This window comes from Neovison vison, chromosome 3, assembly GCF_020171115.1.
Source record: "Neovison vison isolate M4711 chromosome 3, ASM_NN_V1, whole genome shotgun sequence".
Classification (NCBI taxonomy): Eukaryota; Metazoa; Chordata; class Mammalia; order Carnivora; family Mustelidae; genus Neogale; species Neogale vison.
In genome coordinates, this window is record NC_058093.1 from 212,513,286 (window position 1) to 212,638,332 (window position 125,047).

General features: G+C 49.4%; 6 protein-coding genes across 13 annotated transcripts in view; 4 read left to right on the forward strand and 2 right to left on the reverse strand.

Moving 5' to 3' along the window:
- The first annotated feature begins 4,408 nt into the window (after positions 1 to 4,408).
- On the forward strand, positions 4,409 to 5,987 carry GSC2 (goosecoid homeobox 2). The gene is made up of 3 exons (XM_044244409.1): positions 4,409 to 4,664; positions 4,777 to 5,030; positions 5,597 to 5,987. The coding sequence occupies exons 1-3, from the start codon at positions 4,409 to 4,411 to the stop codon at positions 5,699 to 5,701; spliced, it is 615 nt and encodes a 204-aa protein (XP_044100344.1). The 3' UTR covers positions 5,702 to 5,987.
- Positions 5,988 to 8,850: 2,863 nt separating this feature from the next.
- ESS2 (ess-2 splicing factor homolog) lies at positions 8,851 to 18,349 on the forward strand. 2 transcript variants are annotated; one of them, XM_044243733.1, is made up of 10 exons: positions 8,851 to 9,009; positions 9,990 to 10,158; positions 10,249 to 10,350; positions 12,356 to 12,525; positions 12,639 to 12,756; positions 13,035 to 13,168; positions 13,984 to 14,086; positions 15,055 to 15,164; positions 17,339 to 17,454; positions 17,971 to 18,349. In XM_044243733.1, the coding sequence occupies exons 1-10, from the start codon at positions 8,875 to 8,877 to the stop codon at positions 18,248 to 18,250; spliced, it is 1,437 nt and encodes a 478-aa protein (XP_044099668.1). In that variant the 5' UTR covers positions 8,851 to 8,874; the 3' UTR covers positions 18,251 to 18,349. The 2 variants fall into 2 exon arrangements, with proteins under 2 accessions (XP_044099668.1, XP_044099669.1); XM_044243734.1 differs by lacking the exon at positions 17,971 to 18,349 and adding an exon at positions 17,657 to 17,964.
- A 1,924-nt stretch (positions 18,350 to 20,273) lies between these two features.
- On the reverse strand, positions 20,274 to 21,542 carry TSSK2 (testis specific serine kinase 2). Its single transcript, XM_044241046.1, has one exon. It carries the CDS (start codon positions 21,540 to 21,542, stop codon positions 20,454 to 20,456), a length of 1,089 nt encoding a protein of 362 aa, XP_044096981.1. The 3' UTR covers positions 20,274 to 20,453.
- Positions 21,543 to 26,218: 4,676 nt separating this feature from the next.
- LOC122903175 (testis-specific serine/threonine-protein kinase 1) lies at positions 26,219 to 27,364 on the reverse strand. Its single transcript, XM_044243740.1, has one exon. The coding sequence runs from the start codon at positions 27,362 to 27,364 to the stop codon at positions 26,258 to 26,260; it is 1,107 nt and encodes a 368-aa protein (XP_044099675.1). The 3' UTR covers positions 26,219 to 26,257.
- Positions 27,365 to 29,818: 2,454 nt separating this feature from the next.
- Positions 29,819 to 121,452, forward strand: DGCR2 (DiGeorge syndrome critical region gene 2). Of its 4 annotated transcripts, none has more exons than XM_044243735.1 (10): positions 29,819 to 30,145; positions 60,786 to 60,908; positions 84,841 to 84,966; positions 87,342 to 87,561; positions 89,263 to 89,339; positions 96,988 to 97,164; positions 111,082 to 111,285; positions 115,773 to 115,925; positions 116,879 to 117,115; positions 118,558 to 121,452. In XM_044243735.1, the coding sequence occupies exons 1-10, from the start codon at positions 30,067 to 30,069 to the stop codon at positions 118,812 to 118,814; spliced, it is 1,653 nt and encodes a 550-aa protein (XP_044099670.1). In that variant the 5' UTR covers positions 29,819 to 30,066; the 3' UTR covers positions 118,815 to 121,452. The 4 variants fall into 4 exon arrangements, with proteins under 4 accessions (XP_044099670.1, XP_044099671.1, XP_044099672.1 ...); XM_044243736.1 differs by having other exon boundaries at positions 87,351 to 87,561; XM_044243737.1 differs by lacking the exon at positions 60,786 to 60,908 and having other exon boundaries at positions 29,820 to 30,145.
- A 1,320-nt stretch (positions 121,453 to 122,772) lies between these two features.
- The window catches only part of LOC122902001 (carbonic anhydrase 15-like), a 3,081-nt gene continuing 806 nt past the window's right edge, over positions 122,773 to 125,047 (forward strand). The window contains exons 1-5 of one of the 4 annotated variants that reach the window (XM_044241050.1): positions 122,773 to 122,867; positions 123,125 to 123,160; positions 123,755 to 123,925; positions 124,475 to 124,635; positions 124,718 to 124,810. In XM_044241050.1, coding sequence (XP_044096985.1) covers positions 122,801 to 122,867; positions 123,125 to 123,160; positions 123,755 to 123,925; positions 124,475 to 124,635; positions 124,718 to 124,810 — 528 coding nt within the window. In that variant the 5' untranslated portion in view covers positions 122,773 to 122,800. Of the gene's footprint in view, positions 122,868 to 123,124; positions 123,161 to 123,370; positions 123,434 to 123,741; positions 123,926 to 124,474; positions 124,636 to 124,717; positions 124,811 to 125,047 lie in introns of those variants that run through there. The other 3 variants (XM_044241047.1, XM_044241049.1, XM_044241048.1) reach the window with 3 other exon arrangements.

Below are 125,047 nucleotides of genomic sequence, written 5' to 3' on the forward strand. Positions count from 1 at the left end.
TTCCCACCCACTGGATGTCCTGTGGTGCTCCGTTGCCCAGATGTCACTGTGAATGGGCCATGACAGCCAGCACAGCCTGAGGAGGGGATGGGACCCAGGGGCTCATGTCCCCAGGGAGGAGCATCTGGGCCAGCCCATCAGGGCCAACCCATCAGGCAAGGCACCCAGACCTTCAGAAGTGTTAGGAGTGGGGGATTTAGAAAAGGCTGGGGAAGAAGAAGCAGACGGTGCCTGGTTACAGGCCCAGGACCAACTTAAGCAACAGGGGCCACCGTCCATCCCACTAGCTTTCCTTTCCCATGTACGTCCAGAAATTGTGCCCAACCAGAATCTGGAGGATCTGAAAGCAATGGACTGAATGTGGGACTGAGTGTGGCAGGGGCGGAGTAAGCGTCCCTGGGGTGAGCTGGTGATTTGCCACTAACCATTTCTCTGGAGCCTGGACTGGATGGGAGCCACCTCCACAAGAGAGGCTATGCCCCCTGACCTCACTGAAGGTGGCCCTGACCACATCCTGGGCTGGAGAAGAGACAGCATCCCCCTTAGCATTTCTTCCTCCTCTCCCCTTCCCCCAGGGACTCCCCCCAAAACTCCCTCTTTCTCCTCCCCCACCCCAACCAGTGATCTGTTCCCCAGATCGGTTGCCATTTTCAAAGTGTCACATACATGGCCTCAACACAGTACGGAGTCTTCTGAGACCGACTTCTTTCACTCAGTCCAATCTTCTGAGATGGCTCTGAGCTGCTGCGTATGTTTTTGGCGCCCTGGGCTCTCCCTTGGGGGTGGGCCATGGTATGTTGGTCTACTCAACAGCTGATGGCCATCCGGGTTGCTTCCAAGCTTTGGTGATGATTAGGAGAACTTCTCTAAACATGCAGGGGCAGCATTTTGTGAGAACAGAAGTTTTCATTCCTCTAGGGCGGCTCCCAGGAACGGAACCACTCATCCATGCAGCAGGTGTTATAGTTAACTTGTCAGCTGGCTTCTAGGCATGAACGTCTCCTTCTTTCAGAGCTGTCTCTCCCCTCTCTTCACTGTCGGTAGCCGAAGGCAGGCAGGCAGCTGCTTCTGTGGCCCTGCAGGGCATGTCCTCAGCTGGACCATCTTCCTCACAGGGGACGTATTCTATCTCCCGTCCTGCTACAGGTGACAGTGTCGTCATGTTTCTCGCCACTCTGCACCAAGGCTCTCGAGTCTACATCTTCAAGGAAGACTTTTCTCACTTCCCTCTAAGACCCCACTTGCAGTCTCAGTAGAGTCCTTCCAGTTGCCATTCGCTGTTGGGTCCCAAAGCCAAAACCACTTGACTTAGGGCTCATACTGGCAACATCCCATTCCGGTACCCAAACCCATCTATTGTCTAGAGCTACATAACGAACCCCCCTCAAACTTAGTGCTATGATCACCTACACAATCATCTCTATTGTTACCTATCACAGGTGCCAGTCTGGTCTCTCCTGTGGTCGCAGTTGATGACAGCTGGGACAGAAGCCACCCGAAGGCATCCTTGCTCAACCTGTTGGCTGGACCTTCAGCTGGAGCTGCAGGCTGGGACACCACTGCACATGCCTCTTCCTGTGGGTGCTGGTGGGTCCTCGCAGTGTGCTGGTTGGTTCGAAGAGCAAGCATCTCAAGATGAAAGAGAGAGGAGCTGTATCTCCAAACTGTCTGAGCTGGCTTCAAGCATCAGTGTCACTTGGGACGCCCAGGTGGCTCAGTTGGTTGGGTGTCCAGCTCTCGATTTTGGCTCAGGTCATGAGCTCAGTGTTGTGAGATGGAGCCCAGCCTCCCGATCTGTGCTCTGTGGGGAGTCTGCTTGAGATTGTCTCTCTCCCTCTCCCTCTGCCCCTCCCCTCCCCTGCTCATGCTCTCTCTCAAAGAATAAATTTTAAAAAATCAGGGTCACTTCTTCTCCATTCTGGAGGTGAGAAGCAAGTCATCAGGACAGGCCATGTTCAAGGGGAAGGGAATTGGATGCCACCTCTCAGAGGGCGAGGGGTCAAGGAATTCCCTGACATGTTTGGAAAGCACCAGAGTGGGCCTCTTACCCTGGGGGACTGGTGAAGAGATGGGCACATGCAGAAGGGGGCAGGTAAAGAGATGGTGCATTGACCTAGGCAGATAGGCAGGTAGGTGACCCATTTATCAAGGTGGGGAATACCCAACAAGGAACAGATTTTGAGGGGATCTTAAGTCCATCCTGGGCATGGTGGCTGGGAGATGTTCATAGGTGATCCAAATGGAGATGTGGAGTAGGCACTTGGGCAATACTAGCCTGGGAGAGAGGGAGATGTCAGACCAGTGGTATCAGCTTGTGAGTCATTGTCACAGAGAAGATGTCTGAACCTTCAAGCTGCAGGAGGTCACTCAGGGTGGGAATGTAAAGGGATGAAGAAACTGCCAGGGCTGGGGGGAAAGGAGGGCACAATCTTCCTGACCACTAACTCTTTTGCCCCCATCCTGGCAGAACTCCCACCTTGATGGGTAGTTGGTCCCCATATGCCTCTCTGATCTAATGGTGAGCACACAGTTCTATGAGGTTCTGTGCTGGAAGAGGTTTCCACAGTCACCCAAGGGGACATACGGGAAGAGATGGGAGATACAGGCTGTGGCAGCCATCTTGCAACCATGAGGCAGACTGAGAGTGCCCAAGCCACTCACAGAAGTAATGGTTCCTTCACTAAGCAAGCATTCAGATTAAGTTCGGGGCACCTTTATTAGGACTCTTGCAACAGGGATTGAGTTGGGAAGTTCCGTCACCTGAAGTCCAAAGTCTCCTCACTGATGTGTGGATACCAGCAAAGGAGTCTGAACAAGGATGTGTGAGGTGGGAGGAGAAGAAGGGGGGAGTGAGTATGCTGCCTTACAATGACACCTACCATTCATGGAGCTCCCACATGCCCAGGCCAGTTCTAACATCTCACACACAGTAACTGGTTGTATCCTCTTGAGTTAGGTTGCTATTACTATGTTATAGATTGGGAAACCAAGCCACAGGAGGCTGAGGGAAAATATGGAAGGTCCCGTGGCCAGAAATTGACAACTGGGGGGGCACCAGTGGGTTAGGTCTCTGCCTTCTGCTTGGATCATGGTCTCAGGGTTCTGGGATTGAGCCCTGCATCAGGCTCTCTGCTTGGCAGGGAGCCTGCTTCCCGCCCCCCCCCCCGCCTGCCTCTCTGCCTACTTGTGATCTCTCTGTCAAATAAATAAATAAAATCTTTAATACATATATATGCGAATATATATAATATATATTAAAATATATATTTTTAAAAAAATACCGTCTGGGACATAAGCCAGACAGTCTCCCGCTCTTTCCTGTGAGCCAATGACATCCTTTTCAGAGGTCCAGATAAGAGGGTCTTGAGCTCAAATGGCTGACTGGCCCTTCAGTACTACTAGCTTGATTCTTCATTGAATTTGGCAAAGTACGGGTCATCAGCAATATTGGGCAGCGTGGCCTGTGTGAAGAGTGTAGCCAGTGGGACTGGCCTGAAGAGAGTGGAGAGCCCATACAAGTCAGCTCCTGAGAAGCTTGGCTATGGTGAGGGTAGAGGAGAGGTGTTTCATAGGTTTTGTTGGTGGTGGGTTGTGTATTGTTTTGAGGGGGTTTGGGGACATATAGGAAGCAGGAAGAGGGGTCGCTCGAGAGCACTTGGGTGGGGCCTTGGATGGGGTCTGGAAGGCTCCCCTGTAGATCCAGTAGAGAAGGTAGAGACTTGGGGTCACAAGGCAATGCATGGGGTTTCAGGTTTGGTGATGAGCAGAGGCAGCGTCCTGCTTCTGCCATTTTCCTCCAGGAGGCTGAGAACCCCCGGCTCTGAAATGGGTGGGAGATTTGTGGCCAAAGAACGGCGCGGTTGTTGGGGGTGCCAATGGAGTTGGGTCCCATTTGCGGTCGAAGCCCAGCAGTTTGGGGGCCAAGAGATTGTCAGTTTGGGTGGCTTTCTTTAGACTTGCCCATCCACCTGTGTGGGGCCCCACGGGGACGAGGAGCCAGGCCTGGTTGCGGTGGCTGCAGGAGAAGGTACCCAGGAGCTGGGCAAGGAGGCGCCGGGGCAACCAAGGAGCTGAAAAGTCGGGGTAGCCCCCGGCCACTGCCCCCAAAAGCCGGGTGAGGCGGCCCTCCATGCCTTCCCAGTGGCATCTTCCTGCCCGCGAGTCCTGCCAGCCCTTGGGGGACAGGAAGACCAACGCGGGGCGGAGGGCTTCCTACGGGGGGGGGGGAGCTTCTCCCCCGCCCAGCGGGCCCCCGCGCGCCGATGCGGAGCAGGATTTCCCGCCGCCGCAGTTGGGGATTAGCGCGCGGGATTAGCCCGCGTGGACTCCGCGCTCGGCCCGGGGATTACAGCGCGCTCCTCCCCGACGTATATATTCCCGCGGCGGCGGCGGCCGGGCCCGGGCGGGCATGGCGGCGGCGGGGGGCGCAGCGAGCCGCAGGGGCCCCGGGCGGCCCTGCCCCTTCTCCATTGAGCACATCCTCTCTAGCCTGCCCGAGCGGAGCCCCCCGGCACGGGCCGCCCGCGCGCCGCCGCCCGGCGGCCGCCAGAGCCCCGCGGAGCCCGGGGAGCCCGGGGCGCCCGAGGCCGCTCCCTGCGCCTGTTGCTGCTGCTGCGGGCCCCGCGCGGCGCCCCGAGGGCCCCCGGAGCCGGCCGCCGGACTGGGTGAGTGCGAGCGGGACGCGGGCGCGGGCTAGGGGGTGGTCCTACGGGGCGCGGCGCGGTCGGGGCGGAGCTCGGCCCCCGCCCCGCGCCTCACCGAGCCCTCGCCCCGCAGGCGCGCGGCTGCCGTGGCCGCTGAGGCTGGGCCCCGCCGCGCCCTTGCCCTTGTCCGCGCCCACTGGAGGTTCGGGGGCGCTGCCGGGCGCCGGCGGCCCCGGGCCGCAGCGGCGCACGCGGCGCCACCGCACCATCTTCAGCGAGGAGCAGCTGCAGGCGCTGGAGGCGCTCTTCGTGCAGAACCAGTACCCCGACGTGGGCACGCGCGAGCGCCTGGCCGGCCGCATCCGCCTGCGCGAGGAGCGCGTGGAGGTGGGTGCCCGCCCGCCGCACGGCTATACCGGGCCGAGCGGGCTGGCTTCCTTCCTCCTTTTTTGAAAAGATCGTCCTGGCGCAATGTCTCCAGAGGGCTAGGGACCAATGTGGGGCGCAGGGCCGGTTCCGGGGGGCGGGCGGGAACAGGCACGTGGGGGAAAGTGTCACTGGAACGGGAGGGGAGGCTAGTTTTCCTTTGGTTTACACTTTTTAAGTTTTCCCTGATACAGGAGGCGCGCACTCATGCGCCAGACTTTAGGAAACTCGGAGAGAGCACGAAGCTGCAGAAGGGGCATCTGGAGCACCGCGGGGCGCAGGTTGGGGGTTGGAAGGGGTGAAGAGAGACGGCTGGGCCGGGTGGGAAAAGTGGTTCTCGTCCCGCGGCCGGAGCCACAGCTCCCCTTCGCAGCGGTTCAGAGATGATGGGTGCCGCTGCCGCGTACCTGCCCGCACCCCTTGTCTGCCCGCATCCCCACTGGGAAGCTCCCGCCTGCTCCACCTATGGGGGTCGCGGGGGACGCGGGTCCTGGGGCTGGACCTGAGCGGCCCCTCCTGCTCCTTAGGTCTGGTTCAAGAACCGCCGGGCCAAGTGGCGACACCAGAAACGCACGTCAGCAACCTCGAGGCTCCTCCCCGGAGCCAAGAAGGCCCCAAAGGACAGCTCCTGATGGCCCTGGTAGCCATTCCTGGTCTTGGCCGCGTCTTCGGGGGGCCGACTAGGAGAGAGGACAGATCTACCCGAGATCGAGCTGAGAGAGGACACCAGCCTCTTCCCGTCTGTCTGCAGGACTTCCGGCTTCTGGAGCTAGTGCTCAAGGCAGGAGCCCGCTGCTGAAGTGTGTGTCCCCCCACTCCCCATCTGCCTTGTCACCTGCCCCGGGGAAAGGAGGGAACACTGAGCATCTCCATGTGCTCTCCTCTGCAGTGACTAGGGTCAGGAAGATTCCCTGGGGGTGCGGGGCAGTGGGGCTGGGAGGAGGGCACAGAGCAGGTTCGCTTCCTCAAGTCCCCACCAATTCCAGGACAAGAACCACCCCTTGTCCGGGGGAGGTGGGCAGAATCTTCCTCTCCCTACCTGGGGTATGCTGGCCTCCCTCCTCTCCTTTCCCTGCCTGGGCCATGGGAGGTTTCTGTGCATCCTGGACTTGCCAGCTTGTGCGCCCAGCACAGGGCCTTGGCGTCCAGAGCTATAAGGTAAAAATGCCGGGTGAGGTCACCTCCAGAAGCCCCTGCTGGGCCCCTTAATTCTGTGAGCCTTGTCTGGGTCCTGGGAAATAAACAAGCAACTGCAAAAAGAGCACAAAAGCCAACCAGAGTTCAAAGCCCGCCATGGCCCCATTCCCCGCACCCAAGGGCCATCTCACCTTGAAGAGCACAGCCTAGTGAGTCCTCTGTGTTCCCCAGCCACAGCAGACTACCCCACGGATCATGGCCTGGCACCCTGGGAAGTCTGCACTGGCTTCGAAGTACTGCTCATGGGTGGGGATTTCCATGTTGCCTGTCTGCCTTGCTCTCTGCCATCTTGTAGGGGCAAGAGGAAGTTTGATGGGGCCAATGCACCACGCCCCCCTGCCACTGCCTGGGATGATACCTGTTTTCCTCTCCATCATCCTGGCCCCAGGGTGAAAGATAGTGAGAAAACAAGGCTTTGATTCCTCCAATAGGGCCGTACGGTGGACTCAAGGCATTGAACACCATCGTCTGGCTTGGGGATCATGTTCTGTCTCCTTGTGGGTCCTGGAGGAGATGGGCCCCAGAGGCATCTGAAAGGAGACATGGCCCATTCATCAAAGGCACGTCTACTGCCCACCAGGACTCTCCAAGGCTGGCTAGCTCAGATAACACAGAGCAGGCATCTTGTCTCCAGCCAGGCCTGCTCTCACAATGCTGGGGGCCTCCAGGAGAGCGGCACCCCCCTCCACCCCTCAGGATGCACGCTTCTAGGGGTCATAAAGCTCTTTGCCCTGGGATACTTCACAGTCTGTGTGCAGAGTGTCTCTGCAGCCCAGGATGCCCTCATCTTGCTGGGCTCTGGGACCCTAGCCGTGGACTGGCTCTTTGTCCTTGTAGGCAGCCACAGTCAGAGCCTCACCTTCAAGGGACCAGTGGGCATACCATCCTCCTTTCTCTCCTTTCTCTCTAGCTGCTCCTTGGCAGGCTCACCCCTACCAGCTGCCCATTGGCAAAGCTGTCCTGCAGGCTGGGGCCCAGGCATGCCCCACTCTTCTCCATTCTTCCCTTTATCATTTCTACCTTCGGGCTCCAATGCCTAGCTCTCTGCCACATTTACATCTCCAGCCCAGACCTCTTCCCTGAACTAGATATTATGTCCAACTTGTCCCCTTGACGACTCCTCCTGGAAGCCCACAGCATCTCAAAATCACCTTGTCGGTTGCAAACTCTTCCACCATGCAAACCTCCCTCCTCCTATCCCCCACCCACTGTACCCAGGCCACCAATAAATCAATATTTTTGTTTTATTTAAATTCAAGTTAGTTAACATATAAGAAATCAAATTTACCCTCAAAAACCATCCTAGAAGCTATCTTCTCCCCAGGTTCAACTGTAGCAACCTGAGGAAAAGGCTGCCCCCCCTCACCTTGACCACTGCAGCTGCCTCCAGTCTTGTCCACATGCAGCTACTTTGGTTCCTCTGCAATTCCCTCCCCAGAAAAGGCAGGGTACAAGTGTGAACCTGCCTCTCTAAGGGCTGCTCATTGTTCCCAAAGACAAAACTGGCCGTGACCCATGAGGCCCCTGCCCCTCTGGTGTCATCTCCCACCTCACCACTCCTTGAACTCTGTATATCCAAAGGTCTTCTCCCTCCTGCTGCAATGCCTGTGCACCTGCTCTTTCCCTCCACCTGATCAATGTCCATTCTCGATCTGCAACCACTTCCTAACCCTGGGGAAACTTCCCCTGACTGCCCCCTAGTACAAACTCTTTCTTTGTACCGGTTCACTGCAGTTTTATGTTTGTGGGATGATCTGACTAGTGCCTGTCTTCCCCACTCGACAGGACGTGGAGCTGTCAGCTCCACAGGGCAAGAACCGTCATTGTGGAGTTCCCCACTGAATGAAAGAATGACCGGCCTATTGTACTAAATTGTACTGGGGCAGAACTTGTTTGACATAATTCACAGCCTCTTTTAGGGAAGAAATGATCATGCCTGAAAAATGGTTGGGCACTTTTCTGGTCCATTTCAATGAGGCTCCTCTTCTGGGAAACCCACTGTGACGTCCAAAGACCGAATAATTTTTTTTTTTTAACCATTTTATTGAGGGGCTTCGGGGAAAGGTTGAAGGGCAGGAGGACAGGGACCGAATAATTTTTAACCAGACATTTCTAAATTAGACCTCATATTTTTTTTTTCTTTTATTAGGTAACTATCAAAAAGAAATTGTCTTAGGGTTTTTTCCTTGCATAAAAGTTTGAATAAAAATATTGAAACCGCGTATATAGCTAAAATGTATTTTTGTTAATAACACGAAGCGCACGCAATGATTCGCGAGAAACTGGAATCCCAAGGCCTTTAAATTTCTCAGTGCTAAAATTTTCCACGCTGAGCGTGAACGACACGCCCCTTAGTCTCGCTCAACACAGCTCCCCCTGGTGCCTGTAGTCCAGATTCGCAGGACCAGAGAGGGGAGGGACGAAGACTACAAATCCCATAAGGGAGAGGGACGGTAGTGACGCCACTACGGAGCGCGGGCTGGACTCCAAAGGCGCTGCTCTCCCATTGGTGAACTTTGCAAGCGCCTGCGCATTTGGCATAGTCCCGCCCCTACTGCCTCCCGGCGCTCTTACGTACCTGGGCCGCCCAAGCGATCCTGGGATAGTGATGGAGACGCCCGGCACGTCAACCCGGGCTCTCTTGGTCCCTGCCGCGTCCGGACCCGGTAGGAAGCGCGCGGCAGGAGAGGTACGGGCTGCGACAAGCAAGCAGCGGGTCCTGGACGAAGAAGAGTACATCGAGGTAAGATCTAGATGCGACGGTAGCGAATTCTGGGTCTCTCCCCCGCTTCGCGCTCTTCTTGGGTCCTTCCTCTCGGGTCGTGGCATTCGTACTCTTGCGGAGGTGGAGCAACCCGAGTCCGTGATCTTGGGGTGTGGACAGTCGGAGAGCCAAACAAATACAGTGCACAGAGAGGTGTCCTTGATGGTGGAGGCAGCATCAGTGTTGTTAGGGACAAGAGAGAACGGCTTTGTTCGTCGGAGAAGGGGGTTTCAGGGAAACAAGGTATTTTATTAAAGCATGAATGGGCATGTGGGAGGAGGGTGGGAAAGAGGATTTTCTGGAGAGTAGTAACAGCAAATGCAGAGGCTGGAGGACTTGGAAACAGTCTGTTGCTGCGTCAGCATCATTGAATTAGTGGGCGTCGGAGGATCCTTGAAGTTGGCTTTAATACTGTAGCAGACATGCAGAAAGAGGAGTTGGCAGGGAGATTGGAGGAAATCAGTTTGGTTTTGGACTTGTTACGTTTGGCAGGCCTCTGGGATAGAGAGGCAGATGGCATTAGTGGATAGCTGGGTGCGCGAATGTGCAGCTTAGGAGCAAGGTCTGGCTGAAGGTAGATTTGGGAGTCTCAGTCAGTGCTGCTGGTGGGGGTGACAGGCTGAAATCATCCAGGTAAAGGGTTTGCATTGGAAATAGGAGGCCCTGGATGGAATGAAGGGGTAACACCCACCTTGGTCCAGCTGGTATGGAGATGGAGCCAGCAGAGAAGATGAGAGTGGCCAATTGTGGGAGAGAGAAAAGTTTCGTGGAAACCAGATGAACGTTTAGTTAGATGTTGCAGCAAGACTAGAGGGGTTGCTCATCCTCATTAGAAAGTGCGGCTAAGCTCAGGGTATCCCTGGGTTGGACAGAGGTTGGGAGCCCGGCAAGGACCATAGCATGTACATTGGTAGACTGAGAGGCAGATGTGAACTCTGACATTTATTGACATCTGACAGGGGCTCCAGACAGTCATCCAGAGGGACTTCTTTCCTGATGTGGAGAAGCTGCAGGCTCAGAAGGAGTACCTGGAGGCTGAGGAGAATGGAGACCTGGAACGGATGCGTCAGATCGCCATCAAGTTTGGCTCTGCCCTGGGAAAGATGTCCCGAGAGCCCCCACCGCCCTGTAAGGGTGACAGTGGTTGGCTGAGAGGGGAACTCCTGCTGAACTGATGCCTTAGGCTGGCTCTAATACCCATTCCCTTCCTCCTTCTAGATGTGACTCCAGCCACATTTGAAACCCCTGATGTGCACACAGGTACTGGAGTGGTGGGCAACAAGGCCCGGGGCCGGGGCCGAGGCCTGGAGGAGGGTGATGGTGAGTGAGTGAGTGGTTGGGTTTACCTATGAATCTCATCCTTTGTGGCCCTGAGGGTCTTGCCCAGAGGCAGATCACATCTTGTCCCAGAAGCTTTGTTGGCCTGAATGGCAGCCCATGGGGTCAAAGAGCACCAGTCTGAGAGGCAGGCATGGGGCAGTTCCCTGAGCTTCCAGCCCTTCTTGTGGAATGGAAATCTCGCCACCTCTCTCACCGGCCTGCTCACTGTGTGCCAGCCCCTGCCCAGTAGGCTTCATATGGCTTGAAGGGCCCCTCTCCCGCTGTCATCTTAGGGCCTCCGGACCCCTGCCCTTGTTTCTTCTGAGTTAGTCACTTATCCTGGATAGCTGCATGCTTCACACCTTCTCTCCCCTCAGACCTCTGCTCAGATGTTACCATTCAGGAAACCCTTTCATGACCCCTCCCTCCCCCACCAGCATGCCTTCCTGCCTGGCTTTGTTTTCTCCCTGTAGGACATGGCCTCCTCACCATGAGAGCTTCTTTGTCTTGCCTCTGTGTATATATTCCGCACCTAGGACAGCATGTAACATGTTGTGGGAGTAGCACAAACAAGTTGTCTTTCACATTATATCGGGGTGTCGTGACACGAGCCAGCTTTATGAAGGACTTTCCCGAGGGAAGAGCATTTGGAGCCCTGTTGGACATAAGTGTGCTACACGCTATGGGACTTTCTCATGATCAGTAGTCGATCTTATCAGTAGAACATCAGTGCCCAGACAGACAAGATGCTTGCTGTTCTCTACTGGGTTCTAGTCTATTGCATGCTCATGTAGATGTCCTGTGCGCTCACGCAGATGAGATATTTTCTGCTTCAGAATCCCGCTTGTTGTGGCAATACTGTAGTCCGTCATGTTGTGTCCTTGAAGCTTGACCCAGTGGAGCTTGATCGCAGCTCCACTGCGATGTGGCAGGTGAATCACAGGCAACTTACAGATTCTTGTTATTTATTTATCAAATTTTTACTCTTATTTATTTGAATGAGTAAGCGCAGGTGTGAGTGGGGAGGAGGGAGGAGGGATCGAGAGAATCTCAAGCCAACTCTGTGTGGAGCGCAGAGCCCAATGTGGGGCTCGATCTTATGACCTTGAGACCACGACCTGAGCCAAAATCAAGAGTCAGATGTTTAACTGACTGAGTCACCTAGCCAACTCTCAGATTTTTTTTTTTTCATTGTTTAAAAATGTGCTTGTTGGTAAATCTAGGAATCACTTCAGCAACCTCAGTGGTAGGTACCATCAGAACGGGGTTTGAGCCCTTATCTTTCTGACTCTGGGTCTTGAGCTTTTAGCCACTGTGCTTTGTGCAGTCTAGGAGGGAGTAGGAGGTCAAGACTGCCAGTGGAACGGAAGACAAGGCTATCCCCGTCATAGCCCAGCTGGAGTGTGTCCCAACGTGCACAGTGCAGTGGCACCGCCTCAGTGGGGGTCCCCCTTTCTGTGGTGCTGGCTGCGACAGGTGGGGTTGTGGCCCAGTGCCTGTGTGGCTCCATCTGGAGCGCTGGATCCTCTGGGGTCCCTGCCCTCTGGGCCTGCTAGCAGGTTGGGAGGCTTAGGGGACAGCCAACCACCCGTAGCACAGGTGCCAGGAGGGGAGGAGCAGGTGGGGAATGAAAGCCCAGGGATGGTGGGAGAGCTTGGGGCGTTGGAGGCAGGTCCTACGGGACCGGCCCACTTGTGGCAGGGCAAGCATTACCAGGTCACCTGTCTCTGACTCCTAGATGTCCCTCTTCCTGCCTGAGTGAGACATATATTTCACTTGACATCCAAAAGGCATGGAGAGCCCCTGAGTGCTCCCTGGGCAGTTGGTGGGGGGCGATTCTGCCCCCAGGTGGGGAGTTGTCAGGTAGCATGGGCCATCACCCACAGATGCACAACTAGGGTGAGGGTTCCAATCCTGCTTATGGGGTAGCACGGTTCCTGGGACTTGAGTGACTACAAAGTGTTCATTGCTGCTTGTGGTTCTGTGTCACCCCACCTCTGAGCAGGAGAGGCCGGAGAGGAGGAAGAGAAGGAGCCTCTGCCCAGCCTGGATGTCTTCCTGAGCCGGTACACAAGTGAGGACAATGCCTCCTTCCAGGAGATCATGGAGGTGGCCAAGGAGAAGAGCCGGGCACGGCACACATGGCTCTACCAGGCCGAGGAGGAGTTTGAGAAGGTGTCCTTGGGTGCAGGAGTATGGGCATCCTCTGTCAGGGTGGAGGGAGTCCTGGGGCCTAGGGCACAGTGCCTGGGGGCCTCTCTGACCCTCACTTTCCCCCTGTGATGCAGAGGCAGAAAGATAACCTTGCACTTCCGTCGGCAGAGCACCAAGCCATTGAGAGCAGCCAGGCCGGCGTGGAGACCTGGAAGTACAAGGCGAAAAACTCCCTCATGTACTACCCTGAGGGTGAGCAGGCGGGACTGGCAGGCAGCATGGAGTGGGGCTGAATGTTTGTATCCGGCCTTCAGGGTGTGTGTGTCTGTGCTCCCTGGGCTCAGAGGGGTCCTGCTCTGCCTCTGGGCAGAAGGGTCCGTGTGTTGTCAGTGAGGGAGTGGGGCTGCCCAACGCTTTGCTTGGCTTCATGCTTCTGTTCACCGGAGCCTCTCTTTCAAGCCTTGAGTGTGGGGCAGTGATGGGGCACCCCTCAACCTCTGATACCCTGCCACCTCTCTTCGATCTGCCAGGTGTGCCTGATGAAGAACAGTTGTTTAAGAAGCCGAGGCAGGTGGTGCATAAGAACACTCGCTTCCTCAGGGATCCCTTTAGCCAGGCCCTGAGCAGGTCCCAGCTGCAGCAGGCTGCCGCCCTCAATGCCCAGGTGAGTGGCCGGGGCTGACTGTGGGCAGCCTTAAATTGGTACCATTCTTGGGTTTGGGCGGAGCCTAGCAGCATGTGACTATTTGGGGGTCCTGTGTGGCAGGATCCTGAGTCTTTTCCTGTCCTATATGGGCTTCCGCTGGGGCACTCTCTTGGCCAGAGACATTCTGTAGGTCAGTTCAGTGCCAGCTTCCTGGGGGACAAACACCTGAGAGAAGAGAGGCCACTGGGAGCCAGCCCAGGCCGGCCAGACCCACACCTGTGCACGGGTAGCGCAGGGGTAGATGGTGTGGGCAGGCTGGGGTAGGGTGAGGCTCGGTGGGGTGGACAGCAGAGATGTCTGAGCCAGGGAGTCATGATGGACTGGCGACTCCAGTGGTCATGGGGTTGAAGTGGGAGAGTCAGGAGGTGGGGAGACTATTCTGGAGGCTTCAGCGGATGCCCTGTGGGAAAGGTCAGAGCATATATGCCAGTAATTAGTGTGGCTTCCTAAGGCCTTCCTCAAGGCCTGAGTCAGTAGCTGCTGAAAGCAGCTTGTGTGTGTGTGTACTGAGGCCAAGGACCCTGGCCCTGCACTGCATGGAAGGAGGGGGAGCTTCCCTTGCTCTGATGCCTACTCTGACAGGTCCTCAAAGTCTTTGCAGGGGCTGAGGTTCTTCCTCTCTTTCTCCAAAGGGGGGTGTGCCAGCCCCTGAGCTCTAGGACTGCCCCAAGGAGGAGAAACATTGCCAGCATGTTCCTGTGCATTTTTCCATCAGCTAGCTGGGAAGAGTAGGCTTGGGCCTCCCTGACTCTAGTCTCTCTTGTTTGTTCCAGCACAAACAGGGCAAGGTAGGCCCTGATGGCAAGGAGCTGATCCCTCAGGATTCCCCACGAGTGGGCGGATTCGGATTTGTTGCAACCCCCTCTCCTGCCCCTGGTAAGAATTGAACCCGCTGGCAGGCCGGCCCCCTGATAGTCGTGATAGGACTGCCTGTGGGGAGGTGGGCTGCTCAGGTGGCTCTGGGCCCTGTTGACTCTTCTCCAAGTCTGACACGTGCTTCGTGTAACTCAGAGACCCTGTGACCCACCTGTGCAATGACAGGGCTGCACGGAGCTGTGGGTGGGCTGAACTCTCAGGTGAACTGACCTGAGATAGACAGGACCCAGTCCATTGAGCCTAGCGGTCTTCCTGCCTTGCCCTAAGCTTGGCAGGACAGACTGGTTTTGCTGGGAACCAGGGGTATTGGAGCTCTGCTGGACAGATAGGCTGTGGTGAGCATGCCGAAGGGCACAGGGGGAGGCTGGGCATAGAGAAAAGGCTCCAGGCTCCAGCCCTGCATGTCTTCACACAGGAGGTTTTGAATCTTGGGGGACAATCTCACAGTGCAGTGATGCACGTGGTGTCCTTTCCCACCCACCACCCCAAGCACTGGCCTCTGTGTTCTGGGCTGCTGGTTCCTGTGATGCAGGCCAGGGTATACGGAGGCACTATAGGTTTGCCCAGGGTCCTGGCAGATTTGGGTACTCTGAAAACCTTCAAGTGTCCCCTCCTTTGGGGTGGGGTCCCATAGCAACCTCCAGGAGGCCCTGGTGGCCATGTGCTAGGATGGGAGCCTAGCTGACCCAGCCCATCTTCTCTGGGGAGCCCCCTTCCCAAGCTAAGCCCTGCAGCTATCAGGGCCTGGGCCCATCTTGGGCCTAAAGTGGTCTTGGTGTTGTCCTCTCAGGGGGCAGAGGAGCTGGGGTTCCAGAGTTACGGGGAAGGAGAGTGGGCCAACTGCCAGCCTTCATGTTGGTTAGCTGGGACATGCATGATGGTGGGAGCTGGCTCTCACAGGAGGGAGGGCCTGGCATTGCCTCCACCTGTGTCCCCAGGCCTGAGGTAACCGAGCTCTCCATCTGCAGGTGTGAACGAGTCGCCGCTGATGACCTGGGGGGAGGTTGAAAATACTCCCTTGAGAGTTGAGGGATCTGAAACCCCCTATGTGGACAGGACACCAGGGCCAGCCTTCAAGGTGGGTCACAGTGGGAGGCCCAGATGGGACCCTGGGTAGACACTCAGTCTTTGGAGCACTTGTGCCTTGATGCACAGAGGATGGTCTAGTTGTCACTGGTCAAAGTAGAAGCAACAGAGGGCTGAGCTGTGCTCCAGGCTGTGTCACTGCACTTCTGAAGAAGACCAGGGCACTGAGGGCAGGTGTGGGGCGAGGGCACCAGAGCCACAACCCTGTGAGCCTGCAGGGTCGGGCCGGGAAGGGCCTCAGAACTACAGTGTTCGGTGGGCTGTGTTTTGTGTCCTCTGAAGGTTCACGTGCTGGTAGAGGAAGGCCTCTGGTTACAGGAGGGCAAGCACCAAGAGGCAGCAGTCTTGTAGAATCATCAAGAGTGTGGGGTTGTGGGGCGCCTGGGTGGCTCAGTGGTTAAGCCGCTGCCTTCGGCTCGGGTCATGATCTCAGAGTCCTGGGATCGAGTCCCGCATGGGGCTCTCTGCTCAGCAGGGAGCCTGCTTCCCTCTCTCTCTCTCTGCCTGCCTCTCTACTTGTGATTTCTCTCTGTCAAATAAATAAAAATAAAATCTTAAAAAAAAAAAAAAAAGAGTGTGGGGTTGTGAGGCCTGGAGCAGGTAGGGCAGGGGAGCTGGGTGCCAGGTGGTTTGTGGAGATGAGGTGGCCTAGGATGGCCCCAGAGTGGCTTTGAGAAGGCAAGGCACTATGGTTTGCACACAGCTTGTTGGGAAAGCTGAGTGGCTGGCATAGTTTGGAACGAGATGGAAGAGAAGTTGCTGGACGCTGGGAGCATGTGGTTCTGTTTTCGGGGTACTGGGCCAGCAGTCCCAACCTGGAATGCTAGGAGATGGCAGGCGGCAGAGGGCAGTGTTGTTGCGGAGAGCAAAGGGCGTGGGGGTTACGTCAGCTGCTCTGAAACCCCCAAGGGTCAGGCATGGAACCTGGAATTAACATAGGTCTGTTGCTAAGGGAGCTGGGTTCGGGGCTGTCTTGAACCAGTCCTTCTAAACACTTGCATTGTGTAGTTTGAAATGCAACAGAAAGAGAGATCTTGCTGACTTTAGCAGCAGAAAGTACCAGCAGAAGGTACCAGCAGTACCTTGGCTTTCGTAAAGAAACCACAGGCTAGTGCTGTGGGCTCACAGAAGGAAAGTCGGAGGGTGTGGGCCACAGGGCCTCCCTGGTGTAGCACCGCTCTCGTTTCGAGAGGGAACACATGTCCACACAGAACATATGCAAATCATTTTGGCACGTTGGTTCTTATATTTGTCTTGGACACGAGAATAACCAAGAAAAACCAGAGAGAGGCAGTGCACCAGAGGCACGGGGCTGTCAGAAGGCCGCCCTGGTCCCGGTGCCTACCGGGCAGCAGGGAAGAGCTTCTGAACAAACGTCCGTCCAAATCCAAATTCAGGGTATGTGACCAACGACAGTTCAAATCGTGCTGAGCAGTAGACTGTAATCGGACACGAGTGCGTGATACGTATTGCAGAACGAGTTCCCCAAGTGGGAGAGTTAAGTGCAGAAAACCATACATGTGAACAATGAGAGGAAAATAGTCAATGCTTAATCTGGTGTGAAGGTAGGAGGGAGTAAACCAAAGAGGGGAGGGTCACAAAGGAAGCGGGGAGGGGGGTGGGTAGATAGTACTATACACAGTGGTAGACTTAACTACAGCAAAAAAACCCCATCGTAAGTAAACGTGAAAGTGAGTAACAGAAGGCGTTTGTATGGCAGAGCTTAACAGAACTGATGGGGGAAAACTGTAAGGAAACAAACAAGCACTCAAATAGAAAAATAGGACAAGATCGATTTTGGGAAGTTCTGGGAAGAAATACAGAAGGTCAGTGGGGGTTAAAGTCAGCAAGGGGTTTACTCCAGTAATCAGAGGGAAGCAGATTCAAACAAGACCCCCTTTTTTTCTAAAAGACCATCGGAGGTTCCTAAGTCTGCACCGCTGGCTTGCAGGGAACCGTGACGACAGGTGGGAGGCCTGGGCCTTTGGCGGGTGGGCAGTTGAGGCGAGCTGGTCGGCAGCTTTCGGGGGCTTTAGGGAGACAGCAGTGAGTTGTGAGTTGTGCCCAGTGAGGATCACAGGGCACCATGGGAAAGAGGCAGGTGCCCCAGCAGCAAGGGGCTGGCTGGCTAGATGGCAGGCCAGCCACACACTTGCTGCCTTGTAGATCCTGGAGCCCGGCCGCAGGGAACGGCTGGGGCTGAAGATGGCCAACGAGGCCGCTGCCAAGAACCGGGCCAAGAAGCAGGAGGCCTTGAGGAGAGTGACAGAGAACTTGGCCAGGTGAGGGGTGCCTGACCCTCGGGGCTGGTGGGGTGGGGGGGTCTCTCCCTATTCCCACTTGGCCACAGCCCCTGCCGTGTGGATGCACGGTGTGCAGGCAGGCCTGGGGGCTCTGGGGTGGGTCCTGTGGCAGCTCCACTGGTACAGGCACGGCCCGTATGAGCCAGGATGCAGGGCTCCTCTTCGTCTTTTCCTTCTTCAGATGCCGCCTCAGCACATCCCTAAGAGGCACCTTTGGGCTCCTTATCCCGCTGTGAGCTCCTGTCAGCCCTGTAGAAACAGGTGGATCATTCTCCTTGGAGAGAGCTGGGGTCCATCGCAGTCCCACCTCCAAGGGCAGCACCACAACTTGACCTTAAATTTGGCTACATAGCTATGTGCCAGGCCATCGGGTGTCCTCAGCTCATAATGACCGTGCATCTCCCACTAGTTTTTGTGGGGCCATGGGAAACCCTGCTGCTGGCAGTGCCTGGTGGGGCCTAATGATGCCTCTCTCCCCCTCCCTTTCCACCCCAGCCTCACCCCCAAAGGTCTGAGCCCAGCCATGTCCCCAGCCCTGCAGCGCCTTGTAAGCAGGACAGCCAGCAAGTACACAGACCGGGCCCTGCGGGCCAGCTATACCCCATCTCCAGCACGCTCAAGCCACCTCAAGACCCCAGCTGGTGGGCCTCAGACCCCCACGAGCACACCGGCTCCTGGCTCTGCGGCACGCACCCCCCTCAGTCAGGACCCAGCCTCCATCACGGACAACCTGCTGCAGCTCCCTGCCCGGCGCAAGGCCTCAGACTTCTTCTAGAGCCAGGCCCGGGTCGGGCCTGTGGGAGCTTCGTGGAGCCTGCGGGGCAGCTGCCCGCTCAGCAGAGGACTCCAGCCTTCTGGGGACCCGGGCCCGGGCCAGAAATGGTGACTGACTGTCCCAGGAGCCACTGAAAAGATGCCATGCCTCAGGCAGGCTGGCATGAGACTTGCCCCATGGCCTTGGGATGTATCCCAGGCTCTGGCAGATCACTGTTTTCTATCAGACCCCTGCCTCTTTCTGTCTAGCCGTCATTAAAGAGCACCTAGCACAGTCTGGCAGGACCTGTCTCTCTGGCCCACTCTGCGTGGCCCTTAGGCCACCCTTCCCCCTATGCTGGAGACCCCCTGCAAGCCACCCTCACCCCTGTGCTAGAGACCCCCTGTACCACATCGTAGTCTCAGGACTGCAGGCCTCCCTGGGAGGAAGCTTCTGGGTGAGGTGAACTTGGAAGTTCAGGGTCTCTGGCCTTTCCCGCCACTCCTTGCATTGCTTTCTGTGGCCCCTCTAGAGCTTGGAACCTACCTTCCGCACTGAGCTCACAGCTCGTTGGGCCATGCTCCCCAAGTTCTGTCCCCCTGAGGGAAGGAGAGAGTCCTTGAAAGTTCGGCCCCTCAGGTTCCCCTGGGGCTCTGGGTCCAGGTTCTCAGCCTCAGCTGGGCCTGGCCTGTGTGGTTTGCTGGTGACAGAGCTGCGTGGGTCCTACGTGTCAGACCATGTGGTCACTTTGAAAGTGGCCTCAATGTCACCTTCTCCAAGCACTTGGTCTCCAGCTCAGGGGGTCAGGACTATCTTCTCTTCCTGCCCTTCCCTGTCCTAGTGCTCCAGGCACTACCTTCATATACTGTTGAGTCACGAACAGGAGTTGTGGGTAATAGTAACCCAGGCCATACTGTCAAAGAGCAATAGGGCCAGGCTCCACGCAGACCCGAGTGCGCCATGTGCACCACAGGCCACAGGCCACACTTGCCTATGACCTTGAGGGCTTTGGTTCCCCCAGGAGGCCTGGGCCAGCTGCTTCACATGGAGGTGGGTCTTCATGCTTCACATGCTGGCTCCCAGATGGGTCTCTTCAGGCCTTAAGTGGGGTCAGGTCATGCTCTCTAAGGGGCTTGCACAGCTCAAGGAGACAGCCTGGAATCTTCTCAGACCAGAGTCTTTCTTGTTTTGAGCATACCCAGCCCTGCCTGGGCCATGGTCTTGGGTTGTCCTGCATGGGTCCTTGCTGCCTTCGTGAATGGTGTGTTCCCTGAAGGTTCGCGTGGGGCCAGTTGCCTGCCTAGACACCTGCTAGTCTGCACTCGACTGTCAGCTCCTGCCAGTTTCCAGGGGGCCAAGCCCTATAACTCACCAAGGGGGCTGGGACTGCACCAGGACCGCCCAGGGGGTCAGGAAAGTATGGCCATTGGTGCTTTTACCCCATAGGGAAGGGGAGGGGTGGGCCACAGCAGCATGGAGGCTGACAGGTCTGAGTGGGTGGGAGATGCAGAGGGAGATGCTGTCTAGGCAAGGCCACTTAAAGCCAAGCACTGGCCGCCTCTGAACACTGGCTGGTGTATGGGGTGGATAGGGAGGGGTAGGAAGGGTGTCGCTGAGATGTCTGGGCTGGGACTTTTCTGGCAAATGAAAGGGCACTCAAGGCGCCAAGGTTACTGATCTCGACCACAGGAATGGAGGGAGTGGAATATAAGGAGAAAGGGTCAGTCTGACGGAGTGGGATGGGGTCAAGGTCAGGGTGGGCTGTGCTGGGCCTGAGCCAGAGAGACACATGCAGCCGGCCAACCCTGGAGGTGCTAGGTCCGGGGTGGGTCAGAGGGAGATGGTGGGGGGGGGCTGTGGGCTGCGGCTTAGGTCTTCTTGCCCACAGGGCCTCGCCATGAGTCTGCCTGTGCCCGAGCACCAGGCCCTGCACCCCTGTGCTGGAGACCCCCACGCCGCAGGAGGGGTGGTTGGCTGAGTCCTAGAGAAAAAGACTCCTCACGGGGCACTCTTAATGCTTGTACACACTTTGCGGTTTATTTGGTGGTCAGTAATTAATGTCTTTGCTACTAAGTGGAAGAAAGCTAATAGAACGTAATCAAAATAGTGGTTTAATTGACGGATTTTACTTGTTCCTTGCACCTGTGCCTTCTTCAGCTCCTACTGCCTATTTAGTTTATGTGGGCGCGCACCACGCACCACGCCCCCCAGGCCCTCCGCACCGCTAGGTGCTCGCTTTCCCCACCTCAGCTCCGGTGCCATGATGATCTTTTGCCTTGGAGGACTCGGCCGGCCTGTCCTCCACCCTGTCCTCGTTCTCAGGCACCACCAGCAGCCGGTGCTGGGTTTTGGCCCCCAGCTTATGGTCTGGCCGGTGCTCGGGCCGGTGGTCAGGCCGTGAGCCCGGCCGGGTGTCCAGTTTGCATTCGGCCCGGTACTTGCCCTCACCCTCCCTCTTGAAGGAGGCCGAAGACATGGCTTTGGGCTTGGGGGGCTGCAGCCAGGAGTGGCTGAGGATCTCGTCTATGTGCAGCCGCCGGTTGACGTCCGGCTGCAGGATGCGGTAGATGAGGTCCTTGCACTCGCCAGTCAGGTTCTTGGAGCGGGGGAAGTCCACGCGGTGCTCCTTCTGGATGCGCAGCATCTTCTTGATGTCAGAGTCGTCATAGGGCATGGAGCCGCAGACCATGATGTAGAGGATCACGCCCAGGCTCCAGATGTCATACACCTTGGGCTGGTAGGGGATGCCCTGCAGCACCTCGGGGGCCGCGTATGCCGCCGACCCGCAGAAGGTCTTGCTGAGGATGATGCGGCCGCTGCCGTCCCGCAGGCAGCGCTTGGAGAAGCCAAAGTCAGACAGCTTGATGTTGAAGTCCTTGTCAAGGAGAAGGTTCTCACACTTGAGATCTCGGTGGACGACGTCCAGGTCGTGGCAGTACTTGACAGCTGAGGAGAGCTGGCGGAACATCTTACGAGCCACGTCCTCGTGCAGGGCTCCCCGACACTTGATGAACTCCAGGAGGTCACCCTGGACCCCAAGCTCCATGACGATATAGATGCGCCCATCAGAGGTCTCAAAGATCTCGTAGGTCTTGATGATGGAGCGGTGGTTGACGGTTGCCAGGATGTCCATCTCCCGAGGAAGGAATCTCTCCACAAAGTCGGTGGGCGTCTTCTTGCGGTCGATGATCTTGACTGCCACGTTGAACTTGAGGCGCTCAGAGTAGGCAGATTTGACTTTCGCATACGACCCCTTGCCAAGATTGATGCCCACGATGTAACCCTTCTTCCTTAGGACCGCGGCATCGTCCATGGTGCCAGGAGCGGCTGGCGGCACTGCGCTCTACATCCCCTCCCCCCGTGGGCCAGCGGGCATTGTCCTCATTTACACTGTGGGGAGCCGTCTGGCTGGGCTGGGCCTGGACTTGGAGGGGTGGAACGCTCAGCATTGTCCCCGCATGACTTCAGCATGTGAAGTCATAAAGCCAGCCTGCCGGGAGTAGGGACTGAGCTGGGGGAACCAGGGCCCCTGGAACCCTGGAAGCCAGGTTGGCCTACCAGGAGTGCCCACTCCCCGCCCTCTAGAAGGAAGGCGGCACCCAGGACTGCGGTAACCTTCCCTGCTCCTCCTCGCTGCCGTTTCCTTGTCATGAGTCAGGCCCACGGAAGGGCCACCCAGGTCAAGCCAGAGTGCTGGCCCCACGCCTGTTTCCTTCTCCTGTCTGTGTGGACTGACCCTACATTGGCCCATGTCCTACTAGGGCTGATGGCCCGCAGCTGCTTTGGAGTGTGAAGAAAACCCTCTCTAGGACTTGTCTCCTTGGAACTGGTAGTGCCTGAGAGGAATGGCGCTGGTCTGGCCAGCCTTGTGAATGAGAGCAGTTCCTATTCGGGGCGGAAGGCTGGGCAGAGGAGTGCCACTGTGGCAGGCAGGGCGTGAGTGGGCTGGGAGGGCCAGCAGGGCCCTGGGCCCTAGACTGGCAGATGCATGTTCCAAGGGCTGGGGCCTGCCTGGAGGCCAGGCCAGGCCTCAGTCAGGTAGAAAAGGTGGTGAGGCATCCAGGCAGGGAAGAGCCTGGGAGTGGTGATAGTTTGTTCTGAGAATTGCTCAGTCTTACTGTGTGGAGGAAGGGTGGAGGAGAAGAGAAGTGGCGAGCAGCCATTTCAGGGGGCCGGAAGAGCCAGGATCCAAGTCACATTTTAAGATGGTCCCTGGCAGAGTGTCTAGAGAATGGGCTTCAGGGAGAGTGGAGGCCAGTGCCTTTGACCACAAGAGAGGAGGCTGGCCCAGGGTGGACCTGCAGGGACTGAGCGGCAGAGGGAGACAGGGTTTGGTGCGCTGACCCCTGAGTGGGCAGGGCCTTGGCCAGAGCTTTGGTGCTGGGGGTCCTCATAGGAGCAGGGTTGGGGATTGGGCCCGGGGTGGGGGGTGCGGAGGTCCTGAATTATGTCACTCTGGACCTTTGTGAGGAGCGGGCGTGTGGCCTGGTGGACCTTTGGGATTTACATCTCTCAAGCTATCTTTTGCACCAGAAAGCAACATGAAAACCCTTTTGTTTTTGCTTTGGGGAATGTGGCATCTTGTGTGTGTCTCAGGTGCTTGGGAAGCCCTGCCACTCCTTTGTTCTCCTTCACAGGCATCCTGTGGCCACATGTGGGCACACCATGTGCTCTGTGTTCAGGGGAGAGGGGGAGGAGGAGGAGGCCTGCCTCTGTGTGGGTGGTCGGGAGAGGAGGGGATGGAGGGGCCAGTGTGCAGAGGATCTGTAGGGCCCTGCCAGGTTGATGGCAGAACATGCCAGGCAGACGCGCAGACCCACCTGAGGCACACAGGGAGCTCCCTGCATCTGGAGGTTCATGTGGAAGCTCTCCAGGGCAGGGTGGCCGGCGTCCAGCCCCCCAGCAGCCACAGCCTCCCTGAGGCCTGCTCCCTGCTCTCTGGGGCTTCTGTTGCAGTGGCTTTGGCTTGATGCCTGCTCTCTCCTGGAATGTCTTTGGCAGCGAAGACCAGAACCTTTGCCTCCTGGGAGGGGCTGGCTAGGAGGACTTGCAAGCCAGGACCCAGGAGAATGACAGTCTCCTCGGCCCTTCTCCTGCACTCCCTAATATTCTGTCTGGGGCACCCCCTGCCTGTCGGCCTTTTTAGCAGACTCTGCTCACCCACCTGTTTCCCCCTTTTTTTGTGGATTCTGCTTCCTCATATTCTGCCCTTGCCCAGGGCCATGTGACTTCTTTGGCTCCCGGGGGCCTGGGGTGGGGGGGTGGGGGGGGAGGTACGAGCTGAGCCTCTGGGGCTGGGAGGCAGGCCCTCCTGGTGGGTTGCGGCGGGCAAGTGTTCCACTGCACCTGCGACTTCCAGGGGCTACTCCCAGCTTGTAGCCCTATGCATGGGAGAACTCGGGACTCTGGCAAGGCCACTTCTCTCTGAGTTTCAGTTTCCTCCATTTCTCCACTCACCCTATAGGCATTTGAGGGTTGGTTCCAGATGCTGGGATTCGCTGATGAACTAGACAGGACCCGTGCCTTCCTGAAGCCCGGAGGACAGGGAGCTTCCATGTCACACCAACAGCTCAAATGCCCAGTGGTGGCAACCTTTGGCATGGGAACACGGGGCTGTGAGGGAAAAACTGGGCCTGGATTTAGGGAGGCTGGGAGGGCTGAGGTCTGAGGAGTTTGCCCCATGGAGGGGGACGAGGACCTGCTAGAGCTCATGATGGCTTGAAAGGACACAGAATGGTGGGAATTTGCAGGGAAGGGAGGGAGCCCTGCAGACCCTGGAGGCCATGGTGAGGGTCTTGATCCTAAAGCCTTAGGGAGGATCATCAAAGGTGTCTGATCCAGGGCTGACCCTGGGAGTGGCCCGGAACATGAAGCCACCTGGGGAGGAGTGGGCTTTAGTCACCTGGGCCACTACTCTGTGCTGTGTGATCTCAGGCAGTTGCCCACCCTCTCTGAGCCTTCTCTCTACTTGTAAAGCACACAGTAGATGCTCCTTCATGGGGCCCCTCCTGCCCAGGCTTGTGTTCTGGCTAGGCTGTAGTGAGTTGCTCCCAGGCCCTCTTGCTGCTCATTGCCCACTACCCTGATGACCACAACAAACCACAGATGACCAAGGCGAGGAGGTTCACAAGCTTGTCCTCAGGATGTCCTCACTCCAGCTAACCCTGTGTGCTCTGGAATTTTACTCTGCCAGTGGATAATCTGCTTGATGCTGGGTTCCTGGGGTCTCTGGGGGGAAATTGGGTGGCTCCCCCAGTATTGCCCAGGGTCGGTTCTGCGCCTGGACCTCAGCATTCACAGGCCTGCCCCAGAGGAGCTTAGAGTGATGGGCTGCCGAGCTCAGAAGGCTTTGTGGAGGCCACAGCCCCTCGGCTAATCGTGGAGACATGGGTAAGATCTACAGGGGAGCATCTACAAACACGATTATGGGACATGTATCTGGGGGTGTGGGGATGAGGGAGGGGGGCGGGAGGTCAGGAGGAGGCCAGACCTGGGATGCCAAGGCCAGGCACTGGGATCCTTCCCGAGGGCTGTGGGATCTGGACTGTGTGCAGAAGGGAGGCGCTGGCCACTGGGGGAATCATGGGGCGGGTAGAGGGCTGGGAGGTCGCTGTGCTGTGGGTTCATGACAGACACCCAGGAGCATGGAGATGGGAAGATAGAATGTATAACGGAGGCTGTGGGGAGGGTGGGAGCCAAGCAGAGATGGGGAGTGGATGTGCACCGGGGCACAAAGAGAGTGGAGCCAGGGCACTCCCTGGACCCCGCTCCTCCTGGGGCCTGGGGTTGGGGACTTTCCAGGTCACCAACATGGGCAGAGGGTGGGTAAGTCTGAAGGCATTTGTCCTCTTGGTATGTCAAATCTGCAGATCCTCATGAGGTGGTCCAGAGTGAGTGCCGAGGAGGAAGAGAAAGGGGCTGCCACAGCTGAGGTGAGGGGTAACAGCCTAGGAATGATGGGGGTGGGCCGTGCAGGGCACAGCAGCCTGTGCTAAAGGCAGGGCTGTTCCCTCTAAAGGACAATGATGGCGGCAGGGCACAGGCATGCATTGTGAGCACACCTGTCCTCTCTCCTCGCCAATGTCCGCTTAGCCACTCTGGCATGGAGCATCACTGCTTGGGACAGACTGGGACCTGAGGGGAGAGGGATGTGGTCGAGATCACGCAGTGACTGTGGGACACATAGCTGGGTGGGGCTGGGCCATCCTGAAGCCCCTCCCCTAACCAGCGACACTTCCAGGGTCGGGGGTGGGCCGCAGATACGACCACAGGCAGGATGACTCAGGAGGTGTCCAGAACCGGATGCTGGCTGGCCATGGGGGGAGCCCTGGTGGACAGAATGAAAGAAATAAGTTGCCTACCAGGGTGGGGAGCCCAAGAGGGGCTGAGAGGTTGGTCTACTGGCCTCTGGCAGGCCGCCTCCCCACCGGCAGCCTTGGGGAGGCAGTGGCACTGAGATGTTGAGGGCCCAGATCCTCAGCCCCAGCTCCAGAGGAGCCCCGTCTCCTGCCCCTCTGCTGCAGGCAGTCCCCTTGCCCCCTTGCCCTTCTTGGTCTTACCCTCTCCGTGCTCCCTTCCGCTCCCCAGCACCACACTCATGGCCTCCCTCTTGAAAGAGCATCTTCCTTGCTCAGCTTTCTGCTCTGGTCCAGGGCCTGAGGTCACAGTCAGGCTGGGCACATGGGGATGTATCTTCCCAAACTAGAGGTGAAATGAGGTGCCATCCGATCTGAGAGTGGGAGGCCGGGTTTGGGGAACGCGGGGAGCGCAGGATCCTCTCCCTGGATGACCACAGTCAGCTAGGGAAAAGACATTCATCTTGGGGTCTGCACTAATATAGTGATTTATTGCTCCTTTAGCCATGTGGGTTACCAAGTTCAAAGAGGGGGAGAAGAAACTGACGAAAATAGTGGCTCATCCAGGACAATCTTCCTTCTCTGCCTTGTCCCTTGATTTCTCTGGAGTTCAGGCTTAAAGCCATGAACTCTGCTTCATTCCCAGCTGGCCCCCTGGGCCAAGAGAGGCTCGCTAGGTGTGTGTCTGTGAGGGCTGTGGGAGGGCCTCTTCCTCTATCACTCTGCCGGGCAGCTCTCCGTTAAGGTCCATGGTGTCTGATTGCCTTGACACTGGCACTTGCAAAGTCTCCTCCTCGTCGGGTTTTGGCTCGGACTGTGTCTCGGGCCCTGCCTCCTCCCGGGGATCCAGCTTGGTGGCAGACTTTTTGTCAGGGGTCTCAGGGGTCCGTGAGGGCTCAGCGCCCCGGGAGCTCTCCCCTTCCTTGTGGATGGCTGCAGAGGACAGGCCCCGCGCCTTGGGCTGCACCCAACAGTGGCTGAGGATTTCGTCGATGTGCAGCCGCCGGTTGACGTCCGGCTGTAGCATGCGGTAGATGAGGTCCTTGCACTCACCAGTCAGGTGCTTGGAGCGGGGGAAGTTGACGCGGTGCTCCTTCTGGATGCGCAGCATCTTCTTGATGTTGGAGTCATCATAGGGCATGGAGCCACAGACCATGATGTAGAGGATCACACCCAGGCTCCAGATGTCATACACCTTGGGCTGGTAGGGGATGCCCTGTAGCACCTCGGGGGCCGCATACGCCGCTGACCCACAGAAGGTCTTGCTGAGGATGATGCGGCCGCTGTCGTCCCGCAGGCAGCGCTTGGAGAAGCCGAAGTCAGACAGCTTGATGTTGAAGTCCTTGTCGAGGAGAAGGTTCTCACACTTGAGATCTCGGTGGACGACGTCCAGGTCATGGCAGTACTTGATGGCTGAGGAGAGCTGGTGGAACTTCTTGCGAGCATCGTCCTCATGCAGGGCTCCCCGGGTTTTGATGAACTCCAGGAGGTCACCCTGGACCCCAAGCTCCATGACAATGTAGACCTTGCCATCTGATGTCTCGAAGATCTCATAGGTCTTGACAATGGAGCGGTGGTTTAGCATGGCCAGAATCTCAATTTCCCGGGGAAGGAATTTCTCCAAGAAGTCCGTGGGGGCTTTCTTGCGGTCGATGATCTTAACCGCCACGTTGAACTTCAGGCGCTCAGAGTAAGCGGATTTGACTTTTGCGTACGAGCCCTCTCCCAAATTTATCCCCATGATGTAGCCTCGTCGTTTGAGGACGGCAGCGTCATCCATGGTGCCGGGAGCGCCCAGTGCCTCTGAGGCTGCCCTCTACATCCCTGCGGGACATGGGCCAGCTGCCCTCATTAAATGTCCTCATTTACACTGTGGACAGAGAGTCCTCTGGGCTGGCCGGGCCTGCTGTCCCTGCCTCCTAGAGGCCAAGACTCTGGGGTGGAACATTCAGCATTGTCCCCCAGGTGACTTCAGTGGGTGAAGTCATAAAGGAGGAGTGCCCTGGGGGAATGAGGCTCTGGCCTTAGCCACTTGGACTTGGAATCCTGGAAGGCCAGCCAGGGGGCTGGAGTGGACCAAAGGCCAGCGAAGAGTGGCCTTGCGCTTGGCTGAGACCTGAGGTAGGCGGGGGCTGTGGGGTGCTTCCAAACAAGGAGCCAGGCCTCCTCGTGGGATTGATTATTGCAACATGGGGCATCTCAGAAAATCCAGGCTGGATGGTCGTTCTGAGTCCCAGCAGGAAACAAAAGACATACTCAAGTTGGGGCAGTCTGAGGACAGTTTAATGAAGTCATCTTATTTACAAAGGTGGGAGTGGAGTTAACAGTAGGGGGTACCCTAAGGGTAGTTACAGACCCCTGGAAGAAGGGAAGGTTGGTCACTGGAAACTGGGAAGGTATAGAGGCAGTGACTCCACAGGGAGGGAACTGGGGCAAAATATCCCTGATCTCTTTTACCTCCCTTCAGCCCTAGAGGGTCTTGGTGGTGTCTACATAGGCAGTCTGTAGGCTGTGCAGGAGGGCCAAAGGTAGAGGTGTTTCAGGAGGGGCAAAGACGCTTGGCCCAGCAGTGACTGCAATTTCGGAAGCCAGGGCTTTGCCTTCTCCCTGCATGGTTGGGCTGGACTTCTCACATTTCTCCCTCCCCATCTGAACCTTTGCTGGCCTGCTTCTTTAACAGTGGCTCTGCAAGGGGACAGCTGGTGGAGATATCTGCTCTTAGCTGTGACTTCCCTCCCTGGGGTCTGCCCAGCCTGTAACCTTGGCTGGGCTCCCTGGGCACATTGAAGGTTGGGCCTGGGTCTCTCTGAGTATAGCAGCTGCTCCAGGGAATGCTCCATGAGGACAATGCAAGCAGCCAGGGCAGTGTTGGACAGGGACCACTGTTCTGCTAGTAGGGGGGCCCCTCTGCTGTGATAGGCCCTTTGTCTAACACCTGCCACAGGGCACGCCTGGAGGGAGCAGGTGCAGGCAGGTCGGCCTAGCCTTGGGTTTTATCTTGGCCATCTCCACTCAGCGGGAGTGGGTACCTCTCTCAGGGACCCTGAGAATCCTGGGACATTCAGGAGGATTATGCCTTGAAGGGACCTGGGAGGACTGCTCCTGGGGAGTAAGTTGGTGGAGTGAGAGGTGGGCCAGGCTAAAATGGGTCCCCCCCTTTTCTCTGCTCCAATCTTCACTCTCTTCCCCAGCCTTGACATCCTGTACTAGGCCTTGTCTGTGTGGCTGGTGGTCCTTCCACTGGACAGCTTGCTCCTCTCCTAGTGGGACACTCCATCTGCTGTGTTCTCTTCTGCAGACAATCTGTTCCCTGACAGGTGTGAGGCCAGCACTGGGACCATGGTCTCTGGAGCCTTTCCTCCCTGCAGATGTGGCCTGCTGTGGCAGCAGCTGTGCCCAACATTCCTTCCCCCTCCTCCCACATTGTGTAGGCAGGGCTCTTCCTTCAGAGGCCAGCTTTGCTCCTCAGTCTAAGATCTGGGTTTCCCTGTCAGCTCCTCTTGTATGAAACTCCTTTAAGGTATTTCCTTTTCAGTAGCGTGTGCTGGTGAAGCCACACCTGCCTGTTCCTTGCAGGGTGGATCCTCCATTCCCCCATCTTCCCACTTCCTCAAAGCTTGTCTGGGTTCTTCCCGTTTTCCTCGTCCCTTTCCCGCAGCGGTTCTGCCTTTAGAGGACCACTTTAGGGAGCACTCTTAGGCCGCTGACAGGACGTGGGTCTGCAGGTATGCAAGGTGTGACGATCTCCCGCGCCCCAGGGTCCTGCTTCACCCTGTCCACCTCGGGTCCCGGTCCCTCTCCTTTTTCTTCACGCTCCGCCCCCCCGGGCTGCTCCCCGCCTCTCCGCGCCCCGCCCCTTTCTGTATCCGTCTACTAGGCCTGGTTACCCCTCCTCCACCGCCCCTGCCCTGCGCGTTGTGCCCTGGGATCCCGGCCCTCAGTAGGCCCTACCGCCCAGGCTCCACCCCCGAGTCCCACCTCTCCCCTTAACCAATGGCACACTTAACTCTTTATAGTCCCGCCCACCCGTCGGGCCCGCCTCTCTGTCCCCGCCCCCCACCGTCCCAGCCTCGGGCCTCGCCCCTTTCGGGTACAACCTCCCAGGCTCCTCCCTGCGCCCGGCCAAGGGTCCGTACGCATTGGGAGCGTGCAGGCCCCGCCCCCCGCCTCGGCACTCATTGGCCGGCGCCGGCGGCGCGGGCGGGGGGCGGCGCGGAGCTGAGCAGGACGGCCGCCATCTTGCGCGGAGCCGGAGTCGGAACCCGAGACTGAGGCAGAGTGTGCGCGGGAGCCCGCGGTCCATTTTAGCCGCGGCTTAGTCGGAGACTTTTCCCGCCGTCCTTCCGCGCCCGGCCCCTAACCCTCAGCCCGGCCCGGTCCCCTGACCCTCATCCCGGCACGGTCCCCTGACCCTCAGTCCGGCCCGGTCCGGCCTCCCCGCGGGGTCACGCGGCCGCCCCGGGGACGATGAACGGAGGATAAATGGTGCCCAAGGCAGACAGCGGTGCCTTCTTGCTGCTCTTCCTGCTCGTGCTCACCGTCACCGAGCCGCTGCGGCCAGGTGCGCGGTGCGGTGGGCGCGGCGCGGTGGGGGCGGTTTGTGGGGGCGGGGCGGGGCCGGGCGGGCAATGTTCGGGGCCGGGGTCGCCCGGGAAGTCCCTCCACCCCGCGGGGCCGAGCCCCAGGAGGGCGCCGGCGAGGCCTGCCGCGAGCCGCCGTGCCCCCTGCCCGGGACCGTGCCCCTCGCCCGGGACTGTGCCGAGAGTTTACCTGGGCTCAGGGTGCCTCGTACATCATTGGAACTTTGTTCTCGAGGGATGTTACCTTTGGATCCGTGTTCCGTGGAGCGCTGCGTGCTTCGAGAATGACGGAAGCGAGAGTGATGTCCGTGGCCCGACCTAACTTCTGGGGCCTGGGAGTTCTGTGGCCAAGGAGCTGCGCCCCTGGGGCGCTCCCACCTTGCCCAGCGGCTGGGGTCAGGCTGGAGTTCTGGGGTCAAGAGAGCAGCTCGTGGAAGCACCTGGTTTCCCACGTTTACCCTCAGCAGTGGTTTGGTCCCCGCGTCTCAGCCCTGGAAGCTCCTCGGCTGGAAAGCGGTAGCCACGTTGCTTATTGTCACTCAGTGAGGTGTTGCAGTTCAGAACTGCTCAGCTCAGAGACTGGCCCACCGTGGTACTAGGAGTCCGCCAAGCATCGCACGCAGGAAGCAAGCTTCCTGGGGCAGAGATTGGTGCTGCGGCCGGGTTTCCGCCGTCGGAGCCAGGACATTGCCAGGCACTTAGGATGTTCCTTCAATGTGATAATTAAATGCTTCTGGAACTCCCCTCGGAGCTTGTGTTTTCATAAGTAAGCTTGTGATGGGGTATCAGCAGCGTGGCCACTGGAAAGTCCGGGATAATTTTTATTTCCACCTGTTCTTGTGTACCTCCTCCTCCATTGCACAACAAAAAAATCAAATCCCCTTGTGCAGGGCGGATTTATCCATCAGGCACAGGAGGCCTGGTGCTGGGAACCCATAGTGAATGCTTTTAGTGGTCTCCTTTTAAAGTCAGCGAGGAAAAACCCCTGACCTTTTAGGTCAAAGAAAATGTTATAGTATACACATGCAGATTTATTGTCTTTATACCGATGCATTTGAAAGTATGATTCTTAATATTATCTTTTATGGAGGATGGGGCCCATGAAAAGCAGAATTGTCCAGGGCCATTGTCTGTGAGCTCTGTCAGGTCTCTGTTAAAGGCCGGCTAGGGGACACAGTGGTGTGCCACTCTCCATAATGCCTCAGCGAGGGCTCTTAACGCAGATATGACACACCTCTCTGCTTTTGTCATCCTTACGATTGCTGTCTTCTCCCCAGTATTTACTTGGTGGCCAAGGCCCTGGGCCCATAGTCAACCTGGAGTCAACTCCAGTGATGCTCCTGTGGGCTCCCTGTAGAACTGGTTGCTCGTTGCTTCTGATGGTTCTCTGTGCAGCAGGGTGACTGGTTGTGGGGTAGCCTTAGTGGGAATGGAAGCCAAAAAAGGCCTACGTTTGGAGTATTGGAGTATTGAGTGGGCTCTTGAGGACCAGAGCCAATGGATTTATGTCTTGTTGTGATTAAAATCTTTAGAAAACATATTTGCATCTGTAGAGTGGTGGGAGGGACATCTTCCTGTTCTGGCTCTTGAGTCCCAGTTTTGCCTCTCAGTCCCTCAGGTGGACTCTGTGGGACCAAGCCACACATCATGCTTGTGTTCCTTGGGGTGCCTCTGGTTCCAGGTCCAGCATCTCCTGCTTGGATGATAAAGGTGACTGATGTCCCAGCTCCCTTTCCTTTGCTGTCCATGTGTCCTGCCAGCTGGCCAGCAACAGTTCAAAAAGTTTTCAGATGCTCACTGTCTGCTTGCCGCTAGGGATGCTCAAATGAACTGAATAAACCCCTTTCTCTAGGAGTGCCCGTGAGGTATGGAATCAGAAATTAGATGTAAATCAGATCTTCAGGTATGGGGGCTTAGAGGCAGGCAGCAGAGGTGGTGGACCAGTCATTGGGGGAGGGCTTCCTAGGAGACCTCATATTGAGGTGTGAGTTGGGGCAGGGAGGAAGCAAAGTTATCCTTAGCATTCCATGACTTTTCAGATCAGAGCTTTGCAGTGGCTTCTGGTGGTATCTTGAGCTGCTCTTCGAAATTCTGGGGGACACCAGCTGGTTCCCTGATTTTGGCTGAGCAGCAAGGGCAGGTCTCATTTGGGGTCAGATGTTCTCCATGGGTGCTTGTATGTGCTCTGTGTCCTTCCAGGCAGAGGTCTGCTGGCTGGTTCTTGAGAAGGAGACCTCTGTCTTAATGTGCATTCTTTCTGTGGGAGTCCCAGCTTTGACCTGTACTTGGGTGTGAGGAGGGCATCAGGCAGAACCTGCTTCCCAGGAGGGAGGGAGTCCTTGAGGACCAGGGCCAAGCCAGTTTTGGCTCTTCCCTGGTGTAGGCTGGGGTGTGAGGCCTTTCACAGAGTGGGGGCAACAGAGCTTTTGGCAAAGTTTCTTAATGTGTGTTTGATCTAGGTACATTAAGGATGTGTTACATGCCATGTGCTGTTCTGATGTGTACGGACATGTGCATTGCTTACCTCTCTGGTGGTCCCTGTGAGGTAAGATGACTGCTGTTAGCCCCATTTTACAGACGGGAACACGATCACAGAGAGTTCACAAAACTAAGTGGCTGAGATGAGATTTCAGCCCAGATGTCTGGCCTGTGTTCCCATCATGTGCCTTTGGTTGGGGCTCTGTTTCTCCCAGCTGTGTGTGTCCTGCGCTGGCCATCCTTAACCCCAGCTGTGGAACTCTGGGCCACATCTTTTCCCATGACAGACCCAGTGGTTCTCCAGGTGAGGGTGCAGACCCTTTTTTATCTAAATACTCTGATCTAAGGGATAGAACTAGCCATCCCGTCAAATCCCTTTCATGGTTAGCCGTTAACGACCAGTGGTGATGTGGGTGTATCTCCCTCCTTGGGCTGTGGTGAGACCTCTGCTGAGGGGCAACAAGCATGGCTGGGCTTCTGGGGAGCCAGTGGCCGTGGTATCTTCTCATTGTCTCTTTCTTTATGTGTTCAGGTAATGCAGCAGCAATTGCTGATTCAGAAAGTGTTTTTCTAGCTTCAGTTATGATGGAAAATCATGCCATGGTGTTAGCCACAGCTCAGTCTAGGGTGACCCCACCATACATAGCTGAGGAAACATTTGTCTCCTCCAAGTGAGCTCTGCCCCAGCCCTCTAAAAAGGCTTGTGTTCAGTGAGGCTGCCTGATGAGATGGTGGGACTGGAAGCTGTCTTCTTTTTGCTGTTGGGAAAGCTGGCTGGGAGAGCCAAATGACTTGCGTAAGGTTGCACAGCTGGGATTCAAAACCAGGTGAGTTGGTTCCGAGTTAAGGGTTCTTTCCCCTTTGTCATTAGGGACCCAGAGGGGCCTGTTCTCTGTGCTGAACTAGGAAATTGTCAGTGAACTGACTTGTGGCTGTAGCACCTTGCTTCTGGAGCAGCACTTGATAGGAGAGTGTGGCCGTTTTCCAAGCACATGTGGCTGAAACTCATAGGAGTAGCTGGGAAGTTGAACCTACACATGGGCTTGCCAGGCGCCTTCCGAGTTCTGAGCTCTTTCCTTCAGAGCCCACCTTCCTGTAACACTGTAGAACTCGCTTTGCTGGCTGATTGTGCTTTTAGCTTAATGATTTCGTTCTTTTTAGTTGGAATGTAGAGTTAACACACTTTCCAACCTCACTAGCTAGCTAATGAATTGTCTTTTTTTTTTTAATATATAAAGAAAACTCGGAAATAATTTCAAAATTACAGAAAAGTTGCAGGAATAAAACTCAATGCAAAGAACACCTGCATATCCTCAGACTTACTTGTTGTTAGCATTGTAGCTCATCTGCCTTATCCCTCATGTGTACACGTTTGCACATAATTTCTCTTCTGAACAGTTTGAGAGTAAGTTGGCCTTTCCCCTTGCACACTTTGGCTACTGCAGAGAGCAGGAAGAAGCTCCTGGCACTTGGCAGCCCCGGGAGATGAATGGTGATGCCTCCCCACAGCCCTGTAACCAGCCCTCACCACAACCTGCTGTGTACTGGGCACTGTCGCCAGCTCCCACCTGCTGTGTGCCGGGCACTGTCACCATGGGAAAGTATTGAGGGCACAGGAAGCACTGTGGTTAAAGCTCCGGTTGGCCCAGGTGGCAGGGAGTCAGGTCATCGTTTCAGTTGGCCGTTCCGGTCTTTGGAACAGAAAATGTCCTGCTGTCACACGCTTCGCCAGACAGGTCTGCACCTTCTTGCCGCTGTTCCTCTGGCCCAGATTGCTCTTGCCTGCAACCTTCCTTGGTCCTGTTTCTTTGGCCAGCTCACCAGCACTTACCTCACCGCTTCCCTCCCCTGGGCAGTTTGGCAGCACTGAGGCTTGTCCTCCTCTTAGCCATCATGGCAGGTGATCTAGTTCTCGGTCCTCCCTGCTGGATGATCTCTTAACCTCTGTTCCTCTGCCTACCTTGGTGCTTGGTGTAGGGAAACTTTGGTAGTCTCTTGACTTTGAGTGGAATGTATCAGTGACAGCATGTAGGACGAGTAGATAGCAAGGGACTGGTGAAATGTCTTTTGTCCACTGCCAGATTGTTCCCTTCATCCCATGTGCTTTTGTATTTGGAGTGCTGAGGAGTTGGTGAATTGTCCCCTCCTCCTCCAGTCTACAGAGTGGGTCAGTCATCCCGAGAACCCAATTTTGGGCCAACACTTTGCCAGAATGGTGGGTGGGCCCTAAGTATGGTTATTCCATGCTAGCTGTATTTTTGTTTCTGGTGTGATTTACCAGTTGATTTGGGGTGTTTAGTGAAAGTCAGTCACATCTTGTCCTGCTGCTGCAAGCTGGGCTATGTGTTGCATCCGCGTGGACATGGTTGCCTTGACAGGGCAAGTCCAGGGGAGGGTGAATGGCCTCTGGGGCATGTTGGAGTGTTGTGAGCTGCAGACCCAGAGTGTCCTGGGGCTTCTGGGCGTCAACCTGGGAGGGAGGAAAGCCCAGGTCTGATGTTGCTTCACACAAGCTGTTTGGAAAAGGAATGACTGTGGTTTAGAACACAGTGAGTCTGGTGTGGTGGGTTAAGAGCATGGACCCTAGAGCTACATGGCTGGGCGTCAGGGTGCAGTGTGCTGCCCACTCTGACTGTGCTGAGCCTCAATTTCCTCATCTGTAACACAGACATAATAGAACATACTGGAGAGAGATGCTGTGAGAATTAAAATCAATGTGTATAGAGCTCTTAACACATCTGACAAAAAGGCCATTCACGTTAACTCCAAATGGACTTTAGAGAGTGTAGGGACTCCCTGCCCCCCCCTGCCAAAAGTCTGGGTGCATGGGTGTGTGGGCATAAGGGCATGTTTCTTGGGAGAGAGCCCCCACCTGGGAGGCAGCAGAGCAAAGTGGCTTTGAGCACTGTCTGACACACAGTGAGCGCTAAATGAGTCTAGCCATTCCCATGGTCTGAGAGGGGATGTATGTGGCTTCCTAGAGCCCCCAAAACAGCCGCAGTGCTTTGGACAGGGCTAGGCTTGTTCATACTGATACGTTTTACTCTTTGTCACGTTCATGTTGTGTCCCCTGGGCCTAGTTTGGCACAGAGTGGGCACTCAGAAATCAGTTATTGAACAAATGCACAAATGGCTATTTATATTTTGACATAAAGAGCAGCAGCTCCCTTAGCCAGCGGGCCTCGCAGCTGCCCCTGGGGGGTGGTGAGGATGAGGGCCTTGTGGCTGCCTGCAAGAACGCCTTTGGTGGACCCATGTGTTGGGGGGGAGTGCTGCAGAGCCAGCTGGCCTGGGCCTCACGCTGTGGGGGTGAGCTGGGCGGCGAGGTGAGAGTGGGTGAAGACTTCCTCACGGATCCTTGTTGAAGTTCAGCAGCCACCCAGCCTGGGGTAGGGGTGGGGGTTGGGCAGGAAGGCTTTGGGGTGGGTGGGTGGGGCCTCCTCTCTAATGGATTTGCTGGGCACCGAGGCTTGGGAACCAACTTCCCCCTGCAGGAGGACATGGCTTGCCCTTCCCTGGGCCATTGCACAGCACTAGTCTTGTTTGAGAGCTGGTGGGTGCAAGAACTGCCATACTTGCCCTTTGGCTTTCTCTGCCTTCTCTGTTTGGTATGGCCTTTGTTTCAGCCAGCTTGGCCTGGTCGTTGTCCCTAGTCTGTGCCCCTGATCCCTTCCAGTCTCTGTAGGCTGTCTTCCAGATCCCTCGAAGCCAGCCATCAGTTTGATCACCTTGTTGTCTGTCTGCCTGCCCTCAGCTGATGACTACTCTGTGTTGGACAGGACAGGGCTGAGAGCAGAGCCCTGGACTAACAGAGCCTTCAGGTGTCCACCCTATTCTTCCCTGTCTTGTAAGCTTTGTTTCCACAAGACCTTCCATAGGAGTTTATGGCTATGGAGAGGATTGTTTGGGGTTCCCTGGGGCGCTGGATAAGGGGCAAGAGCCACTGCAGAGGGCATCCCAAGAGGATCAGCTGGGAGATGGGAGGTTCCAGGGCCTTCATTGTGTAGACTGACATCAGGGCCTCTGATGCAGAGGCCTTTTTTTTTTTTTTTTTTTTTTAAAGATTTTATTTATTCATTTGACAGAGATCACAAGTAGGCAGAGGCCCGCAGAGAGAGATGGTGGGAAGCAGGCTCCCTGCTGAGCAGAGATCCCAGGACCTGGAGACCGTGACCTAAGCCACCCAGGCGCCCCATGCAGAGGCCTTTTGAGTGCTACTGGCTGCTTCCTAGGGTCTCTGGGTCTGTTAATTTATCCCTGTCTTTGTGGTCTTTCAGGGCAGAGTGAGAGGTCTGGAAGTACCTGAAAGGGATGAGGTTCATTTAGGGCCAAGGCAGGCTTGTGCTGCAACCCTCAGTGGTTTGTGAGCCACTCCTTCAGATGCTCCCTCCACCCCATTAGTGCGGTGGGATGCACATACAGAATGAGCCACAGTGAAAAATGATGTTGATTTTCTTTTTAACGTTTACAGAAGTTTCATACATGGACTATTTTATACAAATGGAATTAGATAATTTCTTGAGTTTTTCAGTGGACAGTGTTCTGGAGATCTTTGTAGGCTAGCGCACATAGCCGTACTTCTTTTTAAACAAGATTTTGTGAGAATTTTCCTTGGTCTTACACTTTGTTTTGTCTGTAGGGTCTGGTTCTCAGAGAGGCCTCTTAACCTAAACTTTTCATCAACCAGAAGCTTTAGTTTAGTGAGATTTACAATTAGAGGTGGCATGGCTGATAGGTTGGGGTTCCTATCTCCTAAAATACATAGGCAGTACTTCCAAGGCTGTTCCCAGACCCTCAGGTCTTTGTCTCAGTCTAAACCTAGATCTGCAACAACTCCAGGTTGGGCTTCCGGTTTTCACATGTATTTATACTATAACTCAAATTATCTAAATGGCATGCTTTCACCACAGATAATTTAGAATTAGAGTGACCTTTTAGGGGATCACTGACATGAGCAGAATCATTCAGTTGAGAGGTCCCTTAAGAGCAAAAATGAAACTAAATCCCAAAGACCCAATGGTCAGCATTTTTTTATTGGTATAAGGCAGCTTAATTCCAAAAAGAATTAAGATGTCAGAATATCTTCCTTCAAAGGGAGGCAGAAGGATACTTTAGTCTTTAAAAAACAAAAACAAACGAAAACAAAACTTTCTACTTTGGGAACATGCGTACATACAGAAAAGTTGCAAAGTTCACCTAGATTCATCAATTAACATTTGACTCATCACGCATTTGTGTGCATGGGCATGTGTATACAGATGTATTTTGTACTTAGGGGGAAACTACTTGAAACTAAGTTGTAGGCATCATGACCCATCATTTCTAAGTCCCTCAATGTGTATTTCCTAAGAAGAAGGCCATTCTTTTATCAGAACAGAGTAGTTGTCAAATTTAGGAAGTTTAACGTTGATGTAGTACTGTTAGCCATGTTCCCATTTTGTCAGTTGTCCCATTACGGCATATTTTTCCAAGCCAGGATCCAACCAGGGGGGTCATGTATTGCATTTAATTTTGATGTCTGTTTCATATTTTAAAATCTGGAACATCTTCCTGTCTTCTTTCGTGTTACCAACTTGTGAAAAAGTATAGTCAGTCATTTTATGGACTGTTACTCATTTTGGGTTTATCAGATTGTTATGACCAGATTTAGTTGATGCATTTTTGGCAGATATAGTCCCCCAGATCATTGAGTCGTCCTCAGTGCATGCGTCTGGAAGCACAGCCCATCATTTTGTCGCAGGAATGGCGATACTAACATTCATCATGTGGTAGGGTGGCATTGACTACATTTCTTTGGAAAAAGTGCCTTTCCACCTTTGTGATTGGCAGGTAATTTGTACAGAGATAGGCTTACCCATTGTTTTTCACATCTGTTAATGATTCTTGCCTGAATCAGTTAACGACTGTGATAATTGCTAAATAGTGATGATTTTCTCTTTTTCTTTTAGTAGTCTACTATAAAAGAGGGCTTCTGTTTTTCATTTTTTACTGTCAGTATGGATTCATGGATTCTTTCTATTCAGTTGTTACAGTCTGTTATTGTCATGGTTCATTTTGATACTTATATTGTAATTGATATATTAAAAGGGAAACCCCTTCAGGCTGATTTCTGCATCCTTCTGACATGTCCTCATTTATTTTGAACATCCCTTATTACCAGGCTCATCTTGTGTCTTTCCTGCTGCAGGCGTTTTTCCATGGAACTCTGGTTCCTTTTAATGGAAGATGGTATTTAGAAGCCAAGATCTTGGTGCTGGATGTGTTCATTGCTACTGGGATATTGCTGCTGCCAGACCTTTCAGTCCAGCTGGGGGGGTGCGTGCGTGTATGTTTGTCTGTCTCTGTGCATGTGTGTGTATGGATGTGTCTGTGTGTGTCTCTTTTTATGTGAGTTCGTACTGTTTGTTTTTGTTCCAACCCAGCATTATGGGATCTTGCTTCCTTTTCCTGTTTCATATTTGTATCTCCCTTTTTCTGTAGTGAGAACTCTGGCTTCCAACATCAGTACATTTACTTGTTTGCTTAGTCCTGCCCTGTGCACAGAATAGTTTGAGAAGTGCTACACCCATTACCACTACAGCAGCAAACCAACTCAGTACAATTTTGGATTTTTTTTTCCTTTTTGTAGCTCTTTTTGTCTTTAAACTGATTGTATATGTACAGTGTACTGAGTCCAAAAGCTACTTGGATTAATTTTTTCTCTTTCTTCCTTGTGTTTGTTATACATTTAAGTTCAGAACCTTGTTGATTTGGGGGCACCCAGCAGGCTCAGTTAGGAGAATGTGAGACTCTTGATCTCAGGGTCTTGAGTTCAAGCCCCGTGCTGGGCATGGAACCTAGTTGAAATTAAAAAACAAAACAAAACAAAGAAACCCAACTGTTGATTTGAAACCACCTTTACTAAATAAAGACTATTGAGAGAAGTAATTATTAGAATGTCATTATAATAAGCTTCTACTTCATCACACTAATTGGTAAGGAAACATTTCCTTTTTTTTATTTTTTTAAAGATTTTATTTATTTACTTGACAGACAGAGATCACAAGTAGGCAGAAAGGCAGGCAGAGAGAGAGAGGGAAGCAGGCTCCCCACTGAGCAGAGAGCCCGATGCGGGACTTGATCCCAGGACCCTGAGATCATGACCCGAGCCGAAGGCAGAGGCTTTAACCCACTGAGCCACCCAGGCGCCCCGAAACATTTCCTTTTAGAATAGGTTGTGTTTTCCTGGCTAAGTTAAAAATAATTTCTATGACTAGATTTTACACTTTTTTTTAAAGACTTTATTTATTTATTCGACAGACAGAGATTACAAGTAGGCAGAGAAGCAGGCAGAGAGAGATAGGAGGATGCACGCTCCCCGCTGAGCGGAGAGCCCAATGAAGGGCTTGATCCCAGGACCCTGGGATCATGACCTGAGCCGAAGGCAGAGGCTTTAACCCACTGAGCCACCCAGGCACCCCTAGATTTTATACTTTTAACAAGTCAGCTCATTAGTGTAAATTGCTATTTGCTTAAGATATTTTTTCCAATTTTGTTTCTCTGGTTTGAAGAGAGTTATGTATGTTGAATAAATTACCACTCAGTAAAGAGAAAGGCCAAGTAAAACATAACAAAAGTTATATTCCTTAGATTTTAACATTAATAAGTGCTATTAATTAGTTCTTTAAATTGGTTAATCTTAAATCTGATGGAGTGTATTAGAAATTACTTTATAGTACTAACTACAGTGTGGTGTCCAGGATTGGATCCTGGAACAGGAAAAGGACATAAGTGGGACAACCAGTGGAATTCCAGTAGTCTGGAATTCAGTTCATAGAAAGGTACCAATGTTGGTTTCCAAATTATGCCAAATGGTAGTGTGTAGTGTAAGAGAATTAACAACTGGGGAAACTGGATGATGGTGTATGGGAACTTTCTGTAAACCTTAAATTATAATATAGTGGAAAGTTCATTTGAAAAGTTACTTTGTAATAAGTGAATATTTAAAAATGAGTTATTTTTCATTTCTAAAAGTCCCAAGACCTTGTCATCCTAGTTTTGTCAGTGTAATTTTGGCAGTTCACTTTCTAATTTCAGCTGCTGCTTTGGGAAAATAAGTGGAGGGTTTAGGTGTCTGGGATCATTTGAGCCCAAGTTTGTTTGAAAAGCTCCCAGTTCCGGGGTACCTGGTTGACTCAGTCTGTTAAGCATCTGCCTTTGGCCCGTCATGATCTCAGGGTCCTGGAATCGAGCTTCATGTCAGGCTCCCTGCTCACTGGGGAGTCTGCTTCTCCCTCTGCCTCTCTCCCTGCTCATGCCTATTCACTGATTGTCTCTCTCAAATAAATAAAACCTTTAAAAAAAAAAAAAACTCCCAGTTCCACCATCCTCCCCATTGTGTGTGATGTGGGCAAGCTGTCTGAAGATAGGGTTGAGCTTGGCCCAGGAGTTTGGGCATGCTTTATCCGACACATGCTTTATACGACAGTCCTATTTGGGAGGGAGACAGTGAGGCAGGTGGTAGGTCCGTTTTAGAGTTTGGGATGCTGAGGCTCAGAGAGGATAATTAACATTGCCTGGTGGCCAGTCACTCGGCTTTTAAGTGGAAGCAGCGGAAACCAGAATCTGAAGGTTGCTATCTTGAGCCAGGTGCTCTACCTCTTGCACCATGCTTCCAGAATAAGATGAAAGAGCTCCACAACTGTGGGGGACTGAGTGGAGACAAATGCACCGCCATCTGGCGCCCACCTGCGAAGGAAGAGGCCCCCTCTTAGTGCTCGTGGCTTCCGGCTCCACCAGCATTTTGTGTGGACACTGATGCTGTGTCACAGCTCTTTGGACCTAGCTGACCAGTTCTAGGAGTTAGTGTTTTAGCAGCCTCCCCTGCTGATTTCAGCACCCTCTGATTGCAACCAAGAAAACACTGACATTTTAAGAAGCTCGGAAGTTTTGTTAATAATCTTACCTGTCACCTCCTTGTGGATTTTGAACCATAAGGCTCTATTATCTCTTAAGAAGCATTAATAGAAGTTAATGATCAGAACAAGGTATTTAAAAAGATTTCATATAATTAAACGTAAAAGTGGTAATTCTTTTAAAAACCAGAAAGTAATGCCAAAAATGATTAAGACATACAGTAAAACAATATTATAAAATTCTGTGTAGTTGCTGTTGTGTGTTTCTCCTTTATAATTGCAGTGTGAGGTGTGGTGCTCTTTTTATAGAAAGCACGTACTCATATCAGCCTTATTTTACAGATGAAGAAACAGCTTGGAAGTGTAAGTGACTTGCTTAAGGTCACACAGCTTGTAAGTGGTGGAGCCAGTATGTAAAACCTGGGCAAGCTAGAGCTCTCACTCCACTATTGTGCATCTTCAGTAGGTACTTTGTTACCCCCAGCTCTTTGCCTTCTGCTCCCTCTCATTCTTTGCTCCTGACTTTTCAACTTGGACTTCCTTGCCCACCCACTTTTCTTGTCGTCTTCCCATAGCCTTGGCCACCGGCGTCACGGTGCTCATCCCCCATCTCAGCTGTCCATGGCTGTGTCTTCACGGCTGTCCTTCAGGCAGCCTCACACTTGGCTTGCGGGGAGCCAGAAGCATCCCCTGTTGGCCTGGTCCTGTATTTTTGGCCTTGGTTCTTGGCTGCTGTTAGTATTATTGTCATTATCATCTCCACCATCCTTGTGCTACCCTCCCACCCATTTCCGAGCATCGTGTGCTCTGCTAAGCACGAGAAGTGCAGTAGCTTAGTGAATGGTAACCCAGCTTCTTGGATAGAGTTTTTTTTTTTTTTTTAAGATTTTATTTATTTATTTGACAGATCACAAGCAAGCAGAGAGGCAGGCAGAGAGAGAGGAGGAAGCAGGCTCCCTGCTGAGCAGAGATTCCGATGCGGGGCTCGATCCCAGGACCCTGAGATCATGACCTGAGCCGAAGGCAGCGGCTTAACCCACTGAGCCACCCAGGTGCCCCGTTGGATAGAGTTTTTGATGTGTTGAGTCCTACTTCCCTTTCCCTCTTTCCCCCTGCTCCTGGCATTCCAATTTTTAAGAGTTTGATACTTTAGAAATCTCATGTAAGTGGAATCATGTAGTATTTGTCTTTTTGTAACTGGTTTATTTCACTTAGTAAAATGTCTTCAAGGTTCATCCATGTTGTAGCATGAGAGAATTTCCTTCTTTTCTTATGGTTGAATGGTATTCAGTGTATGAATATATCACATTTTCTTTATCCATTCATCTGTGAGTTATTTAGATTGCCTCTGCCTCTTGACTATTGTAAATAATGCTGCAATGAACATGAACATGCAAATATCTCTTTAAGATCCAGTTTTTGGTTCTTTTGTATACATATCCAGAATTGGGATTGCTGGGTCATATGGTAATTCTATTTTTAATCTATCATGGAACATCCATACTGTTTTCCAGGTGACTACACCATTTTACATTCCTACCAGTAGTGCACAAGGGTTCCAATTTTTCTGTATTCTTATTACTTATTATTTTTTGTTTTGTTTTTCTTTTTTATTTTTTTAAAGACTTTTATTTATTTATTTGATAGACAGAGATCACAAGTAGGTAGAAGGCAGGCAGAGAGAGAGGGGGAGAAGCGGGGTCCCCGCTGAGCAGAGAGCCCGATGTGGGGCTCGATCCCAGGACCCTGAGATCATGACCTGAGCCGAAGGCAGAGGCTTAAACCACTGAGCCACCCAGGCGCCCTGTTTTTCTTTTTTAATAATGGCCGTCCTAAAGGGTATATAGTAATACCTTGTTAAGGTATTACTTGTTAAGGTTTTGATTTGCATTCCTCTAATGATTAATGATGTTGAACATCTTGTCATATTCTTTTTGGCCATTTGTATATTTGGAGATATGTCTAACTCACGTCCTTTGCCCATTTTTTTAATTTTAAAAATTTTTATTTATTTGAGAGAAAGAGGGTGTGCATGTGTGCATGTGTGCATGCATGGTGTGGGGGAGAGTCAGAGGAAGAGAGAAACTTAAGCAGACTCTGTGCTGAACATGGAGTCTGACACGGGACCTGATCTCACAACCATGAGATCATGAGCTAATTGGGAACCAAGAGTTAGACACTTAACCAACAGTACCACCTCGGTGCACCCCTTTGCCCATTTTTAAATTGGATTATTTATATTTTTGTTGTTAAATTGTAGGAGTTCTTTATATATGCTGGATACTAATCCCTGTTCAGATACATGGTTTATAAATTTTTTCTCATTCTGTAGATTGCCTTTTTGTTTTGTTATTTCTTTAAGTTTGATGTAGTTCTTTTGTCTCTTTTTGCTGTGCCTGTGCTTTTGGTATCATAGCCAAGAAATCACCTTTTTTTTTTTTTTTTTTAAAAGATTTTATTTATCCACTTGACACAGAGAAGAGAGAGAGAGGAAGGGAAGCAGGCCCCCTGCCGAGCAGAGAGCCTGATGCTGGGCTTGATCCCAGGACCCTGGGATCACAACCCGAGCCGAAGGCAGAGGCTTTAACCCACTGAGCCACCCAGGCGCCCCTCCAAGAAATCACTTCTAAATCCACTGTTGTCTTGTATTTTCTTCTAAGGTTTTTTGGTTTATATATTAGGTTTATAAATCCTTGATCCATTTTGATTTCAGTTTTTGTGTATGGTGTTGGGTAAGAGTCTAACTTCATTCTTTTGTATGCAGTTATTTTCCTAGCATTATTTGTTGAAAACATTGTCCTGTCTTCATTGAATGGTCTCAGAACTCTTGTCAAAAATCATTTGACCATATACATGACAGTATATATCAGGGCTCTCTATTCTGTTTCATTGGCCTATATAGCTGTGTTGTTGCCAGTAGCATGCTATTTTGATTACTATAGTTTTGTAATATGTTTCAAAATAAGGAAGTGTGAGGCCTCCAACTTTGTTTTTTTCTCAAGATTGTTTTGGCTATTCCAGTTGATTTGAGATTCTGTATTGATCAGGATAGATTTTTCTATTTTGGCAAAAAAAAAAAAGTCATTGGCATTTTGATAAAGGATTACTTTAAATCTATAGATTGCTTGGTTCATATTGACATCTTAAGTCTTCCATTCCATGAACATGGGATGTCTTTCCGTTATTTGTGTCCTTTTTAATTTTAGCAGTGTTTTGTAGTTTTTGGTATACTCATGTATCATCTCCTTGGGTTAAGTTTATTCCTAAGTATTTTGTTCTTTTTGATGCCCTAGTAAATAAAATTGTTTTCTTAATTTCCTTTTCAAGTTGTTCATTGTCAGTGAATAGAAATACAACTGATTTTTTTGTCTGTTGATTTTTCTGTCCTATGACTGCTGAATTTATTCTAACACTGTTTTTGTTTTTTTGTGTGTGTGTGTGAAATCTGTAGATGTGACATATGACCATGTCTTCTGCAAACATGTAATTTTACTTTTTCCTTTCCAATTTGGATGTCTTTTTTGTTTTTTTTTCTTGCTTACTTGCAGAGTGGTTATGCTATTTTACATTCCCATCAATATTGCATAAGAGTTCCAATTGCTGCACAATCTCAGCAACATTTTATGTTGTCAGACTTGTAAAGTATAGCCTTTCTGTTGTGGAGTGGTACCTCTTGGTTTTAATTGCCTTTACCTTGAATGATGTTGTTGAATACTTTTCCATGTCCTTGTTAGCCATTCATATATCTTCTTTTGAGCTCTGTTCAAATCTTTTGCCCATTTTTTATGAGCTGGTTTGCTTTTTTTTTTTTTTTTTTTTAAGATTTTATTTATTTATTTGACAGACAGAGATCACAAGTAGGCAGAGAGGCAGGTAGAGAGAAAGGAAGAAGCAGGCTCCCTGTCGAGCAGACAGCCTGATGCGGGGCTCGATCCCAGGACCCTGGGATCATGACTTGAGCCGAAGGCAGAGGCTTTAACCCACTGAGCCACCCAGGCGCCCTTGGTTTGCTTTTTTATTATTTATATTTTTTATTGAATTATAGGAGTTCTTTGTATATTCCAGTTTTTAAAAAAATTTTTATTTATTTATTTGACAGATCACAAGTAGGCAGAGAGCCAGGCAGAGATGGGTTGTGGTGGGGGAGAAGCAGGCTCTCTGCTGAGGGGCTTGATCCCAGGACCCAGAGATAATGACCCGAACTGAAGGCAGAGGCTTAACCCATTGAGCCACCCAGGTGCCCCAGATAAAAAAGTTTTTAGACAAATGTGTTGCAAATGTTTTCTCTTAGTGACTTAACCCTTCACTTGCTTAACTGTACTTTCTTCTGTTATATTGTTTATTTTTATTCTTAGGGGGACTTTTAAAAGTATCTTTTTTTTTTTAATTTTAGTACACTAAAATTCCTTTTTGATGATGTATCCTTCTCTGAGCTTTGGCAAGTGTGTAACCAGTCCCACAATGAAGATGCAGAGCACAGTTCCATCATGCCAAAATTCCCTCATGCTGCCACTTTGTAGTCAGCCCCTCTCCCTACCTTGTGGTTTCTACCTGGTAACCACTGGTCTTTTGATGAATTTCAGCTAATAACATTGTTTTCTTTTATAGATCATGCTTTTAGAGATGTATGTAAGCACTTTGCCTAATCCAGGTTCACACAAAGATTTTATTTTTTTTCCTGCCAAAAGTTTTATAGTGTTAGAGTTTATATGTAAGTTTTTGGTCTGTTTTGAGTTAATTTCTGTATCCAGTAAGGCGAGGTATCCAGTATCCAGTAAAGTCGAAGTTCAGTTTTTGATAATGTGTATGTCTAGTTGTTTCACCACCACTTGCTGAGGGCTTTTTTCCACTGAATTGTTTTTGCACCTTTATAAAAAATCAGCCACATTTGTGTGGGTCTGTTTCTGGGCTTTGTATTCTAATCCATTGATCTATGTATCTTTATCACACTTTTGATCAAAAAAGTTTTAAATTTTAAAGTTGATCTGTTTTTTCTTTTACATTTACACTTTCTGTGTTTTTTTAAAAAAGATTTTATTTATTTTGAGAGAGAGCATACAAGCTGGGGAAGGAGCAAAGGGAGAGGAAGAGAATGTCAAGCAGACTCCATGCTGAGCATGGAGTCCGATGTGGAGCTCGATCTTACAACCCTGAGATCACAACCTGAGCTGAAATCAAGAGCCAGAGACTCAATTGACTGAGCCACCCAGGCGCCCAATTTCTATGTTTCTCTAAGAACTCTTTGTTTCCCCAGGGTAGTGAAGATCTTCTGCTTCCTTACTAGACTTTGAGCTCTGTGAAGGCAAAGACTGTATTTATTGTTCTGCTCTTCTTGCATTTATTTAGCACAGTGCCAGGCCTGCAGGAGGTACAAGGCTGTGCTAACGGGTTCTCTTAAGTATTTAAATATAATAATGTATTCGAGGCTTTTGATACACTGCCTGGCACATGCAAAATGAACATACAAGAATCTGATCTTGCTCCAGCTGTTTCTCTTGGAATGAACTGGTTACACTGTGTGATGGCCTTCATCAAAATGTGGTGTGAGTGGTGGATGAAACAGCCAGTGGATGTTACATGAGTTGTGAGATGATATTATTCCAGCTCTACCCCACCCTCTTGCCCTGGTCTTTCTCCCACATTTGAACCCTCCCCTACCCCACTCTCCGTAAAATATAGACTAATCAATCTTCAAAATGTCATTCGTTTATTGATGCTTGGCAAATCTGCCTCTCTTTCCTCTTTCATCTTGTCCAGTTACATCCTTTTCCTCTGAGCCTTCCCCTCCTCTTCTAAGATAACTTACTTGAAGCAGGGCCTTCTTCTCCAGACATCTACTTAAGGAGAAGCTGGAGGACAAGGCAAGGCACATGAGCCAGTGTCCCAGTTGGGCAGTGTCTGAGGATAGAAGATAAAGTAAGTGATGGTCACTTCATCTTCTGGTGTGGAAAATGCTTGTGACATAAAAAATAAATACTGAAGTTTGGGCCATGTCACTTTGTTCTCGTGTGGTGGTTTCTAGCCTCAACCTTGTGATTCCTTGGCTGATAGGAGAAAGTGGCTTCCCTGAGCATAGCAGCCCCACGCTACCCCCACTTCCTCTCCATCAGCTGTCACAGCAGCGCGGGGTCACCTGCCTGTCCCTGCCAGGCAGGTGGGTGACAGGGGATCAGGGGATGTCCTTGCCCAGACTCAGGAGTCAGAGGAGCCCCCCCTTCCCATGTGGAGGGCTGACTGAGGGTGATTCTCAGTGATTCTTCTCCTGCCCCAAGGCTATTTGGAAAGGGGTTTGGTGGTCACAGTGACTGAGGAGCAACTGACATTTGAGAAGGCATAGCAAAGAATTTTGGCTGTATTTCAAAACCGCAGCATTTTGGTACATGCCTGGCCCTGCAGGTCCTGTCCAACAGTCACACACTCCTCATCTCTGGGGATTTGTATTGCTGACCTCCATGGAGGTACTGCATGTCATAAGTCCTGTGTCTTTTGTCTTAACAAAGAAAAAAATGGGTCAGAATTGGAAAGTTTGGATCTAGCCCTCTGAGGAAGGATGAGTTAGCCACACCCCAAATCAGAATGCAGGGCATTCCGTTGGGGGTGGCTGTGATTCCCGACTTGAGTCCTGTTTCCCACTTAGCCAAGCTGGTTTTGGGATAGAGATCTGGACAAAAGAGCCAGATAGGGCCTGCCTTCTGGTTCCTGTGCTGCTGCTGTCCACTTGCCATAGGAATGGAGCAGGCAGGTCAGCCCTTTCGTGAAATGAGCTGATTGGACTAGATGGGTTTTCTGATAAATATAGCAGTCTCTGGCTTTCCTAGTTTAAATTTTACTAGTAGAACTTCCATATAGTAGTCTTTATGAGCCACACACATCCCACTCCCCCTTGGATGCTGGGCCCTTTTGTGTGAATATCACGGGGCTAGCTGATCTCTGAGCTCCTTGTAGTGTGACATTCAGATACTCTGTCCTTCTGTTGTAACTCTGATGCTTCCCAGAGCCCATGAGTATCTGGGCCTCCCATTAACAGCAGCCTTAACTGGACTTCGTTGCTGAGTCACGTGGCAGGGTGTGCTGTGTAGAAAAAGCCCTTGGTCCCAGCTCTCTGCTCACATTTTCCTTTCTCTAGGTGTGTTCCTTGGAGAGGTTTTGCGTCTTCAGAGCACCTCACAGAATTATTCCAAAGGGCAGAATACGTGAAACTGTTCAGCAACCAAGAGCCACCACATTGTGCCAGGAAGCAGGGAGGTTATAGGCAATCTCTTTGGTGCCATGAAGTGACAGCCCCTGGGAGAGGACTGATGGGACTGCAAGAAGTCACCATAGGGACTGCTGAGCCAAGGGTCTCAAGAACCTGAATGGAGGGGTCACGGGGGGAAGGCTGGATGGAGGTGGCCCTTTGCCTCATGAAAAGAAAAATGGCATTTAGAATACTGTGGAGAAAGCAATGAGTTTATAATTTAATCACGGTTTATTCTAGAATGATCTCCTGGGAACTGTCCTGAATGCCTGGTAATGCTGTCTTCATCTTCTTGTTCTGACTTTCCGGAACCATTCCCTGTCCTGCTGCTGATGGGTGTTCTGCTGAAGGTTTCCACTGCCTGCAGCATCCAGTCCTGGAGCCATAGCACATCCCCCAGTGCCTTTGGTCTTATCTTCTCCTGAGCCCTAGCCAAGCAGAGAGCTCCTTTCCAGCTTTGGTGGCCCTTGTTGAGGCTGCATCCTTGACCTTTAGGCCTTCGCTGTGGTCTCTGGTGGTGCATGTGCTGCCCATCCTGAGGTCTCATTCAAGCCCCTTATTCTTCTCCTCTTACCTGAGGACACAGCTAACTCTATTTCAGAAGGCCCTCTTAGCATGTATGCCCCGTGTTTTGTATTTTTGTGACCTGTGTTATCAGCAGTGATCTCTGTCCCCTCCTAAAGCTGTCAGGGGCAGCGGGCCTGGCCCAAGTTCTAGCCAGGGAGCACCGAGTTCCTGACATGGTGCTGGATAGGGCCCAGCACCCCATGGGAACCATTCTCCTGGACCTTTCCTGTCACTTACACAGCAGAGTCTTATTTTCAGATCTCTCCCCTCTGCGCTGGTGTGTAGTGTGGGGCCAGATAAATATGCCTTTCCTAGTCCTTGGGTGGGGTGGGTGGAGGTGGGGACGAGACCCAGGGAACAGCCCCTCTGGGAAGCAGCTCTTGCTCTTTCTAAGGGGGAATGTCTGAGCAGTCTGTCAGAGGCTGCACTGCCCACCTGGGAGCGGGTCTGCTGGGAGGCTGGGGCCTCTTGGTCCCCTGGGTGGGCACTCCAGCAAGGCATGGAGGGCTGCGTCCAACGATGTACATCTGCTCTGTGCAGACCATTGGAGCCGGCTGGGGGCCGTGAGAGGGGATGGGATGTAGTTCTGTCTTGCATTTCCTGGCTGGAAGTTTTTGATTTCCTGAGCTTACTGGCTGTGGACTTGTGTGCTTCTGGTGTTCCTTGTCTTCCATTTCTCTGTGGGCAGATGTTAGGAGAAATCAATTCCAAACAATTAAGGCTTCATACTAAATTTCACACAGTAATTTGGGACAGCTCAGCTTACATAATTTAAAATGAGGCCAAGGCTTGCTGACAAAGAAGAAATTGAATCCAGAGAAAGAATCTGTATTGGAGAGGCTTCTAAATTTCTACAGGGCCCGAATCCTCAAATTCCCAAACGTTGCATGTCTCTGGCAGCTCTGCGAGGTCAAAACCATATTCATAATAGTAGCAAGGGGTCATCAGCTGCATTCTCTCATTCTCTCACCAGTTCACAGTGTCATTACTGGAGGCCACTTGACATGTGATTGATGGCTAATGGGTTTCGTGCTTAGGATCCTCTCTCCCTCTCCCTCTTTTAAAGGATTTTTTTAAAAGCCATGGTAAAATCCACATAAGATAAGATTTACCATTTTAGCCATTTTTAAGTGTACATTTCAATGCCATTAAGTACATAGACACTGCTGTGCCACTGTCACCATCCCTCTCCAGAATTCTTTTCATCTTCCCAAACTGAAACTCTATCCTCATTAGACAACTCTCCATTCTCCCTCCCCCCAGCCCCTGGTAATCTCTGCGCTCCTTTCTTTGTCTGAATTTGACTCCTCTAGGGCATCTCATATAAGTGGAATCGTACAGCATTTGTCCTTTTGTGTCTGGCTTGTTTCACTGAGCATAATGTCCTCAAGGTCCATCCTTGTAACAAGTGTCAGAATTTCCTTCCTTTTTATGACCTGCTAATATTCCATCGAAGAGATGCATCACATATTTATTCATTCATCTGTTGGTGAATGCTTGGGTTGTTACCACCTCTTGGCTGTTGAGAGTAATGCTGCCGTGAGCATCAGTTTACAGGCATCTGAGTCCCTGCCTTCACCCCTTTTGGACAGATAGCTAGGAGTAGAATTGCTGGGTCATATGTTTTAACCCTTTGAGTCTGTTTGGGAACCTAGTGTTCACAAAATTTCTTGGTTTTAATTTCTAATACAGTACATATTGGTAGATATAACCCACATAAACTGAAGATCTTTGGGTTCCTTAGAAATTTCAAGTGCATAAAGGGGTTTGGGAATGAAAACATTTGAGAACCTCTTAGTCAGAAGTTCTCATTTTGGTTCTGTGGCCTTGCACTTCTGTAGTTAGGGCATAGATTATTTTGAAAAATGTCAACAGTCCCTTGGCTAGGAAGGGCCTGCCTGTGTCTCCCCGTTTGTTAGCCAGGGGATAGGCATCACAAGGGAAGGTTTAGGGCAGACCCTTGGCAAACCCAGTAGTGGGCAGAGGGGGTGACTGTTTTTGAACAGTTTTAGATGAGACAGAAATTGTGCTGGACGCTTTACAAAGGGACTTGGGAGGATAGTGAGGAAGAAAAGGAAAAGGAATGTTGATTTGCAGCTTGAGTTATTGTAGTGAGACCCATCAGAATTGCTGGGTGACCTGCAAGCGACTGACTGTGTGTCAGTTCCCTGCCACACGAGGCAAGCTCTGTCATATCCTAGGTCTGCCTGCTTTGTTTACCACTCTGGCCCAGGAGAGTTGCCTGGCACGAAGTGGCGCTTCGTAAATAGTCTTCGAATGAGTGATTCACATGTATTAACCAGTGACTCACTCATTGGATTGCTGTCAGAAGAGACCCGGTACTACAGGCCTACAGGCGAGCCAGGAAGTGAGAGAACCTTCCCTGCGGAGATCAGAGAACTGTTGACACTTTGTTAACAGACTTAAAGAAGAGAGGGAGATCTTTGAGCAGTTTGGTTCATCTGACATTTAGTAAGTGCCCCACTGTGCTGGGTGTTGGGTATGGGGTGGAGGATAAAGATTTATCCCTACACTTACACTCTGGGACAGGGTTTGGCAAAAACTCCGTAGCTGGCTTCTTTTTTAAAAAACATGTTTCTGCATGTATCAACAGTTCATTCCTTGTGTGTATGTGAGTGAGTGAGAGAGAGAGAGAAAACACGAGTGGGGAGGGGGTAGGGGGAGAAGCAGACTCCCTGCTGAGTAGGGAGCCTGACGTGGGCCTGGATCCCAGGACCTGAGATCACGACCTGAGCTGAAGGCAGACACTTAACGGACTGAGCCACCCAGGTGCTTGGCTTGTTCCTTTTTATTGCTGAGTAAACAGTCCACTGTACTACCATTTGTTTATCCATTCACTTTTTTGGACATTTGGGTTTCTAGCTTTTGGCTCTTACAAATAAAATTACTCTTTGTATGGACATGTAACTTTCATTTCTCTTGGGTAAATGCCTGGGAGTGGAATGACTGGGTCATATAATGGGTGTATGTTCAGCTTTCTACAAACTGTCAAATTGTTTTTCAAAGTAATTTTACAATTTTACCTTCGCACTAGCAATATAGCAAGTTTCCAATTACTTTGCATACATGTCAATACTTGGTATCATCCTTTTTAATTTTAGCCATTCTAATAAGTATGTGATAGCATCTCATTATGATTTTAATTTGCATTTCCTTAATGACTAATGTTGAGTATCTTTTATGTGCTTATGTGCCATCTGTGTTTCTTCTTTGGTTAAATGTCCTTTAAAATATTTTGCCACTTTAAAGTCATGTGGGTTGTTTTATTATTATTGAAATTTGAGGGTTCTTTATATATTTTGGGTACAAGCCCTTTATCAGATACTTGATTTACAAATGTTTTCTCGTAATATGTGACTTGTCTTTTCATTTTCTTCACAGTGTCTTTGATGAAGAAAAATTCTCAATTTTGATGAAATCCAGTTTATCAGCTTTTTCTTTTATGGATCATACTTTGGCTCTACGTATAGTACTTTGGCTATACATATCTAAGAAATCTAGCCCGACATCACAACGATTTTCTCCTGTGTTTTCTTTTTTTTTTAATATTTTATTTATTTATTTGACAGACAGAGGTCACAAGTAGGCAGAGAGCCCGATGCGGGGCTCCATCCCAGGACCCTGGGATCATGACCTGAGCCGAAGGCAGAGGCCTTAACCCACTGAGCCACCCAGGCGCCCCTCCTGTGTTTTCTTATAAGTGTTATAGTTATAGGTCTGTGATCTGTTTTAAGTTAATTTTTTGGTATAAGGAATGGATCAAAATTTGTTCTTTCTTTCTTTATTTTTTGATGGATATCCACAGTTGTCCCAGGACCATTTGTTGAAAGGACTGTTCTTTCTTCATGGAATTGCCTTTGTATCTCGATTGTAAATCACCATCACATATGTGGTCTTCTTTTTAGACTCTGCTCTGGTTCCATTGATCTTGATGTCTGTCTTTGATACTTCTGGCATACTCCCTTTTTTTCCCCCCCTTTTAAGATTTTATTTATTTGTTTAATTTATTTGAGAGACAGTGAGAGAGGGAATACAAGCAGGCGGAGTGGGAGAGGGAGAAGCAGGCTTCCCTCTGAAGTTAAATAGTGTACATCCTCCAACTTTGTTCTTCCTTTCCAAAGTTTTTTGGGTATTTTAAGTCCTTTGGATTTTCATTTGAATTTTAGAGTCAGTTTGTCAATTTGTACAAAGTCCTGCTGGAGTATTGATGGGGATTGAATTGAATCTGTAGATGGATGTGGGTAGAATTGGTATCTTTTTTTTTTTTTTTAAGATTTTTTTTTTTTTTTTTTTGTCAGAGAGAGAGGGAGAGAGAGCGAGCACAGGCAGACAGAGAGGCAGGCAGAGGCAGAGGGAGAAGTAGGCTGCCTGCCGAGCAAGGAGCCCGATGTGGGACTCGATCCCAGGACGCTGAGATCATGACCTGAGCCGAAGGCAGCTGCTTAACCAACTGAGTCACCCAGGCGTCCCTTTTTTTTTTTTTTTTTTTAAGATTTATTTACTTTAGAGCAAGAGAGCATGAGCAGGGGGAAGGGGAGAGGGAGAGAGAGATTCCTCAAGCAGATTCTCCACTGAGTGGGGAGCCTAATGGGGGCAGTCAGTTCCAGGTCCCTGAGATCATGACCTGAGCTGAAACCCAGAGTCACTCAACCAACCTAGCTGCCCTGGTGCCCCTTGAATTGGTATCTTAATGACGTTGGATCTGTTGATCCAGGAACACTTCATATAACCCCATAGGTTTAGATCTTTAAAAAATTTCTCTTAGCTGTATTCTGTAATTTTAGGACTTGTACTAATAGGACTAATAGGACTTTAGGACTTGTACTAATAATATGTACAATAGGACTTGTACATCTGTCATTAGATTTATCCCTAAGCATTTACCTTTTTTTTTATGCTGTTGAGGTAATTTTAAATATCTTAATTTCTGGAACAGTTTGTATAGAATTGATCTTATTTTGGGGCACCTGGGTTGCACAGTCGGTTGTGTGTCTGACTCTTGGTTTCAGCTCCGGTAGTGGTCTTAGGGTCATGTAATTGAGCCGCGTGATGGACTCCACACTCAGCTCATGGGTTCTGCTTGGGATTCTCCCCCTCTGTTCCTTCCCCTGCTCTCTCTCTCTCTCAAATAAATAAATCTTAAGAAAGAAAAGATTGGTCCTATTTCTTCCATAAATATGTGGTAGAATTTTCCAGTGAAGCCATCTGGGTCTGGAGTTTAAACTAAAAATTCAGGGGGCGCCTGGGTGGCTCAGTGGGTTAAACTAAAAATTCAGTTTCTGAAGTAACTATAAGGTTACTCAGGTGTCTGGGCTGCCTCTTTGAGTGAGCGCTGGTAGTTCGTGCCTTTCAAGGAATTTATCTTACTGATACAAAGTTGTTCATACTATTACCTTATTATTCTCCCATCCTTTTTTATCCTTTTTAATATCCGAAATCCTAGGGGTGACACCTCTCTTCTGACAGTGGTATTTTGTGTTCTTAATTTTTTCCTGACTAGTCTGTCTAGAGGTTTATTAATGTTATTAATCTTCTAGAAAAACACCTTTTGTTTTCATTATTTTCTCTGATATTCTGTTTTGTGTATTTCCACTCCAATCTTCATTTTTTCTTCTCTGCCATCTGCTTTGGGTTTCATTTGCTTTGCTTTTTTAATTTCTTAAAGAGGAAGCTGAGATTACTGATTCAAGACCTTTTCTGATACCGGAGTTTAATGCAGTACATTTGTCTCTGGGAACTGTTTTAGTCTCATCCCACAAATTTTCATCAATTTAAAATGCTTTCTAATTTCCTTTTTCATTTCTTCTTTGACCCATAGGCTGTTTGGAAGTGTGTCAGTTGTTCCATATAGTCAGGGGATTTTCCAGATATCTTTCTGCCATTGATTTTTAATTTAATTCCATTGTGGCCAACAACGTACTCTGTATGCTTTGAATCATTATAAATTTATTAGTAATTTATTTTATGGACCATAATATTATCTATTATGGTAAATGTTATATACATGAAAAGAATGTGTAGTCTGCTGTTGTTGACTGGAGAATTTTGGAATGTCTGTTGGTGTTGTTCAGTTTGTCTGTATCCTTGCTGATTTCCTGTGCTTCTATCAGTTATTGAGAGAGGGGATGGAAGTCAGTTGTGAATTTGTCTATAATAGCAGTTTTTCCTTCATATTTTAAAGCTCTGCTATAGATGCATAAACATTTTAGGATTATTTTGTCATTTGTCATTATTAAATGACCTTCTTTATTCCTGGTAATATTTGCTCTGAAGTCTACTTTGTGTAATACTGATTTGGCCACTCTAGCTTTCTTTTGATCAGTGTTATTAGCATGGTATATCTTTTTCCATTCTTTTATTTTTACCTATCTTAGTGTCCTTCTATAAAGTGGGTCTCTTTTAGACAACATGTAACCGGGTCTTGTTTTTTTCACCTGTGTGAAAAATTATGCTTTTTAACTGGGGTGTTTAGATCACCTCATCTGTTTATTGATAAGGCACAATTAATTAAAATCTGCCATTTTGTCACTTGTTTTCTATTTGTACCATCTGTTTCCTTTTTCTTTCTGCCTTTTGCATTGAGTGTTTTTATTCCATTTTGTCATCTTCATTGGCTTATTTGTTAAAACTTTTGTGCTGGCTTTGTGGTATTCATCTTGAACATCCTGCAGTTGACCTTCACATGACAAGATTGCTTTACATGTAGTGGAAGAGGCTTGAAATGGTATGCTTCTGCTGCTCCCTTCCCAGCTTTTGTGCTGGCATTGTCAAAGTTCTACTTCGCAATATGGGATCCATGTTTTTTCTTTAAATAATTCTAGGTTGACTGCTTTCTAATTGTTTTCAGAAGTTAAAAATGTTGCTCCACCATCTTCTGGCTTATATTGTTTCTAACTGCTGTCCTGTTTGTTTTCCTCTGCAGATTACGTCTTTTTTCTCTGGTCCTTCAGGCTCTTTTAAGATTTTCTCTTTATCACCAGTTTTAAGCAATTTGATTGTGATGTGCCTTGGAGTAAGTTGTTTGTTTGTTTGTTTGTTTGTTTTAATTTCTTATAGTTGGGGTTCATGGTTGACTTGGATCTATGGGTTTTCATCAAATTGGGAAATGTTTTTGTCATTGTTTCTTCAAATACTTTGTCTCTCCACCCCCCAAGTCTGTGTCACACAGCTCATAGTTTATTTATGTTTTCTAGCCCTTTTTCGGTATTTTAGAGTTTCTTATGTTATCTTCACGTCATTCATCTTTTCTTCTGTGAAACTGAATCTATTCGTACTATGCCTTGCAGTTTTCATCTCAAGGCAGTGGATTTGCTTTCTTACAATCTTTCGTATCTACCGAACATGTTTGATTTTTCCTCTGTGTGAGGAAAAATGTGTGACACAAGTTTTAATTTTAATGTCCTTGTCTACTTTATCATTTGTACCTTTTCTGAGACAGTTTTGATTGAATTTTTTTCATTTTGGTCATAATTTCCTGTTCCTTTGCAAGTCTGGTAGCTTTTTTTTTTTTTTTTTTTAAAGATTTTATTTATTTATCAGAGAGAGAGAGGGGGAGAGAGCAAGCACAGGCAGACAGAATGGCAGGCAGAGGGAGAAGCAGGCTCCCTGCTGAGCAAGGAACCCGATGTGGGACTCGATCCCAGGACGCTGGGATCATGACCTGAGCCGAAGGCAGCTGCTTAACCAACTGAGCCACCCAGGCGTCCCCTGGTAGCTTTTTTTATTGAGTGCCACACTTTGTGAATTTTGCCTTTTTGGTTACTGTGTATTTTTGCATTCCTATAAATATTCTTGACCTTTGTTCTAGGATGTGACTTGGAAACAATGTGAACCTTTCAGATGCTTTTTTATTTATTTCATTTTTTATTATATTATGTTAATCACCATGCAGTACTTCATTAGTTTTTGATGTAGTAGTCCATGATTCATTGTTTGCGTATAACACCCAGTGCTCATTGCAATACGTGCCCCCCTTAATACCCATCACTGGGCTAACCCATCCCCCCACCCGCTTCCCCTCTGAAACCCTCAGTTTGTTTCCTGGAGCCCATAGGCTCTCATGGTTTGTCTCCCTCTCTGATTTCCCCCCACTTCATTTTTCCCTTCCTTCTCCTAATGTCCATGCTATTCCTTATGTTCCATGTATAAGTGAAACCTTAACCATAATTGTCTTTCTCTGCTTGACTTACTTCCCTTAGCATAATCCCCTCCATTTCCATCCATGTCGATCCAAATGATGGGTATTCATCATCTCTGATGGTTGAATGATATTCTGTTGTATATACCACATCATCTTTATCCATTTGTCTGTTGGAGGTCATCTCAGCTCCTTCTGCCATTTGGATATTGTGGACATCACTGCTTTGAAATTGGGGTGTATGTGCCCCTTCTTTTCACTACATCTGTATCTTTGGGGTAAATACCCAGCAGAAAGACCCCAAAAGGAATAGACCAGAAATTTACAGAGATAATCTATAGAAACAAGGACTGGTCCTTTCCCTGGCCCTTCACGGGCAAAATGATGGCAGTAAAACCATGTCTTTCAACAGTCACTCTGAACATGAATGGCCCAAATGCTCCCGTGAAATAACACAGGGTTGGATAAAAAGACATGGCCCATCCATATGTTGTCTACAAGAGACTCATTTGGAACCTGAAGATCCATCCAGACCAAAAGTGAGAACCATTTTTCATGTCAGTGGACCTCAAAAGAAAGCTGGGGTAGCAATTCTCGTATCAGACAAATTTGATTTTAAGCTAAAGACTTCAGTAAGAGATACAGCAGGACACTTAATCATTCTTAAAGGTCTATCCAACAAGAAGATCTAACAGTTGTAACTTTCTGTGCCCCCAGCATGGGAGCAGTCAACTGCATAAGCCAATTATTAACCAAAATAAAAAAACCATATGGATAATAATACTTAATAGTAGGACACCTCAACGCTCCAGTCTCAGCAACAAACATCATCTAAACAGAAGATCAACAAAGAAACAAGAGTGTTGAATGACACAGTGGACCAGATAGACTTCATACATTCTGTTATATTCTAAATACATGTGGAACATTCCACCCTAAAACAACAGAATACTCACTCGTCTTGAATGCACATGGAACTTTCTCCAGAATAGATTACATACTGTGTCACAAATCAGGTCTCAACTGATACCAAAAGATTGCGATTATCCTCAGCTATTGCTTTTAATTGCTGCATTTAGTCTGGAGTTTATTTTTCTCCACTAACAAGGCAGGACTCTTGTGCATACTTAACTTGTGCCCCACAAGTAATGAGTTTTTCCACACTGGCTCCTGAAAACAGGCATTGTTTGTGGTCCTGCTCAATTTCAGTTACTGTTTTCCTGTTACCCTTTAGGATGGCCTGGGATAGTTTCCTCACACCACTGATCAGTACTCTGCTTCATTCCCTGAGGGCTTCCTCCCTAGATCTCTGGAGTCTGTCTTTTGTGCCACTCTCTCTTTTCCAGGACTCTTTGGAGCCGCCCTGTGAGTGCTCTTTGCCTTGGTTTCCCCCAATTTTTAGTTGCATCCACTTACCTCCAAGAGTCTTCTCCCCTTGGAGTCCCTCTCCCTGCTTTGTAGCCTGGAAATGTGCTTGAGGTAGTAAGGCTTACCTCACATGTTCCGTGACTCAGGGATCACTGTTGTTCGTTGCTTGATGTCAGTGTCTGGAGAACTGGTGTTTTCTAATATTTTGCCCCCCTCCTTTTTTTCTCCCATTGTTTCAGGTCAGCAGTTAAATCTATCCCTCTAACTCCATCTTGACTGGAAGACTTTATAAATTATGGAGCATTGTGACTCTTTTGTCCATGCCATATATGTAACGGAAGCTTTCCTTATGATTAGATTGATTGATTTACTGCAGTGCGTAGTGGCAGGTGGAGAAGAGTGAATACTGGATTCTGGGTTCCTTTCCCTGGCCCTTCTCTTCCCTGCTTCAGAGTGGAAGGCTCTCAGACATATAACCCTGGCGGGGGATGAGGATTGTCTCCTTGCAGAGCGCTCTGAAGAGGCTCTCTTGTAAAGGTACCAAAGCTATGGTACACGATGCCATGCGTGGCCGTCCCAGGTGGGTGGGGAGGGAAGGGTTCAGGCCTTACATCTGTGTCCTACCTGATTTGGTGGGTTCATCTACCTTGGTTAATTAGAGTGATGATTCGCTCTGGTTACTTAGGCCAGTGATAGGACAGGACTCAGGGGTGGGAAGAGTTCCTGTTTCTTCCTGGATTTCAGTGGAACGATTCCAGGACAGGGAAGACCACCGAGGGAGCAGGACCATAGTAAGAGAGCTCTGTTTGTTTCTTCTTCCTGTGTTACCACATTAGCATGTAGAACTTTATCCTTCACACCTCAGTGTTTTTCCTTGGTTCCACGTATGCCCGTGTAGCAGCCGTCGCCTCACTTCACAAGTCTGGTGGGAAGGACCAGAGGAAATACTGTGGCCTTTTCAGGTCATTTAATCTCTCTTAGTCATTAGTCTTCACTCTGCTGTTGTATCTCAAAAGCAGCCACACACGAATACATATTTGTGGCCGTGTTCTAATAAAACTTTACTTAAAAACCAAGTGGGAGGGGCAGGAGTTGACCCGAGGGCTGTAATTTGCCAACCCCTGCCTCAATTCAAGTCCTCACTTTACTGGGTTATTTGATACTTTGTGTGGTTCCCCTGTTATGATTGCTTCCAGAAACCATCGCCAGTTCTACCTGTCTTAAAACACAGATCTCATCATGTTACTGACTGACTGACTAATTTCTGGCTTCCTTTAACATTCCCAGGAAAGGTCAGAATTATCTTACCCTCAAAGCCTCCATAGTCTGACCCTTTTTATATTTCTCGTCTTACCTCTAGTGATTCCCATCTGTTGCATACTGTCTTCTCGGCATGTTTTCCTGCCCTGTGATAATCCATGAGCTTTACTTTTTCTGGTATGTTTTCTCCCTTCCTATTACATTATATGTGTTTATTGAAACCACCATCCTGCCTTGGGAACCCTGTTTATATCCCATCTTCTTTCAGAAGGATTCCAGAGCCCCTCAGGTACAGGCCGTTTCTCCTTCTTCACGCTGTGTGAGCACTCCTGTGGTGCGCTCTCCTGATTTGCTCTTCATCAGAAACGTGTGTGTGTGTATGTGTTTCTTGTTGACCCATAGCCCCTCCTGCGGTGAGAGATGTGCCCTCTTGTGACCTCTGTAGTCTAACGCCAAGTCGGACTCTGAGCAGAAATGTGTCAGGTGTGTGTTTGAGGTGGCACATAAAGACCCATGTCTTGGGTGGGGGGCCTTGCCCCTAACCCTAACCCTAACCCTGTCGGGGCACGCTCCTGGGCCCAGGCGGCGGCAGGCCTGGCTGTCCCATCTCCACTGCTGCCGCCGCTTCCTCAATGGCCTCTTGCCCTTTGGTTCCACAGAGCTGCGGTGCAACCCTGGGCAGTTTACCTGTCGCAGCGGCGCCATCCAGTGCATCCCCCTCCCCTGGCAGTGTGACGGCTGGGTGACTTGTGAGGATGAGAGCGACGAAGCCGACTGTCCAGGTGAGTGTGTAGGGCTGCCCTCGACCCCACCTCCATCACAGTTGTGTGACTGTGCTTCCGTCGGTGGGGGGACGGGGCGGGGTGTCCACTGCAGCCCAGGTGGTAGCCATTCACTGGAAGCTTACATTGAGCTGAAACCCTCCCCTCTCAGCCTTGTCTCTCTCTTTAAGAATAACTGCCCAACACAGGCACATCCCAGAATTTGCAAAGTTGCAGGGGCAGGGCTGGGATGAGGCAAGAGGGGTGCCCAGGATGCCAGGTTTCTGTTGGCACTGCCGGCCCCGAGAGCAGCACCCCTGAAATGTGGTACCCTCTCACCGCCTCCTCGCCTGCCTCAAGGTGGGTGCTCTTTGAGACTTGGCTAGAATCCTGATGAGGGTCATTAGACAGGCTTTGGCTCTGCCAACCCATCCTGCTCGCTCAGTCCCTAGTAAATTTCCACCTGGGGATTTTCTCCTGACAATGCATGGGCTCCTAAAGATATATGCAGATGCCACAGAAAGTTTAAACTGTTGGTTCTCCACTTGGTTTCTGCCCCAGCACCCTCAGGGAGTGTAACACGCCCCATGAGAAATGGTATTCACTGCATCCCTGGTTCTTTTGGGTTAGGATGGAAAATGTAGTGTCTTGGATTTGCCCATACATGTGTGTGTGACACACACACACACACACACACACATACTAATTTAAGACCCAGGTAGCACCAGTAAAGCCCCTAAGAAGAAGATGTGTTTATTCTACCTTGAGAACCTCAGACCAAATAACTCTTCAGCCTAGCATTTTAATTTCTTGATATTCTAGTTTGGCTTTGCTTTACCAACCTGATTTATTGCTGTTTTCCCTTGAATGGGTAAGCTGGACTGTTTCTTTTTTCTTTTTTTAAAAGATTTTATTTATTTATTTGACAGAGAGAGAGAGATCACAAGTAGGCAGAGAGGCAGGCAGAGAAAGAGGAGGAAGCAGGCTCCCCGCTGAGCAGAGAGCCCGACGTGGGGCTCGATCCCAGGACCCTAGGACCATGACCTGAGCCAAAGGCAGAGGCTTTAACCTACTGAGCCACCCAGACGCCCCAGCTGGACTGTTTCTTATGCCCACTCTGTGAAGAATTTTCTAGCCACATGCTTCATTCAGGCCTTTTTCTTTTCCTGGGATCCTCTTGTTCTGTTTTCATGTGGACGGATCTTGCCTGTCCTTCAAAACTTGTCTCAGATGATACCACAACAAGCAGGCATCTCTGGGCCCTCAGGGTGGAGGTTAGCTTCTGCCAGCACCTCTTCTCTCTCTCTGACAGCATCTAGAACCACCAGTAATTCTCACCATTACCTGTGCCCATGCTTGATCTCTCCTTCCAGACTGTGAGCTCCCCGAAAGCAGGAGACCTGTCCTCTTCCTAAGTGTGACCTGGCCTAGGACGGAAGTCCTTTTTAACATTTGGTAAATGGAAGGAGTGTTGTAATTCCTTTGGGTCAGGTACTGAGGAAAAACCAGTTACCTCCAACCGTGGGTATCAGGTAGGGTATCAAATACAAGGCAACATTTGAGCTTGGGACAGTACTTTGAAGGGGGTTCCAAGTAAGAAGTGGAGGTAGTCTGGTCAGACTGTTTGCCTGATAAGATGGCCTTTAGAAGGGATCCCAGTTACCCCTCAAGCCTGTTCATTGGATTATGCATGTCTCTAGTTGAGGTACTTGCCTTTCCAAATGAGTTTGAATGGTGGCCGCTGGGGCAGAAGCTTCTGGGACAGCCCTGTGTATGGGAGCCCACCTGCTCCTTCCTTAGGTCACAGCCTGGACAGTACGAGCTACCCTGTGCTTGGGCTGCTGGTGCTCCGTGTTGTGTCAGCTGTTGAGGACCGGCGGTTGTGATTGGAATCTTCCCTGGGTCTGCCTTATGGGATGAAACTTCATATCCAGCCTCCTAGAGAATATTCTGAACAAAGAACCAAATGATTCTTGACTGGCTTTCGAGTGGGAGGACGACTTATTGCTGATCTCAAAGCGCTTTTTAGCTTAGCTTTTAGGGTTGTATGTAATAACTGTTCTGTTGTGTTGGTACGGAAAACAGTGGTTGGCATTCTAGTTCATCTTGTTCATTTCTCCATCCACTGTGGACTTGATAAAGGCAGGGACTAGATTTTATTTCTCTTCTGTCCCACAAGGTCTGGCACAGGAGGTCACAAGTCACTTAGCACAAGTGTTGATGTGAGGTTACAGAGGTTGCCATATTTTCTCCCCAGACAGAAATAAAGTCTGTCTAACAGGAGTCTGGAGTTCAGCTTAGATAGTTTGCTCCAGGCCCTAGCCACTGAGGGCACAATGATCATGGCAGTGTGTGGAAACTCATGGAGCCCTGATAGGGCCAAGGAGTGTTTGAGAAAGGGTGGGAGGGCTGAGGTGCTGTTGGACCTCCTGGCTCACTCCTGGCCTCCTCTTGCGTCTGGTACCCTGTCTGTCCTGTGATGTAGTGCCACGCCATGATCCAGGTGGGCAATAAGCTTTGATTTCTAATTAGTCTTAAAGCTGGGATTGTGAGAAATGTAAGTTATGAAAATGAATGAATAACAAATATAGTACTTGTTTCTCACATCTCTGAATCAAAAATTGCTGAAATTTTGTCATATTTTCTGTTTTGTTGTTTTTTCTCTTTTTTTAGATTTATTTATTTATTTGACACACACACAGAGAGAGAGAGAGAGATCAGAACTAGATAGGCAAGCAGAGAGAGGGAGACGCAAGCTCCCCGCCAAGCAGAGGGCCCTGTGTGGGGCTTGATCCCAGGACCCTGAGATCACCACCTGAGCTGAAGGCAGAGGCTTAACCCACCGAGCCACTCGGGAGCCCCTAAATAAATTTTTTTGAACATCATGAATATGTTAAATTCTTATTAACATTCCTACCAACTCCCCTACCTCCCCCCACACACTCACACACAAAAAGAAGAAAGAAGAAAAATCTTTGTGTATGGGGAGAGGAGTGTGGACAGGGAGTTAGCTGATAACTACCTTTGCTGTGGCCTTCCCGTCTATGGGGAGAGTTTAAATAAACCTGTGAGAAGCCCTGGCCATGCTTGGTTAGGCTTTTGAACATGGGCTTCAGGACTTCTGGAGGGACTGTAAGAGATTACGTTATTGTCCTTCTGAAAGCCTGTTAAATTATAGTTAAAGAGTATAGAAGATATGAAAGATGTAAAATGGGAAAAGATGGAACAGCAGGCCAGTAATTTCAGCATGTTTTTGGAAGATAGGAAATGGATGGTGCTAGATACAGTCTGGACATTCAGTACATTGCCTGCATTTTCAGGGCTGGAAGGCTGGAGCTCTCTTATTCAGACCCCACTGCCAGTGGGCTTTGGCTCTTACTTAGCTCAGGAGATACTTCCCATGAAGTCTGGAAGGTAGAGGGAGGTGGACTCTATTCCTCTGGCAGTGGTGTGGGGGTGCACGGGTGAGGGAGCACATTGGCCTCCATAGCGGCCTCCTGTCCACTGTCACAGGACTGTAGAGCAGCTGTGATGGGCGGAGGTTTCCTGCGGGTTCCTGTCCTGTGGATGGTGTCCCAAGTTGGGACTAAAGCCGCAGAGGCAGAGTGGAAGGCTAGAGGTGGCTCACTTTTGTGCACACTCCAGCCTCTGCAGTTGCTCTGAAAGTACCTGATACCCCGTATTAAACTCCTTGCTTTTGAAATACCTAGCATGGCTTCTGTTCTTCTGACTGAACCATCTTTGATGTAAATGGAAACTAACATAATATGCATAAAGTTCCTTAATGGAGAAAAATGTACAACTTTATTAAGAGACATTAAAGATTTGAATAAATAGAGACAGGATATTCTTGGCTAGGAAGACTCAGTGTGGCCTGTTCTTAGATTGATCTGTGGAGTCAGTGCATCTCCAAAGGGGTTTTGGGAAGTGTGACAAGTCAGTTTTAAAATGTGCAGAAGATAAAGTCCTAATATTGTAGGACACTCTGAAGAAGAGTAAGGTGTGAGCAGTTGCCTTACCCATGCCAAGGCTTACGTTATCGTTGGCTCAGGGAAGCACAGATTGGCCCATGGAACAGAAGAGCTGCCAGAAACAGACCTGAGAAATGATATATGGCACAGGTGAAATTACATATCACTGGGTAGAGGCTAGGTTCCCCAATCGTAGCACTGTGACAGTTGGGAGAGCATGTATATAAAATGTACAGAAAAATTAGTTCCAGGTTAATTGAAGAAAACCTTCTAGAACACACACAATCTAAAACACAATCTAGAAGTATATCTTTATGACCTTGGTAGGAAAGTTTGTTGTTGCTTTTTGTTCTTTTTTAAGTCACAAGGGCAATCAATTCTAAAATAAAAATGACCAGTTTTACTAGATTAAAATTAAGATCTTCCCTTTTCCAAAAGGTACCTGTAAAGAATGTGAACAGACAAGCCACAGAGTGGGAATAAATTTGCAATATGTATAGCACATAAAGGATTATAGTCCAGCACACATAAAGAACTCCTACATGTGGACAAAAGACACATGGGCATGTTACAGAAAAATTAACAAGAACAGTGGTTAAACAGATAGAAAGATATTCAGCCTCATTAGAATTCCAAGGCCACAGTGAGATTCCACTTTACAGTTACTTAAATGGCAGAAATTAAGATGTCTCTTGGCAAAAATTAAGGTATTGACAAAACCAAGTGTTGGAGAGGATGTGAGTGACTCAGAAATCTTACCTGCTGCTGGTGAGGGGGATAAACTGATGTACCTGCTTTGGAAAACTGGCATTAACTTACGAAGTTGAACATTCTCATATTCTGTGATCCAGGATTTTCATCTGGGGAGCTCTAGAGAGGTTCTTGCAGCACTCTTCATACTAATAAACATCTTGGAAACAGCCAAGATGTCTGTGTTCACATCATGGCGATTATGGACCAAACAACAGTGAGTGAATAGTAGGTCCTTGTGACAGCATCACTGGATCTTAAGAGCAGCATGTAGGTGACAAAGGCAACTTGCCAAAAAACACAACACCATAAAGACAAGCAAAAGTGACCATTGTCTTATGTACATACATACAGGTGTGATAACAAAAAAGGCAAAATGGTGAAACAAAGTATAGGCTCTTGGTTCCTCCCTGGTGGGGAGACAGAGGAATAAGAAACAACCCTACAGCTCAGGTCTGGATTCTGAAGTAAGGTGGGAGTAAGGGTGGAGGGATCACAGCTATATTTTATTATTAGGCTTTATTTCTTACATTTGTGTTACATATGTTCTTTGGAATATGCCAGATACTATGTAGGCTTTTTTTTTTTTTCCTTTAAGAAAAGCTAGTAGGAGGAGAGTGAACTTGGCACAGCAGAGAAACTGTAACTGTGAGCCTGGTTGAGGGAAAGATGATTAGGAAATGAACTGGTTTGACAGGCAGCACCACTGAAAGGCTTGGTGCTCTAAATAATGAGGCTGGTGGGCACCTGGCATGGGAATGGATCGGTTGGTGGGATTCTTTCACCATGGGTCTCCCTTCCTTGCTACGCAGAGCTAGATGACCCTCCCACCGGCAGCCAGGAACTTCATTTTGTAGACCAGCACTGCCCTGTATAGTAGCCCCGAGTCACGTGTGGCTATTGAGCACTTGAAATGTGGCCATTTCGAGCAAGGACGGACTACAAGTGTAAAGTACACGCCAAATATCAGACTTGGTACAACAAAAAAGTAAAACACCTCATTAATACTTTTTTACATTGGTTATGTGTTGAAATGATAGTATTTTTAATATATTGGGTTAAATTACATTATTAAAATTAATTTCATTTCTTATTGAAATGTGACTTGCATTTTATTTCTGTTGAATAGCACTTGTACTTAATTTTGGCAAAATAGGAGATACCAGGCCCTGCAGGCCAAGCAGAGGGGAACTGTGGAGCTTGAGAACAGAAGAATTTAGAGAAATTCTCTCTGGGGACAGGTGAGACCCTCAGCCATATCTTCAACCCAACTAAAAAGCTGACTCTCCCACTGTGCTCCCCTACCTTGAGGCTCATCTGAACCCCACTAGTGTTCACAGAGCCTCTGATAAGCTGAACCACTTTCCTCTTAAACCTGAAAGAGAGCTGGTGCTTTCTAGACTCTGGAAGAAAACATCTGGGTGCTTACTGGACTCTGAACAAAGCATCCTAGACCAGAAGAGTCCAAACAAAGTGACCTGAGGTGGCTAATTCTGCTCTATGTAAAATGATGGTCGGATGTGGAGGTTCAGAACCAAGCTGCTGGGGCTGGAACCTTGTCTCCACCACTTACTGGCTGTGGTCCTCTGAACAGGCCGGTTTTGAACTTCATTGTCTTCATCTGTAAGATGGCCAAAGCAATAGTACCTGCCTCTTAGGGTTCTTTTGAGGCTTTTAAATAACTTGATAACTATAAAGTGTTTAGACCAGAACATGGCATATAATAACCTCTCAATATATATTAGAAGTGACTTATTTTATTAATTCAGGGAGGAATAAGCAAACTTTGAAAGTATATTCTGACATCTTTTGAACTGGCAGTCTAAGAAACTCCAACCCCTCATCCTCACACTACCACCGCCACCCCCTACATACACATGAAAAAATAAAAATAAAAAAACAGAGAGTAGCTGGTTCTATAACTTTATAGAAGCTCCAAAAACAGTCACAGGTCTAAGGAACACCCAGTCAAAAAAAGCCTCGCTGAAATGGTAGGAGATTTTGTGGCATGTTTACTCCTCTCTGCCCCACCCACTTTCCACCTGGCACAGGAGGTCTGAAGAAAGCAACAGCCCAGCTTGAAAATCTCTGTTTCTAACAGAATGGAGCAGGGCAGTCCTTAACTTGAAACACTCTAGCTTGTCTGGGGACTGTCTGAGGGACTGATCTCTTTTCTCTGACTGGAAGCTCAAATCTCAGGCTATGAAAAGCTGTGGACAGTGGAAAAAAGTGCTCCTGAAAGCTGCAGGGGGACTGCAGAGCTGCACTCCTGGGGCAAGGGAATAGGGGTGGAGGGATGCAATAGAATACTTAAGAATATTGAGAAGCTGGGTGACAACAGAAGGAAGAAAATAAAGATTAGAACAGAGGTAAATAGGAAGTAGAAAATCTAGAAAAAATCAGCAAAACCAAAGATCAAAAAAATTGACAAACCTTTAGCTAGAAGGACTAAAGAGAGGACACCCAAATAACTAAAGAGACGGAATTGACATTATTACCAATTTTACAGAAATAAAAAGGTTATGAGAGAGTACCTGAAGAATTGTGTGCCAACAAATTGGGTGACCTAGAGGAAATGGAGAATTCCCAGATACAAGCTTCCAGAAGCAAATTACAGACCAATATCCCATGAACACTGATGTAAAAATTCTGAGCAAAGTACTAGGAAACAAAATCTAACAACACATTAAGAGGATTATATGCTGTAACCAAATGGATTTATTCTTGGAATGCAAGGATGGTTCAACAAACTAAATTCAATCAATGTAATACACCACACTAACAAAATGTAGGGGAGGAAATCACAGCATGTTGTAAAATTAACCATTCTTTATGATACAAACACTCAACAAGCTAGGAATAGAAGAAAACTACTTAGAAATAATAAAGGCCTGTAGCTGTGGGCACACCCACAGTTGATACCTACTCAGTAGTAAGGACTGAAAGCTTTTCCTCTAAGATCAGAAACAGGAAAAGGATTTTACCGTTTCTGTTCAACATGGGTTTGGAAATTAATTCTAGCGAGAGCAATTAGATAAGAAAATAAAGGCAACAGAATTGGGAAGGAAGAAGAAAAATTATCCCTGTTCACAGGTGGCATAACTTTATATGTAGAAAATCCTAAAGATTACACACTAATAAAAGAATTCTGCAAAGTTTAAGGACATAAAATCACAAAAATTCAGTTATGTTTTTATACACTTAACAATGAACAAACAGAAGAAAATGAAGGAGACTGGCCCATTTTCAATAGCATCAAAAAGAATAAAACACTTAGGAATAAATTTAACCAAAAAGATGAAAAACCTAGTACACTGAAAACTATGAAACATTGCTGAAAGAAATTAAAGAAGATATACATGAAAGACATCCCATGTTCGCAGACTGGAAGAGTTAGGAAGCTGTCGGTACTACCCAAGCAATGCACAGGTTTAGTACAATCTCTATCAAAATGCCAAAAACCGTACTTGCCAAAATAGGAAACTACATCCTAAAATTCGTATAGCCAAATCATTCTTGGAAAAGAATAATCTCACACTTGTGATATTAAAACTTGCTACAAAGCTGCAGTAATCGCGACAGTGTGATTCTGGTATATAGGCCAATGGAATAGAATAGAGAACTCAGAAATAAACCATATATATGATAAAATTATTTTCCACAAGGGTATGGTTTATGGGTGGGGAGAATAGTATTTTCAGTAAATGGTGCTGGGAAAACTGGACAGCCACAAACATGCTAGAGAACCTTCACTTAAACTGTGTACAAAAATCCAACATGGGTCAAAAACCCAAGCATAAGAGCTAAAACTATAAAACTTATAGAAGAAAACATAAGAAAAAAGCTTCATGACATTGGGCTTGGCAATGATTTCTTACAGGTGGCACCCATAACATAGCAAAGGAAAAATAGAGGTAAATTGAGCTGCATCAAAATTTAAAACTGCCTTAAAACATCCAACAGAGTGGATATCCATAGGCAGCCTATGGATTGGGAGAAAATACTTGCAAATCATATCTGATGAAGGGCTAATACTGAAAATATATATTTTAAAAACCTAGAACTCAACAACAGCAAAAAAATCTGATTTTAAAAAATGAGCAAAGGAGGGACACCAGGGTGCCTCAGTAGGTTAGTGTCTACCTTCCGCTCAGGTCATAATCCCAGGGTCCTGGGACCAAGCCCCGCTCAGGCTCCCTGCTTGGCGGGGGCCTGCTTCTCCCTCTGCCTGCTGCTCTCCCTGCTTGTGCTCATGTGCATGTGCACTCTTTCTCTCTGACAAATAATTAAAAATCTTTTTAAAAAATTTTTAAAATGGGCAGAAGACTGTCTCCATAGAAGATATGCAGATGGCCAACAAGCACATGAAAATGCACTCAACATCACTAATCATTAGGAAAGCGCAAATCAAAACCACCATGAGACACCACTCACACCCATAAGGATGGCTGCTATCAAAACAAGTCCTAGTGGGAATGTGGAGATGATGGTGGGTTGTGGAGAAGTTGGAAAGCTTTTGCACAATTGGTGGGAAAGTGAAATGGTATGTCACTGTGGAAAACAGATTGTGGTTCCTCAGAAAATTAAAAATAGAACTACCATTAGATCCAGTAATTCCATTTTGAAAGAAAGGTATATGACCCATGTCCTTAAAAATGGTTAAATTTTTAAAATTTAGTATTTGACAGAGAGAAAGCACAAGCAGGGGGAGCAGCAAAAGGAGAGGGAAAGGCAGACTCCCCACTGAGCAGGGAGCCCAGTGTGGGACTTGATCAAAGGACCCTGGGATCATGACCGGACCTGATGGCTCAACCGACTGAGCCATCCAGGTGCCCCAGAAATGGCTAAAATTTTATATGTGTTTTGCCACAATGAAAGTATGTACATATAAATACATACACAGTCTATTTTCTGAACACAAACAGAATGCTGTGAAAAGGCAAATTAAGAAAGAGCTCTTACCCGTTGAAAAATTAGTCTGGAAAATCCAGTATCTGATTAGTATATGTTCCTTTCTTTTTTTAAGATTTATTAATTTTTTTGAGAGCGGAGGAGAGCAGGAAGAGGGACAGGGGAGAGGCAAAATCCCAAGGGGAGAGAGAATCCTAAGCAGGCTCGTGCAGAGTGCAGAGCTTGAGGTGGGGCTCATGACCCTGAAATCACCACCCCAGCAGAAAGCAAGATTCTGATGCCCAACCGACTGAGCCACCCAGGTGCCCCCTTCTTTTAAAAGACTTTGTTTGAGAAAGCATGAGAGTGTGCATGAGTGGGGGTGGGAGAGGGAGAAGCAGACTCACTGCTGAGCAGGGAACTTAATTTGGGGCTCAGTCCCAGGACCCTGGGATCATGACCTGAGCAGAAGGCAGACACTTAACCAACTGAGCCACCCGGGCGCCCCATGGTTTTATTTTTAAGTAATCTCTACACCCAGTGTGGGGCTCAAATTCACAACAATGGAGACTAAGAGCCGCATGCTCAGGGCACCTGGGTGGTACAGTTTGCTAATAAGTTTATGACTCATGATTCTGGCTCAGGTTGTGATCTCTGGGAGTCGTGAAATCAATCCCCATGTTGGGCTCCATGCTGGGTGTGGAGCCTACTTAAAATTCTCCTCCCTCTCCACATGCTTGCTTGGGTACATGTGTTCTCCCACTAAAGAAATTTTTAAAAGGAGCTGCATGCCAACTGAGCCAGCCAGTTGGCCCAATAATAGTTTTGGGTTTTTTTTTTTACTGTATTGTTCTTTTTAAGATTTTATTTATTTATGGGGCGCCTGGGTAGCTCAGTGAGTTAAGCCTTTGCCTTTGGCTCAGATCATGACCGAGCCCCACATCAGGCTCTGTGCTTAGCAGAGAGCCTGCTTCTCCCTCTCTGCCTGCCTCTCTGCCTACTTCTGCCTACTTGTGATCTGTCAAATTAAAAAAAAAAAAAAAAAAAAACTTTTTAAAAAAATTATTTATTTATTTATTTATTTGAGAGTGAGAGAGCCTGCACAAGCAGGGTGTAGGACAGAAGGAGAGGGACAAGCAGACTCTATGCTGAGCACAGAGCCCAATGTGGGGCTTGAACTCACAACCCTGAGATCATTAGCTGAGTTGAACTCGAGTTGGACGCTCAATCAGCTGAGCCACCCAGCCACCCATCCCCCATAAGAATTCTTTTATTTTTTTTTAAAGATTTTATTTATTAGGGAGTGAGAGCGAGCACAAGCAGGGGAAGTGGCATGGAGAAGGAGAAGCAGGCTCTCTGACAAGCAGGGAGCCTGACGTGGGCCACCAAAGGCAGACACTTAACCAACTGAGCCACTCAGGTACCCCTATTTTTAATTTTTAAAAAAATATTTTTTGGTTTATTTGTCCTAGAAAGAGAGCACAAGCAGAGGAGCAGCAGGCAGAACAGTAGAGGGAGAAGCAGGCTCCCTGCTGGGCAAGGAGCCTCATGGGGGGACTCGATCCCAGGATCCTGGGATCATGATGTGAGCAGGAAGGCAGTTGCTTAGCCAACTGAGCCACCCAGGCATCCCAAGTTCTTTTTTAAAAATATAGGAGCAGGGGTCTTTTAGTCATATAGCTTTGGAGTTAAGAGGGCATAATAATTTTTAGAAGACTTAGACAAGATACCTTGTATAATTGCAGTATGTCAGAAATACAGTGAACACCACACGTCCAAAGAGGGAGAGCACAGGTCCTGGTGAAAAGAGCAGGAATCAGAATCGCATGAGATGTTCAGCAGCGGCACCAGCGTGGGAAAACAATGGGGCAAGGCCATCTGGATCTGAAGAGGAGCTGATTTTAATTGTCTAAATCAGAATTTTAGTTGGAGTTGTATTTGGGTTATTTGTATACACGATCTGAATATTCAGATAGTTTTATAAGCCTTTTTATTTTAGAACTTAACCCTGATGTCCCCTGCCCCATTTCCCACTTCTCAGAAGCAAATACTTGAGATTACTTTAACTATTGATTTCACTTAGCATTTATCTGTGGGTCTCTAAATGCCATGGTTTGGGGCATTTTCTGTTGATTTTTCCTGAACAAGGTGGCTGACACTTTCCCCTTTGTCTTCTCACTCCCAGAGTTCTTGCTCCGTCCTTGCTGCTCTTGGCAGGGCATGGAGGGGGATTTCATTTCCTTTTTGCTGGACATTTTGTCTTAAGCCAGAATTGAACATTGTCATCATCATCTTTTTGTTTTGATAACTTTATTGAGGTATGATTCACATACTGTAGAATTTGCTTGGTAAATACAGTTTTTGGTGGTTTTTAGAACATTTTCAGAATCATCACCCCAAGTGTAGAACTTTCTTGTCACCACAGAATAAAACCCTGTGTCCATCAGCAGGCACTCTCCCATTTTCTCTCAAGCCTTAGCCCCCTGGCAGCCACTCACTCACTTTCTGTTCCTGTGGATTTGACACTTCACATTTTATAGAAATGGAGTCATACAATATGCAGTATTTCGTGTCTAGTTTCTCTCAATTGGCATAATATTTTCAAGGTCCATCCATGTAGTTTTCTTTTTGTTTTACTTTTTAACAAAGCCTATATATGTACTTTAAAGAAAACGTTTTATGTGTCTTAAGTAAGACTTTCAGGTTTTTAACACCTTTATTAAGATGCAATTTTATGGGGGCGCCTGGGTGGCTTAGTGGGTTAAAGTCTCTGCCTTCGGCTCAGGTCATGATCCCAGGGTTCTGGGATCAAGTCCCACATCGGGCTCTCTGCTCAGCAGGGAGCCTGCTTCCTCCTCTCTCTCTGACTGGCTCTCTGTGATCTCTGTCAAATAAATAAATAAAATCTCAAAAAAAAAAAAAAAAAGATGTAGTTTTATGTACCATAAAATTTCTGACTTTTAAAAGCATACAAGTCTATGATTTTTGTGAAATTTAAAAAAGAGTTCTGCAACTTTAGAGCATGTCTCTTGCCCCCCAAAGATCCTGTGTCCATTTGTAGTCATTCCTTGTTCCCTCCGCCAGTCCCAGGCAACCACTAATCTATTTTCTTCATCTTACAGACTTGCAGACTTCTGGACATTTCCTATAAAGGGAATCATACCATATGCCTTCTTTTGTGTCTGGCTTCTTCCACGTGGCATCATGTCTTTGAGGCTCATCCATTTGCAGGCTCTGTCAGTGGTTTGTTCCTTTCCACAGCAGATTTTCCATTCCGTGGCTTATGCCACATTTTGTTTACTCTTTCACTTTGATGAGCATTTGAGTTGCTTCCACTTTTGTGAGTAAAGCTGCTATGAACTTTACGAGTTTTCAAGGGGACATAGGCTTTCATTTATCTTGGAAAGTACATGGGAGTGGGATTTCCAGGTCATATTGTAAATTTATGTTTTACTTTTTAAGAAATGGCCAAATGGTTTGTCAAAGTGGCTGTAGATTTACATTTAAAAAAAAAAAAAAAAGTCCTTAGGAGGATAGATCTCCTGATTTCCCCTCAGTTTTACATCTCCCATTTTATTCTGCTGGAGTGATTTTGCAGTCTCCTTCCCCAGAGCCACCTGACTTCACCTGTTGGCTTAGTGCTGACAGGGCCTGCTGCCCACCTTCCCTGGGTTTTCCCTTCACCATCAGCATGGGTGAATCAGCAGGTTTCTCCCTCATGTCTGTCCACACTTGTCTGCCTGTGTCTCTTTCTCTCTCTCTCTCTCTCTCTCATGTTAGATCCTTTGTTTTTCAGTTTCCTGTTTTGTTTTTTTCCCCTCATTTAAGTAATATACTGCTGTCTTTAATAACTTCTGCAGAAAAGGAACATGGAGATAAAAGTTTTTAGTTCCTTGCTTACATGTTTGAAAATTCCTTTATTTCACCCTCACACATGATACAGATTTAGCTGAATTTAGAATTACTAGCTAGAAATAACTTTCCCTTACAGTTTGGAAGATCTTTCTCCATTTTTATGAGCTTTCAACATTGCCGATGCTGTAATTCTGGTTCTTTGAATGAAACCTGTTTTTGTTCTGGAAATTTTGAGTATCTTTTGATATATTGTGCTAGCCGCTTAGCAGATCTTTTCATCTTAGGAACTCATGCCTCTTGGTTTAAGGAAAGAACACACTAGATTTTTTTTTTCTCTTCCATTTATCTTGTCTCTTTTTAGATGTGTTACTGGAAGTTGAAGCTCTTGGACTGATCTCCAGTTTTTTCAGTCTCTAGTTCTCCATCTCTTTGTCATTTTGTTTTACTTTAAGGAAGTTTCATTTCAGGACACCTGGGTGGCTCAGTGGGTTAAAGCCTCTGCCTTCGGCTCAGGTCATGATCTCAGGCTCCTGGGATCGATCCCTGCATCAGGTTCTCTGCTCAGCAGGGAGCCTGCTTTCCCCCCTCTCTCTGCCTGCCTCTGCCTACTTGTGATCTCTCTCTCTGTCAAATAAATAATTAAAATGTTTTTTAAAAAATAATATCTTACTTTAAGGAAGTTTCTACTTGTACCATATCTTTTAACAGATTTTCATTTTTGCCATCATGTTGCATTTCTTTTTTTTTTTAAGATTTTATTTATTTATTTGACAGAGCGAGATCACAAGCAGGCAGAGAGGCAGGCAGAGAGAGAGGAGGAAGCAGGCTCCCTGCTGAGCAGAGAGCCCGATGCGGGCCTCGATCCCAGGACCCTGAGATCATGACCTGAGCCGAAGGCAGTGGCTTAACCCACTGAGCCACCCAGGCGCCCTCAAGTTGCATTTCTAGTGGATATTTTTCTTTGGGTGGGAGGGGTTAATGGTGTCTGTTATTATGTTCCTTTTTAATAGCATCCCATTCTTGTTTTATGGATACAGTATTGTCTCTCACTTTGAGTATGTTAATGGCGTGTGTTTTTTTTTTTTTTTTAAGATTTTATTTATTTGACAGAGAGAGAGATCACAAGTAGGCAGAGAGGCAGGCAGAGAGAGAGGAGGAATCAAGCTCCCCACTGAGCAGAGAGCCCAATGCGGGCCTTGATTCCAGGACCCTGAGACTATGACCTGAGCTGAAGGCAGAGGCTTAACCCTCTGAGCCACCCAGGCTCCCATAATGGCATGTTTTTGTTAAGTGTCCTATAGGCATTCCTTCTGTATTGTTTCCTCTGTGGTGTGGTGTTTTTCATTTGCAGGCTCGGCAGAGGTTGGTGGGCCTTGCCTGTCTGCTGTGTGTAGCTGGAAGCTCTGTGCTTGTGGGCCTCCATGGACAGTGAACCAGCTGGATTGTTTCACTGGGGGTATCCTCCCCTTGGGGACCTTTTTCTTGGGCTGGCCAGATTTTTTTTTTTTTTTAAGATTTTATTCATTTGACAGAGATCACAATTAAGCAGAGAGGCAGACGTGGTGTGGGGGGAAGCAGGCTCCCTGCTGTGCAGAGAGCAGGATGCAGGGCTCGATCCCAGGACCCCGAGATCATGACCCGTGCTGAAGGCAGAGCTTCAACCCACTGAGCCACCCAGGCGCCCCGCGCTGGCCAGATTTTTCCATAGAGGAATGTTCCGGGCTTCTCGGAGGCTGGGGTTCTGGAAGGAGGGACTTGAGACTCTGCCTTCCCCAACTAAGTACAGAACCCTGACTTTCAGTTGAACTGGTGTCCCTCAACCAAGAGACACCTGTTTGACCCTGTCTTCAGTAAGTCACCCATCTTCTGCAGGGGTGAAGGAGAGACAGGGTTGCCTGAGCAAACCAAGTACAGAGGATGAGATCTGGGTTTGTCAGCTCCCTTCTACTCCTTACCTTCAATATGAGAAATTTCAAGTCTGTAGAAAAGGTACATGAGTGTTTATATTGCCTTTAGCTGCATTCACCTATCCATAGCAGTTTGCTACAGTTGCTTTCTTTATGTGTTTTTTCCTGAACCCTTGGAGAGTATATTAATGATACTATGACATTTTACCTCTAAATACTTCATCTATCTTTTTTTTTTTTAAGATCTTATTTATTTATTTGTTGGTGGGGGAGAGAGAGAGAATGCGCATAGGCAGCGGGGAGGAGGCAGAGAGAGGAAGAAGCAGGCTCCCTCCTGAGCAGGGAGCCCAATGTGGGACTCCATCCCAGGACCCAGAGATCATGACCTGACCCAAAGGCAGACACTTAACTGACTGAGCCACCCAGGCGCCCCGCTAAGCCCCTATTTATTCATACCTCCAATTCTAATCTATACTCAAGTTCTTCCTCTCTTACTCCCATCTCATATTTTTATCTTCTTTTTCCCATAGTAAGAACTGTGGTTCCCAACACCTTGTATATATGTGTCCATTTGGCCAGTCCTAAAATACTTGTAGTTTTGGAATTACTATTCCTGTACCACTACCAAGAACTCATCTACTAGGTAAATTCCAGGATGTTTTTGTACTTTGTTAAATGTTATTAGGCTGCTTCCCACTGATGGGGTGTGAGGTCAGTTCTCAAGTCAAAAGTCAACTAGCATTCATTCCTTGTTTTCTTTGGGGTGACTGTGTTAACATTTTATCCATTTTGTATTCAGTTTTAGGACTTTGCCTTCTCATCTTATTGATTTATTTTTAATGTTTTTGTATTGAGATATAATTCGTTTGCCATAAAATTCACCACTTTAAAATACACAATTTCACATTTTTAAGTATATTCACAAGGTTGTGTAACTGACTTACTTATTTTTAGGATATATAAAATGTAAGTAAGATTCAGAAGTTGTAACTGTATAAAAACATATATTTAAAAGTTAGCAGGGGCACTTGGCTTGCTCAGTTGGTAAACCTTGTGACTCTTGATGTTGGGGTCATGAGTTCAGGCCCCACATTGGGCATAGAGCCTACAAAAAAAAAGAAAATCTTGGGGCGCCTGGGTGGCTTAGTGGGGTTCTGCTTTCGGCTCGGGTCATGATCCCAGGGTCCTGAAACCGAGTCCCGCATCGGGCTCTCTGCTCAGTGGGGAGCCTGCTTCCTCCTCTTTCTCTTCCTGCCTCTGCCTACTTGTGGTTCCTGTCTGTCAAATAAATAAATAAAATCTTAAAAAAACAAAAAACAAAAAACTTCTCTTTCCTCTCCTTCTCCCTTTGCCCTGTTCCTACTCACATGCTATAGGTAAGTAATTTGATTGGCTTATCTTTCTTGAGTTCTTGTTTTGTTTTGTTTGTCAGAGAGAGGAGACAAGAAGAGGGGGAAGCAGGCTCCCCACTGAGTAAGGAGCCTATGCGGGACTTGATCCAAAATCAAGAGTCAGATGCTTAATTGACTAAGCTGCCAAGGCACCCATTTTTCTCTTTTTTAATTTAACAAAATACCATAAAGTCACTATATTTATTCATAAAGATCTTTTTCATTCTTTTTTACAACTGTGTTGCACTCCAGCCTAGGAACATACCATGCTTATATATATATATATATATATTTTTTTTTTTAATGGGTTTTTTTTTCAAGATTATTTATTTATTTATTTGACAGACAGATCACAAGCAGGCAGAGAGACAGGCAGAGAGAGAAAGGGAAGCAGGCTCCCTGCTGAGCAGAGAGCCCAATGTGGGGCTTGATCCCAGGACTCTGGGATCATGACCTGAGCCGCAGGCAGAGGCTTCAACTCACTGAGCCACGCAGGCGCCCTACCATACTTATATTTAACTAGTCCTCCTATGGATGAGCCTTCAGGTTATTCTCATTAGTTTGCTATTAAATATAATGCCATAATAAATAACTTTATACACGTTTCCCCCCTTCGAATTGTTGGAGATGTACCTTCACTGTAAATTCTTAAGTACAGGATTGCTGAGTCAAAGGGTCAGTGTATATGTAGTTTTGCTAAATACTGCCAGATTCCTTTTTGTTCTTTTTTTTTATTTTAATGCAAGTATAGTATATAGGTGCCTTACTTTTTTTTTTTTTAAAGATTTTGTTTATTGACAGAGAGAGATCACAAGTAGGCAGAGAGGCAGGCAGAGAGAGAGGAAGGGAAGCAGGCTCCCTGCTGAGCAGAGAGCCCGATGCGGGACTCGATCCCAGGACCCTGAGATCATGACCTGAGCCGAAGGCAGCGGCTTAACCCCCTGAGCCACCCAGGCGCCCGGTGCCTTACTTTTCATCTGTTACCCTAGGATTTAGCTTTCTGGGCTCAAATAAATTGAGTGATTTGCTTCTAAAATAAGTCAGTCTTAAGACTGACAAATGCTAATAAACTGGATAGGATACTGGGAAAACTGGCATAAACCAAGATCATCCCCAGGCAAATTATGATGTACGGTTGCCTTCTGTAAGCTAATTGTTCCTTCTGTTTTCCAGTTTTTACAACTTTGCCATCTTCTTTTCTGTTCTGTTTATCCCTGTGACTATGCCTTTTTAAAAATTCCATTACTTGGGGCTCCTGGGTGGCTCAGTGGGTTAGGCCGCTGCCTTCGGCTCAGGTCATGATCTCGGGGTCCTGGGATCGAGTTCCGCGTCAGGCTCTCTGCTCGGCGGGGAGCCTGCTTCCCTCTATCTCTCTCTCTGCCTGCCTCTTCATCTACTTGTGATCTCTTTCTGTCAAAGCCTGGGTGGCTCAGTTGGTTGGACGACTGCCTCCGGCTCAGGGCGTGATCCTGGAGTCCCGGGATCGAGTCCCGCATCGGGCTCCCAGCTCCATGGGGAGTCTGCTTCGCTCTCTGACCTTCTCCTCGCTCATGCTCTCTCTCACTGTCTCTCTCTCTCAAATAAATAAATAAAATCTTTAAAAAAAAAATAAATCTTTTAAAAAAAAATTCCATTACTTTTGTTTTAATTAGGAGTTTCAGGAAAGACTAGAGGTGGATGAATATGTTCGTTGAATTGGATATCTCTAATAGAAGCTCCAGAAATGTTATCAACCTGGGATTTTTACATCCAGAGGAACCTATTGCATGAGAATGGAATAAAGACATTTTCAGATATGGACAGAATCAGAAAAGACGCCCTGCCCTTTCTTAGGAAGATGTGTCTTCTAAAGGAGGCAGTAAAGTAGAAAAGAAGGTAGCCTGGGGTCCGAGAAAGCGGGCCCAGTACAGGAGGACAGCAAATGGACCCCAGGATTACAGCCATGCCCCAGCCCAGACAGCAGCTTATTCAGCCTGTGCTAGAAGGTAGGAAGTAGGGGAGGACCTTCCCAGGGAGGAGTGGTGCCAGGAGATTCTGATGTGATGTTTCAAGTGTTTAACATTTTTATGGCTAGCCATTGTTACTTGCTTTAGCAACTAGGAGGAATAGCAGTAGATATACCAAAAGCTAAGCAAATTTAAAAATTAATGCACATGTTAATTCCAGGAGAAAGGAAGGTTGTGAAGAATTGAAATACCTAGTATGCTTTCTGGCTCACAAGTGAAGAACACTTGTACATTATTATATTATTCTACAAATTTTAATTACAAAATTCTGCTCTGTTAGGAAGGTGGGCAAGAGTGCATATGATCTAAATCTGTACCCATCCTAACATTAAGTCAGTGGACAACATTCAAAATTGGTAAAACTGGAAATAGCTGGGTCAACCTATTATTTAGAAATATGGACGAACTATCAGAAGAAATGAGTAAAAAAGATGTCTTTATGGGGGTTAGGAGCAGGGGGTGGGAGGAGGGGAGACACGTTTCTATTTCATTTTGTGATATATGTACGTAAAAATGAAGAATCAATATATCACATACCTTGGGTGAAGATTCCTACCAGGTCATTCTGCTTCTGTCATATCTCTGCTGGCAGTTGAGACCCAAGGCCACATCTTGAGTGTGTCACAGGACTCTCTGACAGCTTCAGCTTCTGTCACCAGCCTTAATGGAAGGTAAGGCATTTCCTCTGTGAACTTGTGCCTGAGACATTTGTGGACCCTTGAAGCGGGAGGCAAGCAGATTTTGAGCTTGGAACTGACAGGGCTGTATCTTTACAGTTATTCTCTGTGGTGAGTTACATATTGCCCACATAGGTATAAAGGAGAAAGCAAAAGTGCTGATTTGTTATTTCAGAAGATAGGTCTCAAAACCTTGGTAGAATGAAGACGAAGGTGGCAGTCCTGGGACTTGGCCGAACTAGCAAACCTTTAGTCACAGTGAGATTTTTTTTAGTATATATATAGAGATTTTACTTACTTATGTATTTATTTGACAGAGAGACAATGAGAGCAAGAACACAAGCAGGGGGAGTGGGAAAGGGAGAAACAGGAAAATGGAAGGCTCATGCCTGATGTGGGGCTCGATCCCAGGACTCTGGGATCATGACCTGAGCCGAAGGCAGACAATGACTGAGCCACCCATGCGCCCCTGGCCTCAGTGATACTCCTTTTTTTTTTTTTTTAAATATTTTTTATTTATTCGAGAGGGAGAAAGAGAGAATGAGAGCGAGCACAAGCAGGTAGAAGAGCAGAGGGAGAGGGAGAAGCAGACTCCCTACTGAGCAGGGAGCCCAACTTGGGGCCTGATCCGAGGATGGTGGGATCATGACCTGAGCCACCCAGGCATCCCGCCTCATTGAGATTCTTAATAAGCTCCATGACCCTGGCTGTGACTGGGGCGGGGGTGGGGGGAGAATCAGGGTAAAGAATGTACAACATAATGGAATTACCACTCAAAATTTTTATTTTCAGGTTCTCACTTGTTAGAAATCCTCTTTTGGTAAGCAAGCGTTACTTACATCTGATTTTTGACCATGAGTCTAAGCCTGTTTTGGTGTATGGAAGGAAAGTGACATGCATTCTGACCACTTGGAGTGCTGAAGAAGTACCAGTCTGTCTTGCCCTTTATTTGGAGAGGTTACAAGCTCATCTGGACCCTGATACTGTATTTGGACAAGTTATACAATCTTAGAAACACAAAAAAGAATCACTTGCATTTTGTCCTTTATTTGCAAATAATAAAGTGGGGAAGCAAGCATGCCGCTCTGACCTGACTCAGTTTTCTTGTTGGACTTAAGGCTCTCCTCTGCCTCATCCCCCCTCCCCGCAGCTCTCCCTATGAGGCCTGTGGTGTAAAAGCAGAAAACCTGGCATGCTGGGTGCCCCTCGTGGAGCAAGAGGTCACTCACTGCCCTGAGCTCTAACCCTCCCCAGTACCCTCCCACCCCAGCCCCAGCACACAGCTTGGGAAGATGGCCGGAAACAGGCCTCTGGTGGACATGCTGTGAGGTGGGAGGAGGCCCGGGTCCAGTGGACCTGGAGAAAATGGAAGGCTCATGTCTCCTATTACTTGTTCACGAAGCAAGCCTTATAACACTTCAGAGCCTGCTTTCCCATCTATAAGACATTTCCCCTTCCCTCCATTTTTTTAGTACCAACTCAACCATGTTGGCTGCTCCTTGCTTCATGTCTCCTTCCATACACTCCATCCGTCTTTGGTGGCCAAAGTTACTCTGAAGTCTTGGCAAGGATGCCTGAAGAGAGCAGAATACACAGCAGCCTGTGGTGTCCACGCTCACTCTTCCCTTCCCAGTCACAGGGTGTAGGTGTGCCCACCGCCACTTGCTGAGTGGAAGAGAAGGAAGGCCGAGGGCCTCACTAAGGGAGGACAGGATTGTCTGCTGTTTCACTCATTACTATATTCCCCTGCCTAGAACAGTGCCTGACACACTGAGATTGAACAGGAAAGGGAGGGAGAGGAACAGGAGAGTTGCTTTGGGGTGTCTGCATCCTGAAACCGGTTCTTGGGATATCAGCTCACACCCACCAACTGGCCCTAAGGGAAAATGCTGTGAGCTGCAGAAGATTTGGTGTTGTCAGAGGTGCTCCTAAGGGGCCTGTAGGGGTGCTACGCCAGTGAACTCTGTCTCTTCTCCATTTGCACCCATTCCTGCTTCTCTTGGTCCCCAGGACACTCGGAAGTCCCTGGTCTGTGCCAGTGGGTTCCCATGGTGGCACTGAACAAATGAGTGATGAGGGGGAGGCATGGGTGGGGACGTTTGGCTCTGAAGAGAAATAATGGAAAAGAGAAGGGCTCAGAATTGCCACCTGAGCCACCAGAGAAGCCTGCTCAGTGCAAAGTGGCTTCCCTCTTCACTACTTGGCTTTCTGCTGTCTTCCCTGAGCTGTTCTGCCTTATTGCCCCATGTACCCTCCACAGTCAGCCGGCATCCAGACCCCGGTAGCACACACTCTTACCTTGTCTCTCTTGCAGATTTCATTTGTCTCTGTGAACAGCTGGGCCGGCCCTCTACCAGGTGCTGCTGTGCTGGGTCTGGGGCAGAGGCCAAAACCCAAAGTAGAATCACAGGTCTTGCTGGTTGGAGCAGACAGAGGGACACATGAGGTTCAGGTGTAGGGAAATGTGTTCACCACACCCAAACCTGTCCTCGAGCTTGTCCCAAATGTGTCTCCCTTTGGCCTTTGCCTAAGCTGTGCCCTCTGCTGGGAAGCCCTCCTTGTCTCTGGTCTGCCAGCCCTCAGTGTGTGTCTCCCCACTCCTCTGCCTGCCTCCTCAGGATTGGGGTGGGAAGGGGATGCCCATTGTAGCACTGCCCTGTGTCAGAGCTGCCAGTCTCCTGCCAGGAGTGGCAATGCTCAGGCGGTGGGGATGGGGCACCTGGGTCCTGAAGAGAGCAGCTGCAGCACACACAGGTGACCGCAGTGAGGTCGTCGTGTTGGCGGTGAGGTTGCACCGAAGGCCTTGAATGTGCTTCTCCTTTAAGGTCTTGCCTTGAATTGAGTTTCATTGGTAGCACATTTTATATTTTTAGAGTGGTTTATAACCGGATGGCCCCTGAGCCACATCACCTGCCTGGGTGGGGGCTATGTTAATACTGTACTGAATAATGGAAGGAGCCAGAGTTGCTAGGGCTTGTGGCCTGCCCAGGATCTCAGAAGGAAACGAGGAGGAGCACACCCAGAGATGTTTGTACAGGTTGTTCTAAGCAGTCTTTTATAGGGTAATGACAAAATGCAAACAACCTAAAGTTCTAACCATAGGGGATTATGATAACTAAATCCATTCACAAAATGTTCTGCGGCCATTAAAAGTGGTGTTCTTAAGTGCATTTGAGAATATGGAAGGCCGCTTCTGGTCAAGCTTACAAAGCATATCATAAAATAGAGTGATGTGATCCCGGTATTTTTAGGGATTTGTACAGAAAAAAAGACTGGAAGGGCAGCAGACTGAGCATAGTAGTGGTTTATGTTTTGGCTTTTCAGACTTCTGTGTTTCTATTATTTCACGTGCATGATTTGTTACTTTACAATGAGGGAAAATACAGATTATTTTTGAAATGAAAACAGTGTTAGAGTCTACGACACGAGCAGGATCAGATAGCTGGCGAAGCTTCCATCTAGCGGAGCACTGTGGAGCCAGGTCTCCCACAAACCCACCCGCCATGCTATGTGCCCATGTCATCTGCCTCAGGCCTGCTGGACATGGCCTTGGGGAAGCAGAGCCGCCTCCTTCTGTTTGCTGCCCTGCAGACCAAGGTCACCGCTGTCTGGCATGACTTTGTACCAGGTGTCCTCACTGTGCACTGAGATGCTCCCATGCAGGCAGAGGAGGGAGGAGGGCGGCCTGGATGGGACATTGCCCCTGGCTGTGTCCCGTGCCTCGGGTACATTACATCACGTCCCCGCATCACCCTTCACCTTCGAGAGGGAGGATAGTGGTGCTCTCAGGGTTGGAGAACTCTACAGAGAGACTGTGGAAGCACTAGCTTAGGAATTGCTATCAGATCATGATCCATGAAACTAGAAGTCTGCCTCATCTTCAGCTTCCTGTTCACACTTCTAACTGTGCTGGAGGCCATCTGCACAGCGGGGCATGGGCCAGGTGCCCAAGAGCCATGCAAGAATGTCAGAAGGCCCTGGCCTTGGGGCACTGAGAGGAACCTGCAGGCAAGGCCTCAGCCAGCAACTCAGGCCCAGTGCGGGTAGTGCAGAGGACGGTGTCACACAGAGCTTCCCCCTCCATGCTTACGGGAGGCTCCTAGGCAGTTGGAGTACAAGGAGCGGCCTGGCCTTTGGAGAGACTCTAACCCACCCCGTGCCAGGGAACCAAGGCTGCTGAGGGATTTGCTGCAGGAATGACTAGCCCTGTGCTGTGCTAGCAGCCCATTAGAAAATGCAATGAAGGAGAGACCTCTTTCCATAATAGTACTAAAAAAATGAAGAATAATTTCTGTAGGGAGCACATGTGACCCATTGGGCCTGAGCAGCAAGGTTTCTGAGTAACTAGACTGTGTGCTGCCTTCCGCTCGACCTGGTTTTCCCAGCCCCGAGGAGGCTGACTATGTTGTGCTTTTGTTTGGCACCGGCCACAGAGAGTCCTGCGTGGCCATGTGCCTCACTGCTGCGTGAGCTGCGCTGACAGCCCATTTCTCTTCTTGCTTTCAGAAGTGACTGGGGAGTCCCGTCCTTACCATGGGAAGGAGGCTGTGGATCCGCGGCCGGGCCGGGCCCGAGGCAGCGACCCCAAGCACTTCCACGCGGTGAATGTGGCGCAGCCCGTGCGTTTCAGCAGTAAGTTGCAGACCTGCCCTGTCTGGGACTTACGCCTTGTGGCCCCGTGCGGCCCCTGGCTATCAGGGCCGCTCAGCCGGACGAGGGGTTGGCCTCCAGAAATGGCCCCTCAAAGCTGTCAGGCTGTCTGCCTCCTTTGATGACCGAGGCTGCACGGTGACCCATCCCAGGTCACCCCAGCCTCTGAGTGGTGAAGCCATGATGCGAACCCAGCTCTGGAACTGGGCTGCTTGTTTCCATAAGTCAGCTGCTTTTTGGTAGATGAAGTAATAGGCTCCCAGAGATCAGGTCCAGCTGACGGGGAGGGGAGGTTCTATCTTTGTCAAACCGTTTTTGAAGAGACTAATTATTTAATGAACTCCCATGACATTAAGATTTTTAAAGGAGCATTACATGATTAAAGAAGGTTGAAAGATCGAAAATCCACACCAAAACCACCCCGTCGTAAGCGGACAGGTGTAGTGACATACATAGGTACAGTATACCAAGACAGGAGGAACTGCCATGTGACGTGTCTCCTGCGGGGCCTAGGAAGCTGTTGGCTATGATAATACCTACCCCCCAACCTGCCACACACACATGGACACTCAGCACCAGGGGGGTATCTCAGACCTCAGACCCCGCCTGGCACCTGGGTTGCCTGACCGGGCCTGAACGAGCTGCAGAGCTGGTATCAGCCGCCCCCCGCCTTACCCTGATGCTGTGCTTGGCCTTGATCCATAATAGCTGTGAACTGCAAAGATTGTTGTAGTTGAAGGGACACTGGGCAAGCTTGGTAGTTGAAGAAACCGAGGCTCTGAGAGGTCAGCCCACCCAAGGTCATGTAGCCAACGGGGGACTCAGTCCTGTGGAGTCCCAGCCCACACATTGCCCTTTTCATTACTTAGCTGTTTTTTTAGAACAGGTACTGATGCTACTGAGGTTAATAATTCCACACATTTCAAATGATTAAAAAAAGTTGAGCCAATAAAAAGTAATGTTCCCTCCTTCCGTTGCTCCCCACTGCCAGCTGCCACCCCTGCTTCCCTCTGGACCCATCCCAGGGTGGTGGGTGAGGAGCCTGGGCTGGAAGCTGGGCCTCTGGCATCACCTCTGCCTGGAGACAAGGCGGAACGTACCTGGACGGGGTGTGGCAGGTGGGACACATCATGTGTGGGAGCTTCAGAACCATAGTAAGCCTCCCCTGGGGATCCCCTGCCCCTCCAGCCCATGCCACACACTCAGCAGGGATATGCTGTGCACCCCGTGCACCTTCCAAGCAGGGATGAGCTCAGGCCTGGCTCCTGGTCCACAGTGACGGGCCTTCGTGCACGCACAGCAGTATGTGAGCGGGTCCTCCTCAATGGGCAGGTGGCGCTGTTCCCCTCTTCACACTGCAGCACAGCTGTGGCCGGCCTCCTTGGCTCCAGGCCAGAGCTGCCATTTCCCCTCTTGGAATCTCTGTACCTTTGTTAATAAGTTACACGTATAGGCTCTAAACAGTAAAAACATGAGCATCCATCTTGCGGAAGTTTTACCAGGTCCACAGGACGTAGATGCATTAAAAAGTTGGGTTCTGTTAACAGCTGGCTTTGTTAAAAATTATTATTCATCAATGTGTGCTTAGGAGGTAGGTGCTGCAGCATTTGAAGGTTATAGATCCTGTGGAATGGGTCACAGAGCTTACATGAGGCCAGCCACACAGTCTAGCAGGAGTCTTCCCGGCCGGGGGGTGGGCCCACCTGGTGAGGAGACATCTGGGCTGGGCTGCCCCCGCTCAGGGAGATGCAGGCCCCCACTGGCTACTCTGCTTTTGCCTGCTGCATAAATACTGGGCCTCGGTTTCTTGTCTGTGGGTGGCAGGGGCCAGTCCTTTGATCCCAGTGCACTTGTAGTGCTCATCCCCTACATTTCTGTTTTAGGGGAGTGCTGGCCAATACCCTTCTGAAGAGAAAATGAGGGCCAAGGACTGGGCTTGGGAGGCAGTGGGCTTGCTGGCGGAGTGGCCAGAGAGCCAGGTGTTGGGGTAGTGGGAGCAGTGTGGGCAGGGAGCCTTTCTGCTCGCCCCCGCCAGGCTTGCAGTGAGCAGGCATGGGGAGCTGGTCATTTGTCAACTACATTTCACCCGAGAATGAAATCTACTTTAATGAACTGCACTGGACAGCCAGTCTTTCCTGCCAAGTAAATCAAAGGCCTTACAGAAATCAGTTGAGTCCCTGCATGTGCTTGTGCCTTGGGCTGAATCTGTGTCTTTGAGAAACTTGCATTTCATAGCAGAGCTTGCTTCTTGAGCCTCATTTTTCCTGGGGTGATTTCTGACCTCACATGCAGCGTATCTCATTGCATTTTGGAGTGAGGATCCTAATTTAGGGGACAACTCCCCTCCCGTCCTTCATGTTTCCTAGGGAAGTGCCCGACAGGGTGGCACCACTATGAGGGCACAGCGAGCTGTTATCGGGTCTACCTGAGCGGAGAGAACTACTGGGACGCGGCGCAGACCTGCCAGCGCGTGAACGGCTCCCTTGCCACCTTCTCCACTGACCAGGAGTTGCGCTTCGTCCTGGCCCAGGAATGGGACCAGCCAGAGCGGAGCTTCGCATGGCAGGACCAGCACAAGTGAGTCCTGGGATGGAGACCCAAGGCCTGAGGTCAGGCTGCTTCCCCGAAAGCAGGATGCTCACTAAGAATGTGGCCTCTGGCCACCCATGATACTCCTCAAGCTTAGCTGGCCGGTATCTAGGGAAGGGCAGCTCCATCCACTGGAAACAAATAGAGATCTGGGGTTTGGATCAGGCATCAGGATGATGCTGGGAGCTCTTAGAGGGGCAGGGATGAGCTGCCTTGTTGTGCCCCCTTGGGCCGGTCCCTGTTCGCTCCCATCTGGGTCCAGTTGCAGCTGTGTTGGGACGGGCTGTTTGATGGGGCTTCATGGGCTTGCCAGGAGGGCCATACAAGTGGGTGTGGGTTTCTTCAGAGGAAGATGGTTCTGTCAGGCCCTGTGCTCAGTGCTTTCCATCGGCACACTTGTGTACAGTCTTCCCAGAAACCACGGGAGGCTGGTGGGTAAGAAGACAGGTCCAGGGTGGGTGAACACATAACCACGGGCACACATTAGCTGGTAATGCCCAGGCAGCCTGACTCCAGAGCCTGGCTCTTGACCCCAAGGCCCTGTGATGTTGTAGAGAAAAGGTGGGAATAGCCAGCTGCAAGCATCTCCAAGCCCAGAGTTTTGAGGGTCTTGTTGGGGGGCAGGTGTGTGCTGAGGACTGTGGTAGTCCTTCTCTGGAGGTGGTGTCCTGCTGCCTCTTCCAAGCTGCCGGGGTGGGTGGGGGAGTGGAATGTAGGGGTTGCCAGATGGCCAGCACTCCCGTCTCAGGGATGCCACGCTGCTGTAGGAGCACAACGACAGCCACAGGTGGAGAGTGAGCCTTCATTTCAAGACCCTGTCTGTGTTCAGGCTCTCCTGTTATATCCTGTGATATTGGCAGGTCACAATCACCTTGCTGTTTCTCCTCCTACAGCTACAAAATAACTTCTAGATCACAGTGTGATTGTGAGTCCATGGAGAAGTGAGAGGGCTCAGCCCACTGGCTGGGGAAGCCCCCTGTCTCACCAGGGTGGTTGTGTGCATGGCAGTAGGCTGAAGGGACAAGATTGGCATCGGGCCAGTGCTCCCATGGTGGCTTTGGGCCTGCTGGCAGGCATCTCCAGGGCTGCGGCTAGAAGGCTGGGGTAAGAGGCACACACTCAGCAGGTGGTTGTGGCAGTCGGCCAGGTCCATGAGCATGGCCCCCTCAGTGCTATGACGTGCGTGTTCAGAAGCACACTGCAGGTCTGGGGCGAGCTGGCTCTAAGCGGAGACCAACCTGGAGGCCATGAGCATGGTTTCACCCAGCACCGCACTGTAGATGCTCATGGGTTTGTGCTTTATTGAGATGTAATTCACATACCATGAAAGTTACCCCTTCAGAGCACGCCATTCTGTGGTTTTGGTAAATTTCACGGAGTTGTATTCATGGGGCTCTGTATGCCCCAGTTATAAGATTGGTCTTGAATAGAATGTGAAAACTTTATTGGATCGACCAATAAGAATGGGCTTGGCAGGAGTTAGCCAAGGTACAACCTTTTCTGCCCTGTGAATTTATTGTTTAGACTTCTAATGCATTTTATTAAAATTAAGTATCAAAACTTTAGAAAATCATTAATGCTTTACAAACTTGATATTGGAAAGGTCACTCTAAAGTGCCCACATTCACACCCAGTCCATGGCTATCTCCCTGCTGTGCTGAGGCCTGCTACCTTTCCACCCTCCTGCAGGCTGTGGGTCGGCTACCAGTATGTCATCGCCAGCCGGAACCGCTCCTTGGAAGGTCGCTGGGAGGTAGCGTTCAAGGGTAAGTCTTTCTGAAGAGTTGTTGGGTTTGCAGTTGGGCTGGGGTGGGGGGCATCATCCTGACTGGGAAGATATTGCTGGGGGCTCCCTACTTCCCCCCATCCTCTCCCCAGCGATGCCTGGTGCAGGACTCATGGAGAGGAATGGGCCCCAGGCTGTGGGGAGCACCATGATGATGGGTGGGCACCCCAAGGCCCTTGTTTCAGGCCCTGTGTGGGGCTAGAGCCTTTTCTGGAACCTGTGCTTCCTTCTCACTTGGCCAGATTTCCAAACTGTCCATTTTCCCTTTAAGAGAAGGCCTTTAATTAGGGTATAAAAATGAGTATACAGAGTGTGCAGCTCACAGAGAGGGAGGGATAAGCCTTCTAGGATAGAGATATCCAGAAGGAGAATCTAAAGTGGTAGGAAAGTCATCAGGCAGATGGAATTAAAATAGAGAGTGTGTGTGTATACACGTGTGTTACTTTAAAGATTTTATGCTGAGCTACTTGGAAACACCAGCTTAACACAAAGGAAGCATATCTGGTGTGGGCAACTGAGTCCTGCGCCCTGCCTGTCCCTGTCCCTCCCCTACTACCCCATTGCCCTGGTACTGGCAGGTTTCACCCAGGCCCTGGCTGTGGTCTCTCCACTTGCTGCCTGAGCTATGTTCCCCTGCCCTATCCCCTTGTCAGGCCTCATTTTTGGGGTGCTGTTTGGACCTGTGGTTTGAGCTTGGGTCCTGTTCTTTTTCCCCAAACATCCTGGTCCCACTGTGGAATTCTTAAGTATCTCTGAGAAGGTCAAGTGAGGAAGGGTGGCGCCAGGGACCCCAGACATCTTGCTCTGTGCACCTCACTGTAGAGAATGAAGAGGACTGACCTTAGAGCCCACCTGTTTCCCAACCGGAGTGGCCTTGAGGCAGGCTGTGTTTTTACATAGAAGGGGTGGAGGCACAGACAGAATTGGTATTCAAAAGCCCCGGGCAGCTGGATTCCCTGAAGAGGGATAGTGTCTCACAGAACAGAGTCTCACAGGACTGGGATGCTGAGCCTGGCAGCTGGAAAGGGGTAGGGAGCAGAGACGGGGACGGCAGAGGCCCCAGTAGAGGGACTACACGTACCAGTCTTTGCTCCTGCTTGGGAGGTCACCCCATTCTTGTGTCCTCCAAGTATCCTATTGAAAACAGGTCCCAAATTCGCAAACTTGGTCTTTCAGAAGAGTTGTGAGTATAATGTGTAGATGTCCCACCAGAATAGTAGACAGGTAAATAGCTTTTGGGTTTCCAGGCCCGAGTGTCACCAGGTACCTTGGGAAGGCTAAATCTAGTAGTTCCTCATTGCCCTAATCACAGCCATGGGTGGTGAATCCTAGGCCGAGGCCTGCTGCCCTGACCCCAGCAGAGGGTGCTGTCCTTCAGGATAGTCTAGCCATTTCCTGGACACGGTTATCTTCTTGACACTGGTAAGCAGAGAATACCCAAGTCTGCAGGGCATGATAGCATGCTCTGATCTGGGGGACATGGGGCTGTCCCCCCTGGCGAGAATAGCAGAGGCTCCAGGTGGGCTTTCATGGCCATACTTGTCTCTGTGGCTTCACTGGGCCATTTGGAGAGCAAATGTGAAATTTTAAAAAAAGTGTATCGACACTGGAAGCAGTGGCTCAGTGTGCGAGGGGCCCAAGGCAAGAGCGAGGCGCCCGCACGGATGGTGCCAATGTCTAGCAGCTCTCCATGGGCATGGATGCGGCATGGTGTTGGCAGCTTGTGGTTGCCAAGTGGGCTTGGCGGTTCTGGATTCCAGTAGTAGCCACAAAATGAATATGTAGCTAAAGAAGATTCCTCCTGGCCTGGATACTTGACACGGCTCAACATCATTTATCCTGTTTTTTCTGTTATTTTTTTCTCGTTTTGTTGTTATTGTTGTTTGGGGTTTTTTTGAGAAGGAGAGAGAGAAGGGCGGGGAAGAGATAGAGGGAAAGGGAGAAGCAGAATCTCAAGTAGGCTCTATGCCCAGCAAAGAGCCCATCGCAGGGCTCAGTCCCATGGCCCTGAGATCATGACCTGAGCCAAAATCAAGAGTCAGATGCTTAACTCACTGAACTACTCAGGCACCCCTGCTTTGGGTTCAAAGAAATTAAAAGAAAAAAACAAAAAACCAAATGGAGTACATGAATTCCGAGGCATCCTGGATTGGGAGGGGAATTATAAAAACTTTAGGGCCCAATAGGGAAGCAGAATCTGGATTTGTAGTAGAGGTTGACTTGTGGATTTTCAGAGGCATGACCATAGTCCTGTGCTGTGGATGGACAGGCAGGGCGAGCTGCTGTGATGCAGGACAGAGCTTCGTGGGAGCTCATTGTGTTCTTCCCTCTGCTTTTGTGTCTCTGAAAGTGTCCGTCCCGAAAGCATCTTAAAAGGTTTCTGCTAAGAAACTCCAGCGCGAGACAACGCTGACAACACAGCCCCAGCAAAGGAGTGGGGGGCACAGCCTGCCGCCTTTCCTTATAAAAGGAGCTATTGGCAAGGCGCCACCTGCTTCAGACCTGGGGATGCTCCAGGACCTGACAAGTGGGCCCTAGGTGATGCACAAAGGCAGTGGGAAGTAGATTTAAGTCTTGCCATTAATGGCAAACTCGCCCCGAAGAAAAGACTGTGCCCAAGAATATGAGTGAATGGTGGTAGGAAGCCATGGTGGTCAGAAGCCGCTGTGGGAAATGTTTAAAAATATTCACTTCATTTACATCCTGCCCAACGTTTTCCTGTGTGTTTTATAACCCTTTGTGTATCAGCACAGCAGGGCCCGCAGATTATGATCCCCATGTGCACACTGCTTAACCGTGTCTGCAGGTACCCCACTCCCAGGTGCATGTGAGGTGTGGAGCTCTGTTGTGAGAGGGGCCTCCTCCCATGGCCTCACCCCAGGGTGCTGAAACCTGACACAGGCAGCACCCAGGGCCTAGGGTGCCATGCAAGGCCGAGAGCTGCTGCCATCAGAGAACATGGAGTGCTATTTTTTAACATTGGTGACCGAAGTTTGAAAAAGAGATCTGCGTTCTCCAGAGGGAATCATCCCTGTTTTCCCACAAGCCTTATTCCACAGGGCCCCAGCATCATTGCTGGTAAAAGTATCATTTCAGTTTCTGGTTATTATATGTGATATTTATTTTAAAATACAAAAATGGAAGCATACTGTGTGTTTGATGTGTCCACGTTGTGTGACTCGCTTATTTGAGATCTGCTCAGTCCAGCACCTCGGCTCCCGTTATTCCCCCATCTCAGCATGCCCACCTCTAGGGGCTCACTCCCGTCACTGGTGGGCTGAGGCCACACGTGCCACTTAGGAGGCCCTTTGTGGTCTCAATTGTCTTGGCCCTGGTGCCCACACCCAGGGAGTGTGACCCTCTCATGTACCCTGACCCATCCTGATCTAGAATCTTCTGTCAGCAGGGAGGAAGGAAGCAGTCGGGGGAGGACCAGGACTTGGGTGAGCCTTGAAGGCACAGTGCAGAGACCCTGCCCTCTGGGTGAGGTGACCGTCAAGCTGGAGTAGAGTCAGCTGGGGCCAGGCCACCATTCTGCTGAAGGAAGGCAGCCCTCCAGTAGAGGAGCATTTGGGAGGATCCCCACAGCCCCTTGTGGGCCCCAGGGCAGGCCCATTCTATGGGGGCTCTGGTACTGTATGGGAGGGTGAGGCCCTGCCTCAGGAGATGGACAGCCCACTGTGGGGAAGCAGACAACACTCAGAGTATAAAAGGAATGAAGGTCAGCCTACTGCAGGATGGGGGCGCCAGCAGAGGAAATTCAGTGTTGTCGCATACGGCCATGTGTGCCTGGCTAGGGACAGCTTATGCACAGAGGGAGTGGGTGTGTCTGGGAGCAGTTGCTGCCACTTGGCAGGCCCTCCTGCAGAGGCAGCAGTCAGGGGTGGTCTGAGGCGGGGGTCTGCTGGTATGATCACATGACCTCATGCCCTTTTATTTTATTTTTTTTAAGATTTTATTTATTTATTTGTCAGAGAGAGCACAAGCAGGCAGAGTGGCAGGCAGAGGCAGAGAGAGAAACAGGCTCCCTGCTGAGCGAGTAACCCGATGTGGGACTTGATCCCAGGACCCTGGGATCATTGCCTTAGCCGAAGGCAGCAGCTTAACCAACTGAGCCACCTAGGTGTCCCTCTCATGCCCTTTTAGACTTGTCCAGAATCTCATCACTTGTCACCAGGTCACAGCCACCAGATCTAACATCACCCACCTAAATTCCCAAACACATCTCCAGCCTGATCTTCTTGCTGCCAACCTCACCCACCCCCATCTCCTCACAACAGCTGTCTGAGGGTCCTCTACTCTTCCCCTTCTTTAGCCACATGCTTCCTTTGCTGCCGCTGTAAGCCCTCCCTGGGATGCTCCTTCCCAAGGTCCAGGCTCACTCCAGTGCAGGAGAAGGTAGCACAGCTGGCCTGGTCCTGGCTAGTGCCTGGGACAGGTTGGGGGTTAGGTGGACCTACTATATCAGGCCACCTGGAACACATGAACAATGGTGAGCCTGGAATCAAGGTTCCCCAGGGGCTCTTCTGGACATAAATGCCACATCCGTGTTGCTGAAGCTTGCTGCTAGCAAAGCCCACACACTCCTGTTAGGTGGGAGAGCGCTCGGGAAGTCTGGCCTGGATGCCCCCAGACCCTGCCCAAGCTGTCCCCTTCTCTTGCTGCTGCTGTACCATGCTGTGTTGCTGTAATACGACTGCCACTAGAAGCTGGGCCCCTTGAATCCTTCTAGCAAAGCAGTGAGCTTGTATGTGGTATGGGACTCCCAGCACAAGCCTGGTCACCCCTCTCCTCCATTCTCTGCTCCCATGGCACTGCTCCGAGGCCTGCATTCATCTCTGCGCTCCAGATTTCTTTTGACCTAGAGCAGTTGTGACCTTCCAACATCATATATACTTCATTCATTGGTTCTCTTAGTCATCTGTTTCTGGCCTTTACAACGCCCCCCCCCCAGCCTGGTGTGAGCTCTGGGAGACAAGGGTCTCTGCCTGCTGCTGTCGCCCGGTGTACCCCAAGTGCCTCTTCACAGTCTGGGGCCTGCGGGCATTTGTTAAATTAGTCGGGGAGATGATTAGGAGGCTGTGTTAGGTGGCTTGGGCTGCTCTGACAGAGTACCACACACTTCTGGCTTAACCCAAGTTTACTTTCTCACAGTTCTGGGGACAGATCCAAAATCAAGGTGTCGGCAGTGCCGACCTCCTTCCAGAGGCTCAGGGAGTTCCTCCTTTGCCAGTGCATAGTGGCTTCTGGCATTCCTTGGCTTGTGACAGCCACATTCTGGGCTCTGCTCTGTCTGTGACTTTTTCCCACGTTTCTCTGTTTCTTCTCCCTTGGTATAAGGACACTGGTCCTTTGATTTAGGACCCACTCCAGATCCCAGATGATTTAACCTTGAGAGCCAAATAATGTCCGCATGGTGACCTTATTCCAGGTGGCCATGAATTTTGGGGGGATGCTAAGTGAAGTGATGCTAAGTGAAGACCACACTGGGTGTGTTGGGATTAGCCTCATTTAGCTCCTGGCAGAGAAAGGATGGAGGGGGCACATAAAATGAAGACCCAAAAGAAACGAGGTTTGGCAAAGAGGAAGTGATCTTCTAAGTTACTGGTTTCAAGAAACCGCAGCTTACATGACCTCAGGGTAAACAGGGCTTCTGACCAGCACAGAGCGAGGAGACCCAGGTAGTCCCATGTCTACCTGGGAGGTGGGAGGTGCTCGCTCCACTTTGCCCTCTCCCTGTGCGTTCCGTCCATGCATGGCCTGCTGGCACTGGGACCACCCTCATCCACCACACCATCCACGCTCAGCTTGACTCAGGCAGGTTCCAGGCAGTCAAGGGCAGGACAGGTGGTGGGGGCCAGGCCCCTGGACTCTACCCTGAGAGGTCATCTGTGGCCTTGATCGGAGCTTTGTAGTCACATGCTGACATTGTGCCCTGGGCTGGTGACTAGTCTCAGGGCTAAAGACTTTTTTTTTTTTTTTCTTTAAGAACATGAGCCAGGGGGCGCCTGGGTGGCTCAGTGGGTTAAAGCCTCTGCCTTTGGCTCAGGTCATGGTCTCAGGGTCCTGGGATCGAGCCCCTCGTTAGGCTCTTGGCTCAGCAGGGAGCCTGCTTCCTCCTCTCTCTCTCTCTCTGCTTGCCTCTCTATCTACTTGTGATCTCTGTATGTCAAATTTAAAAAAAAAAAAAAAAACAAAAAAAAAACATGAGCTGGAGGGGCAGAAGGAGAGAGCGAGAGAATCTCAAGCAGACTCCATGCTGAGTGCAGAGCCTGCTGTGTGGGACTCAGTTCCAATCCCCTGAGATCATGACCTGAGCCAAAACTAAGAGTTCGATACCCAACTGACTGTGCCACCCAGGTGCCCCTGAAGACTTTTTCTTTCTTAAATAAAGGACAGGATGAATCTATTCCATTTTCAGCCTATGAGACAAGAAGTCAAATAGTGAAGAAAACAGTTTTTAAGAAGGGAGGCTTCTGCCAAGTGAAGGGACATCTGAAGGAGAAGAAGAGGGCACACGAGGGTTACAGGAGACCTCGTTGGGGAGCAGGGAGGCAGTCTCCCCAAATGGTGTGAGAAGCCCCACTCTCCTACCCTCCTTCCGTGGTCCTCCTGTGATCATGGAGCTCCAGTATCCCCTAGCAGGGGTGCAATGACATTGTGCCTGTCAGCTGGGGAGTGGGCCTCTATCCCATCAGCTTCCCCAAAGTCCATCTTCCTGCCCTTGTCAGGGAGCTGGGAGGCCATGTTCCCAGTGTCTACAGGATGAGGGCCCAGGTTCAAACTGGCTAGCTCTTCCAAACTGACCCCCATGCTTAGTTTTGGGAGCAAATAGAGTTCAGAAGGCATGCATGGGAACACCTTGTTGCTGTCCAAGGGTAAACCACCTTGCTGTCACAGTAAAATGAGGGTATCCGGTGACCCATGTCTGGGTTAGCCTCAAGGCATCTTTTGGTGGTCCAGTGTTGAAGGGTTGTCTGAGTAAGAGAGTGGGCTCTGGGAGCTGGCTATGCTGTGCCCCAGATATGGCCAGAGTCCCACCTCCTGGGACACTGCAAATGAGAAGCATGGAGGTTCCTGGCCCCCTCTCCTGTACTCCGATACCCCCACTCTGGGCTGCCAGGGAAGCACGCTCTCTGATTGCCTGGTCCCCAGCTTGGAAGGCAGAAGTTAAGTGAGTGACAGAGCCTCCCTGGAGCTGGGAGGGGTTCCCAGGGAGCTGGCGCTTTCCAGTTCACCTGGCCAGCTGATAGCCCTGCTGCGTCATCAGAGCCACGGTTCTGAATTGTGTGTCCTGGCACGTGCAGTGGGTGCCATTTTGAGCCCTTCTTCATTTACTAGTTGGTACCCTTTTGGGATGGGTCCCCCCGCTCCTGTTTATTTGTTGTTTATCCTTATGAATGCGAACATTTTAAGCTACTATGTTCTGACCCGTTACTTTATTCATCCCGTTGCCCAGAGCTGTGCTCGTGGGAACTAGGGGAAGCCATGAATGCTGTACCTGCAGTGTACCTAGCACGGGGCGGCCCACAAGCCCTCTGGCTCATGGTCCAGCTTGAGGGGGAGCCTTGGTGCCCACAAGGACTGCATGTGAGTGGTCTGTTGACACCATGTTATTTTCCCCCCAGGTTCCTCAGAGGTGTTCCTGCCCCCAGACCCTATCTTCGCCTCAGCCATGTCGGAAAGCGACAACGTGTTCTGCGCCCAACTCCAGTGCTTCCACTTCCCCACCCTCCGCCACCACGACCTGCACAGCTGGCATGCAGAGAACTGCTATGAGAAGTCTTCGTTTCTCTGTAAAAGAAGTAAGTCCCCTTGGCCATGATTCCTAGGGAGCTGTAAGGAAGTGCTTTTCATGAATACAGGAGTATGGCTTTCCGATTTCTGGACCTTGGTGTCAACCTTGACTAGACTTTGACCTCCCGATGCACTAAGGCAGACCCCTGTGTTACAGCGGGGCGGCAGGAGCTCCTTGCCTGGCTTACCCCCCTCTTTGAACATACACCACTGCTGTCGGGGGAGGGCAAGAACCTGGGCAGCAGGCTATGTCTGTGAGCCCTCGTTTCTCTTTCCCAGGATAGAAGTGATAATTCCTGCCCTCCACACCACGTTGTTCAGAGATAAATAAGAATGGTGACAGAGGACTTGCCACATCTCGTGGTGGTTTGGAGCCACTGACTCCCCTGGTCACCCACCTGCACTCTCCTTGGGTCTTTCCAAGACTGCCCATGCTGGGTCTGGACCACTCCCCCAGCTTCATCTGTGATCCTCCCCTGTCCCTCTGCCTGTTCACTCACCCATATTCCACATCGAGGTCTCTTCCGGCTTCAGGGACACACAGTGTGTTGTGCTTATGAAGGGCAGGGCCCCCTGCCCAGGCCCCTCTGTGGTGGGAGGAGGGATGAATCGCACCCAAAGGCAGCATGTTGGCCGTCTTGGGGGGCAGCTGATGGTCTCAGCACCTTGTTTTGGACATCATTCCCTTCCACACTGATTTATCATTCATCAGGGGTTCGTAGATGTCTGAGCCTATATCTGGACTCCATTCTGACCCTTGCCTGTTTGTCAGTCCTGTGCTGATACCATACTGTCTTTACAGGAGCCTTGGGATACATCCTCCTGGCCAGTGCTGGGCTTCCCTGCCTCGTTCTTGTCCTTTCTGTTGCTTACTCTCAGCATTTTCCTTCTTCACCTGAATTTTAGGATTCATTTTTGAGCTCCATTATTAGAATGCTTACCTGGTTGGATTCTGCTAGATTTTCTATTTACGCATTTTTGTGTCTTCTTTCAAATCTTTGACTTTTTATTTCTTTGTTTTTTCCCTTGGTGTTCCTTTACTTGCTAAGGACTCCAGTGTAGTGTTGATTAGAAGTGCTGGTGTAGGGAGCATAAACTTATCTTCCCAGCCTCAAAGGGAAAGCTTCTCGTGTTTCAGTGTTAAATATGGAACTTTTGGGGCACCTGGGAGACTCAGTGGGTTAAATCTCTGCCTTTGGCTCAGGTCATGATCCCAGGGTCCTGGGATTGAGCCCCACTTCGGGCTCTCTGCTCCGCAGGGAGCCTGCTTCCTCCTCTCTCTCTCTGCCTACTTGTGATCTCTGTCTTTCAAATAAATAAAATCTTAAAAAAATAAATATGGAACTTTCTTCAGGATTGAGAAAATATGGGGGCGCCTGGGTGGCTCAGTTGTTAAGAGTCTGCCTTTGGCTCAGGTCATGATCCTGGGGTCCTGGAATTGAGACCCATATCAGGTTCCCTGCTCGGCAGGAAGCCTTCTTCTCCCTTTCCCCCTTCCCCCTGCTTGTGTTCCCTCTCCCTCTTTGTCTCTATCTGTCAAGAAAATCAGAAAAAGGAAAAAAAAAAAAAACTTTAAGAAAAAAAAAAAAACCTTAAAAAAAAAAAAGATTGAGAAATTATGGAATGCCTGGGTGGCTCAGTCAGTTGAGTGTCTGCCTTCAGCTCAGGTCGTGATCCCAGGGTCCCAGGATGGAGCCCCACATCGGACTCCTTGTTCAGCAAGGAGCCTGCTTCTCCCTCTGCTTGTGCTCTCCTTCTCTCATGTCTTTCTTTCTGACAAATAAATAAAATAAATCTTAAAAGGAAAAAAAAAGATTAAGAAAATACCTTTTTGAGTTAAGAAAGTATAACTTTCCATTCCTGTAATTTGCTGGGAATTTCGACATTACAAAAATGCAAATGCCTTTTTTGCACTTACTGGGATCATGTGGCTTTTCTTCTTTACTGATTTATATTACTATTTTGCTTATATTGTATGGCTTTATTTATCATTTACTTTTTTACTTTAGTAGATTTCTGATATTAAACCATCAGAAAATCTTTGTATGTGTATTACTGGCTTTGCTTGGCTGATATTTTATTTAGGATTTTTGAAACTCCTTTAAGAAGTGAGCTTGTCCTGTTAATGGTTCTTTTCTATGTTCTCCTTGACTAGTTTTTGTATCACATTTATATTCAATTTATGAGATCAGTTGGGAAGATTTCTTTCTTTCTTTTTTTTTTAAAATATTTTATTTATTTATTTGACAGAGAGATCACAAGTAGGCAGAGTGGCAGGCAGGTTGGGGGGAAGCAGGCTCCCCACTGAGCAGAGAGCCCAATGCGGGGCTCAATCCCAGGACCCTGAGACCATGACCTGAGTTGAAGGCAGAAGCTTAACCCACTGAGCCACTGAGGTGCCCCGGGAAGCTTTCTTTTTTACGAGTTTCTAAGTTTGCAGTAGTTGGGAATGATCTTGTCCTTGAGTGTTTGGTAGGCCATACCCTTTGGGACTATATGGGCCTGGGAGGTGGGGGACTTTATTACTTGTTATTAAGATACAGAGTTGGGGGCGCCTGGGTGGCTCAGTGGGTTGGGCCGCTGCCTCCGGCTCGGGTCATGATCTCAGGGTCCTGGGATTGAGTCCCGCATCAGGTGCTCTGCTCAGCAGGGAGCCTGCTTCTCTCTCTCTCTCTCTCTGCCTGCCTCTCTGTCTACTTGTGATCTCTGTCAAATAAACAAATAAAATCTAAAAAAAAAAAAAAAGATACAGAGTTGGTACTTGAACAACATGGGTTTAAATCCACTTAAATGTGGGTTTTTTTTTTTTTTCAGTAAATACAATATACTGTTGAAAATGTGTTTTCTTTTTTTATGATTTTCTTAATACTTTTTTCTTTAGCTTATTGTAAGAGTAAAGTATATAATGCATATCATATATAAAATCTGTGTTAATTGTTCATGTTTATCTGTAAGACTTTGGATCAGCAGTAGACTATTAGTAGTTACATTTTTGGGGGAGTCAGCAGGTACACATGGATTTTCAACTATGCAGAGGTCAGCACCCTTAATCAAGAGTCCACTAATTTCAAGCTTAGGGAAAAGTTGTGGGAATGGTACAAGGAATTTCCTCTCCTATACCGCCTATGCAGATTCATCAGTTAATTTGTTTTTTGCCATATTTGCTTATCATTTTTTCTCTGCATATTTATTCCAAACCATTTGAGAGTAAACCGAAGATACTGAACCTTCGAGGCCTAAATATTTGGTGCATTTCATAAGAACCAGGACACATTCTTACATAACCACGACACAGTTATCAAAATCAGGACATTTAACATGGGATTAGTGCTAAACACTAATCTACAATTTGTTACGACAGTTTTGTCAGTTGTTTCAATAATACACCTTATAGCTACTTCTTTCCTGGTCCAAGATCCAGTCCAGAATCAGGCATTACATTTAGTTGTAGTGTTTCTTTAATTTCTTTTTTGTCTTTCAGTTTGAGTAATTTCTGTTGACATGTTTTACTAATTCTTTCCTTAGCTTTGCTGAGTCTGCTTATGAGCCCCCTGATGGCATTTTTCACCTGTTCGTTTTTGACATTTTTTTGTGTTTTTCATTTCTAGCTTTTCTATTTAAAAAAAAAAAAAAGAGAGATTTTATTTATTTATTTGCGAGAAAGAGAGAGACAGAGCACAAGGTGAGGGACAAAGGGAAAGGGAGAAGCAGACTCCCCACTGAGCAGAGGGACTTGATGCCAAGACCCCTGAGATCATGACCCACACCAGCCACCCAGGTGTTGCTGTTTTATTCTTTCCTGAGTTTCCATCTCTGAGGAATTTTTCATCTCATATGTTATCTGCATTTTCCATTAGAGCTTTTAACATATTCATCATAGTTATTTTATCTGTGGGATGGTTCCTTTATTTGAGTGTAGTTTGATTGATATACTCGTCTCTGGAGTTTTTGTGGGCTATTTTTTTCCGGCTTTTTTATGCCTTGTAATATTTCATCGAGAATCAGACAGCTTGTGTAGGACAGTAGAGATTGAGTTCATTAGGTGGTTTTGGTCCATGGAAAGAGGCTTGCCTTGCCTTCTGATAGGACTTGCGTGTAGGAAGGGTTTTTACTACAGTGGTGGTGTAGGGGGCCAGTGTGGGCAGGTTTGGGGCCGGGCTGTAGGTATCTTCCATGCATCCCAGCTTTCATATTCAGTAGCTGCCTTGTGTCTAGAGTGGAGTTGATTTTCCAAGGGGCTCTTCTTTTCTTTTTTTTTTTTTCCACTTTATTTTTGTTATTGGCAAATGTATTGTTTGTTTTAGGGGTACAGGTCTGTGATTCATCAGTCTTACATAATTCACAGCTCTCACCATAGCACATACCCTCCCAATGTCCATCACCCAGCCATCCCAACCCTCTCACCCGCTTCCCTCCAGCAACCCTCAGAGGGTTGTCTCCTGAGAGTAAGAGTCTCTTATGGTTTGTCTCCCTCTCTGGTTTCATCTTGTTTCATTTTTCCCTCCTTTCCGCTATGATCCTCTGTCTTATTTCTCAGATTCCTCATATCAGTGAGATCATATGATAATTGTCTTTCTCTGATTGACTTATTTCGCTCAGTATAATACCCTCTAGTTCCATCTACATCGTTGTAAATGGCAAGATTTTGGTGTGGGGGGGTTTGATGGCTGCATAATACTCCATTGTGTATATATATACACCACATCTTTTTTTTTCTTTTTAAGATTATATTATTTATTTGAGAGAGCGAGCGTGAGAGGAGAGAGGTCGGTGGGAGAAGCAGACTCCCCGCCAAGCAGAGAGCTTGATGCAGGACTCAATCCCAGGACTCCAGGATCATGGCCTGAGCCGAAGGCTGTCATTTAACCAGCTGAGCCACCCAGGCACCCCATACCACATCTTCTTTATCCATCCCCTATTGATGGTTATCTTGTTCCCCTGTTGATGGTTATCTAGGCTCTTTCCATAGTTTGGCTCTTGTGGACATTGCTGCTATAAACATTGGGGTGCAGGTGCCCCTTAGGATCACTACATTTGTATCTTTGGGGGTAAATACCCAGTAGTGCAATTGCTGGGTCGTAGGGTACCATTTTTTTCAACTTTTTGAGGAACTTCCATACTGTTTCCCAGAGATGCTAAACCAGCTTGCATTCCCACCAACAGTGCAGGAGGGTTCCCCTTTCTTCGCCCCCTCGCCAACATCTGTCATTTCTCCAAAGGGCTCTTCTTAATGTCTGCTCTGCCCTCCGCTTGAGATCTTCCCTTTGGGCCACCCTTCATGGAGACTGTCTCTTGCAGCTAGCTCTCTTAATGTGTGTGACCTTTACAGCTCCAGCTGAAGTTGTGGATCAATCACAAGGGTTTTTCACCAGTGCTCTGAAGGTTTCCAGTGCTCTGATTGGGAGCAGTTGGGTGGGAAGCTGGGAGCAGGCTAACGATAAGCTTGGCAATTGAGCCAATTCATTTGAGGCACATACTTGGCTTTCTCTGCTGAATCCTGCCTTGGAAGTGTGGGAAAAAATAGGCAAGCTCATAGTCATCGACCAAATCCTCAATGTTCTGGGCTGGTCGCTGCAGGAGTAGTGTCAGAGCTGTGTTGTCACATATGGCCTAGCCATCGTCTGTGTATTTAGTCTCTTAGGTACATCATGAGGCATGTGGTGTCACTTTGCCCTGACATTGGTGACATTAGCTTTGATCCCTGGATTAAGGTTGTACCTCCCAGATTTCTGTACTATAAAGTCTTAGTTTTTCCCATTTTGAAATTAATAAGTAATATGTGAGGAGATCCTTTGAGGCCCTGTAAAATTCTTGTTCCTTATCAGACTCGTACTTGCTGATGCTGCCATGTACTGGCAATTTTTTAACTCTCATTCCTTCCATGTGTACTAGTGGGCATTCTTTTGTAAGGAAGAGCATTCCCTTCTCCCCCATTTATTAATCTCTTTATTTGTATTAGAATGCACTCTTGGATTTTTATTATATAAGATGGATTATAATTCATGAGTACCGTTATTTATTTTTATGGTTAATTTGACCCATTTATGCTGGTATATATTTATGTGTATGTGTTTATTTATTTATTTATTTTTGAAATTGACATTTTTATTGAGATCCTGTAGGTTCAGATGCATTTAAAGTAAATTAGAGAGATTCGTTAATATATTTTGCCTTATTCCCCCAAATGGGAGTGTTTTGCAAAACTGTAGTATAATATCACAACCAGGATTATTGACATGGACATAATCCACTGATCTTATTCAGCTATTTTCAGGTTTACTTGTATTCATTTATGCTTGTGCACGTGTGTGTGTGTGTGTGTGAGAGAGAGAGAGAGAGAGAGAGGGATTTATAGAATTTTATTACTTGTGTGGGTTCCTTTTTTTTTAAAGAGATTTTATTTATTTATTTGACAGATAGAGATCGCAAGTAGGCAGAGAGGCAGGCAGAGAGGCAGGCAGAGAGAAAGGAGGAAGCAGGCTCCCTGCAGAGCAGAGAGCCCAAAGTGGGGCTTAATCCCAGGACCCTGGGATCATGATCCAAGCCAAAGGCAGAGGCTTTAACCCACTGAGCCAGCCAGGCGCCCCTACTTGTGTAGGTTCCTTTAACACAGTTGAGATATGAGTAATTCCAGCACCATAAAGAGCCTCCCTATTATTCCTTTATAACCACACCCACTTGCAGCCACTGTCTGTAGTGGTCGAATTCTGCATTGAATCCACTTGGTCCTGAGATTTCTTTTGGGGCTAGTTTTTAAATTATGCATTCTACTTAGTTGTTGGTTACAGGACTGTTCAGATTGTCTGTTTCACGTTGAGTGAATTTTTTATAGTTTCTGGTTTGCAAAGAATTGATCCATTTCTTGGGGCGCCTGGATGGCTCAGTGGGTTAAAGCCTCTGCCTTCGGCTCAGGTCTTGATCCCAGAGTTCTGGGATTGAGCCCCACATCGGGCTCTCTGTTCTGCAGGGAGCCTGCTTCCCTTCCTCTCTCTCTGCCTGCCTCTTTGTCTGCTTGTGATCTCTGTCTTTCAAATAAATAAATAAAATCTTAAAAAAAAAAAAAGAATTGATCCATTTCCTGCAAGTACTCAGATTTATGGGCATAGAGTTGTTCTGGTGTTCTCTTATTAACCTTATGACGGCAGGATTTATGTGATGTCCCCTATTTCATTCCTGCCCTTGGTGATTTGAGTTTTTCCCAGTTTGATTTTGCTAGAGGTTTATCAGTTCTGTCGATTTTTCTTGAGAACCAGCTTTTTGTATCATTGATTATTCTCTTTCAGTTTCACTGATGATTGCTTTTTATTATTTCCTTCTGTTTGCTTTCTTTTTCTAGTTCATCTTGTACTCTCTGGACTCAGCCTTCTCCCAGAGTGCCTTGGAGGACCTGGGCATTAGTTATATTCATGGCTTTTACGCCCTTTCAGTGGACAGAGCTAAGACTGGTGTGTGTGCCTGCATGTGTGTGTGTCTATGTGTGGATATCCTGGATATAGATTTTTCATACTTATTTAGTTGTTTTAATGATTATAGATGTACTCGAGTTTCCTGGCTCCTTTTCAGTCAGTTCAATAAGTCATATTTATTTAGGACATAACCTATATATCTAAATTTTCTGCTTCATTCTCGTACAATTCTCTAAGCATTCTCTTGTGATTTTTGGAAGCATTCGTATATATCACTTTGACCTTTTGATTCGTAATATTATTTATACTTTTTTCTTTCTTGGTTAGTCTTCCTGAAGGTTTGACTCTTTGATTCATCTTTGTGAATATTCGGTTTTGGGTAGTAATGGATTCTCACTATTGTGTATCTGTTTTCTGTGCTGTTAATTTTGTTCTTTTGTTCTTTTTTTAAGATTTTATTTATTTATTTGGCAGAGAGAGTTCACAATAGTCAGAGAGGCAGGCAGAGAGAGAGCAGGGGGAATAGGTTCCCTGCTGAGCAGAGTGCCTGATGCGGGGCTCCATCCCAGGACCCTGAGATCATGACCTGAGCCTCCTATCCTTTTGTAGTCGGTATATTTCCCCCTTCTAGGAAATCACTCTTATCATAGGTTATAGATCATATGATTATTTATTGGACAGAGAGAGAGTCCCAATAGGCAGAGAGGCAGGCAGAAAGAGAGGGGTAAGAAGGCTCCCTGCTGAGCAGAGAGCCCGATGCAGGGCTCAATCCCAGGACCCTGAGATCATGACCTGAGCCGAAGGCAGAGGCTTAACCCACTGAGCCACCCAGGCGCCCCTGGGCCATTAATTTCTACTGTCAGTTTCTATCCTTTTACTTTCATTAGGTTTACCCTTTTCTTTTCTTTTTTAGGATTTTATTTATTTGACAGAGGCAGATCACAAGTAGGCAGAGAAGCAGGCAGAAAGAGAGAGGAGAAAACAGGCTCCCCCCTTAGCGGGTCATGATCTCAGGGTCCTGGGATGGAGCCCCTCATCAGGCACTCTGCTCAGCAGGGAACCTATTCCCCCTGCTCTCTCTCTGCCTGCCTCTCTGACTATTGTGAACTCTCTCTGCCAAATAAATAAATAAAATCTTAAAAAAAGAACAAAATTAACAGCACAGAAAACAGATACACAATAGTGAGAATCCATTACTACCCAAAACCGAATATTCACAAAGATGAATCAAAGAGTCAAACCTTCAGGAAGACTAATCAAGAAAGAAGAAAGTATAAATAATATTTGACAGACAGAGATCACAAATAGGCAGAGAGGCAGGCAGAGAGAAAGGGGGAGCAGGCTCCCTGCTGAGCAGAGAGCCCGATGTGGTGCTCGAACCCAGGACCCTGGGATCATGACCTGAGCCGAAGGCAGAGGCTTTAACCCACTGAGCCACCCAGGCACCCCAGGTTTACCCTTTTATTTTTCCACCTTCTAGAGTTAGATCCTTATCTCCTTAATATTTAGTTTTTTCTAATATAAGGCATTAAATTTTATTTTCCCTGTACTTATAAACAATAAAGTATGCAGATCTTAAGTGCAAGTTTGTTGAAATTATACACTTGTATAACAACTTCCCCAAACCAAGATTGGAATATTTCCAGCCCTCCAGAAGATGCCTCCTATCCTTTTGTGGTTGGTATATTTCCCCCTTCCAGGAAATCATTCTTATCATAGGTTAATCATAGATCATTTACTGTATTTACTAATAGTCTCTGATTTAATTTAGTGGCTTATGTGTATTGTGGTCAGATAACATGATATTTATGTTCTGTTGTTGTTAGGATTTTTGTTACTATTCCATATGTGCTTAAACTCTTGGCCATAAGACTTTTTATACATTTATTAGCTCAGGCTTATTTTTTTTTTAAGATTTTATTTATTTATTTGACAGAGATCACAAGTAGGCAGAGAGGCAGGCAGAGAGAGAGAGAGGAGGAAGCAGGCTCCCTGCTGAGCAGAGAGCCCGATGCGGGGCTCAATCCCAAGACCCTGAGATTATGACCTAGGCCAAAGGCAGAGGCCCAACCCCCTGATAAAGGATAAGTACTCATAATTATTATAGCTTCCTAAATTGAAACTTTTTATTATAATGTAATGGTCCCTTTTTATCCATATTCGTTTTCGTTGGTTTTGCTTAAAGTCATACTTCTTTTCCAGCGGTAGCTGCACAATGGCGTTATGAGAAGAGGCTTAATAGTTGGGTTCCACATCAGGAAAAGGGGGTAGTAGAGCACCCACCTCACCTTGTTGTTGGGAAAGATCAGTTAACATATGTGCAGTGCAAAGAACAGTCCCTGTCACATAGAAAGCTCTCAACACATGTGAACTATTTTTTTTTTTCATTGTTATTACATCTTTTTGTGCTAGCTTCCTTTCAGTTTGCCTTTTTGTACTCTTTTAATTCAGTCTTCAAATTGATTTTGGCACCTTATTCTCTGCTGTTTACGCAGGATTTTTCTTCGTTTTATCTTTTCCAGACTTACATGAACTTAATCAACTTTTCTCTAGTCTCTTTTTTTTCCTATACTGGTTCAGAAATTGTGTTACATATGCCTGTCATGTTAGTGGTTACCCTTACGTTTTAAAAAGGCATAATGAATTTTTTTTTTTTTTAATCTGAAGGCAGTCAGTGTCTCTAATTTCCTTCCTGTTAATACAAAGACCCTATGTTGTGAGGCCATTCTAAGATCTGAATTACAAATTTACAGAATTTGCTGCACAGTAATTTCTTTTCTCCCTAATGAAGCCTGTGATTTGCTTCATTGTGTGGACTGGTGCCACTTCGCGTTCACTGATCAAGTGAGGAAGATCTAAACTGCAGGGGGCCTAATTTCTACTCACTGTGCGAACCCGCTTCTAAGAAGGCTTAAAAAGGGACATTGGGAGGATGGTTGGAACCAGCCCTTATCATCCAGTTCTGCAGAGAACGTGCCGTGCGTCTGCAGCTTGGATACACCTCCCCTTCCCTAGACAATGAATTTCCAAGGGACCTCACAGGCTGCTGAGGACAAGTGTGCTTTTGAATGAATTCTTTTATGGGTATCAGTCAAAAAGTCACTGTCAGCTGGAATTGGAAAGCAGAGGGGTTTTTTTGTTTTGTTTTTTCTCCAGTGGCAGCCATTTCAGCCCTAAAGCTCAATTCTTTGAAGGGCCGCTTGACACACTTCCTTGTGCACCTAAAAATAAAAAGTTTTAAAAACAAAAAAACCCCACTCTATATATTGCTTTTGCTCTAGTTGTTCCCCAGCTTCTGACTTACATGTACTTGTCCATTATTTTACGTTTACTTTGTTTTTATACTTCTGAGATGAATCACTTTCTGTTTTATGAAGTTAGCATTTGTGTACCTTTCTTCTCATGTTCATCAGTTTCTTTATTATTTCTTCACGCATCCCACTTCTTTCTGGGTTCAGCTTTTTATTTCTCAGATACATTCTTCAGGAGCTCTTTGAGACATGGCTGTGGTGTTAGTGCTACAGTCTTTTACTCTCTGAACGAAAGGTCTGTATTTTTTGCCCCCAGTCCTGAATGTTCGTTTAGCTGGGTCTAGATCTGTTGGTTAACAGTTACTTTTTCTCAAGACTTTGAAGATGGTATTTTATTGTTTCTGCCTATTCCTTACTCTGAACTCTCATATGCCTTTCCTTGGTTTGTTAGGTATATTATAAATTTTAAAACGTCTTATCTTCTTGCTTCACGAGCAGACTGTGAGCACCCTGCCAAGGTGGCCAGGTGCCCCAGTGTGATAAGGTCAGCCTCTGCCATGAGTTCTCCTTCTTCCCTTCTGACTGTGACCTAGTGATGGTCAAGTGTTCCAGTGAAATCCCCCCATGCCTTTGCTGTGTACTCTGCCCTGACCCCCAGTAAAGCACTTGCTGTGGCTCCTCACTCCTTCTCTGCTCCCCACCCCCACTTGGTTGAGCAGCACGCTTGGTGTTCTTCCTGTGTGATCCCTTGTTGGTGTGCAATGACTCTGTCCATCCAGAACCTATGAGTATAATGCACATTTTTTACCCCTGCCTCCCCTGTACCCCGCCTTGTGGCCATACCTGACTGACCATTGCCCAGAGGTAATGTCACAGAACAGCAGGTAATCTTTCTCTCTTGTCGCTTTTGAGAGTTCTCTTCGTTGAGATGCTGAGGTTTCATCACACTGTGTCTAGTCGTTGATTTTTTTTTTTTTTAATTTTATTTATTTATTTATTTGTTAGAGAGAGAGCACAAGCAGGCAGAATGGCAGGCAGAAGCAGAGAGAGGCCCTCAATGAGCAAGGTGCCTGATGCAGAACTCAATCCCAGGACCCTGGGATCATGACCTGAGCCAAAGGCAGTGGCTTAACCAACTGAGCCACCCAGGCGGCCCAAGTTACTGATTTATTTTTATTGGTCCTTTTAGGACCCCTGGGGATTTATGTGTTTTATTAATAATGGGAAGATCTTAGCCATCATCTCTTTTTTTTTTTTAACGGCTTTATTATGATATAATTCACATACTTTACAATTCACTCATTTAAAGTGTACATTCAGTGCTTTTTAGTATATTCACAGATAACTGTAACTATTAACACTAACTCCGTGTATATCTATATATACATTCTACGATATACATTTTATTCACATTAGCTTCAGATTGATACTAAGTTCATTTCAGTGATATGTGGAATGTTACCTCTTAAAACTCAATTTCCTTTCTTTCTTTCTCTGGTATTATCATTACACACATTAGGTCTATTAGTGTTGCGAACAAACAAAACATTCTTAATTACCACCTCCAGTCATTTCCTTAGCCTGGAACAGTTTTGCTCCACACACCTCCTTTGGGCTGTTATCAGCAAACACATACATTACATTTCTATATGTTAGAGGCCCAGTACTACATTACAAACACAATATCTTTTTTTAAGATTTCATTTATTTATTTGACAGAGAGCACAAGTAGGCAGAGTGGCAGGCAGAGGGAAGGGAGAAGCAGGCTCCCTGCTGAGCAGGGAGCCCATTGTGGGGCTCAATCCCAGGACCCTGAGATCATGACCTGAGCCAAAGGCAGCCGCTTAACTGACTGAGCCACCCAGACACCCCATAAACACAGTATCTCTTACATTGCTTTTTCATTCAGTTAAGAGGGGAAAAATACTCATTTATGGAGCATCTGGGTGGCTCAGTTGTTAAGCGTCTGCCTTCGGCATTTTTACTATGATGTGTGTGTCTGACGTGCTTAGGGCTCTTTGTATTTATCCAACTTGGAGTTTGTTACACTTCCTACATGTATAGGTTTTGTTTTTCAATGAGTTTGGGAAGTTTTCAGCTGCTATTTCCTCAGATACTTTTTTCTGCTCCTTCTGCTCTCTTCTTCTTCTGGTACTTCTGTTTTGTGTGTGATGGTGCACTTAGCGGTGTCCCAAGTTTCTCTGAGGGCTGCTCATTTTTCTTCATTCTTTTTTTCTCTCTTCTAACAGAGATCAGTTCTATGTGAGTTTCTTGCCCTGCATATTCCTGACCACATGAGCGATGCAGATCTGACTCCAGTCCTTTCTTTCTTTTTTTTTTTTTTAATTTCATTTATTTGTTTATAATTTGCCAGAGGGAGAGAGACAGCGAAAGGGGGAACACAAGCAGGGAGAGTGGGAGAGAGAGAACAGGCTTCCCACTGTGCAGGAAGCCTGATGTGGGGCTTGATCCCAGGACCGTAGGATCATGACCTGAACCACAGGCAGGTGCCTAACAACTGAGCCACCCAGGCACCCCAACCCCAGTCTTCAGTGAGGCACAGACCCATGGTTGTGGGATTTGTGATGCGCGTTTTTAGATATCTTTACTCCATTTGGGGATGGAAACATCTTCTCATGTCCCTTTGCCTTTCACTGAGCATGTGTCTTTTGGAGAGCTGCCCCTGCCTCATCCTTCATCCCTTCCTCCAGGCGCCTATCTGTTGTGTCTGGGTCTGGCTTAGGGCTCTGAGCTGTCAGCTTTCTCTCGTCTCTGGCGATGGTCATTTCTCTTCCTCCTGCCCCACAACAGCTCTGTACAGAGTTTACTGTGTGTTTCTCAGGACTAGTGGACTGTGTTTTCAAGCGGAGCCAGCAGCTTCTTGGGAGAGTCATTGGAGACATTCTCAGATGTGTTGTAAAATGGTTAACGTGCATGACAGCTACATTTTAAAACTGAGGAAATCTCTAAGTAAACTGCTTAGGCAAATCCTTGAAAGCAAACACTTCTCCATGGGCTTTTCCCTGGCATCTAGCACTCTTCTCTCTCCCAGCTGTCTGGGCTCATGGCCAGGTGTGCCCTGATCAGGCTTTGTCCTAACAGCGAGTTGTAGAGACAGCCTCTCTCGGATAGCCACTTCCTGTGGCTGTGGGCCAGACTCACACACTTTAGCACTGAGAGGGCTCTCTGGTTGATCTTGCTAACTCTCCTGTTGTCGTGTCTGCTGCCCGATGATGCATACATATATGCATGTATGTGCATGTTGCAGGTCAAACATGCGTTGACATCAAGGACAATGTGGTGGATGAGGGGTTCTACTTCACCCCCAAAGGAGACGACCCATGCCTGAGCTGCACCTGCCATGGTGGGGAGCCTGAGATGTGTGTGGCTGCCCTCTGTGAGAGGCCCCAGGGCTGTCAGCAGTACCGCAAGGACCCCAAGGAATGCTGCAAGTTCATGTGCCTGGACCCAGGTGAGACTGATGGTGGGTCACAAGTCATCCCCTGTGTTCTAAGCTGGAGCCCAGATGTTCCTTCGCTTTCTCAGTGTTGGGCACTCGTGAGAGCTCATGGCACATGGCATAGCAACATTTTGTTTAGGGAGCTGTTCAGCCAGCTTTGATGGCCAACTACTCTTGAGAGCATGTGTGTGTCACATGACCCAGCCTTCTCTAACTGCCACCTCACAGGTTGGCTTGTGTCAGCTCTCAGGTAGGTAACCAGTATTGTACATCAGTGAACTTGAATTTGAATGAGGGTGCCTGTTCATGAATCAGCTGTAACTGATTGCTTTAAATCTGACCTATCTTTCTCCTCTCAAGATTTATGTCCCCATTTTAGCTCTTTTCTGTGTTTGGTGAGTGGGGGGGTAATGACAGTTTTTATTTGCTTATAGTCATCGGTTTCTACCGCTAAAATCTTTCAGGAGAAAGTTTTGAGAAACTAACTCCATTCTACCAGGTGGTGTTTGTGATTAGACATTATGCAGGCGTGTGGTCTCTAGATAGCCCTCTTCCTTTCCTTTCCAAAGGAAAAAGAAAAGAGCAGCAGGTAGCAGTGTACTCTGTATGACAGTTAGTGGGCATCACAGTCATACAACTTGCTGGATTATTCTCCACACCATTGCAGTTGGCATCTCTGTGAATTCATAATCTCAAGAGAACTGTAAATCAAAAGCATGAATTTGTTTTTTTATCTTGGCAGTGTGAGACAGACATGGGCAGGGCCTTGTGGAAGTCCCTAAGCTCATGGACCCCGTAGAAGAGAAGCTTGGGCAGGGCGTGGTGGCCTTCTCCATCCTCCAGGGCCCCTGTGGAGGAGAAACTGGTTTGCTTAGTGCTCGTGGGACAAGAGTTGGAACTGGTGTGTGAGAGCCACAACAACTAGAACTCTCATTAAGTAGAGAGTTGTCATTGTCCCTGCATGCCAGGAAGGGCGTCTGCGGGAGAGGGCAAAGCAGTGCCAGAGGGTGTCTGAGGTTTGGCTGAATCAGACACTTTGGCACATGTCCTAGAGGTGCAGTCGGCTGTGAAGAGTACAGAAGAGCCTACCAGGGAGAGTGGAACTCAGTGAGGGTACACTTGGGCCTCCCTGTCTCACAGGGTAAATCGTACCTGCTTGTATAAGATGCATTCCTATGGGATTCTGACAAGCACTGATTCGGTGCTTACCAGGTCTCCTGTGTCCTGGGCACATCACTCTGAACCCCCAGCTCACTTACCTTCCACAGGAGTCGAAGACTGGCTTTTACAAGCCACATCACATGTATTTCTCATTCCATTTCTTAGGAATCTATCCGTATTGCCTTACCCCTCCATCTAGGCTTTGTCAAAATGACCTGTGTAAGACCTGTAGGGCCTGCCAAGCCCTGAGGACTTCTCAGCAGAACAGGGCTTTCAGGGCATCTGGTTGAGACCATAGCTGCTGCAGGCCATTCTCCTGTGCAGCCAGAGCAGCTTATCCAGGGCTTATTCCTGCCTCTTGTTTAGTGTTATGTTTGCAGGCTCCTGCCTGCTTCCCAAGCTGAGTGTTTTCTCCTGGGAAGTACCTGTATTCCAACAAGGACAGAGAAAACTGCCACCCAAACTGGGATGTTGGGAAAGTATCCCCTTCAACAAGGCAAGGATGTCTGCTCTTACCACTCTGTTTAGGATTCTACAGGAGGTCAAGGGCAGTGCCAGAAAATGAAAAGGTATCCAGATCACAAGGGGAAATGAAATTATCTTTTTTTTAGTAGATGATATGATTGTCTGCATAGAAAATTGCAAAGGAGCTGCAAGAAAGTTACTAAAATTAATTGAGTATGTTTAGCAGGGTCTCCACATAAAAAGTCAATATACAAGATTCCATTGTTTTTATATATACTACCTGTGAATAGTTGGAAATTTAAAGATTTTTAAAAAGTACCATTTACAGTAGCACCAAAAAACATGACTTAGGCATAAACCTTCCAAATATATGCACAAACTATAAAATACTGATGAAAGACATCAGAGGAGAGGTATACCATGTTCATGGATCATAGGACTCAGTATCATTAGGCAGTTAATTACCCCTAAGTTATTTATGGATACAGTGCTGTCCTAACCCAAATTCCAGCAGACTTTTTACAGACATTGACAAGCTGATTCTAAAATTTATATAGAGGAGTGCCTGGCTGGCTCAATCAGTGAAACACATAACTCATGATCTCAGGGTTGCAAGTTCATGTCCCACATTGGATGTAGAGATTACTTAGAAATTTAAAACAAAACAAAACTTAAAAAAATAAAAAAAATTTATGTAGAAAGGCAAAGGAATTAGACTAGCTAAAACAGTTTTTGAGAAGAACAAAGTTGGAGGACTCATGGTACCTGATTTAAAACCTACTGTATGGTCATAGTAATCAAAACAGTGTGATATTATCAGAAGAAGAGACACGTAGATCCCTGGAACAAAATAGTCTAGAAATAGTCCCACACTTATATGGTCAACTAATAATTGACAATAGTACAAAGGCAATTAAATGGGGAAAGGATATCTTTAAACAAATGGTGCTGGAACAGTTGGACATCCATATTAAAAAAATATATATGCAAATATATATTTGCATATATATATACACACATACATACATACACACCTTTAACTACACATCTTACAATGTATAAAAATTAACTCAAAATGGTCATAGACCAGGTGCCTGGGTGGCTCAGTTGGTTAAGCAACTGCCTTCAGCTTAGTTCATGATCCCGGAGTCCTGGGATCGAGTCCCACATCGGGCTCCCAGCTCCACAGGGAGTCTGCTTCTCCCTCTGACCTTCTCGCCTCTCATGGTCTCTCTCAATGTCTCTCTCTCTCTCAAATAAATAAAAAAAATGGTCATAGACCTAACTATAAAACCTTACATTGTAAGACTTCTAGAAGAAAAATATATACTCTAAAAAAAAATTAAGTACATTAAAAGAAAATAGAGAACATAGAAAAATCTTTGTGACCTTGGGATAGGCAACATTTATAGCTGACCAGTCATGGTGTGAGTCCCCAAGGACCCAAGAGCTGGCTTCTGTCTCCTAGGACAGTGCTGTCTTCTTTGTGTGTGACTGCAGGTGGCTTTCTTCTAGGGGGTGCTTCCTCCTTCCTGGTAATCACCATGGAGGGATGGTCAGGGACCTTTACTGTGTCCTTGAGTTTATTTTGGAAGTGATTAGTAAGAGTCGTTGCAAAGGGACTGTTGCTTAAGCAGGTGCCCCCTTGGGATCTCTGAGCTGGCCACCAATTAACAGACATGTCAGCAGCCCCCTGAGCTGACAGTTGTCCTCCCACAGACAGATGAAATGTTCCCTTGACACTGGAAGAGGATCAGAGGCACCAGAAAAGCAGCTAATTGGGGAGAGGATGTATCCTTTATACATATTTACTTCCCAAGTTTTGTCAGCAATAAGTGCAGCTTTGAGGGAGGCTCCCTGGCCCTGTGGGAGGAGGGCAAGAGTGAGCTCAGACCATCTGCATTGGTGTGGAGCTGGCTGGGCCAGCGGAAGCAGTAGAAGGGCCCCAGGAGCCCGGCCTCTCACATGGAATCCTTGTTGGTCATGAAGTGTCTCCTTGGGATCTGCCTGCATGGCTGTCACAGAGGTGGAACTTGACAGTCTGTGGCCTGCCTTCTGGGTGGTGGAGGCAGGTACTCTCGGGACCACTTCCTGGTTCTATTAGTTTGTGACTTGGTACAAGTGGTCCATCTCACCTCAGTGAGAGCCCATGGGAAGTCTGTCCCCCTGTAGGCACTCAGCCAGCGCAAGTTCTCTTCCCTCACGTCTCCTCCTGTGTTCACCACGTGTGCTCCATCCACAGCAAGCACCGGACAAGCACTGGTGGGCACCAGGGCAAGGCAGGCTCTCTCCATGTGGGCATAGTCAACATTTGGGACTGAGCACTGTGACGTGGGCCCTTACTGTGCTTGGCAAGCTGCTGAGCAGCACCACAGGCCTCTACCCACCAGAGGCCAATAGTGCCTCCACCCTTGAGGGGTTGGTGGGGACCAAGAATCTCTCCAGATGTTGTCACATGTTCCCTGGGAGTTACAGAGTCGCCCAGGTAAGCATCCCTGGTCTAGGGTCCAGGAACTTGGTCACATGTGCCTGATTTTGTCCTGTGTGGTTGGGGGTACGGGGACCTATAGCAGCGCCTCTTAGGCAGAAGGGGCTCATTGAATGGAACTTAGTGCTAGGCTGGAAGGTAAAATATTATTCCTGGCCCACAATTTGTGTCTCTCCTTTGGTGTTAGCACAGTACTCATGACTTTGAGTTGTTTCATTTCTTCCATCTCTCCCAAGATCATCAAGTGCAGGGAATCAGGAAGCACTTGCCTTTTCCACATACCTGCCTGGTGGTGAAAGGCTGTGGCCTTCCCGTACCACTAAGCACCTGGGGGTCAGTCTCCCCTCTTAGAGAACAGCCAGTTTCCTTCCTCTCCCTGTAACAGATGGCAACAGCCTATTCGACTCCATGGCCAGTGGGATGCGTCTGATCGTTAGCTGCATCTCCTCCTTCCTCATCCTGTCGCTGCTGCTTTTCATGGTCCACCGGCTTCGCCAGAGGCGGCGGGAACGCATTGAGTCCCTGATCGGAGCCAACTGTGAGTGTGGCTCGCCCTGCCAATGACAGCCCCAGTGGAGGCCCCACTCCAGGCTAGGTCCCCTTGAGAGAGTGGGAGGGCACAGGAAGCAGGAAGGGGCAAGGAGGAAGGAGAGGATATTGATAGGGATGCCCCAGCTTGTCCCCAGCACCTGAGGAGCTGGAGGAGCTGTCCTGGGGACCTGAAATCAGGCCCTAGATATGTGAAGGGAGGGACACATTGTCAGTGCCAGCTGCCCCCAGGCTCCCCCGCCCCTCCAGGCCTTGAAGCTGGACCCACAGCTGCTGTTGCGTGTTCTGATCAGTGATGTTACCTTTTCTGGCAGCCTGGACCATGAGTGGGCCACCTGCGGGGTGGAGAGGGGGCAGAGCAGCAGATACCCAGAACTGTTAGGCAGCTTAGGGTGTGACTTGCCCTCTTCAGCCCAAGTTCTCTGCAGTGAGAGGCCTGTGCCCTCAGTAGAGCTGGAATTGCTCCTTGTCTCAGCAAGCAAGCCAGGCTCCCCAGCACCCAGTCCCCCAGTCCATGTGGGGAGCGGTGGGATGGTTACAGACCCCAAGGGCCCGAGGGCTCTTGAGTCAAGGTGGCAGGAAAGCTGAGGGGCTGTGCCAGTTGGGGGCCTTACGGCACTGAGAGCCAGCGTAGTCCTTCCTCAGACCCTCAGTTCCCACCAGGTCAGCTTCAGAGACCCTCAGGTGGGAGGGTGTGGTGATGGCTGGGCAGCAGAAGTGGCAGGAAGTAGTGAGGGGTTGCAAATGGGTTAGGGCCAGGAATGGACTGAAGGAGGGGGTCTGGGTGGGCAAGCTGGGCATACGAGTGTGACAGTCAGGATACCTGACCCCTTGGGCCTGGGGTTGCAGGTCCAGCCTCGAGAGGAGGTGAGTGACTTGGGGACTGAGCTGCGTGCCTTTGAGTGACGTGGTTCTATTGCTTGTCTCCCTGTGGTTGTGCAGTGCACCACTTCAACCTTGGCCGGAGGATCCCTGGCTTTGATTACGGCCCAGACGGGTTTGGCACCGGCCTCACGCCACTACACCTTTCTGACGATGGGGAAGGCGGCACGTTCCACTTCCACGACCCTCCGCCTCCCTACACCGCATATAAGTACCCAGACATTGACCAGCCCGATGATCCGCCACCGCCCTACGAGGCCTCCATCAACCCTGACAGCGTGTTCTACGACCCCGCAGGTGCTTCCCCCACAAGGACAGGGAGCAGCACGTCACTAACCTTCCACCATGTGCAGCCAGTGGTCCTCCCCCCCAGTCCGCAGGACCCTGAACCTCCACTTCCTCCTGGTCTTCTGCTTTTCCCTTGGGTTTCCATTTAAGGTAGAAGATATTGCCATGTGTCGGTAGGCGGGCTCTTCCCAGGGTTGCCCATGCTGATGACTGCTGGCAATTGTTACACTGCCACTGGCCTTCCTCCTGTGAACGCCTCTTAGCAAGCAGCCCTTGGGGCGTACCCAGCTAGGCTCTGTGGAGAGCTGGGGAGCCAGGTGCTGGTGGTTGTGGGGACAGGGCGAACCCAGAGCTACAGGGGCCCACCCAGAGCCAACTGTTTGGCCCTAAAGACACGTGTATGTGTCGTGAGCTCAAGAGACACCATCATGACATTGCCTCCTGTCTGGAAGCAGTTCTTTGGAGAAAGCGCTGGTTCTGTGATGTTGGCCCAATGACTCGGATCTGTTATCCATCTGATACCCTGAAAGCCCGTTCCTGACAGGGCCATGTAGCACAAAGGACGTACCGGCTTCCTCACCACTGCCTGGCTTGTCCCTGTGCCTGGTGTGCAGCTCAGGTGTCCCATCCCATCTGCCGCTGTGTGAACACTGTCTCGTACACACGACCCCTTGCAGCATACCAGCGGGCGGTGCCCTACCCCGAGGTGGCTGGTTCCCTGTGCACCCATGTACCACAGCAGGACAGGTGTCATGGGGCCAGCCATGCTGTGTTCACTGGGATCACTCCTCTGTGGTCTGTGGGCAGGACCTGGAATGTGACTGACCCCTGCACACACGGATTTTCCGTCTGCTCTCGGGGGGTCAGGGCACAACAGGCTTCCTGCCAGGAATGCCACTGTGGGAGGGCAAGAGATCCCAGCTGCCTGCGTGGAGCCTCCCCAGGGCAGGGTCATGGACTCCTGGGGCTGGGGGGAGGCCAGCCAGCAAAAAGGGGCACGCTGGGCCCCCATGCCCAAGCTTTCAGAGAGGGACTGGCTAATAAGGAGCAGACACACTGAACGGAGTGGTCTGCCACAAAGCTTCCCTCAAACCCCTGTGAGGTTTGCCGAGCTGCCTGCTCCAGCCCTGTCTCCTGCATTCCCATCCCCATGTTCTAGCAACAGCCTGGCCGCTGCCAGCCCAGTAACTCCCTCATGTCAGGGATGCCCTGCTTTGACTCTCACCAAGTCTGAGAGGATGTTCCCTCTCCCCTAACTTTGATCTGCTGACTGCCATGTCCCCCCACACCACACACCATGGCTTGCTCCTAGTTGTACCCCTGCACCTGGCCCCTTATCAGGAGGGCAGAGGTGAGGGGTGATGGCAGGAGGAGCGTCCCCTGGTTCTCTCCTGCCCTCTTCCCCTGTGCCAGACCCACCATCCTGCTGACACCCTTTTGTCTCCCTGCAGACGATGATGCCTTTGAGCCGGCAGAGGCCAGGCCGCCGAGCCCAGGGGATGGCAGTGGTGAAGGGGCGTCACCCCGGCGTCTGGAGCACCCTTTGCCCACTGCGGGGCCCTCTCTGGCCAACTTGGAAGACTCAGCTGACAGCAGCAGTGCCCTGCTTGTGCCCCCTGACCCTGGCCAGAGTGGGAGCACCCCAGCCACAGAGGCACTGCCAGGGGGCGGCCGCCATAGCCGCAGTTCCCTCAGTACCGTGGTGTAGAGGATGGCCCAGCCCAAGGCCTCGACGGGCAGAGAGCACCTTTTTGCTGTCAAGAAAATCCTGATCCCCGTGGGAGACTTAAAGGGCCCCTGAGTGAGCCTGGACCCAGCTGCACGGCCGCAAACCCACTGACCGCACGCATGTGCAGCACAGACCACACCGGCCTCCCAAAGGAGCAGACACCTGCACTGGGCCTCCTGGAGGGCTCTAGAAACATGCATAGCTGTTGGTCCCTGTCTGTTTCTTTTCAAATGGCAAAAGAATGACGGAGTTCGTTCAGTCCCACCTTTCAGAAGTAGGGAACAAAGATGGCACCGTGGGCATGGGCCCCGCACCACATCTGGTTTTGGTGGGCATGCTTGCTGTGGCATGCCGTCCAGAGGAGCCTGCCAGAAAGCCACGCGGCCCCGGCGGCCAGGAGGCGGGAAGGGCGCTTCCAGGCACCACCATGTTTGTGAACTGTCAGTATTGTCTGGGTACTTGGTCTGCCTGAGGGTAGACGGTCTTGAAGGTGACTACAATGACTGCTCTGAGGATCCCCTCCACTCCACCCCAGCTGTAAACATCAAGGGTGACCCTTCCCCAGGCTGGGTGCTGGCCTGGGCCTCTGGTGCCCGAGGCCCTGAGGAAAGAGGGTCTTGGAAGGAGGTTGAACTCTCCACTCTGTCTAGCTGGGCTTGGTGAAGCCCAGTTCTGTGCCAGGAGGCCCTGGTCCCACCCTGCCATTTTTTCCCCAGCATTGCTGTGCATGGCTCCCCCAAGAGGCAGCCCTGGAGTTGGGCCAAGGCCCTTAGCCACGCATGAGTGTTCTGGCCCTGGATCCTCTGCTGGGGGTTGGGGGCTAAGCCGGCTCCTGTCTGCTAGCCTCTGGAGCCCCCACTCTTAATTGATTTAGCCTCTGGGCCTGGCCTGCCCCTCACCCCATCATGTTTGTGCCATAAAGGGTTGTTTCTTTCTTGGGAGGGGTGGCCGAAATGAATGCCCTGGGCTGTGTCCATCTTGCACACTGTTACCGCTGGGGCTGAGTGCCCAGTGGCCGCATGCCACCTTCTCATGCTCCTCAGCAGCTCAGGGTGCAGGGTACCCTGCGCAGGGGCCTCTGGACCAAGGGACCCTGTTGCCTGCTCCTGGGCAGCGGTCCCATCTCCTGACATGGGGCTTTTAGCATTTCTGAGGTTTCGAGATTAAGCGGGTTCTGTGCGATTTTTAGCACATCCATATCTTTTCTACGTTGAATGTCTGGATCTTTTCTTTTTGTGTGTGTGCGTGTGTCTATATGTGTGTACATATGTGTCCAAGTTTTGCAGGTGGTAGTGGTACACCAGAGCTCGGGCATGGGGCCCCCATTTCCCAGGCCCGTTGTGATGTCTGGGGTGGCCCCGAGGCTCAGCGAGGTCTGCACCTCCGCCCTGTGGCTGAGCGCATGGAGCCCTGTACCTGGTCCCCAGTGTGGCCTTTCCAGACCAGCGTGCAGTGACTGGAGGGTTGACCAGAAGTGCTCTGTGGTGACAGACCTCAGTGGCACGTTCTCACACTCTCCGATTGGAAACCCATTGTGTTCCTCCAGGACGGGGTGAGGTTTTTGAGTTGCCCCACAGAAACTGTCATGCCCTGAGCCGGCCAGAGGTGTGAAGTCTGAGCTGCCTGTCCGCACTTGCAGGACCCAGAGTGTGGGAGGCAGGTGGGCTGCATGCCGAGCAGGCCGGAGCTCCCCTTGCCAAAGGGCTGCCACTTTGAGAATGGCATACTGGGCCCTCACGGCCCACACTGGCCGCCGAAGACCAAGCAGGAAGCGTGTTTTGCCTCCAGCCTGCTGGGCTTGGGGCAGCTGAGGGCTGGAGAACAGTCACGGGTCTTACTGGTGCCAGGTGAGTGTCCTGAGCCTGTCTCCTTTGGAGTGTCCGCCCCAGCAGAGCACAGAGGGCCTGACCTCTATAGCTGAGAGTCCTTTCCAGCTCCCGTGTCCCTGGCCCATACCTCGGAACCATGTGGGACTGGGGAACTCCCTGTGGGGACTGAAGGACTGCTGGGGCAAATCAGGCACACAGGAGGTGCTGAGGAGGGAGTGAGCTGAAACGGCGAACCTGCTTCTGGACTGGCCACAGGGCTCTGTCCCGGCGCTGGGGTGCTCAGCCCACTTGCATCCATGGGCCGGGCAGAAGGCCCATGTGCAGGGCTACTCCAGACCCCCACCTGCTGTGTCTGCAGGAGTCGGTGCCCGGGAGCTGACCTCCACTGGGGGGCGGTTGTGAGAGGAACGAGGGGGAGCTGGTGTCAGCCTGGCTGTCCTTGGCCTCTTGCCCAGCTACCACCCTTTGTAAGATCTGACTGTGCTCCACGGTCCGATGAAGAATCCCGAGGCCAACCCTAGTAGCTGCAACTCTTGTGCTCCTGAGAGAGACTGGGCCCCCAGAGGTACAGGCCAAGCTCTTGGGAGGGGCCTCCTCCCCCGGGTCCTGACTTACCTGGTGGAGAAGGAGTCCATACTGTACATTGTCTCGATGCCTGTTTTTTATGTTTTCCTTTCACTAAGGGTTTTTAGTTTGGGTTTATTTTTGGTTGGGTTGGCACTAATCCTTTTCTTAAGATGCTGTGAGAACCATTTCATCCAAATGCCAAATAAATTTGTGTTCTGGAAGAGGTGTGGTCAGTCCTTGGTGTGACCCAAGTGGGGATGGGAGACTCCAGACACGTCGGGGCTGCATGACACAGTGGTGGGAATGGGTGGGTGGAGGGGTCAGAGCATCTGTACCAGCCAGGCCAGGTGCAGGGCTCCAGGATGCCCTGTTCCTTCTGCTCTCTGACCATGGCCCTTTCAGGAATTCCCCAGTTTGTGATGAAGGAACAAAAGGGTACCCACAGGGACTCAACCTCAGGTGGGCCCTTGTGCTCACCTTCCTAACCCAGCCGCCTGACATTTGGCTCCAGGCTGGGCACTGGGGGCCCACGGGCTGGGTGGGTGAGGGGCCAGGGTCAGGAAAGAACAGGGAGTCCCTTGATGGGGTTAGGAGCTTCGAGGACCGTTCCTTCATTCCTGAACACACCTGCTGGGGTGGTGAGGGGTCCTGAGTGCCGTCAGCTTTGCTGACAGTGCCCCTTCTCCAAAGTGGGAAGAGTCTGGCCCTCTGGAGATTGGAAAAAGGTATCACCCCACCCCACTGCCCTCCCTGCACCCTCCTGGCCCAGTTTTGCTTACACCCACAGGCACACACATGCCCGGATACAGAGCTCTTTCCAAACTGTCACTTCTTGGTTACACCAAGGGACAAGAGAGATCAGCCCCACTTTGCAGGACAGCAAATTGTGGGAACAGGCTCAGGCCACAGCCTGAGGCGGGGTCGGGCCTCAGGAGCTGCTGCAGAAGCCTGAAGTACCCCCCCTGAGGGGTGTGGATCAGTGGGAGAGCTGCAGCTTCCCAGATGGTGGGATGATCCCCCAAAGGAACGCCTTGCCCTTGGTGTACAGCGGAGACACCTATACAAGAGAGGCTGTGGTCTTGGGGCAGGTGGTGGTATCGAGCCCACAGCAGAAGGGAAGGACACCCTCCCACCCCAGCCTCAAAAGTCAAGAGCACTGGGATTCAAGGTGCCCTCCCCTTTCATCTTCTGTCCCTGCCTGGTGGCCTTGGCATGTCACTCCCGGCCCCCAATCTCCAACTCCTTCCTCATCTTTAAATGGGCATCGTAGCGCCACCCCCATTAATTGAGAGATTCCGTTTAAAAGGCTTTGCTCCAGTGAATACCAGTGATTTGGCTGGCACTCGGCCCTGGGATCAGAGCCTGTGCCTGGTGATCTCAGACCTCGGTCTTCCCTGCCGGTGGCCCTGCCTGGGTACCACCCCCTCAGACCTTCTCTGCAGTGGCCTGCCAGTGAGCCCTCAAGCCTTAGCCACTCCCCTCACCCTCCCCACTAACAAACAGCTGCCTTGCCTACCCCCACTGTCCTCTGGCACTTTCCAGTCCTCCGGAATCTGCAGCAGCTACACCATGCATTCCCAGGGCTTTGCACTCACCTTCCTCATTGTTCCACTGTTGGTGTGCGGGGACTCGAGTGGTGAGCACCTGGGCCCGCCCATCCATTCTGGAATCTACACTCCCTTGTAGCTACCACCCCCCTCTCTGTTAAGCCCTACCACTGGGGGGTTTCTTTGTGGGGAGGAGATACTGGAGTCTGGGACGGAAGAGCAGGGTCTGCGCCAGCCTCCTCTGGCCTTAGCCCTGCACCCCCATTCTTGGACTCTGGCTGGGATGGAGCGTGGCAAGGACCCAGATGGCTGTCCCTCATCTCAGTACCCTGTCCCCTGACCGCAGACACCTGGTGCTATGACTCCCAGGACCCGAAGTGCGGTGAGGACAGAGGATCTTGTGAAGCTGTGTGGGATGTCTGTCCTGTGATGGTCTGGTGCTAGCGTGACCCAAAAGCGGAGTGCATGCTGAGCTGCTGTGGTCCCTGCACATTTCTGTCTGGAGTCCTGGGTCACAGCAGCTGGCTGTGACTGTCCCCCTGCATGTGTGTCCAGGTCTGTTGCTGATGTGACCTCCAGTCCTGCACGTGTGCCAAGCTGTTCGTATCGGTGGGGCCTGTAAGCCTGTCGGTGTGGCCAGCCCATGTGTGAGCAGGTGTTTCAGGTGTCCCGTGTGGGCGTGGGACTTTTGGGCCAGGGGACCATTCCACCCCCACTCCCTGTGGGACAGTCTACCTGCAGGTGATTGCAGTATGGCCTGCCTGTTTGAGAGTTACAAACTTTGTGATCCAGCTAGGTTAGGGTGTGTATGGCAGTTGTGACCTGTCTAGGTGTGTGGGGGTTGGGGGGGGAGGCAGAGATAAGCTTCCTGAGGCTGGGCAATTCTCTGTGTATGTGTGAAGGACATCTGTCTTCCTCTTTGTACCCCCAAGTTGCCTCCGTAACCCATCCGCAGATTCCTAGCCTTTTTCCTCAGGCCCCACCCACTGGAAGGAGGTGGCCCCTGCCTGTGGGGGCCCAGCCCAGTCCCCCATCAACATTGACCTTCACTTAGTCCAGCGGGACCCCACCCTGGGACCTTTCATCTTCCAAGGCTACAACTCAGCACCTCCAGGCCCATGGACCCTGGAGAATAATGGCCATACAGGTCAGTACCCTGGGACCAGGAACCGCCCCCAACCCCCCGCCCCTGCCACCCAGACAGAAGCAGGAACCACCTGGGAGTGGGAACTACCTGCCCCTCCCCACCCTCACACACACAAGGATCAAAATCTCCACAATCAGCACAGGAACATCCACACATGTTAGTAAAGACACCTCCAACAGGAAACCACTCCCCAGCAATAGCAATCAGCCATTGCCCCCTTGGACTAGGAATCAGGACATTCCCAGAAGTCAGAGCGTGCCCTCCCCAGCATCAGGATGTCATCACAACTGCCCAATATCACACACAGCTGTGCTGGGTCAAAACTCCAGCCATAGGAGGATCACCCTGTCCCCCGTCCCTGCAGGGTGGGTATTCCCCTGCTGTCTGACCCGCAGAGGGGCCTGGACCCCAAATGAGGTACCAATTCTGTGGAAGCCCAGCCAGGGAGCAGACTGGCCAAAGGGGATCTGTGTTGGCACCCTGGGCCCTAAGAGCACAAGGCGGGGGGGGGGGTGTGGAAGAGAGAGTCACGTGCTTCCCTACCCTCAGTGGTGCTCCACGTGGACGCTGGCCCGCAGAGCCTCCTGGAGATTCGGGGCGCTGGGCTGCCCCTGCCTGCCTACCGCGCGCTGCAGCTGCACTTCCACTGGGGGGGCCCTGGGCAAGCAGGCTCAGAGCACAGCCTGGATGGGCAGCGCCGCCCCATGGAGGTGGGCTTGGGCATGGGGTAGGGTGGTGGGAGTGGCCCGTGGAAGGGACAACTGGTACCTCTCATGATCTGTGCCTCTCCAGATGCATGTGGTCCACGTGAACACGAGGTACCAGAGCCTGGGGGAGGCGCGAAGTCACCCTGACGGGCTGGCCGTGCTGGCGGTACAGTTGGCGGTGAGGGAGGGCCCCTGGTAGTAAGAGAGGGAGAGAGGGGCTTTGTGACAGCTTGTGCTCCCCAGAAAGGAGGTCTGCAAAGGGGGCAGAATGAGCCTGTCAAGCTGTGGGGGGAGTGCATAAGGTTTGTAGGAGGATGGGGCCAGCCAGAGGTCCTGGGTCTGCAGGGTCAGTGGAGGGTGACCTTCTCGCAGATCTCCCAGCTGACCTCTACTGGGAGCATACCCTCTTGCCACT

What these genes read in the sequence shown, in the direction of transcription:
- GSC2 (XM_044244409.1), top strand. Translation starts at nt 4,409, where the DNA reads ATGGCGGCGGCGGGGGGCGCAGCGAGCCGCAGGGGCCCCGGGCGGCCC. An exon ending in GGAGCCGGCCGCCGGACTGG is followed by an intron (nt 4,665 to 4,776) that starts GTGAGTGCGAGC and finishes CTCGCCCCGCAG; the next exon opens with GCGCGCGGCTGCCGTGGCCG. An exon ending in TGCGCGAGGAGCGCGTGGAG is followed by an intron (nt 5,031 to 5,596) that starts GTGGGTGCCCGC and finishes CCTGCTCCTTAG; the next exon opens with GTCTGGTTCAAGAACCGCCG.
- DGCR2 (XM_044243735.1), top strand. Translation starts at nt 30,067, where the DNA reads ATGGTGCCCAAGGCAGACAGCGGTGCCTTCTTGCTGCTCTTCCTGCTC. An exon ending in GCAGCCCGTGCGTTTCAGCA is followed by an intron (nt 84,967 to 87,341) that starts GTAAGTTGCAGA and finishes CCCGTCCTTCAT; the next exon opens with GTTTCCTAGGGAAGTGCCCG. An exon ending in GCATGGCAGGACCAGCACAA is followed by an intron (nt 87,562 to 89,262) that starts GTGAGTCCTGGG and finishes ACCCTCCTGCAG; the next exon opens with GCTGTGGGTCGGCTACCAGT.
- ESS2 (XM_044243733.1), top strand. Translation starts at nt 8,875, where the DNA reads ATGGAGACGCCCGGCACGTCAACCCGGGCTCTCTTGGTCCCTGCCGCG. An exon ending in CTGCCGCCCTCAATGCCCAG is followed by an intron (nt 13,169 to 13,983) that starts GTGAGTGGCCGG and finishes TGTTTGTTCCAG; the next exon opens with CACAAACAGGGCAAGGTAGG. An exon ending in GTGACAGAGAACTTGGCCAG is followed by an intron (nt 17,455 to 17,970) that starts GTGAGGGGTGCC and finishes TTTCCACCCCAG; the next exon opens with CCTCACCCCCAAAGGTCTGA.
- LOC122903175 (XM_044243740.1), bottom strand. Translation starts at nt 27,364, where the DNA reads ATGGATGACGCTGCCGTCCTCAAACGACGAGGCTACATCATGGGGATA.
- TSSK2 (XM_044241046.1), bottom strand. Translation starts at nt 21,542, where the DNA reads ATGGACGATGCCGCGGTCCTAAGGAAGAAGGGTTACATCGTGGGCATC.